This window comes from Diadema setosum, chromosome 9, assembly GCF_964275005.1.
Source record: "Diadema setosum chromosome 9, eeDiaSeto1, whole genome shotgun sequence".
In the NCBI taxonomy this organism is placed as follows: domain Eukaryota; kingdom Metazoa; phylum Echinodermata; class Echinoidea; order Diadematoida; family Diadematidae; genus Diadema; species Diadema setosum.
The window spans coordinates 321,427-465,605 of record NC_092693.1 but is presented as its reverse complement, the minus strand read 5'-3'; the positions used below and the strand labels follow the sequence as shown (position 1 = coordinate 465,605).

The window sequence follows — 144,179 nt, the reverse complement described above, 5'->3', positions numbered from 1 at the left end:
CACATTTTAGGTATCAAAAGCTAATGAGGTAAATAAGCTTGCTGTGAGTCATATTATGGGTACTTACCAGCCTCAGGGTAAAGCAGAGCAACAGCCACTGAAGTGAATTTTGTGGTTTTGAGATTGTACAATACAGTCACATAACCAAGAAAAAATGCAAGTTTTGGTTTGTTTGTGAAAACAAGGCAATATATCATCATGCTCAGGCATTTAATCTGTGCTTGGTGCAAAGCTGTGCTGTATTTCATGTCGGCCAGGTAGAATGGTCTGTATATGGACATCTACTGAAACCAATTTTGCAACAATAGATTTAAGAATCAATATGCACTGTAAATCAATGACTAACCCCGTACATGTACTAGCAAATGTGTAATATCAATGCAAAGTTGATATTACATAATATTATCCATTATTTCTTGCAATGAGCAGTATCAAGCTCACTCCACTAACAATGAATGGACTGGATAATTCTCCTTGCTAAGGGAGAAAAATTCTAAATTTTAGGGTAATAAACAAACCTAAATTGTTCATTCCTCAAAAACCCAGTGCAACTCCTGGTTCCAAGAGATAGTAAAATGTCCTTGATTGATCAGAAAATAGGAGCGGGAGGAAGAGTGAGATAGACGGAGAGTGAGAGAAATAAACAGACAGCAGCCATTCTTGTGACTGAATGCTTTTACCCCTAATGGCTAAAAATTAACCTCCATCTTACATTAGCAAGATTAGGAGAGATCACAAGACTGAAAGAGAGAGGGAAAAAACGGTGATGCTTTTAGAAGCTAATGACACGTAATTCACAGGAAAATGATAAATCATGGCCCCTAATTGACACTAGATCAATAGAAAGATCTCAGCAATGAATGACCATCTCTCAGATTAATCACATGGTAATGGTATGCATTTGTTAGCAGAATATAAATGCTCTCTGGTTGTTATCAATCTTGCTCTACAAAGCAAGGGTCTGTGAAAAACAATACATACAGGGAACAATGATCCTGTCCTTTTCCATAAAGCACATAACTTACGAAATGTACAATAGTTTCAAATGCCATTTCATACACTGGCAAGCAGGTGTTTCAGTACACAGAATCTAAGCTCTCCTAATATTCACTTAGGTTTTAACAAAACATTTTAACCTAATGAATGTTGTCTAAATATCTGAATTATGATAATTTCATTGATTTGTGAACACTACACATTTGTCTAAAATTATGAATTGTATAGGGGCAAATTTTCTTGAAAAAAAAATTCAGTAAGAAGCACAAATCCATCTGTAATCACTCATTCAAAGTAGAAAATTTGACAAAATCTACACATTTTAGTATATGGCCCTTGTTCAAAATATTCACACTGATATATGCATGGAATGACAAGTATACAAAACAAGAAACATAGCATGTTTCAACAAAAGAAAAGCAAATGCCCCAGTTCTCCATCTTTCCAAAACATAAGAAAACATAGGATCATAACTCATCAAAATATGCCAGCACTGCAATCATGATTATCATCATGAATCTTAATAAAGATTACAACCTGACACTTGCTTTCCTCAAGCAAATTAGTTGGTAAGATAGTATTTCATACCAAAGCTTTTATTTAAGCAGACCTAATTGGAGACATGCATATAGTGTAACTATAGAGGGCACTGTTCATACAACAGGAATAATCTGCAAGACACTGCCACATGAAAAAAAAAGTGTGAATAAATCACAAGACACTATGTAGAATATGACTGTTAGTTTCTGTGCGCATGTAAGAGTACCGTGTAGTATACACAACTGTGTGTGTGTGTGTGTGTGTGTGTGTCTGTGTCTGTGTGCTTGAAGATTCCTGCTTGTGAGAGCACAAAATGTATGTACTGGTAGCAACAAGTTAGGTAACGGTGGTAGAGTGCAGTTACATAGTGCTAAATGCAACTCTGACAGTTATACGAGATATGGTAATTAAGTTTTTTACGCATCCATTCTTGTTCAAATTTTACGCATCCATTCTTGTACAAACATTAGCATGTATGAGAACAGCATTTGATATATCGTCGCTGGGGTGACAAGACCTCGTATCTCAAAAATGTCAAAAAAATGTTTTTTGAGCTTAATGGTCAAATAATGGGTCAGGTGATGTCTTGGCCAAATCCTAACTGTCTTACTCCAAAAATGAAGCCACCATGACATGTCAAAGAGAAGGCTTTCCCATTCACTATAGTGCTTTGGCCACCATGTTTTTTCGCTCTCCTGAACATTTGACAATTTTGAGATACAAGGTTTTGTCACCCCAGCGACGATATATAATAATTCCTAAGAACACTTCCTCGAATGAAATTTAGAACTGACCATGAGATTTGTGAGAATATTCAAATACGTAAACTTTCAGTATAAGATATGAACTTGTTGGAAAGATCACTTCACTCTTCGAGAGGTTCATTCAAAAGTATATCATATGAAGGCTCAGATGATCTACTGTAAAAGTGGATATTTTTGCACGACTAATTTTTCGCGCTCGGTGGGGTAAGAAGAGTTTCGCATGTTTTTAATTCCGCAGAATCAAGATATCAACTACTGGAACATACAGCAAGCAAAAATATCCGTGTGCTTTTATTTTTGCGCTAGTTTCGGTTTGCGCAAAATGCACGAAAATTGTCACTTTTACCGTATTTCACTATTCTATGATTATTTCATCACTACATGTATTTCAAACTACAACACTTGTAGATATATCACTGCAGGTGAGTAATATTTCCACTCATCATACAGCTACTCTTGAAAATGTGTCTTGCACAATTCTAATCACAATCACCTTGTGTGCCAAATTTCTTCTGAATTAATAACTGTACAAACTGTCAGAGAATTTCAATCTGTAACCCATGTTATTCAAATTCATGAAATTCTTCCATCAAGATGTTTTCGTTGCAAATGATTGACAAAAGTGCCCTACATCGACGTAAATAAGCACTGAAGTGATCAGTGTTTATTTTGCCCTACATCGACGTAAATAAGCACTGAATTGATCAGTGTTTAAAACACTGATCAATTCAGTGCTTATTTACGTTGATGTAGGGTACAGTAATTTGTCAATCAGTTGCAACTGTAAGTCTCATCCTGATTTTGGGGTAAAAATGCATTGTTACCATGGCAATACATCTTCTGCTACTATTAAAAAATGTTGTCCTGCACAACTTAATGGCATGGTCATCATGTGTGCCAAATTTCTTTTTAATCACTTAAAAATGGAGAAATTCCATCTAAAAGGGTTTAACCTGATCTGGGGGCCAAAATGCCCTGTTACCACAGACACACACTTTCCAGTACTCATGAAAAATGGTCAAGTTTACATCATGTTTTCATGTGTGCCAATTTTGCTATGAATTGCTAAAAAAAAGGAGTAGTTCAATATGTATGGCTTTATTACCTGATATTGAGGGCCATGATGTGAGCACTGTTACCATGGCAACACTTTCTGCTACTATTGAGAAATGTGTCTAGCACAAATTTACAATGACCTCAACAAGTGTGCAAAATTTTGGTTTAAATCACTTGAAAACTGGAGGACTTTGATCTGCAAGCATTTTACCTGATTTGGGGAGTATACACTTTTACCATGTCAGCATACTTTCAAGAATCCTTGAAAATGTGTCCTGCAGAACTTTACATTGAACTAAACATGTTAATCAAATTTTGTTTGAATCGCCCAAAACCTCGTAAAGAAGTTTGATCTGCAAATCTTTTACCTAATCTGGGGGCATAACTATTCTGTTACCTTGGCAGTTTACTATCTCGTACTCTTAAAATATGTGTCTTGAACAACTTCATATCAAGTTCTTCATGTGTGCCAATTTTCTTGTGAATCACTGGGAACTGGAGTAGTTAGATCAGCAAGCCTTTTGCTGGATTTTGAGGGCCATGTGTTGTTACCATGGCAACACTTCCCACTACTCTTGAAAAATGTGTCTTGCGCAAATTTACATTGAGCTTAACATGTGAGCCAAATTTCTTCTGAATCTCTTGAAAACTGGAGAAGTAGATTGATCGATCTGCAAGCCTTTTACATGATTTTGGGGCCATGATGTGCCATTACCATGGCAACACACTTTCTGCTACTCTTCAAAAATGTACCTCTCACAACTGTACATTGAACTATAAAACATGTGCATAGAATTTTGCTTGAATTGCTGAAAATTGGAGATGTTTTATCTGCAAGTCTTCTATGTGATTTCGGGTCATAATGTGCTGTTAGCATAGTAACACTTTCTGCTACTGGTGAAATATGTATCTTGCACAACTTTGAATTGAGCTTAACATGTGTGCCACATTTTGTTTGAATCGCTTAAAGACTGGAGAAGTAGTTCAAGAGTTGTTTGACCCACAATTCTTTTTTTGAAGGATTTCTATACACATGCTGTTGCCATGGCAGTACATTTCTTGACACTTGCAAAAAGTTGTCTGGCACCATTACATATAGTAGCAATCCCATGTCCCAAATTCCAGCTTTTTAAAAATGCTCAAAAACTGAGCATTACGATCCACAAAATTTTGTATGTTTTGTATAAATAATAATTTGTGTAAATAATGCTGTTGCCATGTCTACACATTTCTTGATGTGCACAAAAAAAGAGATCATGTATAATTACACATTACACTGATCATATGCACCAAATTTCAAGAGAACTTTTTAAAACTGAGAGTAGCTTGATACACCACAGCTTAGCATGATTTTTATAAGCATTTGCCATTATCGTGCAACACATCACTCAATACATACAAAGGTGTTTTGTATATCTACCAATGATAGCGGTCACATTTGCTAAAATTTCAGGTTAATTGCTAAAAAAAAAAAAAAAAAAAAGGGAGCAATTTAGGCTAAAAGATTTTGCAATGGACTGAAAGACTGACCAAGCGACTGCCCGACCACTAACCACTTGACCTCAGAATCCCTTTATACCCCCATACACACTATGTGTGGGTGGAGGTATAGGAAAATCTCTAAGGCATTACATTTGAATTTCTCTTTACTTCAACATTGATTTCTTAAGCTTCATATCAAGAAAGAGTCTAATAGTAAAGTATATCCACTTGCCATTCTATTACTCAAAAATATTGTTAGTTGAATACAGCAAATTGGAGTGTTTCATAGTTTTCCTAATTGACTATTTGCAAAGAGAAATGTGGGAGTGAATACAGTTTTAAACCACTGGTGCCACATAATGACACTCAGTGATTTCTGCATATATTAGACAGCCAGCCATTGAATGACAGTGATTTCATGCAGGGTCTACACTTTAATACTTGTTTCCATGAAGCCAATCTACATCTTTATAGAGAAGCTCACCCCATATACCCAGAAGGATGAGAATTAACACCAAACATGCATTCCACTTGACTGACTTTCATCTCATCATCTCTGATACTAATGAAATGTGAAAGGTGGGTCACCTTGCTAGATTGGCAAAACCTTGTGTGACAATCAACAGGAGCAGCAATTTACCTCCCAGAACTCTGGCCATCAAGCCCTGACCCAATGTGTTACCAATTTCTGTCTACGAAGGAGCACACACAGATCTCACTTTGCAGTGGCAGTAGCCCATCACCAATTTACTGAAAGGGTGTATGCACTGCCTTCTACTATCAGCTTTCATGCTCATCAATAAACGGTGTGTACTTGTAAATGTGTGTGTGTGTGTGTGTGTGTGTGTGTGTGCGTGTGTGTGTGTGTGTGTGTGTGTGTGTGTGTGTGTGATAGATAGGTTTGAGATGGCAGATCTTCCAAGTATAGAGTGGAGAGACGTTCATTTTGGTGTTACGGGAAGGGATCCAAAAGTAAAATTTTATAATACAATAATTTTTATTTTGAAATATATCATTTTTAGATCTAGGTCGGAGGGAAAAATTCCTACTTTGGAGGAAATTTGTAAAAGAATAATAAGTTTTCGGGATGAAGAAAAAGAAATTGCTATAAAAAGAAATAAGTTGGGATTACATTTGCTGAAATGGGAAAATGTTTCTGAAACGAGAGTTTAAGTATTGTTTTGTTTTCTTTCTTTTTTTATTAGTACAGTGTAGTTATCAGTGGTGAAGGCAATATAATGTGTCATTGGCCGCGCGCGGGGAGGGATAAGTTTTTGGTGGTGTAATAGGATTTTGTCCGCAGCTAGGAGTTTGATGAGTTTTGTTTGGTGAATTTGAATGGGTATTTGGAGCAGTATTTGGGTGCGGGCGGACGATGCTTTTCTGCATACGGCCATTACACGCTTGTATGTTGTATGTATCAATCAACATTTGAAAGTCGTTTTCATTAGGAAGGAAGGTGGTATCGCTTCGGGTGTGTTTTGTGTGTGGGGTGTATGTGTGTATGTGCGTTTTTGGTGTTGGTGTGTATGTGTGTTTGTGTTTGGGGTGTATGTGTGTGGTGGTTGTAGAAGTATGTGTTTGGGGTTGTGGTGGGGGTGTGGGATAGGTTTGAGTGCATCGGGGTTGGTGGGGAATGGGATGGGGATTTGATTTTCAATGAAATGATTTCATTCTAGTTTTGTATAACGTATTTTTGTTGCTTTTTTATGTATAAACCCTTGTGTATATATATACCCTTACATACTCGATTTATAATCGAGTTGTTATGTTGAAGAGAGATGATTGGCAGTATAAATATACCATAGTCAAAGATACATAATATACATTTTTTTTTGTGTACATGTCAATACTTTCTCGTGAAGAAATGGTCAGTAGGATTGATTTATAATCGAGTTATGTTTGAAGGGAGATGATGGGCAGTATAAGCTGGTAATGGATTTGTCCTTTGAATGGCATTTGTACCGTTTTTATGTTCATGTTACACCCAGAATGGGTTGATTTATGATTGATTTGAATGAAATCAATAAAATATCATTGAAAAACAAAAAGTGTGTGTGTATACGTTCATCCAGTATACACTGGTTCCTTTTTAAGGCCAAGTAAAAAAAGAAACCAGTTTCTCGTCCTCGCGCGCATCGATTTTGGCCGCCGCATCGATTTTTTTACTATTTACTATTTTCAAAATGGCGCTGAAAATACCAAGAAATTCATAATTCTCGTCCCAGCCCGCTCCCCGCCCGCATCGATTTTCAGTTGCCGCATCGACTTTTTTGATATTTACTATTTTTACGGGGGCCGAAAAAGAAAATCGACAATTCACCTACCAATCGTGATGTCTCATTTCCGATTACTATGTACGCCTTGCGTCCTCTACTTAGCTGTAGTGCGTATGTAATAACGCATGCATTTCACACTGCGAGCTCGGCAAGAAGGAATGACCCACAAAGCAGTCGAACTGCAGTTGGATGGGCGCGGCGCGCGCGGACCTGGGCTGTGATGTACAGCGCACTCGGTACGTCGTGAACGCGATAGCGGCAACATTTTTGCGAACAATCGCTGATATTCCACGCATATTTCGCGCATTGCTCGTATTTTTCCCCATTTCTCATATTTTAAGCGGATAAATTGTACTGTACAAATGCTTGTGAGGATTGTATCGAGTTTGTATACATTTTCATGTCATTGTGACTATGTGCATGTGTGTGCAGTGTCGGAAGGTACGGTGCCAGTGCAGTGGCCGTGCCGGCCGCGTACGCGTGTCTGTAGCTGTCAGGGTCCCCATCCCCTGGTCTGTCGGCTGTCTGCACGCACGCATGAACACATTCGAATGTGTAGAGGCCCGTACACTCTGCTCTGTAACGTTGCATCTGACGGCGATGTATTGTTCTATTTTGAAGAGAAAATGAATGCGCTTTTCCAGCAAATGTAGAATTTTTAAATGGGTGTATCGATACAAAATAAATAACTTTTCCTCGGATTCTGGTTTGTCTCGTATTTCTGCGGGATACTTTTCTTTACGATGTAAATTCACGGACACGGCCGTGAGTCGTATCACCTGTAGTGTGGTATACAATCATTCATCATCCACATGATGAGTGATGTCTTTTTAGAACATGAAGAAACATCATTAAATGTTTAATGTTATAATGCCATGTCAGTATCATTTTGACATCCATCTGCAATTGTACAAGCCAGTTTCCAGTTGAATGTGCTACAATTGTACTGTGAAGAGATGCAGATACATTCAGCTGTGTGGACACAAAAAGTCACAAACACCAATGCTAAATAAAGCAGTGTTTTGAATATCATGGAATTTACTTCAGTCGTACATTATTTTGTTGAAAGACATGTTTTATACCTTTTTCAATTAATAGCACAATACATCAGAATTGCAAGTACACTGGTATCAGAAATGCCATTACAACGTACACTAAATACCAGTATTAAAATGGTCATTTTCCCTTGACATCTGTATAATAGTGGAAAGAAAAAGCAATATGTATTTCTGCATGCATGAAGTTTCATTTCAAGTATGGTACATGTTGTATCTATTTGTTTGAAGTTAATGCACAGAGTGCAGGTAAGACATACACTTGGGACCTGGTCTCTCATAACACAGCTACCAGAGTGATATTTCATTTCATAAATTGGATATAGAAAATAGTAAAGCCCTCTCTCGTTACCTTTCTCATTACCGGACGAGAAAGACATGCATTACTTTCATTTTGACAACCCTCGAAAAAATAGTAAGATATCAAATAGTAAGGACCTCCCTCATCGCCTTGGTCAAAAAACCCGGACGAGAAACTACTTTCTTTTTTTACTTGGCCTAATCTTTTAGACACTTTATTTCATTCTTTTAGACACTTTACACCCTCATCTCACATACAAAACATAAAAATGTACTGGGGAAACTAAAAGAGTAAAAAGTTGTTTTTTAGCCTAATACTAGTAGCTGACAAATATGGGCAGTTCCTGTATTACAGAAAACCTTACCCTTTTATCAAGCTCATTCCAATTTAAAACTGTCGGTGAATGTAAGAAATATAATTACAATATTAAATGTGCAGCTATACTGTGTATATTTTTTGCTTCATACAGTCTCAATTAAACACACAACATATACAAATTATGATATCAATCTACAGACATGGAACCCTTACATTACTACATATCAATACAGCAAGTGCCATGCATTATTAGTATTGTTTGCAATGTTCGCAATCGTTCATTAAGCACATCATGATGGTGCCTCTAGTTCATGAGCTGGGCATTTTGAATTCACTCAAAATATCACAATTTTTCTTCTTCTTCTTTTTTCCCCAAAGCTGGGAAATTTGCATCCATAAACTGTAAACATCATATTATAGTACTATACTGCACTGATGTGCTATTTGTAAGTCCTGTGTGTACACTGCTATAAGGCTGTTCATTGTGGTGCAGCTTGCATACCTGCCAACATTTCAAGATGAAATATCTTACTCGTGGATTGCAAAAATCCTATTTTATATGCAAATTGAAGTTAAAAATCTTACTTTCAGTCAAATCTTCAGAAAATACACATGAAAGGTATATCTAAATATTTTTTTTTTAAATCTTATTTCTCTGACAGAAAATCTTATTTTGCTATTTTTAATGTAAAAAATCTTACTGAATCTGATAAAATCTTATTAGTTGGCAAGTATGAGCTTGATGTTTTCTAAACTAAGCTTGTAAGCTTCATCAACTGCCTTGGTATAATGCATTCAGGATATTTACAGATTGATTTAGGGAAATATCAATGCCAGTAAGTAGTAAAAAGATTCCATAAAATATGCTGACAAGTACAAATAATTGTATGGTATTTTTGTGACTTACATGACATTCATGGCTTTTACATGAGCCGGAACACCATGTAACACCTAAAGTCCCATCTAAATAACTACAACGGGTCTCCCCTGCATTTATAGTTTGTCCCCTCATGGGAACGGTTGTTCATTTATCATTTATGGGTGTGACACAATCTGATTTGCTCATGTAACACCTTTAGGCATGGCAGAACAGCCAGAAAACCACTCCAAACCAAACCACTGTTCCAGAAGAAGGAAAAAAAAAATGGAAGATAGTAGCCGCAGGGGTAGAAGGATAATGTAGAACTAGACATGATTGTCTGCAAATCACCAGGCCTTGATGCACCTTGCCACATCAGCTGCATCCAAATAAAGTCCTTCTTGGCATTTAACGGATGTCCCATTTTTTTTTTTTTTTTTTTTTATGCATCAAGGGAACGATCGCCAGGAGGAACAAGATGATTTTTTTTTCCCTCTTCCTCCTGTCTCCCTCACCAAGTTCTTTTTTCATCCTACCTCAGCAGTCCAGGGGAGAAGTGTTTGTGCTGCGGTGCTTGCGGAACAAGTGTTTGGACTGGGACGACTGTCCGATTTAAATTAAATGTCACATCTCAGACCCAATTCTTGCCGCGGTTGTTTCTCATGCAGGGTAAGGCGATATGCCGTTGTTATTTCTCGCATTGTGGCTAACAAGTGTTTGAGGAGTATGACGCATTGCAGTAAGATGATCACGAAGATCGTTTACGGAGCACCGTGAAGCACTGCATTCAAATTGAATGAGCTGGGGGTATCTGTCACAACACCACCACCGTTTACGTTACAAAGCTCATTTCTGGCTGTGGTAACGAGCCCGTATGCAAATTTCACAGTAAACATTGACTCTGCCTGGGTGATTGCTTTCCAAGATTGGATTGCTCCATGTGAATAAAAGAAGGTGAAATCACACAAACTAATGGAAACTCTCCAACAAGATACTCAGCACTATCTCCCAAACATCAATGTTATAGGATGCTACCTATCACATCATCTCAGCAACCAAGATTTCTGAAAGAGTGCTTTCAAGGAATGGGGAAGGAAGACAATCACACACAACACCCTTCATCAATTCCAGCAAAGCTATCTCTAAACACATTTCCCCCTGTCCTCTCAACCACAAGGAGAAAAATTAAAACATAATAATTAGAGTAGGCGAATATATATTTTTAGCCTTACAAAATAGTCAATGATCTCACAAACCCTTTCAAAACAGACACACACACAAATAAAAGAACCCAAAGAATTGAAACGAAGAAAAAAAACCCCAGGAATCTCATTTTTTACTTCCGTTTGCTCTCAATACTGACAATTGTGTATTACAATTCTGGGCACTCAGCATGGCAAAAACATCTTAAACAAGGCTACAGCACTGAGTTATTCAATGGACACTGTTGATGAGTGTTTTAAGTGATGTTCCAGCCTTGTTGAAGTACTCGCCTAATGGCACAATCTATCTCCAAGCCCAGTAGCTATCAGGGTCATTTGACATGCCCTTTATAGGCACTCTGACATCTTCCCTTCTCTGTCTCCTCCACTCTGTCTCAATAACAAACCTGTCCTTACTTCTGTCTATATGGGCAGAATTTATATAAATCTGAATTCAGACCATGCTCATAGTTGCTTCATGTGACACACTGAATTATACACTTCATCAATTTACCATATCACTAATGCAACAAATCTAAACAGCCAGGGGACACATACATGTTTACATCACAATTTCAGTGCCATGTCTATTAACACATCTTACTATTTTGTTTTGGGATGTGCAACTATGATAGTCCTTGTTACCAGTAATCACTTTTCTGTAAAAAGGAATCTACATGCATGAGACTGAAAGCGCTACATTATGAACTTCCTCAAAAATAGGAGTACACACCTCCTGAAAATAAAACTATGATAGTCAGATAACACCTTTTCCGATCAACCATGTCTCATTATTTCTGCTTAAATGCATTTATTTCAGTTGAATATTAGATTTCAAAGGGCTTCAGATAATAGATTTGTGACAGAGAAAGTGCAAAACTCCTCATGAACATGGTGCAGGATTTATTCTCAAGTCCATTAAAATTGTGCAATAATAAATGAAACTTAATTTTTAACTCAATTGAATTATTCAAATATCAGTGATACTAACCCCCCCCCCCCCCCCCGTTCAGACTACAGAGTTTTCGTATGGATGATATAGCATGTTTTTATGTGCCTGAATGCTCTGATATTGAAACGTCGTATCAATATACGTCGTATATCGAAACGATGTTTTGAGCGTCGTTTCAAATCATTATCCTATATCCATACGACGTTTATTTGTGTCTGAATGCTCTCATATCGAAACGTCCTATGAGTAGGCGGGGCTTATTCGCAGCGCGCACTGAGCTCACATATTCGAGACCTATTACAGATTGATTGTGACGTAATAATGATCTTGCCGCGAACTAGCGAACTACCGGATTAATCCAAGGCAGAGTATAAACACTATGCGCAAAGCCCACGTAAATTACCTACTGCGCATGGAAGAGAATCACGTCTACTTGCTTGTGCGCTAGGTCTGAATGCTCTGATACGATCATCGTATAACAGGGTGCTGCGTCTGAATGCTCTCATATCAAAACGTCATATATCTATACAACGTATGAATATACGATGACTCGGTGTGTCTGAAAGCGCCCTAAATCACAAGATTTCAACTGAATTATGACAATTTTGCACCCATTAATATGTTATGCATAAAACATCAGCATAGATAAAAGGCATTGTTCACTCTGAATGTATTTACTACCACTGAATTGTCACATGCAACTCATTTCTTCAAATTCTTATTGCACAAATGTCACTGGATGCAATTGTATATTAATGCATTCACATTAAACAACAGAACTCGAAAACTGCCAAGAAAGAGTACTTTTTCTTAATAAACAAAAAATTACAGAGAAAATCAGAGAACACCAAAAGTCACAAGTCCTAACGGCTTCATGAAGCCAGCAAGTATCATTAAGCAACAAGCCTGGGATAAGAGTAGCCCACAATCTGATTAGCACATGGAGTTGAAGACATTTGTAATTCAGCTGACTTGATTTGGAATATATCTTTTCCATGTTGTCTTTTCACTACCCTGATGCTCCCCTGATAGCAGTAGACTTTCTGCAGCAAATGATTAAAAATGCAAATAGTTTTACACCTTACATAATGAAGGAGAATCTGATTTTCATCTGTGATGACACATCCATCAGTGGAGACCAATTATTCAACAAGCAGGTTTTTTAACCCAGTACAGGTACTCTTGTTTTAATATTAGCTACAAAATATATTTCTTTACAAATGTCAAGTGTACATTATCAAATGGAAACCACCTTTTCTACAAAGTTAGACTTTTTGTATGTTATAATGAATGTTTGAATATGTTGTAAATCAAATGAAGAAACTATCAAGCTGCCATGTCTAAAAGACAAGGTGTGTGGTTAACTGTAAAACACTCCCCTCTGCATCCACCTTGCCCCTCTGGGGATGAGACCACTGTCATGGAAACAGACACCAGGGATCTGTGGGCATCCCAGCCTCATAGCCTTGGGCAATGTCAGGTTGTTGAGGCTGGAGTGATGGAAAGGACTTGTACCTTGACAGCTCATCTCAAATGAGAACGGACCATCTGAACACAGCTATGACAGATTTTCTAAAACTGTACAAGCTGCCATGAATGACTCATAACTAAAAGCTTGCGTTAATGAATCATAAATAAGATTTCTATCTTCTTCTTTCTCTTCATTTTCTCTTTTCTCCTGACTTTTTTTCATTGCTGATGCTTGATAGCCGCTGGAGAGTAGTCAAAACACTCAGCAAACAGGCAGACATCTCGGCTCCAGCTGGGAGCACTTGATGGGATACCTCTCACACCTACAAGTGCATTTAGAATGCTTGATTTGATGCTGAGAGCAGTTAGCTTCTTTCTTCTCCTTTGTCCATTTCACATACTTCAATTTCTGCAGTACATCTTCCTTGGAAATCATCTTTCAATGATTACAGTATTAGTGTATCACATGCACATTACTAACCATTTTCCACACTTCATAGAATTCAATGTTCCAAGTCATGTTTACCATTCAATCCTGATAAACCACAAGGTTTGGTCACCAAGAGCCAGGTGCTTTCCCTTCTTCCAACTCTAGCTTTATCTTGGGTTTTGTCTTGGTCCACCAGGGCTTTATTCCAGTCACTTACAGAAGTGAAGAGTGTATTGTCATAAACACAGAAAATGAATGCTCTTCTGAAAATGTTTTCATACACTGGTGACCTCATTTTGAACACTTTTCTTTATCTATTGGAGTATGCTTTTAATTCTGCACTGAAATACATGCTTAGATAATCCAAATTGATATAAAAGTACCAATTAATTTTGTCTTCGTGGCACAAGTGTCATCAGTGAAGTTGAGTCTGGATTTTCTAAGTGTTACCAAGAAGTAGAATGTATGGAGCATATGATGACATAAATGGTACCCTGGGGTACCAGAAAAAAATCGGCCATTTTGTTGAATTATTTATTTATTTTTTTTTTAGGGCTGTACCCTGGGTTACCAAAAAGTGGGAAATTAATTTTTTTTTGTGTGTGATTAATTCTTCAACATTCAATTATGGCCATTGTTCTTGTAAAAAAACCCCTCTTCATCCTGTAGTTTTCTCAATTAATCCCTTGTTAACGTTATGAGTAACTATTTTACAGTGTATCATTGATATTGTTTCATGCTGTTATGATACTTGTACACCCTGTATTATTATTTATATTGATTCCCCATGAAATAGCTATCTTGTGTACTGATGCTAATTGCGAAAGGATATTTTGTTCGGCACAAAGTGCACAAAGCTTACAAAATTACGGGATCGAAACTACATCTACGAGATCGTAACTTTGGCACAGCTAGCGGGCTATTATAATAGTGCGTGTAGTCAGTGCATGAAGCGCTATACTGAGTATCGCACCGTACCACGGGTCAGTACAGTGCGCATACGTAACGCAGTAACTCTGCGGTTGTACTCGAGTGAACGTGAGATGGCGCTACACAACGTGGTACCCCGGGTTACTACGATACCCCAGGGTAGCGCGTGGTGCATCATATGGGTAAAAACTTTTTAAAGATGAACTAGCATACTTTGTTTGTTATTCCAGCACATCCAGAAAATGCATGTCTCTGCTTGTACCAAGATAAGATAAGAGTGAGTTACATCACATCTCCATCATCAGTCCATAGGAATCTATATCGGACACAGCTAGGGAACAGCATTGATGATGCCAGAAATACTTGATCTCGGCATAACAGACTGACAGGCCAATACATCCATGAGCAAACTCCATTAACAGCCAAGAACTTAACATAGGTCATATCTGTATGACGCACATACAGTAAATTATAGCAATTGCAAAATTTATGATGGAAGAAAGCCAAAATGAAATTTGAATTCAGAATGTCGCCATTGCTTTAATGCATGTTCTCTCATGCTTCTTCATGAAATACCTAATCCTCCTACATTTCCTGCATTTTTATCTTGAATGCATGAATAATAAAGTTTGAGAGAAAAAAAGAGCAAAAAGTCTGTGATGTTAGCTGCAAAGACACACATCTCTCTTCACTGAGCACTTCCAATTCTATTCTCATTCTGTCTGTCTCTCTCTTTCTTTTCTGTTTTTTTTCTCTTTCATTCTCTCTCTCAACAAGAAGAGTCTACTCCATCAGAAATTCAGTGCTGACATTTTACCTGGCCATCAACCTCACCTCTTCAAAAATAAAGATGGTAATTTGCACCAGCAGAAAGACTAAGATTGACACCACTCCAAGCACAGGACAACCTGTTCGTCTGATTTCACATTCCACTAGATCAAGAGGAGACTCCCTCTCCAAGACCAGAGAGTATTCCAACACACTGCCTGCCATACCAACTCACACATAGTGAGATTAGCACACTTGGTACATCATCATCCCAGGGTATGCACACATGTGTGTGTGTGTGTGTGTGTGTATGTGTGTGTGTGTGTGTGTGTGTGTGTGTGTGTGTGTTTGTAAATGCCATTATCTAAAGGTATACAAACGAGCTACTCATGCACACACACTAACCAAACACATCCCAGATTGATTAATTACTGTAAAAGTAGAAAATTTCATGCATTTCGCATATAACAAGAAACTAGCGTGAAAATAAAGGCATGCATTTTCTGGGGGTGGGGGGGGGGGGGGTGCATGGTAGAAGTAACACTATTTCATATTTTTGATTCTGCAGGATTAAAAACACACACAACTCATCTTACTCGGCTGAGCGTGAAATATTACTGGCATGAATGTTGCTACATTTTTATAGGGCTGAAGTTCAGGTAAAAGTGGATTAAGAATGAAGCTACACTTGTCAGAAAAGGGCTGGATTTTCGGTTTGAATGTCTAAAGGCTTGTGATGAGGTTAGTGGTTTTGGTAAAATGTTCTTGGTAAACAGATTAGTTAAGTTATACATTCCTTCGATGTTATTTTGTTCTGGTAATGTAATTATGCGGTACAAAGCACAACACTTTTAGGATCCAGGCAGATACAGTGGTTTGCAAGAACTCAATACTGTTAATTCTGCATATTGAAATCGGTGTACACTTGAAGGCCTTTCAAGTACAAGGTATACCGGTATCTATGGGTGTGCATGAATATATATATGTACACGATCTGTGCATATGTATGTTTATATTTCTATGTATTAATTTAATCATTGTGTGATATTATTCCAGTGAAATGATTTTTAGAATTGTCTTTTAAGCTATATATTATGCTGCACCTGTTTATGACTTTCTGAGATGCAGAGTATTTAGGCCCCTATCTTTAGCCTAATTTCACTACTCAATGAACTGAATATTTAATCCCTACAAATCAATAGTTCATAAATGTATACCACAGTATGTGCCACATAACAATAATCCTCAGCTGCTATGCTACCCTACCTCCTCTTTCTATATTGATCACATGACCCTGCCAGAATTACACTCTCACGTAAATGCAAATCTGCCTTCTCTCCCAGTCCCCTTGTCAAGGGTGCACCCAGCGTTTACATAAAACCACCAACAGGACTCCACGTCTCTCCACAGCTAACTTGAGAGAGCTGAAGCATCTTTCTGTTGTTTTAGTCTCTCCCGATTTGAAAGTCAAAGAGGTCATTAGGGGTATCATCTGACAGTATGGGTTAACTCGGCTTGAAAAAAAAAAAAAAGGGGTGAGAAAAGGAGAGAGAATCAGGCAGAGAGTGAGAAAGAGAGCAAGAAAGAGAGGGAAGAAGACGGAGAGGGAGAAGGAGAAGACACAAGGGAAAAATAAGGAACATCTTTTCTAACAGAGGAGTTTTAGAAATGTACACAGATTTCCAGACCGAAAAGACAATCTGATCACAAGTACTTATCAATTAGATCCATTCACTCTTTTGCCAAGTAGAGAGCAATAATTACTGGTCTGAAATGTTGAAAACAAGTCATTCATCACTCTTTTTTCCAAGCTATCAGAAAAGATTTCTATTTATCAATTCAAACTCCATTCTATTCCAATACATATGCACACACCCATGATCTTATTCATGCATTCATCATATATCTGATGTTCTGTGAAGAAAGAATTAATCACACTTCACACTTTATTCCTCATAGCTAGATTTTCATTTTAATCCCTTGGATAGAATAAATTAGAAAGCATAATGTGGCATATTTAACCTGCTCCATTAATGAAAGCCTTCCCAACACACTGCCACAGAATGTGGTTTGATATATCATTTTCATGACATGTACACATTAATGTGATACTTCAAAAATGGAAACTAGAACGTGGGCATAACGATTGCTGCGTGAAAAGTGTGAATGTCACTATTTTTAGTAGGGTGTTTTTGTTGTTGTTGTTGTTGTTGTTGTTTGTTTGTTTATTTTGGAGAAAACAGTGGGTCAGAGGGAGATATGTTGTGGAAATTTGTGATCAACTTCACTGCTTGTTTAAGTAGTTCCCGGTAAGTAGTATTCAGTTTGTTTTGGTTGAACTACAATTTCCCCACACAATGTTGCAATAAGGCAACAAACACAATATACACAATGTTACGATAGGTAATATACTGTACTGTTATATGGTATTGTGCAGAAAAGCCAATGACTCCTGACAAACACAAGTTTCTCAGGCGACAAAATTTCAATACCTCAAGAAACTGGGGTATGAACATCGTCTATGTTATCATTCCACAACAAAGTATAATGATCGGTGGTAATGCCTAACAATTTAGCAGATCTCTTTTCCGTATTAAATGTCCATTAGCACAAATCAACTAATTAATACAATTAACTTTTGAAAGATTAAACTGTTAATGGAAAAAGGCCAATGAGAGTCTTTGTAATGTCTTTCAGTGGAACTGAAGAGAAATACAGTATAACATGATCCTAGCTGATAGAAGTATCATGTGGGACAGAACGCAGGACAAACAAACATACATACTCTCCCGTCACGCATCTCATACTGTAGGTGGAAGAAAACAAAAACAATAACAAAACAAATAACTTGGACATGTATTGAAAGCTTCCCAACATAAGCAGAAAGAAACTCTGAGGAGAAACTAAATAAAAGATACATTGTACACATACAAGTTTCTTTCATCAACATCCAAATGGCATGCTCTTGACTAGACAATATCATCCCCAATCTTATCAACTCGCAAATGTCAACAAGATTGTAGCCAGAACATGGCAAGGTATATATCTCCAATCCAGAGCAAGTTGCTCTGCCATAAATCGTTTAATTCACAATTTCCTTTTGTCATTTCAAACAAGAGAGAAGGAGTGGGAAAGAGAGTGAGAGAGAGAAAGAGAGTGAGAAGAAAGAAAAGATAAAAATATGAAATCCAATTGTATGCACATCAATTTTATGCCATAGATTCAATAAAATATTGGCCACATTTTCCCTCCAGCGATCAACTAAAATCGGAAAAACTTTCAGGAATCTGCAAGCTAACTGTAGCTTAAGTAATGGAATATGCATTTAGGTTTTATGTGCAAAAGCTATTCAGACCCTGTTCCCACTCTTAGTTGATCCCTTCAATACAAAGACAAATGCAACTACAAGAAGCTTTACTCTGCAGCATGAACACAGTTTTAGGGAAGCAGTAATATCCACAACTGTGTCAATTGTTCTTGTGGTAGCATTCAGTTAGAAAATTGCATGTATGCATCAAATTAAATGAGGATGTGAGAATTGCTAAATGAAATTAAACTGCTGGTAGATGCTATTTAGGAAGGCTTTTAAAACCCTGTACATTTCAATACTTTCAGAACATACGCCGTCAATTCATTTGCAGGCTTGTAAACAAATATGAACATGACTGTTTGATGACTGTCTACAAATGTTGAGGTTAAACTCTAAATGTGAACAGGACATTGGAGTCACCATGCTAGCATGACTGGAAGAAATCTCCTGCTGCAAATTCCAAAGACGCTAAGGTAGTCAAAATACAACATAATCCCCCAGCAAAAATCAAACATTTGACAAGAGTGCTGGTAAAAAGGTAGTGGGTATAGGGTAAATCCCTCTGGAAAATGGAACGACACACGAATCACTTAGAGAAATCTTTGACTTTATTCAGCAGTAATGATAGAGCCTGACGTTTGCTGGGCATCCAAACTCTAGGCAATACTACCAAACAAGAATCTCTTTCCCAACTTAATCCAGGTTTCCTCTCCAGTAGGCTCCTGGAACCAAATGCTTTTTACATTTCCCAATGAAATGGGTTGGAGTAAATTTGATCGCATTTGTGTGCATTGAAATAGGATTACTCCCATTCTTTCCACCCTCTTTTAAAGGGCACATCACAATTTGTTTGCCACTGTACTTATAGCAAGAGTCAGTTCAAACATAATCCAGGAAATATGTCTAAACCCAAATAAATAATGCTATTGCGTCATAGCTTTTCCAATCTTGGGTCTATACACATACATTTCCCTCTTGACGTTTCTCAGTTCCTTTTCCCTATAATGTTAGAAACCCAAGGTAGATTTCAAAAGGTTTTTTGCAAGATTACCAACAGAAGTAAGATAACTGTGGAAAGGTATGATATAAGAGAGAAAATTGTTTGTTAACTTGTAAGCAAACATAACAATTTTCACTTAATGTTTAAAGAAAGTCAAACATTTTATATCCTTTGAGATAATAATTGCTCTGAGAATAAAAAGGAATGTAGATTGAGAAAGAGAACACAAATCACAAAAAAAAAGAAATGAGCAAAAGTAGAAGTATGAGATGACTTTGATCCATAATTATGAAAGAAGATAACATAATGTGATAAACATGGAGCATCAAAGACACATTTGCAGATAGCTCTGTCAAATGACCATAATGTTGCTTATGTCAAAGTAATTATTTCAATTTGCATCATAAAATGACACTCCCACATTACCTGAAAAAAAAAAAATCATTGCAATGCTGCCCTACTCAAAGCAACTATTTAACACTGGGAGCAGTGACTTCAAAAATGTTGGAATTATCACATTTGAAGCATAATATATGTATAGTTCAGTTGCATCACAAACACCCTACTGTACATAAATTTTGTGATAAAGCCACAAATATGAGATATAACTAATTTTCTCAATAAATCGTAACGGTGACGGTTTATTCTAGAAACAGTTTTTGATAAAACTATTCTTCATATTTTGTATATTTAACAATAATGAATAATGATTTTACTTATTAACATTTTAATGTTAATTATTTCTATCTCTAACTCGCATTTTAAACCTATTTAGAAGCACAAAAGCTGTTCTTTTTTTTATCATCTGCAGGGCTATGCTATCAAGGGGCTTTAATATCATTCAAGGGCAGCACATTCTCCAAGAACAAAGACATCTGCTACCCTAATGCAAATTATGTTTATATTTGGTGATTTCTTCTTTTGTAGTTGCTGAACAAAGCAAATGAGCATTTGGGAAAACATAACACAAGTCATATAATCATGACTATGACAGCATACTCTGAAGTGGTTGCTGGATGAAATGTCCTTACAGTTGGAAGGTCTTATTGTCACAATTTTCTCATAATTTTTGCATCCTTTGGTCATCCAAAAATTGAAACATTCATTGTGTGAGATAGTTAGCTCTGAACTGAAGACTTATCTTTTCCAGCAACTTTGTGAATGATGTGTGACACTTTGTGGGAGCTGGGCACCTTTGAATGTTTCTACAGGTAAATGGTGCTATATAAATGCTGTTTCATCATTGTTTCATCATCATCATTCTCTACAAGGCTTCTTGAACAACTTCATATCTATACAAGTCAGAAATATAAGCCTGCTGATAATTTTAAGAACAAACTGATGATGTGGCTGATGAAAAAAAAATTAAGCTGTGGGAGCTCTGAGCATCCTATGGCTGGACATTTTTACATGTAATAAAAATTTATCATCACTACAATCATCTTTTTTTCATTTTCAATTCTACTGACTGGTCTACTGGTTGTAAGTCATATATAACATGCTAAAGGGATGGTATAGTTTTGGTCGAGACCTGGCTTCAGGATAATAATATATTTTGGTGAGACAATGAGAAACTTCTCATGAAATATGAAAGAGCATACAGTAAATCTGAGAAGAATTCAATGTTCAATCAAACCGATTTGATGAAAATCGGTTTTGAAACGGCTGAGATATCCAAAACAAGTGATCCTAATAGAAGGTGGGACCCACCTTTTTTATTAGGATCTCTATGTTTTACTTTGTGTTTGGATATCTCGGCCATTTCAAAACCAAATTTCATCAAATAAACTTTGAGTTCCTCTTAGAATGGTATGCTCTGTAACATATCATAAGAGGTGTCTTAGTATCTTGCAAAAAAAGTTAAAATCTCAATCCTCATCCCTACCAATACTATACTATCCCTTTAAACTTAAATATATTGAATGCATCGCCCTTGGTAATAAAATGATGGTCATGACATTATTCAAGGATTTAACTAATATAATCACTCTGAATATGATTTCAAGTACTAGTTAGCCTTCATGGTTTCAGAATACAACCAGAAACTTAAAATTGGGAAGAAACAAGTTAACTAAATTGTAGAATAATTACATGTGCTCAAGATTTGTTAGCCGTATGTTAAATGGGGTGTGATGGTTTGTTATTATCTATCCATATGTGAGTATTAACTTAAAAACTCTGTCCTTACAAAAAGACAGATTTCTTCACATCAAAATAACCACCTCTAAGGAGAGAAAATAGCATTCCTTATATAATATTTTAATAATGTAACATTAAAATTCACAATCCCCTGTCCATGAATGCATTTAACACAATATATCAGAACTTGAAATCATTCTCCTTATTGCACTATAACTCCTAGAGCACACCTTGAATAGGGAATCCTATGATACACACGACACAGCTCTCAAGGGGAGATCCCCCATTTGTGGGCCGTCTCTATCGGCTTCAATTTCACCAGTTTGCCCCATAAAGAAGCAGAATGCCTGTATGAACTAGTGCAGGCCCTATTTCTAACACTCAATATAAAAATCAAAATTTGCACACAGTGGCAATTAGAGTAATTCTGTCTGGAATGGCTGCATTAATGGCTCCATGCACATAGCACATGAAATTGTGTATCTGTGGATGATAGTGTAATGCTGGTAGCACCCTCCATGGTTGTCTCATTTTCAAAATGAAAACCAGATTGTTTGTATTGTGCCAAAAAAAAAAATCACTTTTTCTATTTTGTCTGATCTTTCTTGTCACTGAAATTGCCTTGCAATGTTGTGTATCATACACACTCTGCATAAATATACACACAATGTATCAACATGTATATTATAAATTATGTATTCATATTTATACACATATAATCATAGTAAGTCATATTATCTGTAAGGGTACTCGATCGTTGTGATCATTTCAGAAATACCTATCAACAAACCATCTTTATTCTCACCCTTTTCCAGCATTTGCTCTTTTATGACACACTGAAACATTCAACTTACCAAGATTTGCTGATGTTGATGTTTAAAGGTAGTAGTTGCTGAAGTTTTAACTTGGTCACACCAAGTCAGTTACTCTTAATGCATACTTGTTTTGACAAAGGGAGGTTAATCTGTGCAAAATATGGAATTTAAACTTTTTTTGGTCTTCAAAACAAGAATATAGAAAGAGAAACTTAAGTGACATAAACATTTTTTTTTCCAATCATATCTGTATCTTGGAACAGAAAGAAATAATTTTTACCAACAGCTTCTAGAAAGACTATTGCGATATGTCAAGTTTTTCTCTTCATGAAATAGTTGTTCTTCCACAATAAAAAACAAAATAATGACACTGTTTAAGAAGTATTCTATTTGTAGCAACTGTACAGTCATGGCAAGAGAAATTATTTCATAAGTTTACAAAGGTACAGACTGCAATGATTTTCACAGAATTACCTTAGGTTAGAAAACAAATAAAACAAAACAAAATGACTTCGTGCTTGGTGACACCACTTTTTGCTTGTTTTTTTTTTTTTTTTTGGGGGGGGGGGGTTGGTTTTTTAGATACTGCAAACAGTGCATGAGACACATTTAACAAGTTTCAATACATATCATGTTGTCAAGTTATGCTTAGCCTTACAAATTGGCAGATAACAAAATGTGAATACAGATGTGCATATTGATACGCTTGGGTCTTCTTACATGTGGCAGCTGTTCTTCTATAGGTGAATACACACATTACATAGCCATCATTATCATCAATGGCTCCAAGTTTAAATCAGACAAATGAGCTCACTCACATGGAGACATTTTTAGAATCTAAGTGCAAAATCTGTTGGTTCTGTCACAAAATAGTTTCACACAAATCTTTCATTCTCTCACACTAAAATAATGCCACAAGCAAATGCTGCAAAGGATAAAAACACAAAGTATGAGAAAAATGTGTATGTTTGCAATTTTGAGCCCCTGAAGCATCATTCATTTAAAGTCTTTATGTAATTGAAACTGACAACTGTCATCAAGCCATTTTTGTAGTTTAAAGAGAAAAGACAATATTGAGATGTTTCTGTTACAAGTTTTCAAAAAATCTACTGTTAGTTTCACTTGTCCTATTCATTTATTCCTCTGAAATAAAGATGAAGAATGACAGTAGTGGGGAATAATTTTGAAACATGTACCCTGGTTTATATAGTTGACAAACCTCTCATTTTATCACAAAATCATTATTTTATTTCCATTTCACTCTGCCAATGACTAGATTTTTGCATTTCAAGAACTAGGTCTACTTCCTCCCGGCTTATTTAGACAACACAGTGCACCACACCAAATCTATGCATATGGATGCATTAAATATGAACTGAGATTAGTATAGAGTTGGTATTTGGTCCATGAGGTGAGTAAATTCTGATATGCACAACACTAAGTATGTGGCCCAAACAGAATTTTTTTCTGGTTATTTGAAATGACATTCATAGTTGTTTCAGCAATATCTAGGGAAAGATGACACTTGTCTCTATTTTTCCTTCCTCACTAGTCCACAAAGAAAAGAGGGTAACATTCCTCACAAACAAAGCCTACCCTTCTGAGTGCTTTCACATTAATCTAACATTTCGCCCTGAAGTCATATACCTCTTCACCATAATCCTGTTTTCTTTTGAAATTGCACCACACTTGTCATCTCCTCTGTAAGTCCATCAATTTTCCATTTATCTGGTAATTCTGAAACACATGTAAATCTCTATCCCTCAGCCTCCTAATGGCATCTTCTCCTGACCTTATATAATAATTTCTTTACTTCTCTTTTTTGCTTCAGAGCTTTCTACCAGCACAAATCAACCTCATTCCTTTTTCTTGCCCTTTGCATCTTTATAAATTTCCCTCTTTTATCAACCTTCCTCTAAAATGTACTTATCTCTAATTCTGCTCTTCTTCTTTGTTTCATTTTCTTGTCTATCCTTGCCCATTTCTTCATTCCCTTCATTTCAAACATGTTTGTATCAATAAGAGGAAGAAGCTAAAATCTTCCTGAGTATAAAACACATCAGTTTCAAAATATAAAACAACAACAAAAATTCATGGCAGAAGGACTTTTTCAAACAAAACAAAACAAAAATGAGTAAAGAATCAGAGAATAAATTTGCTCAACATGCCTACACTTGAAGGCCTAATGGTTTTCCCCCATTAATAAACTTGTGCATTTTCATTACACTTTCCATTATGGCTACAATTTCATCACTGCCAGATGGAAAACATTGACAAGGGTCCAATTTGCAATGCCATTTGCGGTCCCCACCATAATTTCCCCTCTTCCGGACGAGACAATATCTTGTTCATTTATCCACTTCATTCAGACTTTCCCCTCTTCCAATCTACTCCTCTACAATCTAATGCAGACTTTCCAATCTTTTTCTAGGGCAAATTTCAAATTGGTAATTGTGTCACTATCAATTTGTGTCCACATTAATCATCATCCAGCAAGACAAAATACTCGCTGCTGGATTCTCCTACTTAAGTCATTACACACAAAAAACATCAAATCATATCTAATAACTCCCCAGAACAACTGTAAGTTAAGTGTCCTTTGAATTAATTGCAATTAGTGATGCAAACAAGAAAATGGATGAACAATAATTTCTTGAATAGATGGTAGAGTCAATGAACTCTTACATCCTTTACACTTTACTAACAATCTTGAAGATTGACTGATAAACATTTTTCTCATTTTTCTCACCTTGTTCAGTTTCTCAAAGAATTCACGCTGTTCTGCAATATACACCAGAATTTAGTCTTTCAATATGGCCTGTTCAAAAGACAACTTGAAATACCAACATCATTTACAATAATGCCCTTAATCACTTTTCAACTGCTCCTTATGTATGAAGCTTTTCTGGCTTTGTCATTTGAGTGTTTGTTTGCTTTGTTTTGTTTTATTTTTTTAATCGGAATGCAAATCACAGTTTATCTAACAAATCTTAAATAAATCAAACAAAATAAACATATGTTCAAATGCACTCCAAACACAAGGTGAAAAGGCTATTCTTTACATAGGAAAAGAATATCACTACTACATTCTCAGCAGATACAAAGAGACATCTCACACAGTAGTTAAACCCATGTACCTCCATTATACACAAATGGTGAAATATTGCTTTTTTGAACAATCACACATGCTCAAATATCAGAAATTATTTTATGAAGATTGAACACACATGGCTTTAGAAACAGTGGGTCGTCATCTAGTCTTGAGCTTTTCACTGCTCATATTGAGTGAACATTATCCTGCAGACTTTTTTTCCTTAATAATCATGTTTAGTGACAAAGTTCCTTCATTTGTCCATGACATACATGAAATCTCCAATTGGATTACCATCAACTAACAATACACCTGTTCACAAGCACTGCTGTTTTTCTAATAAGCCCAATACACTTGTGTCACAATACAGGTCATGTTAAAGGAGTGCCTTCAGAAACATGACTTTGATGCCAGCTTAGCATGCCCAGAGTGCACAGAGTGTGCCCAGAGTGGTCAATGATTTTATAACCACACATCATTATGACCACATTTTTGCAAACCTTGAAAGCGGAACCTTTTATGTTGATATGTACACTAGATTCAATAGAGGAAAAAAAATCTTCTTTTAAATATAAAATCTAATCAATGTCGTGTTAGGTTTATCAATATGACTGAGCTCTTTGTGATAACTGAAGGTTGCCGTTCTCATTACATGATGTAGTTCAGTAAATCAATTGGTTCATGATGAGGCCAAAGATGATTACCTGTTCTCTACAGACCCATGGGTTGAAGCCATATAAAATTATTCTTTAACTATGTATAAGAGGGAACCATGTTTTCTGAAATTATTTACCCACGACTCAATAACCATTAACATCAGTGATACTATTGATAGGCAACTTTCTGCTGTATTCCAAAGAAATTCATTCACAAAAGACTGTGAGTAAGTTAGTCTTAAACTACTGTAAAACGAGGAATTTTCACGTGCATGCGAATTTCGCGAGCACCAAGATTCGCGAAATTAAAATGCACGCGAAAGTTCTTGTCTACACTATATGCATTGAATGCCAGTGGCAGTTCACGAAAATTTCATGCCGCAAAAAAGGCCGTCGGCTCCAATTCGCGAAAAATTCATGCCGAGAATATGTCATGTTTTACTGTATGTGGTCTAAATCTGAATATAGTAAGGAAAGTCCATGCTAATTTGTCCAGTTTCCTTTGTAAGCAAGTTCCAGTACAATCAAAAGATACTGGGAATACTTCCTTATTTCTGAAAGAATCAATTTTATTATTCTTGGAGATTTGTCATAATTCTTGGCTTTTGGCAATTATGCTGGAAACCTAAAAATGCTTTCCAATCATTTCAATTTTCATGGCTAACCCATTTACAAGTAGGTTTAGGTAAATATTATCTGTAATGAAACTCTTCAAGAGTGGAGGGAGAGCGTTCCTATTTGCCTCAATTCTACTGCATGACTACTGCCACCAACAGTTTGTATTTCAACATCATGTACTGACTTATTAGCCCATTGAGGATGAGCTGATTTTGCTATTTAAAACACACATTTCATATATAGACACTTGCCCGAGTATACTTGGGACTTGTCTTCAATGGGATAATCCTACATTAATCAACATTAAAGGACAATTGATTCGGCACGCCATACACCGGGGTACGGTTGTAACCCGGGGTACCGCGTTGTACAGCGCCATCTCATGCCCATTATTTTATAATGCGTATCCGAATTCAGATACGCCGATTCCGAATTCGGATACGGCAAAGTCGTAGCAATGAACTAGCACCATAGGTGTTTTTCGAAGTACACTTGCATGTATTAATTGTTGCATAATCACAAATAAGAAAACATTTTTGTGCATAATAATACTAAAAAATATTTTGACACATTTTTTGGTAAGCCAGGGTACAGCGCTGAAAAAAAAATAATTAATTCAACAAAATGGCGAATTTTCATTTGGTACCCCAGGGTACCAAATATTGCATCAATTGTTCATCTTCATAGACATGTGAGTTGAGTGAATGCAGCAATATTAGTAGAACACATCATTGAAAGTTTGAGGAAAATCGGACAATCTGTTCAAAAGTTATGAATTCTTGAAGTTTCAGCTCAGGCACGGCTGGATGAGAAGACTACTATAGCTTGTGATGTCACATGTGTACAACGATATAAAGAAAGAGTAAAGAAAAAAATCAACATATTTTCACTTTTCTCGCATAACAAAAGAACACTTGACTTGCCTCTTTCAGAAGGCAGGGGGAATGATATTGCCCTTAACATACATCAGTGACAAGTTGAAGAAATGTGCACTTTATTCAAAAAGTTAAGTTTTGTGAAATTCTCTTTTTATTTTCCTTACATCGTTGCACGCATGTGACATAATACACTGTAGTAGTCTTCTCATCCAGCAGTGACTGTGCAGATACTTTAAAAATTCATAACTTTTGAAGAATTATCCGATTTTCCCCAAATGTTCACTGATGTATTCTACTAATATTGTTGCATTCACTCGATCCATATGTATATGAAGGTGAACTTGTCCTTAAGTCAGGATTGACAACATAGAGATGGAATATGCGAGGGCACTCGATATACACCAAAAGTAACAGCTGCCAGGGTTTTAAATTTGATATTTGTGATTGAAAGCCAAGTAAGCAAACAAATAAAAAAATAAAAAAATAAATAATAATAATAATAATAATAATAATAATAATAATAATAATAATAATAAGTGAGCGCACTACCATCCAAACTTATTGGTGGTTTGATTCTTTCATGATACACCTCAAAACCAAATTTAAATAGAATCTGTCAAAAAAACATGACCAACATTGTGCACACAAAATGTGACGCGGTGACAAAGTATTCTCCGGTGAATGCACCGGGGGATACAATAAACACATAAGGGGACATGTACCGCTACATCCACTAGGACAATATCACATTAAAAACAGAGTTTAAGTAGTTCAGTCTAGACACATAGTGACTCTTACAATAAGGAGTCTTGCTAATTGAGAAAATGAATGCATAATACATATATACACTTGTATGTTAACTGTATATGGAACAAACTGATATAAAGTGGCTTCCCTTTACAGTGCCCTCAGGGATACATGCGATAAGCAACTAGGTATCAAAATGTCTTCACCCTTTAAAATATTTCATCTTTTGGCCAGTTATATAACAAACACATTTCCAAATTAGCTCTTAAAGATTATAGAATTTCAATATATTTCTTAGAAATCAATATGAACATTCTTTTCTCAGAAAAATGCCCTTTTCATCAGCATAATGTACAGTAGATGTAGATGTAATATGACATATGGCAATCAAGTGGTTGCTACTTTATAAAGGTTGACAGTTTCTGTGGGAATCATATCTACATTTTATTGCAGTCCCTCCTATTATCATCATTTGAGGGGATTATTCAAAGACTGAGTTAAACAATGATGGAAATAAAAAAAGAGCACAAAAACCAATGTATACAATCTAATGTACTGCAAGAGCTCCTTTATGTTGTTCTTCTCCACTGTACCAAGTTATTTGAATAAGGAGATATCAAATGAATATTAAATCCACAAAATAAACTGTAATGACCAATTTACTCAGTAAATCTATTTCAAACAGAAGCAGTAATGAAAGTAAAAACAATATATTGGTCAAACAATACACAAATATGATTGCACAATGAGAAGATTGCAACTATTTGGATGTCAACAAATATCCATAAAATTTGAAGCCTGAGGGCAACTAAAATAAAAAGCCATCTTTGGCAACGTGACAAAGAGGACGACTGTCATTACAACCTTGTTCAAAGATGTTGCTTTCCTCCCGACTCGAAAGTATTCTCTTATTTTTTTTGGAAAAAAAAAAAGAGATTCGATTTCACTACCAAAAGGACAAATATCACAGAAGTAATCTTGCAATTATGCCAACATTTTTCAGTGATCTATTTAATTCTTAATCTACTTTCAGTCACAGTATTACTTCTTGTATGTGACTGTGCATCACAAAACCAACAAAAAGTCGCACCCCTTGATTTTACGTGAGGACTCCAAAAAAGGCGAAATGGGTCAACCGAGTCAATCTTAAGTTTTACATATAATCTGAAAGAGCTATTCTTCTTCGACATTATTCTTAAGTTTGGGGTCATAAAATGAATGGGAAATTGTGTTTTCAGCAGTTATTGTACAACCCTTTTTTGTAGAGTAGTGTAAGCAGGAAGAGGTCCCTTTTCATTACTTGAAAATCCTTTGCACACCCTTCGCTTTCAACTCTAAAATCTTTGAAAGGAAGTGCTACTGCCTTGAAAGTTGGCATCTATTATGAACAGAATGTGTGAATAGAGCATGCTCAATTTCTGCTTAATCTGATAATCCCTCCATTGTTGTTACTAGGGTGGTTTACATCCTGTTTTTTGTTCCATTCATAGCACTGCCAGCACAGGTTTGTAAAGATTGAAATAATGCTTGGATAAACCCTGTACTTCACAGCCTCTTTTCTCAGTCCACACTTTTCCAGAGTGCATGCTTTCTTTCCAATATTTCAATAGGTTTCCATAGGAGAGTTCCATATTAAATACATCATTTTAAAGCTTAGAGTCTGCTCTTTCAAAATCTGCCCTTAACTAAAAATTCATGTCTGGTGACTTTTTGTTGGTTTTGTGATGCTGGGTCACATGGTAGACACATCTTGAGCATAGCAATACAGATATCTTCCAATACAGTGCACTCCCGTTATAACGAAATGCTCGGGACCGGCGGTTTTCTTTCGTTATAACGAAATTTCGTTATAACCGAACAAATACAATATATAACGAAAACAAGGAAACCACGCATATATATCATATCATGTTTGCTGAATACTCATCATACACTGGAAAGCTGTGTGAAATGTGATGGGATAACTGTATTACAATAATAAACGCAAGATCCACTCAGAAAGTGTGTGTGGCACAAGGAGCGAACACACAGTGGTGTGAAGCGTTCACCCATGCAGAGACGCTATAAATGCTTGTTCCGCTACATATTTTCGAAAGCAATTCGCATTTCGTTATAACGGAGCACATTTCTTTTGTTTTTCTTTGTCTGTGGCGCTCGGAAAAGACTTCGTCATAACGGAAATTTCGCTATAACCGTGTTCGTTATAAGCGAATTTTGTGCCATAGACTTTAATAATGATAATTTTGGGACCAGAAGATTTACTTCGTTGTAACGAAATTTCGTTATAACCGTGTTCGTTGTCACGGGAGTGCACTGTATTATCATGTCATCATGAGATGTTGTCCAAAACAAGGTACAGGGTGTTCCTGAGGGGTTTGAGCATATCACTACAAAATGTTTGAATTCTTGTGCAACATCCTCAAGAATTGGCAACACATTAAAAATGTAATCAAGAATCTGAAAAACAATTTGCAATAATTGAGAAACCTCAAATTACTCAGAAAATTTGTGTGCAAAACATCAGACAGAAAATCAAAAGTAAGTAGCAAAAACGAGAATCAGAAGTCATGAAATACTGCGCATTACATGCTCGCAATGTGCACTCTGTGCACATACAGTGTACAATTTCTGCACTATTCTCATGTTCGGGGCTTGCAACATGCTTGAATTTATTTTTTGTAGACCACCCTGAGGTATCATATGCTACCCACATCCTACAATCTTGTTTGTGTCAATCAACAAGCTTAAAATGTTTGTGATGGAATAGAGATTTAATGCACTGGCTAAGCAACATGGGTACAATACAGCACTACAAAGCAGTACCTCTTCATCTTGTCCTATCATTATGTATATTGAGCACAGCAGTCAGCTGCAATGATAACATGTGGCAAACTTGGCATGAGAGGGCAGTCTTTCACATCAGTGACAAGACTTGGGCTTTTAATCTGACTTGAGTACATCACTTCACTACATTCAGACCAGCAAGTGTCTGAATGATGAGATGGCAAAGACAGTAAGACAAGTAAAAACCATAAGATTTTTGCAACACACACACACATTCTTTTTTAGCAAGACATAGAATATCAAATTTATTTCCTTTCAATGATGATGTAAATTTGATATAAATTATATGCCCCGGATTACATTACAGTTACACAAATTCTGCTGGAAAGAAAAAGAGACTAACTTTACTTGTTGACAGATAGAATGGAAAACTAGCCTTAGACATTTATAAAGACTGAGATTTTAGGTGATTTGGTCAATCCGTGATTGGAGGTGATTCACCATGCAAATTTTGAGATGTTCATCAAAGAAAAGGAATTTGAGCCTGCTATTGTATGGACAATAAGCTACAAATTCTGCCCATATACAATAATAATGAATCATTTGCTGAGTGCAGAAACTTTTATCTACTGCAATACAAGAGCTTCTTAAAGCTGTTTGCTGCAATGTCATCGATCATTTAAATCAAATAAGTGTCAAATCCATGAAACACATCAATCTAAGTACTATACTAATTTACTCAACACAGTAAATAAACAAAAATATAACTATGACAAAACAATCTTTACAAGATTTTGTTTTTGGGTAATTCCATGAAGTTGGGGCAGTGTCCATGTAGCATCGTGAATTTTAAAAAATACATTTCAGCCTAACTCAGTATTAATTATGCTATACATTTATTGTTTGTAGGCTTTACATTTGCATTGAGGCCACACATTTTCCTGGAAATTTTGTGCCATTTAGACTCAATTTTGATGAAGTTATTATGTAACAGTGTCCTGTAGCATCGTGACATGTCCATGTAGCATCATGATATTTTAAAATTTGGTCCTGAGAGACAAATTATGGCAATTAGGTTGACCAAAATTTGATGCAATATGCATTTACAAGATATGAATGAGATAGCTAAATATCTCAAATTTCCTGTATACACAGTTTTAATTTTAATAGAAAATTACAAAATGTATCACGATGCTATGCGGTGTCCTTTTTTGTTACATTTGGTGGACACCGCGTAGCATAGTGACACATTGTGTAATTTTCTTGTAAAAGTAAAACTGTGGAAAGGAGAGTTAAAATATGTAGCTATCTGACTAATCTAGTAATAATGCATATTATATCAAATTTTGGTCAAGCTAATTGCATTAATTTGTCTTTTAGGACCAGATTTTAACTATCACGATGCTACAGGACACCATTACATATTGTTTTAATAACTTCATCAAAATTGAGTCTGAATGGCACAAAATTTCCAGGAAAATGTATGGTCTCAATACAAATGTAAAGCCTATATGTATAGCATAATTAGTATTGAGTTATGCTAAAATGTAACACTTTGTGCACCAACTTCACGGAATTACCCTTTTATACTTCTTTTGTTTTAACAAAAAGATAAAGGGGGCAGCACCCTATATGCCCCCTCCTGGATTCACCACTGATACTTTGAATTCCTCTAGAATCAAGCTCTGTATCATTTCATTTAAAGTGGTTTCTTGGTATCTTGCAGAAAGTTAAAAGCTCAATTACTCATCTCTATCAATACTATGACAACATACTAACATCTGGGTAAAAATTAGTTAGGATAAGTGACATACATGTACATGCTCGTATGAATTTGAAATTTGATGTTATTCTTAAATTTCATATTTTTAATCCATACATGAATCTAAATACTTCAAATTGTTTTTTTTTTTCCTGGTTTCAATGACCCATCATATCAAAATTACAATTGGGGGGTCATCATCCATCATAATGAGGTATAACAGATATATACATGTAAGATGTGCATTTCTTTTTGATTTTCTTGATGATTTTGTGGGTGAGCGCGTAACAGCAGCTCTCCACCCTCTCTCCCTTTTCACTTCAATATTCTTGAACTTCAGACTCATCTTCTGATCATTTCTGAAGGGCATTATATTCTAATGTCAAGGATTCAACAGGACAAGTTTTGGACCATGAAATGTTTCTGTTTTGGTGATCTATGTGGAAATTGGAAATGGAAACTGTACTGCTGAGTGGGTAAGTGCTGCATCCATTTTTGTGCACAGGAGGCTCTCAGTCAGTCAAGCATACCATCAAGCATACCATCTCAGCCAACTTGACTATGCCTGGAACATTCACTTCAGGGAGGGCTTTGTGCTGTCTTGTCCTCTTAGCAAGCATCAAACTATTCATTGCTGGACAACAGCTTGATACACCATTCATACTACTTAGCACCCCCATTGTTCAGATTTCAGACTCTCTCTGTGCTACTGTAAGGAGAAGCAATACCTTTTATGGCAAGAGGATTCCTTACTACAGCAACTGTGACTGCACCTTTCAACTTGAACTGTTAAAATCTGGTGATGTTAAAACTAACCCAGGGCCCGAGTCTGAAATGGAGGCTTTGGTGATAATGCTTCCACATGCCACGGGTCACAACAATCCACAGGTACTTGTCATAAAGACAGAATCTACTCGCGTGAAGAATTGTTGGATTTTCGTTACCGAAATTATGGTGGTTGTGGATGATACAGTTTTAGTAACTATCAGATCATTGGGTATTCATGTAAGAAAAACCAGACGAGGCCGTAAAGGGGGCAGATGTAGACGTTCAAGATGTTTGACCAATGAAGAAAACTTGCGCCTTAGAGACAATGATCCCAAATGCCAATTTGGATTGTGGAATGCTCGTTCCATAAAAGGCAAAACTGGTATCATAAGTGATCTCATCGTGTCTAAAAAATTGGAGATACTTGCCCTTACTGAAACATGGCTGTGTGGAGATGAGCGTGATAATATCTCTACAGCTGATCTAATGGCCACTCTTCCCACACGTACACTGCTACACATTCCCAGGATTGGTCGACATGGAGGTGGTGTGGGTGTATGCATACATAAGAGTCTGAAAGTTCATCATAATAATCAAGGGCAGTGGGAATCTTTTGAGCATATAGATCTTACGATTTCTGGACCTCGGAGAATTCCTTTTCGACTGGTAGTTGTATACAGACCTCAGAGAACTCAGAGTCATCAGCTGACGTCTTCACTATTTATACAGGAATTTTCATCATATCTGGAACAGCTTGTGTCAGATCCGGCTCGACTCCTCATTACCGGAGACTTCAATTTTCATATGGATAACGAGGCAGATCGGGAAGCCCGGCTCATCTCTGAATTGATCGATTCCTTCAATTTAACACAGCATGTGTCCGTTTCTACCCATGAACTTGGACATACTCTTGATTTGATATTGTCACGAGCTTCAGACGATCTGGTCAGTGATGTGTCAACGACAGAATATCTGCCTTCAGATCATGCTGCAGTATTATGCTGTCTTAATACCAGGAAATCAGATCCCATAATGCTTAACATTTCGTTCCGTAAAATACATGCTATAAACATTGATAAATTTCGCAGAGACATTCTTCAGTCCGAACTTTATACAGCTCCTGCAAATGATCTTGACGAGCTTACAGACCAGTATGATGCTGTCCTCAGACATATTTTAGATGTACATGCCCCTCTCATATCGAGAGAAATAACATGCCAACCTAATGCACCATGGTACAACGACGAACTGCGCAGAGTCAAACAGGAACTCCGACACTTGGAACGAAAAAAGCGATCTTCTGGGGGGTGTTTCATCAACGTTTGTCAGCGCAAAAAGTTGTCATCGTTGACAATCACCATAGTAACAGTCAGTGACCAGAGCATCTCAGCCAATCAAAACCAAGGATTTTGCTGAAATTGCCAGCGCTGACAACTTGTCAGCGCTGACGAACGTTGATGAAACACCCCCCTGGGCTTGAGGTTGATGCGCAAAACTTCAAGAATTGTCGTAATAAATATAATTATCTCTTGCGCGATGCCAAATCAATGTATCACATTGACCAGTTCAAAGATTGTGATACTCGTGATCTTTTCAAGAAGATGGATAAACTATGCAACCCGCAGAATACAACAGTGCTTCCTTCTTGTGATTCAAATGATGTTCTAGCTCAGAGATTCTCCCAATTTTTTGCTGAGAAAATCAATCGTATTGTTGATAAGCTCCAGACTACGCAACCATCATTTGATGTTCCTCGTGTCGAGCGTACATGTGCCGTAAACCTTTGACAACTTTTCATCAGTGTCTGTTCAGCAAGTCATTAAGATTATCAACAATTCTCCATCATCAACCTGCGCACTTGATCCCATCCCTACATGTCTCGTGAAAAAGTGTAGAGAAGAGCTTGCTCCCATCATAGCTCGGGTTATAAACATGTCATTTGAACAAGGTGTTTATCCCGATGTCTTCAAGCATGCCCATGTGAAGCCGCTATTAAAGAATAATAACCTGGATGCTGAAGACATGAAAAATTACAGACCAATTGCTAATCTGAAGTTCCTGTCTAAAACCGTTGAACGTGCAGTTGCTATACAGATACAGTCATACACCGAGGAAAACAGCTTGAATGCCAGCATGCAATCTGCGTATCGTAGAAATTACAGTGTGGAAACAGCTTTACTTGGGGTGTCCAATGATCTTCTTCTTACTATCGATAAGGGTCTAGAAGCTATTCTTTTAATGCTGGATTATTCTGCGGCATTTGACACGATATGTCACGACACCTTAATCCATCGGCTTCATATCAGATTTGGTTTTCGTGACACAGCACTTCAGTGGCTCGAATCTTACATCACTAATCGCTCTCAGTCTGTCGTCATCGACGGGCAGACGTCGACCAGCTGCTTGCTTCGACATGGAGTTCCGCAGGGCTCAGTGTTGGGGCCGATTCTGTTCACTATGTATGTATCACCAGTGGAAGATTTGATAACTTACTTTGGTTTTGGTCATGCAATCTATGCAGATGATACTCAACTCTATGCTACAGGAAAACAAGGGGATTGGCCAATGATTATTCCAAAACTGGAGGAATGTTTGTGTGCAATAGCTGATTGGTCTTCAGTAAACAGCCTCTCAATCAATGAAGAAAAAACTGAATTGCTTCATATATGTTCACGTTTCAGGAAAAGGAGTTTGCTTCCTCCGATAACTTTCAATGATTTTATTCTTCGTCCTACCAGATGTGCACGCAATTTAGGGGTTCTTTTTGATGATCAACTGACTTTGACTGATCATATCAACAGTATATGTCGTACAGCGTCATTTGGACTACATAGAATTGGTTCAATTAGACGCTATCTTGATCAATGTGCGACTGAACGACTTATACATGCTTTTGTAATGAGTAGAATTGATAATTGTAATGGATTGTTATATGGTTTGTCAGATTCAATGTTAGGTAGACTACAGCGAATTCAAAATTCAGCTGCAAGATTGGTTACCCAAACTCACACATATGACTCTATTTCTTCAATATTACACAAGTTGCACTGGTTGCCAGTCAAAGATAGGTTAGTTTATAAGTTACTTGTAATTGCATATAAATGTCAACATCAGTTAGCTCCTCATTATTTGCAACAGCTCCTCCAAGAATATCAACCTTCCAGACAACTTCGCTCAAGCACCAAACAATTGTTAAAACCGGTTCATGTATCGACTAAATCATACGGTCAACGATCATTTCAATATTCAATACCTCAACTTTGGAATCAGCTCCCCAATGATATCAGAGAATGTTCATCATTAGATCAGTTCAAGTCTTTATTGAAGTCTCATTTGTTTGTAAAGTAACCATTGCTCTGTAAATTGTTTAATGATGTGTTTTAAGTTGATATATGTAATTTTCTACTTTGTATTGTGTGTTCTTACACATGTATAATCTGTCTTTTCTCATTTCTAAAAGCGCTTAGAGACTTGAATGTAATTTGCACTCTATAAAAATGGTTTATTATTATTATTTGCACTCTGAATCGCAATTGATGCACGCACAGAATTTAAACCTCGACTGCCGGGCCTGTATGACATCCTTTCAAGTCATATAGACTTGAAATTTGGTAGACATATTCTCCATGGTATCATAAACACAATTCCATTCACAAATTTACCAAAATGACTGTGTTAAATTTGACAGTGAAACCAGGGCGCACACACAGACTATCGAGCCTAAAGGTTGGGCTGTCAAGCGCACCCTTCAAGGCAGTGGAGGCAAGGCTGACATCATTAGACTGGTATCTCACATGGTTCATCTTTCATCAGCTCGATATTTAGAGGGGCAGCTTGACAATTTTTTTACATTTCTACCAAAGGTTACATCTACCTTGCAAGGCAGCTGCCAAGTCAGCCCAACTCCATCAAATTCCTCAAGATTTTCTGTTTCGTCTCACCCAAAATGTTTTCCAGTTGTCTGATGCCCCTTACCATGAGAAGGGGGAACCCATTCTTGCATCCTTCTTTCCCAACCCCCCCCCCCCCCCCAAAAAAAAGCTTAAAGCTTTACAGTCTCTTCACTCCCTCTGGGAGTGCAGACAAAAATCTCAATGCCAATCTGCTGCTCTCTCTGACTTTGGTTTCTATACATATAACGTAAACAATTATGTTATCGTCGACTGCCCAAACACTGAATGTATCACCAAGCGGATTTTGTCATCTTTGATATGGTTGGTTGCTAGTGTAGCAGCATTTGGTACGAATTGGTTATTTTTTTTTTATATGATGCTGTATATATATATTTTTTTATGTTAATGTAACCGGTATTTGTCATTTTTGAAATATTCATAGCAAATTGTATGTTGTTTGATGTAATTGATGCGTTTCTCGATGTGATGCATTATAATTTAGCCTTCGGGCTACTACTTTGCATGTTTGTTTCAATAAACCATTTTCAAATCAAATCAAATTATGAGTTGTACTTTCATTTTCTCTCTAGTCAACACTACTTAGAAATGTTTTAGTCCATCCTCTGACCATACAGTATATCTACTTTTAGTTTAATAGAGTCCACGAACAATATTATAAACGCTCTGGTCCCCTGTGTCATGAACATTCACTTTCGATACATTCCTCTCAAAAAACATAACTTCACCACCGGTCACTCCTCTGGTCACCATAACAATACAAGATAGAGACACAAATCTCTTTCTTCCTCCACTCAACCTCGGCCTCTCTTAGATGTTTTGCATGCTTCTTACAACTTCTCCAAGAACATACAGTGTAATTTCATTCACAAATTAAACAATTCATGCTCATAAATGCACCTCTTAGCCAGCTTTTGATGTGACAGAAAGAAACGTTACCACACAAACTCGCTCAAAATCCTCTCACTCTAAAAAAAAATGGGATTGGATTAGCGAGCTACTTTGTAAGTAATATTAACTTAACAATTAATCTCTCTCTCTCTCTCTGTTGCCTTCTCACATTCAAAACTAACTGCGACCAGCAGCCCCAAACGCGTAGCGTAATGGGGCTGCAGACTGTAGCATTCAGGATCATGACAGGGGTAGTATCACGGATAAATATCAACTTAAAATCGAAAAATTTCTTCAATTTGAAGACTTACAGGTGAAGTTGAAGTGTTGACAACAGGTAACGTGCAACGTTTGGTTCTGCCAATAGATCATAGTCCCTTTCTGTTCGAATTGATGACTTATAAATGTGACTCAGTCGAGAGGAACCTGGGAGAGCTATACTGAATTGACGGCTAGCGCATGCGCACACAGACATCTTATCCGGTCAATGGATTTGAAATTAGTGTGCATGTAAATAAAGATAAAGATATTCATGAAGGAAACATACACCCACCGCTGAAAATGACGTCTACGAAGAGGGTAGACGTGCAGCCGCTGTCGCAAAGCGACAGCGGCTGCGTGTAGTTAAGAAGCCTATAATATAGGCCCTTTAACCTAGCTATGCATATAAAAATAGCCCGAAGGCAAAGCCCCACAAGCCCATGGGCATGGTAGAACCTTAGTGGTGTGGTTTTTTTTTTCTTTTTTTAATAACATGATCGTGATGATTAACGTTAGAAAAACAACAAGAACAACAATAATTGATATATTCTGATATTAGAATATCAATAGAGTCTAGAACCTAATATCATATCAATCGATTATCATATATCATAAAGTCGACATCATTTCAAGTTACGGTAATGTTAATCATAATACTGACGTTAGTTGATGTCTGTAATCATACCAGGGCAGGGGGGTGTTTCACAAAGATTTAAGTTTGACTTAACTCATGCGTAAATCCCCAAACCCTGCATAAATCCCTAAGTCCTGCGTAAATTTACGCAGGACTTTGAATCCTGTTTCACAAAGCTTAAGTCATGCGTAAGTCCCACCAAGTCCTGCGTAACTTTACGCATGGCCTGAAGCCATGCGTAAAGTCAGACTTAAATTCCAAAATGGGAAGTTCAAAAGCATAATCAACTCCTAATATTCATTAATTTCTTCCACTTTATCTTATCCTGAGTGAGATGGCAGTATTTTTAACAAACTAGAGAATCACTAGTTTCGTAGAGGGTCTACTCCTACACTATTCACTGAAAAATGGTCCAAATTAAAAATAGTCATAAAAATAGATCCCTACCTACAAATGTACTGATAGTTTGAACTGTTAAGTTAAACCAAAATTTTAGCTCATAAAGAGCTATATAATCTACATGTATCTGAACTTTGGAAATTAATTATATTTCTACCAATCCTTTCTTGCCTGTGTTATCGTCTTAGCTGCTTACCCATGAATATTAATGCATGCCTATCCATTATAAATATCATGCATTCACAACAAATTAGAAAAACCTAACAACTTAGTTAGACCTAAGATACTTGTTAGAAATATTATACCTCTTGTGTACAAGACGGGGCTGTGTCTATCTACACTAACTGGTTAGACCGATAAATTTGTCTCTTGTTCGGTAGCCTAATTGTATCTGTACAGTCTGTAAAAGTAATACGGTCGACTGCATTAGCGACCGTATAAATACAGTTAACAAGAGGCAGATTTATTGGTCTACCTCTACACATGACTGCCAATGAAATTAACCAAGTTTCCACTTCTACGGTACCAGTTACATCTTAATGAATGCTTTTTTTTTTTCCTGGAAGCAAAAAACAAAACAAAATAAGACATAACAACCCCCCCGAAGCATTTTGTGTCAGTTAGAGGAAACGGTTAGCCATAGACAGTCACCTCTGCCTCGCATCAAAGGCTACGGTAACGTACATTGTATGTTACACGGAAAACGTTAGAGGTCTAGTAGTTTCTATGCCTAATCTTGATTGATGCAGTTCTCAAACACATTCCAAAATCCGAAAACGCATAAATTCATCAATTACTTCCCAATTCAACTCGGGGCCCAGCAATTGGACTGTAAAATTCGACCAAGTGATAGCCATTAGCCATGATTTATTATGGTTCTAACTAACCTTATACATGCAGACTAGGGGCGAGGGCAATCATGCACTTTGTTTCCTTCAAAATCATGAAGATGTGGCTGTGCCCCTATCTTGATCAATAACACAGTGCACAGACTCTACACTAACTGTGTTAGGCATAGCCATGTTTAATTGATAGTCATACTAATACTAGAACTGATAAGAGTTTATAGGCCTACTTTATATGAAGACATACATGTAACTATACACAGCCCAGTTATTCGCACAGCGTATTAACAGCGTCTGGTCGGGCTAATGTAGACATTGTCTAATGGAATGACATGATATCAGTAATGAGCAGACTCTACAAATTACAATACAAGTACCGCCCCAGTACAACACACACAGAGTTCATAATATTCAGTCCCTTCCTAACCTTCGATGAATCATCTCTTGCTCAAATTACATAATTTCAAGGACCCACCTAATGACTAACAGATTAAGCTACACTCACTTCTGTAGTTACGACCAACCCTAGCTAGATGGAAAAGAAAACTTCTCTTCGTGTGCAACAAGAGGCTAGCCAGAATCCTCTTCTACCAAGGTCCACAGTTACCAATTGTGCAATGTGAATGGTCGTTGTACAGAATGCAGAGATCATATCAGTGCAGTGCGGATGCCAGCTAGCTGCTGCGAGCTGCGCGAGCAACCCCATTCATCCTAACTTTCACACAGTCCAATATAAACATGTGGGACTGGATTAAAGAGGCCTCATGCACAAAACATCTCTTATATCAAAATAATCATCAAACGAGCAGCTATTCATGTACAAAAGAGAAATAATATGAGTCAGTAAATGAGCACTGTGAATAACGAATGATAGGGCCTACAGTAATGTCATATGAATCGTAGTTGCAGAAAATCAAAGCAATTTCCCTTCCAGAAATTACTCAAAAATCATCAGCAGACAACAAATGGCTAATTTGCATATTTTTGGCTCGTATGAAATCGAATGAGTCAGTCTTAGCCTAAGATAGACTTTGTGAAACAGACTTAAAAAGTCGCACTTAGACTAAGATTGACTAGCGCTAAGTCTGACTTACTAAGTGCGACCTTTGTGAAACAGGCCCCAGGCCCCTAACGTTAGGGCCCTAACATCCGTTAACTTGTTATAGGGCCTAATCTAATAGACCGTCTAATAAATTTAATTCTATAATAACAAGAATAATAATAATGATATTAATAACAGTAATAATAATGATATACAGACTTCTACGTAGCACTACAGCGAGGATAGTAGCTTCGAGTTTGAAACGAGTTCTAAAGTAACGTGACCGGTTTTTCCTGACAATATTTCTCCATATACATTTGCCATACTAACTGACCGAATACTACGTCTTCTTTCAATCAGTATCGCCGCTTTGATCGTGATATGAAATATCGAGTCCTAAGCAATTACTGGTACATCAGTATATCGTTCTGTTTGCTTAACAGTTTCTGCTACTTTATGCATCATCATAAGCACAGCTGGAGTTTAAAAAATGGAAGCGAAATGTGGGAACTCACGATAATGTTTGTCATGAAAACCACCTTCCGTTCAGCGGCTGAAAAATCGGCAACAAAGGGAAGTTTGATGCACGAGTAACGTTACTGAATTCTTTACATGAAATCTATTTAGTTGCGAAAATACATATTCGTGGGCAAATAAATAAGCAAATAATATATACAGAAATGTATTAAGCATTCAGACCAAAACTGAGTGGTATTTTTATTAACGTGGAGCAATAAAGCCCCAGTCGCAAAAAATGTTCGTGTGATCACATCATCATTCGTTGCATTCGCGCTGCGCTGCTAGCCTGTAGGCTCAGCTGTCGCTGCGCTGCGACGGGCCCGGGGCCCGGGGATCTCGGCAGTCAAAACACCCACGAAACTCCCGCACTATCTCAAAAGCCGGGCAGGCTAGGCGGGCGGCGGAGTCAGGCTATCTCGCTCGCGCTCTAGGCTCTGCTGGGTGGCTGATCAGTCAGAGACAGATATAAAAGTAAGTAACGAGGTAGGCCTACCGGTAAATTACCCGTAATAACGCTTGCCTTTTGTAATTTTAAATATCATATATATTAGGGGCCTAGAGTCTAGATACTAGAATGCTCGAGGTCTACATTATTCTCAATTGAGAATGTTACATTTGATGATGTCAATTGTGAAAAGGACCTGGGTGTTTTGATTGATAGTGAGCTCAACTTTCGCCAACACATCTCCTCATCTATCCAGAAGGCTAACCAAATGTTAGGTTTTATCAAACGTGCTTTTGTCAACATAAAACCACATATTTTCATGCCACTGTACAAGGCTTTGGTTCGACCGCATTTGGAATATTGCAGTGCCTAATGGAAACCCAGGTTTACGACAGATCATGATGACAGAAGAAGGATCGAAGCTGTTCAGCGCAGGACAACAAAACTGTTTCCTGGACTCAGCACCCTTTCCTACAGAGAGAGACTAGTAAAGCTTAACCTGTATTCATTGCATTACCGGAGGGAAAGAGGGGACATGATCCAGGTCTTCAAAATACTACATGGTATAGACAGAATCAACCCACAGTCCTTCTTTGTACAGTCACAGTATCTTGGAACGAGAGGCCATCCCTTCAAATTATTTGCAACCCATTGTCGTTTGAATATCCGCAGCAACTGTTTCATCAAAACAGTCATCCAGTCATGGAACAGTCTGCCCTCATCACTTGTTACATCCACTAGTATAGATTCTTTCAAACATGGTTTAGACATGTTCTGGTCAGACAAACGTTTTGAAATTGTTTGACATCCACGCCCATGCTCGATATAGACTGTTACTCGTGCTACCAAGCGCTGACGACCGGGAGACCTGACAGGATTTACCTACACTCCCGTACAGATGATGATGATGATGATGATTATTAATATTGCCACTTCATGGTCTATGACATAACGTTACACATGACAATAATCAGACAGCTTCACTGCCTTCAGTGACATACCGGTATAAATTTACTATAACGTTACACAGAACGTCTAAAAGTACTAGTAGGATACTGTATTAAAACTTTGTTTTGATTAGCATTCAAGCAGAGTACCATGCACTCTCATCCTCCAGCTCCATCAGTCACTTGCACACACTATGACTGTGCAGCGTGCAGGACTGCAGTGTCAGTCAAAAGAGAATTTAGAGACCTTTGCGAAGCACACCTTCTGAAAGTCTATGGGCCTCTGAATATTTTCACTTTAAAATTTGTTATGTTGTGAGGTTCAATATGTATTGAGGGAATTGAGATTTGTGGATAGGTTTCCGTGAAGGGTAACTCTGCATGACATCCTGACAAACAATTACAGGTACTTGTTGAACAGTTTTTGAGATCATTTCACAAGTTCTATGTGAGATTCTTTCCAAGATTTAGCTTGTAACACTTGCTTTTAACACTATATGCGCTAAAAGTTGACAGTTCAGTGGTCTTTTTTAAAACATATTTCATATTGAAATATGTTTGTAATTTATAGAGAAAGCCTGAAATGTGGTGAGTATGAGTGCACAAGAACACATTATTTTGATGTCGGATTAAAGGGTACACTTGTCCAAATCTATTATGTCTTAGTGCACATGATCTGTAATATTTCAGAATCCCAGTGTTATCATAAGATTCATATCACATTATGTGTCTTATTATTTACATTGATGGCAATTTTCAGTGCCATAAATTGACCTATTGAAACATCATCAAGTTGTAGTAGAATAGAAGTATGTTCAGCACATAAAGTACAATTTATACAGCTGATGGTCTAGCTTAATTGACATTGGGCAACAGAAGTGTGATGATGACTGAAAAGAATCTTCAAAATCTTCCACTAGTCTCTTAGTGCTTAAATCAAGACATGTATCAAAGTGCCCTTATTTGTTGTTTTATTTTTTTTCTTCCTATCAATCAATCATGCAGTAGATCACTCTATTCAGCAGACAAACTCTTCACCTCTCTGAGGGTAACATACCACCATGATTGCTGAGCTTTGGAGTAGGGGAGTGTGCTGTGCTTCCAGAATACTGCCCTCTACAGTGTCATCTGGTACAGTGTCAGGAAGGAGATGTCTGTCGGCTTTGACCTGCCATGGAATCATTTGGAATCATCGAATCAAACTTCCATCACAGCCTGGCTCAAGACTCTCTCAGTCCATGCAGGTGACTACTTTCAGGGGCAGATCCAGGAATTCTGTAAAGAGGGGGCATTCTTTACAAAATTAAAGGGAGGCGCACGCACCCCTTCCCCCATTTTTTTCTTTTTATTCCTTTTGTTTTAACTTTTAATGCTTATATGTTTACATTGCTTTGTTATAGTTGTTGGGGATTAATGATTTGAATTGTTAATCTTCCTAATCTGTTCCAGAATCAAACTAAACTTGTTATTTAAAGTGACAGAACTTTGGCAAATCGCAAGAGCAACAAGTTAGAAAAGTATTAACAATTTTAATCTGCATGAAGGTAGCTATGGTCACTGTAAAATCCCCTTGTAGTTTAGTTTAAATCAACCCATTGAGGACAGGCTGAGTTTGCTACAACGTGCATTTCCCATAGATACTTGCCCGAGTATATGCGGGACTTATCTGAAATGGGCTAAATTTCACATAACTAATAAGAAAATGGCTCTAACCATAACATTATTTACACTCATATTATGTTCATACCTTTTCACACCAAGTCAGGCTAATTGGTATTTTTGCTGGTTGTAGGTAAACTAAATGCATGCACATACAAACGTACAATTAAGCTACCAATATTATTAAAAGTACATGTATATGATATCGGATATTAGTTTTAAGTCTACCATGGGCATTGGCCAGTATAATTAACTGTTCTAGACACTGAGTCTTCACTGTCATGAGATATTCCCATTGAAATAGAAGTTCCACTTCAGATGGAAAGGTGCTCAGAGATATGAGACTGTGAAGAAAGCAAGAATGATTTGTGTGATTCAGAAAAAAACAGTAAAGTAGATGATTTTGTTTTGTAATAAATTCCAGGTTTCCTCAGAGGGTGCATCATTGGCAAAGTATCCAGAGATGTGCAGACAGTGTAGTCCACTGCTCCATCCTTCTAATATTACCATGGTAACCAGCATTGCTACAAGGAGGAGATTCCTTGTCCAGTCCTCTGCCATCAAGCAACAGAGGAAGGCTGTGGTTGAAAAAAAGTCCACCTCAGGTGGGCAGCAACTGACCATTGGCCAGAAATGTAAGGACTTACTTGGTTAAAAAAAAATATATATATATGTCTGTTTTATGCATTGAAGTATTATATGTCATTCAAAAGCTCCTGTGACTCAATTAGTTTAATGTGCATTACATGATTAGAGATATTTAATTAGCAAACTTCACAACTGTAGGAAAAACTCAGTGATTCAGTAAATCATATTCCTCTTTCACTGCAGCTACTGTCAGTTGTGCTTGTGCAGAGGGTGCTGTCTTGCAGTACTGACACTATTTTTGACATTCACTAATATTTGCCTTGATTTGCTGAGTTTTCATCTGTGCATCATCTGTTTCATTCACCGAGGTTTTGATTGGTATATCATCCCCAGCCAAAGAAGTAACTTTTGCAATACAATGTTGTTTAAAATATGGACCACCACCATTGGAGAAATTAAAGGATACTTTTGGTTACTATGACAGTCTTCTGTTGGACTTTTTAGACACTTGTTCTCTTGGAATCATAATCTCTCCTTCAAGCTGAAAGGTTGCTGCTACTTATTTGCTGGTGATGGTAATGGTGATCTGTATTTTTTAGATCTAATTTGTCACCTGAAATTCTTAGCTCTTTTCCACTGCATCCTGTTTGTAAGGTTCTTTAGATCCAGATCAGGCCTAAAAAAGGGGGGGGGGGGGAAGAGACTTCGCAAGCTGTTGAAATAGTCCAGCACACTGATGTAGAGTATGAAGAATCAAGAATGTATGTAATGTCCTTGATATTAATGTCTTTGACAAGTCCGCTGCCTTGGGAGTTTAGCTGGTAAAGTAATGGTAATTATTCCCAGAGCATTTTGTGAGACATTATTTTTTTTTTTCTCTCTTTTCATGCACTATTCTTCATTATGCAAAGTTGCACAGACATCCAAGGATGTATCGTATGCAGGCATCATTGTCTTGGGCATAGGCGTGACAGGTAAGAAGACCCCACATTCTAAAGAAATGTGTTTTTTCGTGGAATTTTATTTCAAACCACTCTTTGTCTGCACATTATAAGATCAGATCACTTGTAAAGGCAAGGTAGGAAGAGCTAATATTTGTGATTGAAGGTTCTAGGAATAGGATACCTCAGAGAAAGCAAAGACAAATCCACAACAGAAGATCTTCTCCAGTAAGATCAAAATTCTGTAATAAAGCTTCCCAGATTGAAATTAAAACGAGTTGATTTCTCTTTATCTGATCACACTATCCAGTGATGCACCTTATATGTTTTGTTTTGTTTTTCTTTCTTTTTTTAACATTTTTACATATATGTCAAAATGGAGAAAGGATGCCTATATTTTGATTTTCATTCTATTCCAGTTCTTTAAAGAATATAAAATCACTGAAAAGCTACATCTGTTTAAATATATTTAGTTATGTTTTTCTACAGCATTAAAAATAGAGTAAAACAATAATTCAATGAAATGACAGATTTTTAGTTGGTACCCTAGGGTACCAAATACCACATCAAATATAGTACAGAGAACATTGTTTATAGAAAGTGCTATCATAGGTTTTAGGAGTACATCTAATCAAGTAGCTCCATATGTTTCATTTATTTTTTGATAGGGCTCATGTTTTACACTGTTGGAAAAGAACTGTTTTCATCAAACAGTCCAAATGGTATATACACCAACGCTCTGAAGCTCTGTAAGAATAATGTTCAGGTAAGTGCACTTTTCTTGTCAAAGCATGATTGCACATGTAACAATACCTGACCCCAGCCCTGGTCAGGTCCATTCAATTTGCCCAACTCTCCCACTGACTATCAGTGAAAGCCCAAATAGGTACAGGTTAAAAATTGTGGGCAACATTGTACTTTTGGTGTGTGAGTTCAACAATAATGAAATAAAACACTCAGTATGTGGACTGCTTGAATTTTACCCTAATTTGTGGCCAGAGGAAAAAAAAAAAGGTACTTGCTTGTTTTCATTTCTAATTTTCTTGATAAACACATGTATAAACCACTGAAAAAATGCACATTTTAAGGTTTTACAAGGTTTGATTTCATGTCTCAGCAACATGCAGGTACTGAGGGCAAAATGCTTATTAGGTTGTTCATTGTTAGTACAATAAAATGAGAATTTCAAGCAGTAATTCTAGTCATATTCTGGAAATTTCTATCAGAGTAGGTAAAAGAATGAGTTGGGAAAAGCTGTTTGATATCCAGATAGCTCATTTACAAAAAAAGGCGGCTCATTTCCATCCATACATGCATGCTGAAAATCACCGTATTTCCCAATGATAAGAATGCCTTTCTAGTTTACCTCATCATCTTACTGCATGCTGTGCCTTGAGCATTTACGGTGTGCGTATGCACACCTCAAATATGTGCAGCTTGATGAACTCTCGTTTGTTGGCCATGTTTGCCAATGATAATCCATCAAAAACTTTTTTTTTTTAATTCCTGGATCTAGACAGTGGTCCGGATCACTACCAAAGTTTCGAATTTTACTCCGAGGCCTCGATCCATGTCAAGCTGCTGCTTATGATCGTGGTCTCCTGCTTTTCCATTATTGTAATAGATAAAAATGCTTAATTTTAAAATCAATTTATTCAGATTTCCCTTTTTTATTGAAGAAATTTGTTTATTGTAACGACATGAAATATTCTGAATAAATAATCAATTATTATTTACATAATTTACAACTGCTAATTCCATGATTCCCTTCTGAACATTTTTTTTTGTAAGTGATATTATGCTATACGTCTCATACATTGAATAAACTGTCATTTTCACAGTGTATGTATATATGTACTTTAAATTAATTTGTAAGACAGTATGCTGACTGATACGTCGTGTAATGTTAATTTCTAAATATATGCATTCTTTTGTTCTGTGTGATTTGGAAAAAGGCAGAAATAAAACCAAACCAAACCAAACTTTAATCATCTGTTCCTTGTGTCACAATCAACTTTTCCTGTGTGTTTCATCCAAACCCATATATAACTTTTTCAGTTATTTTGCAAACAGACAAATAAAACAGTGCCGGCAACAATATAACCTCCATGGTGGAGGTAAAGATTAGTCAAAGTCAGGATACTATTGATTTGTGACACAGAAATGCATTAGTTTGATTTTGGTATGAACGTGGTCGGTCGAACTTTTTTGGTAAAATTTTGTAATTTGATGATAAATTAGCTGTCCTCTCATTGAAGGCAGAATTACACAAATTTCGACAGATCATTTTGACAAAAAATTTTGATGATTGCTTTGGTGTGTACACTAAGAATTATATGGAGTAAAGACAGCATGGTATTGTTAGGTATGCCAGTCCATATCATAGTGTCTCATGTTGTGATGTCACAATGTCTTGTTCGGATTCATGTATTCATGGCACACTTTTACAGATCCAAGATGCTCTTGGGACACCTATCAAGGGATATGGAGAGATGACGAGGAGGAAACGAAGGAGACATGTCAGGTAAGCTATTGATGAGTCATCTTGACACATCGCCTAGCAATAGACATGATGTAGCACATGTTTATGAAATGAACTGGTCTTACCATGAAGGAAGTAGGGTTAGAGGTTTAAAGGGATAGTACAGTTTTGGTGGAGATGAGAATTGGGCTTTTGACTTTTTGCGAGATACCAAGAAAACACTTATGATATTGTGCAGAGCATACCATTTCAAGAGGAATTCAAAGTTTATTTGATGAAAATCGGGTTCGGAAGGACTGAAACATTCAAAAACAAAGTAAAACAAAGCAATCGTAATAATGTGTGGGTCCCACACTTTATTAGAATCGCTCTTTTTTGGATATCTCAGCCATTTCAAAACCAATTTTCATCAAATAAACGTTGAATTCCTCATAGAATTACATGCTCTTTCATATTTCATAAGAGGTTTCTCATTATCTCATCAAAAAATGTTAGAAACCTGATATTAGGTCTCAACCAAAACTATACCATCCCTTTAATGGGGAAGAGGAATTGAAGGCAGTTTTAAGCCATACTACATTGAAGTTTTGATGGATTATTATATCATAAAATGCACTTTTGGTGTCTTGTCAGGATCAGTTGGAAACTCTATGGAGTATGAACATGTTTATTGGTACTTGTAAAATAGTCTCAAAGATGAAGCATAATCAGGAGAAGCTAATAACTAGCTGTACAAACCAGGACACATTTTGTGTCTCAATACTTGAGAAAATTTAGTGAACTTTGTTCTTTCTATTGCTCATTTTCAATGCATTAGATAATGAAGTGCTGTTCTTCTTTGCTTTGTTTTCCTTTTTACTCTGAAGCTTGTCAAATTTGTATGTTTTACTCCATAGACCCCCGATCAGACTTTTTTTTTTTTTTTTTTTGGGGGGGGGGGGGTAATGTGAAGGACTTCGAAGCTAACCATGCTGTAATGACTTTGCCAGATGAATGACACTTCATTAATTGATGCATGAATGTATACATATATGAATGAGAAGATAAAATTTTTGACATATAGCAGAACAACACTATGCTATAGAACTTGAGTACATCTAATATCTGCAGTTATCAGTAATTAGGTGAAAAGTTATTTCTTATCATTTGATTTCACAGCCATCTTGAATACTCCCAGAATGGAGTGAATTTCATGAGGATGAAGTTCTATCTGGAAGGACCTCATAGGAAGGCCACTGTTCATCTGGAAATGAAGCAGGTTTGTAGCCCAACATCCAAGTTTCTTCTCAATAATACAGCTTGTTTATTGTTACTTTTTAGTGAATAAAAAAAAGTATGTGCTTAAAATTGGACAATGTCAGTTTGTTGAATGGCATTATCTCCACTTTGAGGTATTTCTAGCACAAATTTGTAAGTGTGAGTTAAGAAAGTGGAAAAAAAAATTAATGTTTCTTAATGGAAGGGACCAGTTTAATGCTCAGAGCTTATACCCGATGTAACTCAATACCAGTTTTGCATTCAACTCATTTATCCCTATCACCGTTACCCAACAATGATATGACACCATCACCTGTTTTCAAATTGGGCCTGCTCGAAGTGTTGACAATCATTTACTTAAGTACTGGTTGAGGTTAGGATTCAGTTTGTAACATTTTGCGAGATATTTAGAAACCACTCTATGAAATGTTAAAGAGCATACAATTCTAAGGGGAATCAAAAATTTATTTGATGAAAATCGGTTTTGAAATGACCGAGATATCCAAAACAAAGTTAAACAAAGAAATCCTAATAAAAATCATTGCCTGTCAATTTCATTAGGATAGCTTTTTTGGATATCTCAGCCATTTCAAGACCGATTTTCGTGAACTAGATGTTGAATCCTTTTTGGAATGATATGCTCTTTCATATTTCATAAGAGGTTTCTCATTATCTCACCAAAAAATGTTATAAACCTGATGTTAGGTCTCGACTAAAACTATACGATCCCTTTTTCATCATGTGCGAACATAAAGAACATTTTTCATTATGTGTTTTTCATAATATGTGAACAAAAGAATTTATTCTCTCACTGCTTTTAAAGTAACATGCTCCAGTCATTGGTGGCAATGTATTCATATTACAATGTATTTGTTTATAATCAGCTTTCTTATCTTTTTACCTATCATTTGACTTGTAGAATGAGAATGGAAGGTATGAATACCGTTACCTCTTTGTGGAATTGGATGGATACCCAAGTGGCACCATCATCTTGGAAGACAACAGGTAGTGGTTCTGATGGGACTCCTAGCCCTGTGCTATCCTTGGGAAACCTGTTGCCCCAGTGTCATCATAGTGTCTCCTCTCAAAGATCCTGACAGACATCGCTGATGTGCGTTGTATTTGGAGTGTTACCATGATACGAACCTTTCAGTCCTGTGTAAGCTACCACAGACAAAAAAGTGACTTAGTCTGCACCCCAGTGCTGGAACAACTACATGCATTGGCTTAGATTTAAGACATGAAGGTATGACAGTGATGAAGTGATAGTCAGTGATCTGAAATTCAGTGTGATATGTATGATCCAGTGCAACTACAATGTTCATACTATAATCAGCATGTTTCATCTCATGAGCCTGTGAATCTTCAGGCTTCATACAGTAGACATCAGACTAGGAAGGACAAATTGATACAAATTTCCATCACAGTAGTCTGTGTCAAGTTTTATGTGAGAGTGCCTATATCTTCAGCAGTTGATTTTCACTGTGTTTGTAGAATCTTATATCATTTTCAGTGTTTTTATTTGCCAATTTCTGCCAATGGCCGCCAGTTACCATGTAACAGAAATTATAAAATGACCCAATATAACTGTACCCGGTATGTGTTTCTTGAGATAAATGTCTAAATAAAGGGTCACACAAAATTACAGGTACAAGCAAGTTAAGTGTTACATCCAGGAACTCCAATTTGACAGAATGTTATTGGGGGGAAACTTTTTGAGATGATACACAAGTAAAATGTTATCACATTTTTCTTGGGGTTACGTATACATATACATTGGCAAGTGATATGTTACCATATCCCTTGAAATACCTCAAGATCTCCTTCCTCAACACTTAAAACAGTTCGTGACTGTATCCACACAAATAGCTGATAATTTCAAGTGATGAAAGTCACAGAGAGGACTGCATCAAAACTACTCTTTTTACATCTAATTACAAGCAAATCTTAGAATGGCAAAGTCATTAAATGACCCACCAACTTATCATAGTTTTGAGGAAATCTTGTCATGAATAGAAATGTTTGTACATTTTGTCTTGTTTAACAGCATTGAAATAATGCTTTATGCATATAAAATCTTGTACATGAATCAATGCTTATTAAAATAGGATTTACCAAACTGGTACTCACATTGGAACAGTTGGGGAAAAGAGTGCAAACTGAAGTCCTGGTTAAAGTTCTTGTGTCTTTTTATTCTTGTAAAGGGTAAGTTGTAATAGTGTGTTGAAACACTGTGTTCGTTCAAGTCATTGATACCATGCAGTTTTATTAAACCTTTAAATAAGAACCATGAAACACAAAATATACTCAGTATGTGGCTAAGTAATAGAAGAAAACCTTTATTTGATCAACCTCCAGTCTCAGATCTTGGTTTCAGTGCTCCCATGTGCAAATGTGATCATGCAACTCCTTCATGAAAGTAATTTTTCTCTCAGTGGATTTTACGTTGCATACTATTCAAAATGTGATTTCTGATACAGATAGGTAAGTCTATCTGAGCAATGTTGTGTGTAATCATACCGTCCCCTCTAGTAAGAGGCGAAACACTTTCCTTCAGATAGGACATTAAATGGAAGTCCCATGTGTGAGAGTCACAACTCATGCATGTAAAAGATCCCACTTCATTCATTCATGGAAAAGAGCAGGATACATAACCCGGTGAAGTGGTCTTGCCTCACGTCAAACTGGACCCCATGAAAGACCACCTAGTGCAGCTGAATATTGGCTATCCGCTATCCAGCCATCTTCTCAGATGGCAAAATGAAACAAACAAAAGTCATGCTATCATTTTGCAATATTTTCATTTACACTTTTGTCAGGCTGTAGAAAAATGTCAGGGTGGTGTGATATGATTTGTCTGTCACTGTGTTGGAGATAATGACAGTTTTTATCAATAGACAACTCACACGACAAACTGAATATGAGTTGCAAGGATTTACTGTACTTAAATTAAGTCTGTGTTATAAAAATAGCCACACAATTGAATAACTGGAACTTGTGATATTTCATTCCCAGGTATTGAGTTAGTGCCACATAGGAAAAAAATGAATTACTTTCATATTTGTGTTATGCTAATGTGTAACATGGAGCATCAGCCTTTATAGGAAACTTGTACATGTACTCAAATGTGTATGGAATTCTTATCTGCATATTGCCCAATTGAAATGATTACTTGAAACTGGTGTTAAACTTTTGATCTTAATACAAGATATTTACATCCAAAAGTTTTAGCTTTCAATGCCACAGCCTTCATTAGCGAAATGACATGTCTTCACCTTGTTTTCTCAGGCCTTTCTGGGTTCGCTCTTAGATAACTACATTATAAGCTTAAATTCAGAACTCTTGAGACAGGACACTTCACACATGTAGTTGAGATTTGCCAGAGCACAATGGATTGTTCTTTATTCCACTGCTTACCACATTGTACCACAAGGTGGCGCTGTTAACACAATATCAACAGGAGATGTGTGCACTGCACATCAAACTCTGTAACATTGATCACATGAAATAATTATTTCTTGGCTCTTTGCTTGGCTGACGAGATATTTGAGTGAAAATATGTTTTTCGAGTGAAGTGCTTCATAAATGAGTGTTTTTATTAAATTCTTTTGCCTTGTTCATCTCTCGTCACTTGGGTTCTGCTCTTGTGAATGTAGGTTATCAAAGCAAATGTATAACACAAAGTGTGTACATGTATATCAGAAGCTACCATGTATTTTCAAATTCCTCCAAGGTTCATTTCATTTCATCTCATTATTTCATGTCCAACAAAAATGTGATTGCAATGTACAATAAGACATTTTAATGCACATGATCCCTCAAATATCAGTACAACATTGTAATTGATGAAATAAATGAAATGAACAAAGTTTGTATTTCTAGGTGGTCTATACTCAATCCAGTTACCTTTCCATGGATTTCCAGATTCTTTTAAAAGACTGGCTGTGTTTATGTTTTTGCCAACTTGAAGACCTATGAAGATTCAATATCTTTTTTTTCTCTCTTTTTTTTTTCAATTACTGAGATACATCATGAAAGAGTCTTGAATCAATTCATTTGTACTGGAAGTATTAAAATTTTAACCATCACAAACTTGCAAAATAATAATTGTGTGTTCATTTTATTTAAAGAAAATGAAGGATTTCAGTTGTATTTTAATGGGTTGTTTGTTTGTTTTTTGTTTGTTTTTTGATGGGCATGGTGATTTCAAACAACTTACTACAGTGTAAATTACTGTTTTGAAGTTTGACAAAGTGTATCTTCATAAAGGATTGTCTACTTCTGATGTATTTCAAAGAAATTTAGTCAGTTGATTTGTTCTGCATACCTTTTTTTAGAATAGAATGAATCAGATGTAGGCTATATATGAAGAGAGTGCTTCCAAAAGGTGCTAAATCCATCATTTTTCAATGGATTTAGCGCCTTTTTGGAGCGAGCTCTTCATGTGTCATTATTTTTTCTCAGTTTGTGTGTGTGTGTGTGTGTGTGTGTGTGTGTGTGTGTGTGTGTGTTTGTTTCAGACCTTTGCCAAATCTACATATTTTTTCCTGTATACAGTGTAAAACAAACCTCTTAGGAAGGACAAAAGCTCATAACCCAAATGAGAAATGATATCTTTAACCTAGTTTCAGCTGATGATTGTTTCTGCATTGACAGTGCCTGGTACTAATAAAAGACTTTAATTGAAGCGGTTGCGAGGCCAGTGGTTTATGCATAAAAAATACTGTACATGTACATACTAAAGTGTTGTGCACGCCACTTTCGCAACGGTTACCATAACGCGATAAAAGAATGCTCTTTTGACCAAACATTCACAATTGAATGCTTTATGGAGTCAAGAGTAAGAGAAGGCAGAGTTGTAAGAAGGACGACCTCCGCGCTATTAGGCCTTACTTTAAAGGGATTGTCCAGTTTTGATTCAGACCTAACTTTAGGTTTCTACATTTTTTTTTTTTTTGTGAGATAATGAGAAACCTCTTATGAAATATTAAAGAAGCATGTAATTCCAAGAGGGATTATTATTGATTTATTTGATGAAAATTGGTTTTGAAATGGCTGAGATATCCAAAATAGAGCAATTCTAATAAAAGGTGGGATCTAATAAACTTTGAATACCTCTTAGAATGGTATGTTCTCTGTTATTTCATAGGTGCTTTCTTGGTATCTCGCAAAAAGAAACCCAATCCTTATCTCCACTAATACTATACCATCCCTTTAATGGGTATCGGCGGCAGCGTGATCTGTGGGAGTAGTAGAACTGTTCAACTGCTGTCATGACTATTCAACACCACTCATCAGGGGCCGCGGAACGTTTCTAAATCTATTATGGAACCTTGATATAGACGTAGGTTTTCTTGTGATCTTTACAAAAATCTATGTTATATAGTATATATGAGATAATTCACAACTGTGTTTATATACGAACTGAACGGAATGAATAAAGTAACAAATTGACAAAACGCTTTCTATAACTTTATCATAAAAAAGCTACCTGATGTCCCCGATGAAAATAAGACCTTCACATCATACGAACACACGCCATATGCACACGTTCTGCTATTGTGACGTTCTGTTCTGACAAACAAGGTATTGTTCTCTCATAAAGTGACTACAGGCATCATGGCATAAACGGTTGGTTATTGAATGAACTATAGCTGTAAACTTTGCTGTGGATGTTTTTGCGCATCTATTTACGTATCACAAACAAGTTCACCCTATATACTCGGTACGTGTTGATTCTAAGAATCATCGTTTGTCTGCAGACATCAAGCATCTGCATCAAGGTTTCTCTTGTTTGTGTTTTCGGGGGTTCGGTATATACAGGGTCACAAAGATAAACAAACAAGCGCAAGTTGCTTCATGTTCAAGTTGACAACAGAGCACCGCAATTCATTCCATGTTTCAATAGAGTGAAATTACAGAGAAAAAATGGTATGACAAAGTTTTCGTCAACATGCACACGTCATGATAAAAAGTGGTGGAAATGTTTACTTCAACACTTCTTAAATATAATGTAGTTGCGGCAATATGAATCACTGTGTTGTGGGAAAAAAACCCACTAAACTAGATATGTAGGCCTGTTACATCTGTTTTGTTACATGACAGATTCTGATGGAAATCGATCATTTCGTTTCTTTGATTTCGCTCTCTTGACGTTGAGTAGCGTCGCTTTCATCAGACCACTGGTCTTTAGGGCATTGCAAATGTCATCTCTGATCTAATGGGCATGTAAAAGATTTCTGAAAGTTTGATTGATTCACTGCAATTCAATTTCATTCGCCATCTGTAAATTTATATTCGTCACCTGTAATAGGTCTATATATCGCATTCAGTGGCAGATGCAAGTCTGTGCAACAAACATGATTATATACAAAACATATATAATATAAAATAATAATCACAAATAATTATACAATTATTAAGGAGCGTAGTTGATTGTTAACAAATTACATAATAAAAAGATATCATGGAAGGAAAAGTGGGGGGGGGGAGGAGATATTGGTCATCACTTGAACACAACGAAAATGTTAATACCGTTGTATGAACGTGATAAGGAAACCCTGCAAAAACAAACAAACAAACAAACAAACAAACGTAAATAGCGAGTGAAGCTTCACTAAGGGAGAAACGGAGAGGCAGGGAGAGAAGAAAACAAAAGTGGCTAAAAGTCAGAGGGATACAATAAGGTCAGGGGCAGATCCAGGAATTCCGTAAGGGGGAGGGGAGCGCAAACAATATTTCTTGTGCTACTTCTGGGTTTCATCTCATTTTCTTTTTATTTCTTTTGCTTTAACAACAAACAAAGGGGGGGGGGGGCGCCCGGTGCGCCCCTCTGGATCCAGCACTGAAGGTAATAATGTAATTGAAAAACCCATACCCTTACATGAATACATATTGACAATGATGGAGACAGCTATTACTATAATCATAAGGTACATTTTGACAAAAAATCAACAAGAAGTGGGGTTATAACAATGTGTGCGTTAAAAGATGACCAGCCACAAATGTGGTTTGTTGACCTCTGTCCTATAATAGCCTGAGATATTATAGGGACATTCGTGCAAAAGTCTGTTTTCAGATAGACAAAATGGCAGCCTCCATGCAGAAAGTTGAATGGGTGAAATCGGACAAAAAGTGAGGATTTTAGAGCAAATTTTGTGATTTGTGCATGTGTATGTAAATCCGGCTTTGACATTTAAAAGACCACATTCGTAAAAGAGCAAAATGTGTCTGTCATTTACATTGACGTCAATGGCCTATCATGATGTCTTATCTAACATATCTCTTAGTAGAATGAGTGTTTCTGCATGAAATTTGGCCTGGAAGAAGAGCTCATTATGTGAATTATGAAAACACCAATAACTCAAATTCGGATGGTATGTCACTTGCTTCCTTTTGCCAAAGTAGGGCAGTATACAGTATCAATGATGTTGCAGAAAGTCAAATTGAAGTGAAGGTTTGTAAAGAAGCAGTAGGCCAAACGTCACTGGTCATTTCTTACCAATAAGAAACGGGAAAGTAAATCCAGAAAAATGATGCCAGTATAGTGAAACGGTTTATCACCAACTTGTTGGGTAGACAAGGTGGGTAGAGGCTACAGGAAAGCAGCTAAAGCATTGAATTCATGTGGGCTCCTTTGAAATGGTGTGTCAGTTCGTCCTATTACATCTGTTCTCCTTTACGTTAGGCTAAGAGCCAGCCATGGGGCAAAATTACTGTTATTATTGTGTATCTATCATTATTAGTGAATAAAGTAATTCATCCAGTCATCTTTCAACGTACCACCCTATATTATACACTATTACATTATGATTGCTTGTGTTTGTGTGTAGTGTGTCTTTGATGTGCGAGTATTGAATACATCTGATAGCAAGTACATTCAGGTTTCTCTAGCTTTCTGTCATGCTCCTCTTGTAGCTTCAGGAAATTTTACTGAGAATCAAACATTGCAGCATGGCACGCTAGTTTTCAGCATTGCAGAAAGTACGAAAATCTCTGCTCAGAGGTCCGCTCTTCATCGGGTAAAAGAAGGATCGAGAAGAAAAAGATTTGACCTGAGGTATAAGAGTTCTATTGACTGGTTTGTGTTGACATGCAGTAATGACGTATAGAATTCATAATATTCACTTGTCTCTTGAACAAACAGGGGGGAGGAGGGCATTTCATGAAACGTTTTGTCCGACAAATTTGTCAGACAGATTTGCTCTCAGCCAATCAGATGCAAGGACTTCAGTGGCTTATAACAGTTGGTCGCAAGAAATATCTGACAAAACGCTTCATGTAATGCCCCCACTCGGAGCATCAAACATGACCGTGTGTAACAAAAGTACGCATGCTAACGTCCGAGCTTCTAATCAACACATCAAAATGATGTCTATTTGTTAATGCAAAAATATTCGACAGGAGGCCTATAATAAGCAAAACAGCAATGCCAGAAACGTGCATCTAATCTGAAGTAAAACAAGGCCCAAGTTTGGTTTCTTTTTTGAAGTCACATTAAAAGCGCATGATGATGAATAACCTCTGATTCACAAATGGATCTGAGAAAGTCGCATTTGTGGGATAGTATTTTTCTTTAGTCGCAAGAATAATGTCGGATGAGGAAGTTTATCATTATTTTGGTTGACGCTGTTCATCAAATGCGAATAAAACTTGCATGGAATTGAATTGATGAGGTTTATTGACTGAAAATAGCAGCCCAGACATTGAAATGCATTTAGTTAACAATGAAAACATGAAATTACGATACTTCACAATTAATGAGGTGTTTAAAATTGACAGACTGTGCATGGTTATGCAAAAAATCTATTTAAACCAACATATACAACAAAAAGAAAATAAAGATCAATGCTAACAAACACAGAATTATTGTTTTAACAGACCAACGGACACGTTGATATGGGCCCAAAGGAAAGGTTTGCACAGGGGGGGGGGGGGGAAGGAAGGAGACAATATGCCACAGAGAATACAAAACTCTTTCCTCATCCATCCAGTAAAAATATCAAAAATCTCAGAGAGATTCAGTGAAATTGTTGAGAACCATAAAAGAGATACAATGATAATATGTCATCAAATTTAACTTTTCCAGTTTCTGTTGTTATTTCACATTGAAAAGAAGAAGAAGAAAAAAAAAAGAAGAGTTTACAGCGCGGTGCTATGCATAATGCATGCATTTTCAGCCAGAAAACACTTTCTTAAAACAATTATCGAGCATTAAGCTCATTAGCCTACCTTCTGTAACCACTGGAAGCACCCGTTTAAGTAAAAGCACATTATGTTCACACTGGTGCGTGGACCAGTAGAAATACAATTGAAAAAAAAGGGAAGAAAAATACAGATGTTGGTTAAAACTCATTGTGTTTTTTATTTTGTTCATGAAATTTTGAATAATGCTGATTTACACAAAACTGAAAACGGACAAGTCAATGACGGGAAAACCGAACTTTGTGCATGTTGTGTCTTCGATGGCATCAAACTGCACGAAAGGCGATATATAGCGGTACACAATGTAATGTGCCCGTTTGCATCCACACCAATGACATAATATTGCATACTGAAGAACGCCTCCTAGCGTCACTCAAGACGATAGTTTTGCATTGTCTTGTATATTTGCCCATACCAGATCTTGAAACGGTTGACATTGGTCTTACATAATTATCATCATTTTATTTGCATCGATTATACTCATTCTATGTATAGGCCTAACCTACTTTAGTTTTAGCAGTCAATAATTTAATAATGACTGTAAATCGTTATAGGCCTAATATGTCACGTCTTGAAACATCCCGGTCAGATTGACATATTAATATCTTATAAAATATTGCATGTTCAAACAAAATATTTCAGTATATCAGTCGTGTTTGTAAACTATTAACAACAGACTCAAGACACAGTGCTGGTTTTACACGGGGTATCAGTCACGGATATCATGCGTGACACATCTTTTATTGTCACTGACGACACCATTATCCTGTTTGTCACTCCACCTACCGATCGAGGGCGGATGAAAATGAACAAAGCAAGTTTCAACCAGTCAACGATTACTTCCCGAACATCCGGGTTATTTTGGTAGCACGCATGCGCTGTGAATGAAAATCGGTACTTTGCCAAAATCGTCGTCTCTCGTCCGCCATAGTACAGAAATCACTGAGACAAAGAATCCGGCGAAAATGAGTTCGGTAAGTGCTCGGATTTCGGTATTAATTTGAAGAAGTGAGTAAATACGCTAATTTAGAATAAAAATTGATGCCGATATGGGTGGATTTCAAGTGTTATCAAAGCGTGATTTTGGCTGTCGCCCCTCCATGACACATGTGTTAGTTTCTGGCGACGAGCTAGAAAGCCGTGTGCCCATAGACTTGCACGGGCATTGTGTTCCATACTTAGTTATTTTTGCACGGTGCCCATAGACAAACTACATGATGCATGCTCGGCTTGTGAACGGGGTAATGCGGCAAGTTAGCGTATGACCGTACCGGTTGTTGCAGTGAGAAAGCATAGCTCGTGTGGATAGTGTCTGTACAGCTGTCTATGTCTGTGACCTACGTCACGTTGACTTTCCGCTGATCGCTCTATTTCCCAGAACGTGTTGGGGGTTGTATGTTGTAAGCACATCGAAGCAGTTAAAGTGACATCCTTTCAAAGGACTGTGCCATGCGTTATTGAGCTAGGGCGAACAAATCGCGTTTTCAGTAACTTATAATCAATCAGGGAAATAGATCTAGTTCTAACGTTAGTAATAGTAGACTAGACCTTTTCTAAATGACTTTTTCCCCCCCTCACCAAATAATTCAATTGGTCTGTGTGAAATAAAATGATGTTTATGTAAGTCTATCTAACATAATAGATTTAGAACCAGGGCAGGGTGCTAGAGTCTGAAGTTAACGTTAGATCTTTTTTTTTTTTTTTTTTTTTTTTGCAGAACTTCAAAGTTAAATTCTTGATTTTTCTAGTTCAGTATGAGAATATGAATGAACTTGCTGTAACGTTAGGGCCTGCAATTGTAGATCTGCAATCTGACAGTAAAGTCTAAATAGACCAGTTACTAAATTTGTTGGAAGTTGTAATTTTATTTCAGTTCACTAAAATGTGAAACTTGTTCTATATTTTTAGAGACTTAACAACTGAGAAATGAGTGAGTGACCCTACTGAGTAGTGAATGTGAGTGCATGTACACAAGTCTTAAGTGAATTAAGTGAGACAAAGGAAACAAAAAGGACATTTAACATTGTGATATGAAATAGATTTAGAGTTCTACTTAGAAATCTCTTCATACATGGAGCTGTGATGGAGGAAGAATGTCTAGATACCAGTATATATACAGTTATGTGGGTCGTAAAAATGAAAGAATTTGTGCCTTTTCATATTTGTTCATTTGGAAAGGGAATCGACTGGAATTCATTTATCATTACAATATTTCATTCATTAGACAGCATGTTTTACAGTAGTTTGTAGTGGAATTCATTTGATTATGTATACCTTTCAGTTTTAACTTGTCATGTCATTTATGTACAAACTACGTAATGGCATATTTGTCTGTTTGCATGACTGCACCATCTACTGTAGGAAACCATTTGATGACTATACAGCTGTACATGATATAGGTCCGTTTACAATTACCGTACACAGTTTTCTGATGTAAAATGATTGAACAATTTAGCAAATAATCCGTAATATCAAAGTAATAATAAAAATAATGTATTGAACGTCTCTGGAGTGGGTAATAATGCTACACCCAATTCAGAGACCCAAGTGCACATTTTTTTCTTTTTTTTAATTGTTATCAGGGCAGACATGTATATTAACATATTATTCATTTTGAATTGTGGCATTTTGAAAGTGAAATGTCGAATAAGTGGGTTCTGGAAAGACTTCAATGATTTGTACATAAGTAGAGCTCTATTAAATCGTCATCCAGTCGAAAATTGCAACTATTAAAAAACAAAAAAAAAAAAAACAAACAAAAAACAAGTGATGATATTTGCCAGGATATAATATTCCTCTATTCTTCTTGTCTGTTTTACAGAAAGCCGGTGATGGGTCAGTCAAAACTCCCAGTAAGTTGACATTATATTTGCATTTTCGCTTTTAGTTGTTTCTGTGTATATTGTAAGTCTCTGATTTTAAATCTTATTCGTAGTTTCAGTATCAAGTTTAAATCTTCTAAATTAAATTAAGTTAAATTGCTATTCATCTATCTCGAGTTTTAAATTCCAGCCTCATAATGAAACCAACATAAGAGTGTACATATTTCGTGAATTAAAGGACTTACTTGCTTTTAGTATGAGTACATAAATTAACTGTAATTAATAATTAACTTATTAAAAAGTGAAATAAACTGTAATTTCCCCAATACATAGGACTTGTATGCTCAATATATTTGTTGTGAAGCATACATGTGTTTGTGCATTTACTTTTAAAACTCCAGTTGCAATAGGAGATTTCAAGGACTTTCATCAAATTTCATAAAAAGCAACAACTGATACTAAAATTCATCATGCACCAATCCATTCCCAAAGTGGATCTTCTCACGTTATATTTTGTTTATAAACTTTATTTTTCAAAACATGTCAACAGTTAAGAATCATTCGAGCAGCAACCCTGCCAAGAAACCTCTGGCCAACAGCCACAACTCGTCTGGGCCCAAAGCTGTCAAGGTGATCCTTCTAAGTGATGGCACCAAAATCAAGACCATGCCTGATGGTAGCAAGATTAAAGTCTTGCCAGATGGTCGCAAGTTCAAGATGAAGTCGCCCTCATCTGCAGCGGCACCAAAGCAGAACAATAGCTCACATTCCAGCAAGCCTAAAGATGGCTCTCATCGACCACCACAGGTCAAGACAGAAGGCAGCAACAACAAGGTTGCCCACTCAGACAAACCCAAAGATGAGAGAAGACCGAAGGAGGAGTCAGGCACTCCAAAGCCAAGCAGTTCCAGTATACGTGCCAAGGAGTCATCCTCTGCATCCAGAGATATCAACTCAAAGCACAGAGACCACTCATCCAAGGTGGAGAGCAGTAAGCACTCGGCCAAACCCAAGGTTGAAGTTAAGAAAGAAAAGTCTGCTGTCAAAAAAGAAGTGACGAGTCCACCGAGGGTCAAGGAAGAACCACGCTCACCCACCAAGCCTGTGAAGAAAGAGGAAAGGTAAGGAACTGTTGAGGGCAACACCTTTAAAGCAACCTCATTGCTGCTGTTTTAAAATTCTTTCCGATGATGATTACTACAGAGGCACATATTGGTATTTAAAACTGAACCCATCTTCACCATAGAGCTCTCAATGCAGCACTTTGCAACTCAGTGAAAGAAAAGACTGCTACTCTCCTTTCCAGTGATAGTTTAACTTGCTAGTGGTGTACTGGCTTTTATTCCATTGTTTGCGTTTGTATGTGGTGCAAATCAGTGTCGGATGTGTGTAAAGAGACATGCTAAGGGTGGTAGGCACCTGAACGCACTATTTGCCACCCAGAATCAGACTAGTAGGCCCGAATTCACGAAGGTGGTACAATTGAAACCATGGTTTAAACCATGGACAAAGACTGTAGTTTTTTTATGGGGCGCCAAGTGTACATGGACTATTTCATTACGAAATTAGTCATTTTGACAATAAATTGACCATTTCATAAACATTAATCATTTCGTCAACGAAATGTTGACATTTCATTAACATTTCGTCGACGAAATGACTGATTAGTAACGAAATAGGCCATGCAACACTTGGCGCCCCATAAAAAACTATGGTCTTTGTCCATGGTTTAAACCATGGTTTCAATTGTACCACCGTTGTGAATTCGGACCAGAGATATTCAAACCACAATAAAGTAGGAAATTATTTGAAAGACATGCAATTATTAATTAAAAATGTGGCAATGCTGATCAAAATAAGTCTTAACCACTCTGTTGCCATTTTTATAATTAATCTTTGCTTCATTGTCAGAAATTTTTCCTGTTGTTTTTTTCTCCTGTAGCCCAGTGAAAGCTGTCAAGAAAGAAGCTGTCAGTGATGAAGAAGATGAAGATGATATTCCCCTGGTAATAACAATTTGCTTTTGATTTGGAAATGATACGTGTGAACTCCTGTCATAGTTAGATTTTTAACTCCAGTGATGAAATCAAAAGAATTGTTGAAGAACTTTGTGAAATATGCTTAGATAGTATCCAGATTGGATGAGATGTAGCTACATGTAGTTTTGAAGTGTGAACCAGGACATAAATTAAGCAGTAATTGAAAGTAGAGTAGGGAGTGTTACATTCATTGATTTGACACTGTTTGTTGGCTTAAAGACAAAGATTGCATGTCTTACCTTCTTACATTACATGTGCATGCATAACATTCCTGAATAAACAAATGTCCAGCGGTCATACTGTTGCATGGCAGGAGTACAACTTGTTACACAATGAAGGAGTGTTTGATATAGCTAAGCACCTGTGTCTCTTCATGTGTCATATCTCGAACAATGTGCTAATCTGATTGCATTTGTCAACAAGAAACAATGTCTCAAGGGTAATGAGATCTCAAGTTATGTGATTGTGATGTATGCATTTTTTATCAGATTTCTCAATGAATGTATGGAGCAGTTAACCCTAAAAAGACTGGGGGGGGGGGGGCCTAAAAGCCCCCCTCTCGACATTTCGCACGATTACTATGCAATACGCAATGCTCTCGCCGCGATGCTCTATGACTTTTTTCTTTCGAGTTTCCCGCACATTTTGACGCCAAATTTGTGACGCCCGGGGGTACGGTTCTGAAGTTACATAACTTTTTGTACATGCACGTGAGACCGAAAATGGCTCAAAAATGTGATTTTGTGTACTAAGTCAATGCAAATTGAGTTTTTTCACATGGTTCATATAATTTTTACTCTCAATGGCTGAAATTAATTTGTTTTAGTAGTATTATGCTTCAAAAAGTGTCTGCCACAAATTTTGTTTAAAAAAACAGCAAAATCAAAAGGTCGAAAAAACAGAAATACATAAGAAATTCATAAAACAATAAAATGAATAAGAAATTAATTTTGATACCGAATTTTTTTTCAAGTACATTTGTGAAGAATGCCACAAAGAATAATTAGACCAAAAATGAGCACTTTTGGAGCTTTATTTACTGATTTAGATCAAAGAGTCTGATTTCTCGCATAAATTAGCATAATTAATCAAAATAGGATAAAAGAAGACTATTTTGTAGATTACATCGCACACTACCATTGTGCAAATTTCCGCGGCGATCGCGCAATCTACGGCCGAGATCTTAAGTCTTTCGAGCTAGCAAAATAGCCCAGTCTTTTTAGGGTTAAGCACCATCTTGTTTTGTCATGAGAAAGTATTGTTCAAAGGTTATATTTGTCTTTTTACAATCAGGCAAAAGAAAGATGGCATGACAATAGATGTTTCTTGTGACTGTGTCGGTACTTTTGTCTTGTATTCAAGGTCTTTAGCTAGTATGTTTTGCCAGTCAAGTTTTGTGGCAATTTTTTTTTTTTTTAATGTTAAAAGAACTGATATGGGCTTAATATTACTCTCAGAATTTCATATGATTTTTGATAAACTTCTAGCATGTTTGTCGGATCTTCTTTACAGTAATTTGAATTTTAGTTTTGATTTGAAGGTCTATTTACATGGTAAAACTAGCATTTATCATAATTATTATATTGGTTCCTATTCAATAGAACAAGAAATTTGAGCAGAGTGTTAAGTCAGAGAACTCTCAGCCCAGGAGAACAACCAAGAGGCCATACTATGCTGAAGATGATGAAGAAGATGATGAGATGAACGATAAAGCTCATGAAGATGAAGATGATGATGATGATGTTCCCCTTTCTGAGAGGTACATTGTACACATTTTTTTTTTTTTTTTAATATGAAAGATGCATGAGACAATATTGTTATGTCAAGATTTAAAGATTAATTGTTGTATGATTTGTTGTGGTTTTCATTGCTTGTATGCATTGTTGTTGTCATGTGTTTGCCCTGAAAGCTACAATATTAATGTGTTCTTCTATAAAAAAAAACAAACTAACTTGAAATGGGTAGAAACAAGTTTTGTTTTGTTTTTGTTTTTTGTAAAGCTTTCCTTCATGGTCGGTGCCACGTTTTCAAAAGTGGGGAGGCCCACTTCTCAGTTTCATCAGCTGACAAACAAGAAAAAAAAACAAGCAAACCCAAGAACAACAAAACAGGTCTTCAGCACATTAAACAAATGCCTTACAGCTCTCAAAGGTTTCATTCCATTTTTTTTCTAGTGCCACTTCTGAGGTATAAAAGGGGGGGGGGGGGGGGGAGGCAAGCCCCCCCCCCCCCCCCCCAACCTTTTTCTACGTTCAACACACATTCTGGACTGGGGAAAATAGATCCATGAAATATTCTAAAGATATGTTTTGAGCAGAGTAATGATACTTCAGTCAGAGCATACAGTAATGTTGGGCTTGAATGATTTATATTGTGTCATTGTTTCTCAGGATTACAGTATCTTGTAGTGCTGTTTTATATTATGAAAAATGCCATTTTTTCTGAATTTTCATTCATCTTGTTTGTCTTTCATGTCATTTTTGTCTTTTGTTGCGTGATGTAGAAAAGAGTCCATAAAAAAGATTAAACGAGAGGAGCCAGTGAAGGAAAAAAAGAAAAGCAGCAAAAAGCGAAAACATCAAGAAAGTGATGAGGATTATGAAGCAGAGGATGATGAAGATGACTACAAGCCTGCAGTAAGTGTATGAGATAAAGATCTTTACTTCACAAGGGTATTCACTAGTCTATACTATGTTGTTCTTATAAAAGTGACATATGCATGCTTAAATGAATGAAATGCTTGAACATATATCCAGCTAGCTCATGCTGCGCACACAATATAAGACATTTCAGAGCTATAGTAAATCTTGTCCAAAAGGAACATTGGGTATTACTAGCAAACTGTGATAGTGCCTTACTGGCAAAGACTGCCTGGGACAATTGCTCCCTTTAAATATTCACACACTAGGCCAAACATGAATTCTACCCACAAATATAACCCTAACCCTAATCCTATTTACAAGGATCTCACAAATTGTCATAATGATGTTGATGGCTTCTCCTTACTGCCTTGCAATTTTCTTTTATCTCACTTTTTTGTTTCTTTTCAAAATTACCATAATGTAAGTATACAATCCCTGCACTTAAGAGCCATGATTTGATTTGATTTGATTTAATTTGATTTGATTTTTTTTTTTTTGCATATGATATATCAAGATTACATCATCAGAATCTGTCTCAAAGATTATTGCATTCTCTTTGACCCTGTAGGCCAAGCAAAAGAAAGCATCAAAGACACCATCCAAGACAAAGGAGAAAGATACCAAGAAGAACAAAAAATCATCCAAAGATAAGAAAGAGAAAAAAGGAAAGGACTCTACTGAGGACAAGAAAGAAAAAGGAGGAAGGAAAAAGAAGAAGGAAGAGGAGGAACAAGAAGTCTGGGAGTGGTGAGTTATGTGATTGGCAGCTCAGACAAAGTTGACTAACGAATATGTCAAGATATATGACTCCCGAACTTTGTATCACAGTGTAATCTATATTACCCAAACAAGTTATAAGCAGTTTGCATGGAATGTTTAAATATATGCCAGTACAGGGAGTTATTGGATTGATGTACAGTCACAGTATGCATTTGTCTACTTCATTGACTCCCAGCGCAAACTGCAGAAATCTTTGCAGAAGCTGAGAAAGTGTTGCTTGTTTTGCCTCAAGATGGAAATTAGGACATCTTGTGAGTAGTACATATTTCTTAGAAAGTATGGTGATTCTGCAGAAGGTTGGAGTTAACTCAATGTGGTAAGTGTAGTGAGAGACGGACACAAAGTAGCTGGTGGCATGACGAAAAGAAAAATACAGGCCTTAGGGCAAGATAGTCAAGAATAAATCTAATAATCCATTTATTCCCCAAACTTTAAGTGCTTATTGTAAACAATATTGTGATGAATGTTGTTAATCATATCATGTTTAAATTCATGTGTTCCAGTAGTTAAAAAAAAAAAATGATACATTGCGCTCCTGTTATAACAAACACAGTTATAACGAAATCCCGGTTACAACGAAGTAAAAATTTGGACTCCAACATTATCAGCTCTATGTTCTTACAAAATTTTGATTAAACGAAAGAAAACTGCCGGTCCCGAGCACTTCATTATAACGGAAATCCACTGTACCTCAGTGAATAGATGACATGCTAGTTTGAGTGTGAAAGATTATATCAGCCAATGAAGATGTGTGTGGTTTGTGTATATTCCATTGTGTGCATGCATACCATTAGCATGGTACAACTGTATTTAAGTTAAGACTTAGATGGAAGGAGACCCCACACCCATTAAAGATAAGACTTAATCTGCATGTTGCCACTAGGTGGAAGGAGACCCCGCACCCAGAGGGAGTCAAGTGGATGTTTCTTCAGCATCGAGGACCTCTGTTTGCCCCGCCCTATGAACCTCTTCCAAACAATGTCAAGTTTTACTATGATGGTAAGATTGGTGATATTTTTGAAATGTTTTTTTCAAGTCAATTCAAGTTAAATTCAATTAAAAAACATACAGAGAGACAATCAATCAAAATATACATATGCAAACTAAAATTATTTCAGGTAAGTACGTAGTCATTGAAAGTGTGTGATGGAGATTGACATAACAGTTTGAGTAATAGTGGTGGAAATCAGCAGTAGGCCATTGGCCTTTCAAAGCTGATCCCATTAACAAATTTACAATGTTTGAAGCTATATGTCATTATACCATAGGTTGCGAGTTGTATTGAAAATCAGATTTGCAATGAATAAGGACAAGGAAAAGAACATCCAAAGGAAACCAGACATACCAAAAACAACTATAGGGGAGTGGGACAAGTGGGCAAACTTATAGATAATAGTAATTAAACAACAATTTGTGCATACATAGTGCTGTAAAGGTCTGCTTTAAGGGCAAACAAATTTATACATGTCATAAAGATACTGAATACCAGTGAAGTACGATCGTGAACGTGAATTTATGCTGAGCAATGTGAATTGAAAAACCATAAAAACAATTAGAATAACTGGAAGTACCCTGATCTCCAAAACTGGCAGAATGCTGCGCCCCTTCCACTACCCTGCGCAACAAGGCGGCCCCCAGCATCAGCCAATTCCCCTGCAGCCGCGCCCGCTCCCAACCGGTTTACGCCCAGAAGGTATAACATGCAACACCTTCATGAAGAAGTGCAATGTGACACTGACAATGTGATGCATTCCTGTTGTTTCTCTTTATAGCTCACTTGAGTTGAAGGCTCAAGTGAGCTATTGCGATTGCTCTTTGTGCGTCGTGCGTTCTGCGTAAACTTTTTACATTTTCATCTTCTCTTTGAGAACCACATGACAAGGTTAAGAGATAAGAGTCAGCAAGAATGCATGGAAGGTGAACTTGCGATACTCGAGTGAGCATGAGATGGGGTCTCTTGTTTCTTATTAATTAGCAGCTGTGTTTAATACAAGGTGACAATGAAGTCACTCTCGCAGTACCTGTTTATTATCAGGTTCATGTAACTCACATGTTTGTGTGTCATGAAATGAAAACTCCATGACCATGTATTAGACTTCTAAGCTTTTTATTTAGTCCTTTTTAAGAACACATACTGATATATATGCACATATCTAAGTTGCCTTAGAATGGGAATGTGTTTTATGGCTTTAGAATTTTCACAGTGTGCATGCTGTTCATTGGAATGGCCTAACAAATATGTTCAAACCATTTCTTGGCATTGGCAAGATCATCCATATTGTACCTTGAAAAGTATGGATACTGTATAGGGAAAAAAGTAAGTAGTGGCTATTTTTACTCACCCTTCAAGATGTGGGGTTGATTTAGCCAGACTGGATGTGATTAGCAAATATTAAGATTGTAGTGTATTAAAGTTGGTTCTCATAATCAGCCAGTTTTAAGGATTATTTGTAAATAGTGGTTTGAGTTTGTATTGATGTCAGGTGTTATTGTTGCATAGGAGATGAAACTTTTGCTGTGTTAATTGAGTCTTATTGTACAGACAGTGACTCATCATGGAGCTGTTAACAACTCAGCAAATATGGGGAGAAACTTGTCCGCATTGTCACAAGCTTGAAATCCAAGTTGATACTTTGCGTGGATGAAGTAGACCTACATTAAGCCCATTGTAGTCAACTCCATGTTGTGTATCTGTATTCGGGCTGCTGTGCCATGTTAACGTGTTAAAGACAGTCTTTAATAACTGAACTGTGTGTCCCGTGACAGGTGAACACATAAAGCTGAGTGAGGAAGCAGAAGAGGTGGCTGGCTTCTATGCACGTATGTTGGAACATGACTACACCACCAAAGATGTCTTCAATAACAACTTCTTCAAAGACTGGAGAAAGGTGATGACCTGAAACACTTCTCTTTTTCCTCCCTGTCCCCTCAAAACAGTGGACAAACAATTGATTTCCTTAATAAATGGAAGCATGTTCAATCTTGGATGTACTTGTGACAGTAAATCTGGACCGAGTACAATTTATTCCAGTTGTTGTCCCACTTTGTAAGAGATGTCAATCATAATGACTGTGAGTTGCTTACAAAGGACATAATAACATCTCTTTGTTGTACAGTTTATTATACAATATATACCATTTTATCAATGAAACAGCTTTACCATTTACAAATGGTTACAAAAGCGATAAACACAGAAGGTAGGAACTTCACGACAAGTAGAGATGAACAAACAGACCTGATTTTGAAGGCATCTTGAAGTGCCCCATGGAGATATCTTGCTTGATGGGCGGTAGGAAGACATGCCATAAAGACCAAGCCTTTGTCTTTTTGTGTTCAACTGACTAAGAGATCACCTTGTTATATATCATCAACAATGATTGACATTTGATATTCCTTCTTATATATATATATATATATATACTAGTGAATAGATCCTTGTCATTTGATTGGTTATTTGATATTGATCATTTGCCATATTTTAGTATTGCATCATCATTCATGCAAATTTGGCTCCATTTACTGTGCTGTCTTAGATCCATGCAATTTGCTCTATTTTCACGCACGCCAAGAGTCTGGCACACTACGTATGTAAAACACTTGCGTTTGCAGTGTGCATGTGATCAAGCATATTGAGAGACAGCAAGGATAGCGTATTGCCCCCAGCATTCTCTCCATCTCGGATTGCACATTCTCTCTTGTTTCTAAATTCATAAAACATCAAATGACAAGGATCTATTTTTTAGGTGTTATATAAAACTAATAAGGAATTGTTTTTCATTTGTGCAATGGACAATATTTCATATGGTGAAAGATGAAATTATTGATCCGTTCAACAAGGCGCAGATAATGGATCATTTCATCTTTCACCTCATGAAATATTCTGTCCATTGCACTCATAAACATTCATTATTTGTGTCATATAATCACATTTTTTTTTTCCTTCTGGCTGTTAGGTCATGACACCAGAAGAAAAGGCTAAAATTGTGAAGCTTGAGAAATGTAACTTCAGGAACATCCATGCATACTATGCTAAGAAGTCTGAGGAGAGGAAGGCCATGAGCAAAGAGGAAAAAGCCGTGAGTATATTTAGCTTTAAAGCATTGCCAAGTTTTGTCTACCAACTTGGTGATGTATGATTTATCCAATGTAAATGTCAACAGAGAATAGAGATGGAGAAAGGAAAAGTTGAAAACCCATCATTACTCTGCATGCTTGATCTATGTGCCTTGTCAATTTAATCATTTTAGACTTGGAAGGGATATCAATTTGGATACATTTTGGTGTCGGGTGGTGGCTTACAGAAATGTGTAGAGGTTTGTTTGCTCGGTATTTTTGAATAAGAAAAGGACAAAAACTTAAAACATTGCATGCCAATCGTGCTGTTATGGCTATCAAAAAATAAATTAAAGGTATTTACCATTTGGAGCAGTGATTTAAACAGTTTTTTAGTTATCACACTTGATGCATATGTGTAGGTCAGTTGTATAAAAAAAAAGAAATACTACTATATAAAATGTTTTTGTTTCTTCTGCAAATGGTAAATAGTGCCTTTTGAAGAGATGAAAAGCATTGCAACTTCACTGTTGAAATGTAGCATTTGATTATCAACACCAATCCTTGACTTTATTATTGCAGGAAATCAAAAAGAAGAATGAAGTGATACAGAAGGAATATGGCTTCTGCATGTTTGATGGCCACAAAGAGAAAATTGGTAACTTCAGGGTTGAGCCTCCAAGTCTCTTCAGGGGGCGTGGGGAACATCCCAAACAGGGCAAACTCAAGAAAAGGATACAGCCAGAAGATGTCATCATTAACTGCAGCAAGTAAGCCATCTCTTTCTTTTCTGTATTCTGAAGAAGTGTATTTATAAATTATCTGAGTTGTTGAGAGCTTGTTGCAGTTTTTAAGGTAACCCTTTTTTTTCCCATTTTGTGTAGATGGGTGATGTTCTAGACAAGAGATAACAGTTCAAATGTTGTGTGGTGGTGCGTCCAGGCCAATAGTTATGAGTTTTGTTGATTTTGATAGGTTTATGTTTGGAAGAGAGGGCACTTTGTCCTTAATTCTAATAGTGTCATGCTGAAGGAAATTCAGTTTAGGAAATGAGTGGACAGATCAACTTGTGCTTGTAAATATCTTATCAATAGATAGATGGATAGATAAGATAGATAAATAGATAGATACATACATACATACGTACACACATACATACATACATACATTGGATAAATAAATACTGTAGACAAGGCCACACTGGCTGCTGCTGATGTGAATGGGTCTTCAAATCATAAAGTCTGCAACAGTTTGATCAAATTATATATCACTGGGTTTTAATAATTTTATTTTTCATAAATTTCTGGACCCACTGAGCTGTTCCCAAGAAACGACGACAAACCTGTACCTCTTGTGATGACTTTGTTATGTGAGGACCCTATTTAGATCAGCATTGGATAGGATGTAAAAGGACTAATTTGTTGTCAGGGGCCCTGTAACCATGAGAAGTGTTCAAATACCAGGTCTTTTGGAGCTTCAGATGTAAGCTTCCTTTCTTGAATTATTGACCTGTGATTACTTTTTTCTCTCTGCAACAGAGATTCTGAATGGCCTCAGCCCCCCGAAGGTCACAAGTGGAAGAAGGTGATCCATGACAACACAGTGACGTGGCTAGCCTCTTGGACAGAGAATATTCAGGGTGCCATCAAATACGTCATGTTAAACCCCAGCTCCAGGATAAAGGTAATTATCATGTTGTTACCGTAGCTGTTGACACAGTGCACTCCCGTTACAAAGAACATGGTTATAATGAAATTCCAGTTACAATAAAGGAAAAATTCAGGTGGCAGCATTATCTGCTCTATGTTTCCTGATTGTTTATTTGTTCGGGTATAACAAAATTTTGATATAACAAAAGAAAACTGCCGATCTGGAGGACTCCGTTATAAAGGGAGTCCACTGTATGTTGTGAATCATACCGTTGTGTAATGCTTTAATGCAAATGATAACCAGGTTGACACTGGACTGATGGTAGGAGATGAGAACCTTGTGTGTGTTTTGTTCTAGGGTGAGAAGGACTGGGCAAAGTATGAGATGGCTAGGAAGCTGAAAGGATGTGTGGACAGAATTCAGACTCAATACCGAGAGGACTGGAAGAGCAAGGAGATGCGTGTCAGGCAACGTGCTGTGGCTCTCTACTTCATTGACAAGGTAAGGGTGCTGTCTCATTGGTATTGGAGAGATGAAAGCCAGGAGAGTCATATGAGATAAAGAGCTATTTCTTTGTATGGTGTGCACACACAACAAGGCACTCTGTGTTGGTTTCCTGAACATTAACTTTCCAAGCAAGAATCTTTTGTCACAGTAGGCTGCCTTGCATTGATACTTGGTGATCATTTGACATACTTTTCATATATACTGTATTTGTGTCGCCCAGCAATGTGACAGAAGGATATTGTGTAAAGGGGCATTCTAGACGATTTTGATAATTTCACATCATGTAGTACATAAATCAACAGCTCCATGTATAGGCATGTGGAATTTATTGTGCCCTTGAGCAGAGAAACCAATAATCTAAAAATCTTCAACAAATTACGCTGAACAGTGTTGATGACATAGGAGACTCACATATTTCAGAAATGTAGTAGTGTAATTCCTTTACAATACCAGTTGCTTAACAAGTTCACCTGTGTAGAATTTATGCATGCCTTCTTCTTTTGTTCTGCTTCCTTGATCCCCAATTCATGCATTCTTATGGTGAGGCTGCCATGTCATCATCCTTGTTCATTGCAATATGTCATCAATTTTGAAAGCATTATTATTCCTCATCCCAATCACTATAATTCTCAAACTCTGTACTCGGCATAACTTATTCATAGTTGTACGAATGTAAAAGTCTGAAAATCTTCTGGAGGTCCCCTTTTATACTGATAAATATGAAGTGTATATGTTGTGATCAGTTTTGCTTGTCTTCTAAGCTTTTCAGTGTTTCCCCTACCCGTATGTTTGTCTACTCTCAGCTTGCCCTTCGAGCTGGTAACGAGAAGGAGGAAGGGGAAACGGCTGACACTGTGGGCTGCTGCTCCTTGCGTGTAGAGCACATCAGTCTCTATGAGGAGAAAGATGGCAAAGAGTTTGTGGTTGACTTTGACTTCTTGGGTAAAGATTCCATCAGGTACCAGAACTCAGTCCAGGTGGAGAAGAGGGTAAGATTGAAAGCTTCATGATTCATGCTATAATAGGGTTGTTGTAGTCTTTATAAACCTTAACAACACAGAAATGGGGCAGCACAGTAGCCTTTTTGGCAGAGTTAAATGGTTTGTTTGTGCTAGTCTCGGGCATTATTTCATTAAAAAATACGGACCTCTCTTGTCTTGCAAAGAATCATAAGGATCTCCAGAAAGTTGGTAGGATCAATCAAATAAGTCTCCATACAGATTTTATGGAAAATATATTTTCTTGGAAAATCGGACCGTTATTGTTCTGGTCTCCATTATAAAGATTTGCTCACATTGTGTAACACAAAAGATTTGAAGACCGTATGCCAAGTGAAATGTTGACATTGTTAACAATGAGTTACGTCCATGCAAAATTCCTGATGGTTTACAAGTTTTTGATGGAAGGAACGGAGCTGGACAAATTGTCTCTAACAATATTATGAATTGTACTCTTCATTCTCACATCGGTTATTATATTAAGATGTTACATTTCTCTCTGTGTATGATTGTACTCAAGCATAATCTTTTCACATCCTTGAATATTCCTTGTACAGGTGTTCAAGAATCTCAAGCTTTTCATGGAAAACAAGCAGGGTGAGGACAACCTGTTTGACCGACTCAATACCTCCATCTTGAACAAGTATCTACAGGAACTGATGGAAGGTCTGACAGCCAAAGTCTTCAGGACCTACAATGCCTCGATCACTCTCCAGAACCAACTTAACCTACTCACTGAAGGTACACTACTCTTCTTCAGGCTCACTATGTTTCCTCATGTCTACATAAGATTCTCATTATTCTGTTGACTGGGAGGGTGGTCAGCCTGAGTTTTATTGTTGTTTCTCTCCATGCAAATTTCTGCAACACCGCTGTGATGTATGTTACTGTGCTGTGATTTATTCTGTGAGTTTAGTGTTAGTTATATTGCATGTAGAACCATGTGATTGATATGTATCATATTAAACTGTAATTCACCTTTTCAGGGAGTTCTTGAAATATTTTCTGTCAGGCTTTCATATGCTAGAGTACTATCAGTGACGTAGAGAGTATTTGCGCCGCTACTTTTTCTTGTTGATCTCGCCATATATGCTTGGGCTGCTACTGCCATGAAAATGCGTGTTGAAATAAGACTGTTGCATCTGACTCAACATCAAAAGCAGTAATTGTGTATTGTTTTTCATTATGACTGTATTTTGTAATAAAAAATGACAATGGTGTTTAATTGCAGAGGATGACACTATCACTGCCAAGATCCTGTCCTACAACAGAGCCAATCGTGCAGTGGCTGTCTTGTGTAACCATCAGCGTGCTGCTCCCAAGACCTTCGACAAACAGATGGAAAACCTGCAGGAAAAGATTAACAAGAAGCAGGCTGATGTCAAGGATGCCCGCAAGGGACTGAAAGCCATCAAGAGCGAGTACAAAGCTAGTCGCAATGAAAAACTCAAAGCGTGGGTCAAAATGCTTATATTATCATCTGCTTTTTAACCACAAAATATTTTCCTGTTGTATATGTCTAGGCACTTGTAGAATGGCCAAGTGCACACTTAATAAGTGTAATCCATCATTAACCCCAAATTTTACTTTGCTTCATTACTGAATCTTCTTCCCTCCTAGTTTTGCAGGAAGCGAGTACAAATTGAGATGCAATTTTTGTTCAGTGTAGTACTCACAACGTCCTTTCTTGCTCTTCCTTGTGAACCACTTCCTGTTTGAAATCCAATTGTTGTATAACACCAATACATTATATTGCCCTGTATGTGAGAGGACTGACAGTGTAGGTAATCTTGATGTTACTAGTGGTCAAGACAACCTTGACTTTTCAACTGCAGGACTTCTGTGTTTACAGAATTAAGTGATAAGGTGCAATGTCAGTTTTAGGCACTTTTTCAAAAGTATGTGCCATCTAATGTGAAATTTTGGGTAAAGTTAAAAAGAAGTGCAACACTCTGACATAAATTAAAACAACAATGCTACAATCTTCCCTGTTCCTTCAGTGCAATGGAGAAGAAGCACAAGCAAGTACAGCGTCTGGAGGAGCAGCTTGCCAAGCTTGAGATGACTGCCACTGACAAGGAGGAGAACAAAGAGATTGCCCTGGGAACCTCCAAGCTGAACTACCTGGACCCTAGGATATCAGTAGCCTGGTGAGTGGTTTGTGGAACAAGGTGTGGTAGGATGGGGTAGGATGACACGTTGACAATGAGTCAACTGGTCTGATGGTATCAATTATGGATGTTAAATGCCAGCATAATGCTAGTGTTTTTGTTGTATTTGGAACTGAATTAAAATTTGGACTTTGTTATATTCGCATATTAGACTTATTCCAGTGACAATTAATCCAAAAAATGAAAATGAGTTCTTCTTACCAATTGTTGAAAACTGAAGTCTCTTATGACCAAATACCCTGAGTGTGCTGGAGGAAATGACAGGTCATGACAGCAGGAAACATTGTTTTTATTAATTGATGTTAACAAGTCCTTTTTTAATGTAATTTTTGTTGCGTACATCTGGCTGTTTTCTTGGATGTGTTCCTCATGTCTTTTCTCTATCATTCCTGCTGTTTCAGGTGCAAGAAATGGGAGGTACCGATGGAGAAAGTCTACAACAGGACTCAACGAGAAAAGTTCCGCTGGGCCATTGACATGGCTGGACCAGATTTTGTATTTTAATCCTAACTGTTAGTTCTCCCTCTCTGTTTTACAAGAGAAAGATACAGCAGGCAACATTCACAAAGCCCAATCCTTTCAAAGAATTTTCCTGAAATTATGAGATGTGATTCAGTTGTGTTCTTTGGCCGTATCTGTGGATCCAGATTGCTTAGAAGATATGGTCCCTAAACCGATAATGATATTGTATGCATGCCTCCTTGAATGGTGGGACCAGATGACTAGCATTGAGGATTTAGCTCATTGCTCAACATTTCTCCATTGAAAACTGGCATGGAACCTCATTGGGGTTTGTAAATGTGAAAACATCTAGCACACTTTGGTCACATCAAAAAAAAAAAGTTGGTCACCTGTAATGTGAGGTTGAAAAAAAAAACACTTGGAGAATGCTGGCTTAAAAGTTTGAAGGGCAATCTTATTGCTTGCTAATTACACACAGAGGCATTTGTTAACTGGTTATGTGTGGTAATGGATTAGTGTGTAATTTTCCTGAGGGTGGGGAAGATAATAAAATATCCATTGGGATACACTTCATGGCCAAGCTTGTGAATTGCTCTTTTTGTTTGGATTGAATATATCAATGAGCAAAGTATGTGATGATTTTCATAAAGGAAGAACAAAATGCCATTCAGTGTCATTATTTTTGGTGCCTGATCAAGTTAGAGGCTTTGTGAATGTTGTCTGCTATTACTGTGATAATTTCAATGTTATCATTTCTGTCCCCCTTTTTTACCATATTTAAAGATCCTAGTTTTCTCCTGATGACTGTAAAAGGACTGAGTGATAAGAGAGAATATTTATGGTAATCAATATGACTGAAATTGAGGAATGGCTGGCCACAGCTGACTAGGTGTGACTGGTGACTGTATTTAATGGCGATTTAGTGTGTGACAGTGATACAAACCCTGGTTGAACTTGTCTGTTTGGATATGAAGACAGTGTTACCCGATGAAAAGGCTGTTTCCATAAAATGGCTGATGTATTTTCAAAGATATGTCATATTGCCAGGCTGTCTTTTTCATACATGAGTTTTTCATGACAGTTCTTTTGTTCAACTGTTGGTTTTATAAGTGCATTAAACCGGAGGAGAAAATAATGTGAGATTGAAATGGTAATAAATTGAACATTGTTAAGAGCACTTTGAATATAGTGTAAAATGAATTCATTATCAACACAAAATTAGGACATGGCAACCGTGGGGAAAGCTGTATTCATAGAAATACATGTCCTGCCTTATAATTACACCAGATGTGTTTACTCGTTGATTTTCTATTTCTTTATTTATAGTACTCAATACCAAAAATTTGTTTTAAACAATTTTGAGCAGTTTGCATTTATCACCATATATTATGTTTACCTAGTCAGCATGGTATAATTTGTCCTTTTTTTTTTTTTTTTTTGCATTCACTAGTTTGCATTGCTGAAGTCAATTTCATTCTTAGTTCACTGTATCATGTGACATCATGTCATGTTAAATTATGAAATATGTGGATATGAATAATTATGTTCTTATTGCAAGGCCTAAGCTTGTGTTTTGTAAGTTGTGATGCATTTGATTTGAATACTTTATTTGCAATGCTTTTATTTTTGGCTTGAACGTTGTCATTTTAGTAGAGACATTGAAGGGCATTTTACTTTACTTTGTGTGTTTCGGAACTTGGAGGATTGCAGAGTGAGTTTACATCAGGGATATACTAGCAAAGGTGCAAAGACTGCTGTCAGTGGAATCAGTGTTTTGAATGCTAGAAATCACAAGTGCTAATTTGTGCTGTGACCAGGTCATGTTTTCTTATTCTTTCTCATGTATACCTAGACATTAGGAAGAGTGACTTGCTTTGAGGGAATTAAGACATGAAAAGGATCAATGTGATTGCCCAACACCAGATTTGTTACTTTACCAGTGATGTCACACTCATTGGTGTGAACAAAATGATGAATCCTTTCAGCTCTGGTCTTTGGTTGGAGGTCATGCCAGTAAGAGGTCACGTTTTACACCAACATGATTTTTGTAGCCGCTGCATTTGAATGCCGTGGCAATTTGCAAATAATGAATGGTGGCTACCTGTGAGCTTGAGTCAAACAGCATAAAAGACTCTCACAGGGAATTTATCAATTTATTGAAGAGAAAGAACAAAATGAGATTGGTGAAAGATAGAAAGTTGTCTAAACACAACTGAATGGACTCACCCACCATGAACAGTGATTTTTTATTGTCTGTTTACAGCAGCATTTTGGTAATGTTTCTTTAAGAGAGCGTAGTGGTCTACCAGCTAGGCCAGATTCAGTGTCAGTATGGGTGATACCATACATTGGTTATTCATGCTTTCTTGTGAAGATCTGTTCTTGTGAATATTTAAATGTCAAGTTTCAAGATGTGGAGAGCAATCATATTTTTATACAAAAAAGGCAAACAAACTGTTTTATGTGGACATAGCAAGGAAAACTAATTTGATGTGCTGTCGTATGTGTCTAGTGCCCATTTTTCTTTTTTAATATTAGGCATGTGACTCATGTACATTTGGCATTTTTCTTCAGCCACTTAGTGATGTAGTCTTGTTTGACCGGTGAAGCATTGTAGTATTATATTGTAAATGATGTCAAACTAGTAGATGGTGAATTGTGTGTTTTGAGTATGGACCTTCTTTATTTTAATGCCACTTTGACTGTTAGTGTACAAACAGAAGGAAAAGCAATTTTATTTTGTGTCAGGGTTTCAAGTCTATGATTTTTTTTTTAAACATAAAAAAGAGTGTTGATAGAAGTGTCCTAGTGACATCCTTGTATAGCTCAAAGACTTTCTCAGTCTATTTCATAGTTCATAGCCATGGCAAAGATGTTACAAGAGTGCTTGCCAAGTTAAACTATAACACAGTATCCACTTCATGAAAGAATATGCATGTGTCTTCATTTCATGAAAGTAATCTGTCAATCTCTTTCACCGGTGCAGTGCCCTTCTCATTAGTAGTGCTAGGAGAGTCTTCTGCAAAGGTTATGCTCTGGATTTTTGCAATTTTGCTACTGTGTTTCTGGGTGTAATACATCTTTACACACACCTGAAAATAATTTGACAGAATATGGACTCTTAGCACTCTATTTTTGTGGAGTACTGTGGATTGGATACTTTAGGCCATGGCTCTCCACTTATGTGCACTGTTACATGATATTTTCACAGATTGAAATTTGATGGAATTTCTGACCCCTTTCTTGATATTTGACTGATTAATTGTTATTATGACCGCTCAGGCAGTGCTCAAAATTATACTAAGAAAAAAAAAAGAGTTGTTACTTTCTCTCTCCATTTATTTCATTTTTGATAGACTTTGTGGGTGAATCTGTGAGTGATAATGATCTGTGTGAAGAGGTTATCCTGTAAGCAAATCCTACTCAACATTGCCATCCTGATAAAAAGCAGGATATACATGTACTGTAGTCAACCTTCTGTCAGTGGACGTAGATGAGACCAGAGAAAATCTGTCAACTTACATGGATGTCAACACACTTAGACAGACTTAACAGTATCTTCAGTTACCTTTAGTTATTGACAATTGCATGATCTAGCCTTTGGGTTAAATGGATGATATAGTCTTTGGAGTATAGGGAAAGATAAGTCCAGCCACAAATCTCTCAAGTCACTGTATTCACTGGCTGAAACGTTGATTTCCTTTTATGATATTATCATGATTGCATTCTCTCTCTCTTTTTTAATGTGAAAATAGAGAAACAAGAAGACATCGTCCAATTTGATCTGTGGTCATATGATTTCAATATGATCCAAAGATACAGGGAATATACATTTATTGTATAGCTGTGCTGCATATCCCATGCATTTAGGGGAAAGGGATCAGCAGAGCAAAGGCCCAAGAAATTTGTTGACATGCTAAAACTTTTGAATTCATACATTTATCAATTTCCTGCTGCATTTTTTTTTTTTTGTGTGTGCAGCCTTGGTATAACATCTGAGCATATAAACTTGTAAACAAAATAATTGTTATAAATCACCATCATAGTCACTGTTACTAGTATTATTAGAGATAAAGGAAAATGTTTGATCCCCCCCCCCCCCATTCCAGTTTGACTGCTGACCATGCAGTGCACGTCAAAAGAGCAGGAGACAAATGCACATACACTATGTATTTGACATGATCTGACACTTCAAGCAACACATTGATTCACAGGCTTAGGTGATAATACCACAGAAAAATTAAGCACATTGCCAATTATGAAGTTTACTTGTGTGTATTGTCTTGAGTTATAGAAGCAAAAGGAAAAAAAAAACACAAAATCGGTTTTCATTGTTTTTTAATGATGATTTTTTTTTCTTTCAGATAATGACAAACCTCTAATGAAATTTGAAAGAACATATAATTCTAAGAGGAATTCAAAGTTTATTTCATGAAAATTGGTTTTGAAATGGCTGAGATATCCAAAACAAAGCTATCCTAATAAAAGATTATGGGACCCATCTTTTATAAGGATTGCTTTGTTTTAATTTGTTTTTGTTTTTTTGATATCTCGGTCATTTCAAAACCAATTTTCATCAAATAAAATGTTCAGTTCCTCTTAGAATTGTATGCTTTTCAACATTTTACAAAGTGGTTTTCTAAGTATCGGTACCTTATTTCGCAAAATGTGAAAAGCTGAATTCTTACCACAACCAATACTATACCATCCCTTTAACACTAGGCCTGTACGATGTAATGTGTATCAAATGTTATCCTTTATATCCAGCTTTCCTAATACGATTACCATAGTGCAGTGCAAACCTGTTTATCCTTTCCTTCTCTATATTGCCCTCTCTATTTTTCTTACTCTTCCCACCTTCTCTTATATATCAAAACATATCTCATCCACTCCACCCCTTTTGTACATGCTCCAAATGCCCCATCCAGTTTACCTGCTGGTATAATTAGTGGGGTTTTTATTGGGGGGAGGGGAATAAAACACATACCTTTGAATAAAAAATGAAGGTGTAATCACTGATATCACAATTAAAGGAAATGTACTGCAAAGAAAGGGAGAGAATGCCAATTAAAGTAAAGTACATATACATGTACTAGTATATCAAGGCTTGACACTAATTTCAACTTTCCTTTTTGATGGCGGCCTGACGTATGACCCTGACAATGAAATCTGGTGGCCCCCGAATGAGGAAGAATATAAGAAATCATACAATTATTCATCAGAACATAAATGAGTGCAATTACACCATGAAATTTGGCAGGTAAGATATTTTGTAAAACATTAAAGATATGAAGACAGTAATACATTGTAATCATGAATATTGACGAATAAGGGAAAGGGCTTCAAAAGTCTTGATATATTCAATATTGAACCGAGGCATTGACATCATATGTTCGTGAATATATACACGTACAAACCTCGATCTATTATTTTGATCGATGATCAGGAAATACACTGTATCAAACAGGCCCTTTTTGTATTCTGAAGAAAACAAAAATGCAGAAATGTTATTAGAAAATGTATACATGTATGACATTTATTAAAGATATTTATTTGGCAACATAAGTGATGCTGAGGTTAGGCCCTATTATAAATCAACACAAGTCAACATGCATAAATTATATATCATAGGTCCCACAAAAAGCAAGTACAAAAGTAGATCGCTAGCGGTCGCGGTCACGTGACTTGATAATATCTAGATCATGTGATGTTTTTTCCCCCGACAGCTGTCTGCGCGTCAGGGCTCCCAGCACTTCCTGCATTTCCTCCGAGCGCCTGCGTTGCGTTATTCACAGCTTCACGGGAAAAGTTCAAAATGAAGCGCGTAATTCTCTTCTGTGTGTTTACATCAGCGGCTCTAGCCGCATATACTCCTGACAAAGTCACTAAACTACCCGGCATTCCTTCTGGAGCACCTGCTTTCAACCAGTATTCGGGGTATCTGAATGCTACCGGTGACAAAAAGCTTCACTACTGGTAAGCGACTCGACTGGTATTAGTCCCAAACATACGTTTTTCTGCAGTGATCGACAGCGTCAAGAAAAAGGATCAGGAGTCGCGATACTTAAATGTGCTCAAGTTCTTCTTCTGAATCTTATTTTAAAGTTTGAAGGAAACAGAGTCCTATCAAGGAGGCATTTGCTGGTGTGGGTTTGTTCGTTTGTTCATATATATAGCGTAAAAGTTTATAGGCAGTGACACAGTGTATACAGTCAACTGCCTGTCTGTCCGTTAAGTGCAGTATGTAGTACTAATAGTATAGGGTCTAGTAGCAATTAACGTGATAGGAAAAGTTGTGAAAACTTTTGAATTTTCCATGTTTTCGTTAATAAATGAAGGCCATTAAGTGCCAGTAATTTGTACACAGTCAATTTAATGTTAACGGGGGGGGGGGGGGGGGGGGAGGGGAGGGGGCGCTCCTTTTACCATGTCACTGTGGCTGTGCATGGGTGCTTCGCGTGCAGGCTGGTCACAGTTTTTATAGTTTAAAATTAAGGCCAGTGCTAGTAATATTAATAATGTATGAGATTCTACTAAGTTTTTGTGGGTGGTGAGTTACAAAAATTATACTGTCACAACATGCTCATGTTGATTCTGTTGCAGGCAGCCCTTTTGCCTTTATTAAAGGCTTGCAACAAAACCAACTTAAAACTATTCAAAAAGACTGACTCGAGTTTATGTTGACACAATTACGTACACATTATTCATCTCTTCCTTTTATTTGCTCAAGTGCTGAAAACATTGAAACAGCTATCAGCAATTATAACTCTACTTTGTCGACGGTTCTGGACAAGTACGCCCCTATCCAGAAGCGCTGTATTACTCTTCGCCCAAACACTCAATGGTACAATGAAGAAATTGCTACTGCGCAACTGCGTCGTAGGCAATTAGAAAGAAAATGGAGGAAATTGTTGTTAGAGATTGATAGGCAGTTGTATTGTAAACAACGTCAGTATGTCCGTTCACTACTCGGGGAAAGCGAAAACTGAACATCACTCTAAACAAGTTAATGACTGTGGAAGAGACACAAAGAAACTCTTTCAGGTTGTAAGCTTCTTGGTAGAAAACAGAAATCCCCTCTACCTGAGCGTGATTCCGACAAAGAATTGGCTAACCAGTTTAATCGGTTTTTCGTAGATACAGTAAGATAGCGATACGTATATATTGTTTGTTGGTTTATTGTCTTATCATTTTCTGTGATACTGTTGTAACGTGACACAATATGTACTCTGTTCTATGTATATAGCGCCTTGAGTATCTTTTTTAGGTAGAAATGAGCGCTTTATAAGAGTCTCATTATTATTATTATTATTATCTCTATGTCAAAAAATCTGCACCAAGGTTCGACCTCCCGTGCCAATTATATTTGACCACACGCAAAAGCATAGGCTAATACCATAGTTTTTACACGTACCGGTACTCAAGCAGTTGAATTTCAGAAGGTATTTAATATGGTCGAATTATGGGTGACTCACTTTACCTGATAATCAAGTAGCCTCTTTGGTTTAATGGGTTGATTTAAAAAAAACCAACAATAAACCTAATATAGGATATATATATTTTCACAGAATGGCATACTGGTACGCAAAATGTGTCAAATTGATTATAATCTTTAAGAAACTTGTCAGTGCAGAGTGGCAAAAGAGCCTATCATATTTCATTTAACTTGCACACATGCATTTATTTGGTCACCTTCACACTGTATGTTCACACACATCCTAGGCTTCAAAAAATGCTGAGCATACACCACAAGGCCTAGGCTACTGCAAATTTCATAGGTTTATCTTGGCACCATGTCCTCAACGAATCATAACACACAATTTTGAAAACTCATAATTTGACAGTCTCTCATACCAAGGAACACTGAAAAAGATAAGTGATACAAAAGATCTGAAACCACAGGTATTCTTCCTAGTAAGGGTTTACACTATTCTGTTTTATTCTGAAACAATTATGGTTGTACTTTAGTCAGATATAGATATAATTTTCTTCCTGATTATTTATATGTACAAGAGTATGCCTGCAAGAAGGGGGGGGGGGGGGGAGGGGGGGAGATGGCTTTACAAAGCAATTCTGGTCACAGTTCACACCTCCAGTGCCAAAGTCATAAAGTGTATGACTATATGAGTCTAAATCAGCATAGAATATAAATGAGGTTAGAAGAGGACTCAAAGTCTTGATGAATAGTACCAAATATTTACATGCACAGAACTGATGAGTCTTTTACTATCATTTGATATCTCCTATTTCCAGGTTTGTTGAGTCACAGTCTCAACCTGCTACTGATCCACTTATTTTATGGCTGAATGGAGGACCGGGCTGCAGCTCACTGGATGGATTTCTCTCAGAGCTTGGACCATTCCATGTAAGAGAGCAAATCCTGTATTGTGATTTACTTAGAATTAATTGTAAATGTCAACCATGGATAGTGACATACATTAGACCCATTCACTAGATGACTGATGTATAACTCCAGCTTCCACAAAACTACATTTCAAGTCCTTTGTGTAAGGTATCATATAGCTTGTAAAAAGTTGTTTAGAATAATTTTCTCTTGTAGGAGCATTTTGGACAATATTCTTTGTGAGGCTGTATGTTTGTAACAGTTGAGTTCTTTGGATGTAGTCATGATGTTCACAATTCTGTTATGAGGCAGCTTAATCTCAGGCATAAGAAATGCAACTGATTTTTATGTCATAATGAAACTGACATATTTAAATTGTTTATTTTTCCTCTTGGACAAAGGTCAACAATGATGGCGCCACCCTATATGTTAATGACTACAGCTGGAATAAACAGGCCAATGTGATCTTCTTGGAGAGTCCTGCAGGAGTGGGTTTCTCCTTCTCACCAAGCATGGACATAGCAACCAATGATGACAAGGTCATTTTCATCTTATCAACCACTAAGCTGTCATCACAAGTCCCATACTCAACTAATGATTGTAATCAGTACAACACCCAAATTGTTTTGTGTTGATTTTCTGTCAGACTTTTGATCATGAGAAAGAGCCAGCTCTTCACAAAAACCTAATTTTCGTTAATGTGATGTCCACCCCAGTTATTGATGATATTTTAGCTGTGATCCAAATGCTGTTTATCAATAAAAAAAAAAGAAAAAAAAAGGGGGTGCTACCATAGATTAGCCCAAACTAACTAGATAAAATTGGCATTAGTATAAATTAAGTTTGCTTTTTACATAACTGCAATAGCATTCATATCTTTTATATTTGTCAATTATCAACCATAATGATTTTGACGAGTCTCATGGGCATCATAGGCAAAAGACTAGCCATGTGAACCACAATTTTTTTCTTAACTCAAGTGTTTGTAAGGACAATGGTGAGATTATGAGTAGTTGTAAATTTCTTCCTTGTGTATGGATTTCTGTTGTGATACTCATATTAGTTTAGCTAAATTTTCAAAGATTTGATGTTTTCATTTGTAAACAGGTTGCCCAGGATAACTATATTGCACTTCAGCACTTCTTCCTGAAATTTCCCGAGTATGTCAACAACTCCTTCTATCTGGCTGGTGAGAGTTATGCAGGGGTTTACATTCCAACACTCGCTATGTTGGTTGTTGGTGACCCTTCAATCAAGTTGGAAGTAAGTCCTACTTTCACTGGTTGCCAGTTATTTTTCAAGAGTTCTGCCGGAATCATGGCAACTGGAATCTGGAGTGAAATTAAATAATCAGCATATTAGTGTTTGTCATGGAATGTGAGATATATAGGAAGTAGTTGTCATATTATTGTATTAGAACTTAGTTGCATTATATTTGCCATTTAATCATATTATCATTTCATGTAGAAATTGAAGTGTAATGATATCAGCATAGCTAAAAAACAAAGAAAAAATGGCTGTTTTTAACTTGTGGCAACTTTTCATTAGATAAGGACAGAAATACTTTGCCAAATGAACATGCAGTCAGTTGCAACTATTGTTTGTCAATGACATTTTAAATTTTTTTACAGGGTTTTGCAATAGGCAACGGTCTCCTCAATATGACAATAAACATGAATTCTGCAGTCTACTTCGCCTACTACCACTCCCTCATTGACCAAGGGTAAGTGTCCCAATGCCATCTTTATCCACTGTGGGAAATCTAAAGCTTTGATTGGTCATTGTCAGCATTTTCTGACATCGCATGTTGGCATGTCTGAGCAAATATCAATGCTATGTTGACAGCATTTCCACCCACATGCAGCTTTACAAACATCAGTCATACTCCTTGTGAAGACAACATACCAGCAATTTATCAGTCCTGTAGCACTTAATAGCAGTAACCCATTGAGAATGGACTGATTTTGCTACAACACGCACTTCCCATAGACCCCTGCCCAAGTATACTGTATACGCAGAATATTGTACTGTACACGCCATTAAAACCAAAACAACAACAACAAATATTTCGCACGGTTTTTATTTTCACGAATTTCGCGAGTCAGGTGCTATTCGCGAAATTAAAGACACACAAAAATATTGACTCCGATCCCAATGTGAATGTGACGTATGTGTTTACACTTCTCGCCGTTCAGTACAGGACTCTACGATCGCGAATTTAACCACTCGCGAAATCGTCGGGAAGTCCCGATTCGCAAAAATTTAGACTCGTGAAATATAAGGTGTATACAGTACTTGGGACTCGTCCTCAATGGATTAATAGTGCAATCATACCAGTTAGGACATAGTCGTATTACTGAACATGACACATTTACAGTAAGCTGCTTGTGACTTCAGTCTCCTAGAGCAGGCTGCACTCCAGTGAAAGTGTGTCCTCTGCAAATCCAGCAATGCAGCATGTAACCATGCCATATGATGTTTACAAAGCTCCTATCTTATTGGTCATAAACACTTTATTTTTGCCACCTTCCAAATGTAAGCAGTAATCTTTGGAACATTTGATGGATAGTAGAATGTGATGATATAAAGTAGCCATTATATTTGTTTTAATTTACAAGTAGAAAGCAGATTGAATGAATGTACACTAAAATTTTCTATTTACTATTTGAATGACTCGTTGAATGACTTTGTTTACCTTTCAGTTTGTGGGATAGACTCCAGACATACTGCTGTCTTGGCTCTTATTGTCAGTTCTTTAACTCCACCAACACCAAGTGTAAACAAGCGGTAAGTTAGCTTCTTACCCTACAGTAGACTGTAACTCAACAACAAATTCACACCACGAGGCCACCGAGCTTCTGCCCGACAGCCTGCGCTGGTTCTAGTCTTTACAACAAGAATTTCTTTAATTTGAATAAATATGCAGTACCTGCTGCATGCTATTAATATTAGAACCAGCACTGGCTGTTGGATGAAAGCTTGGTGGTCTAGTGGATGAGACGCCTGTCCGGTGATCAGGAGTGTGACGTTATGTATGCTACGAAGCAACCTCTGCAGATCGGCACACGAAAAAACAAGTCCTCAGTCCATAGTTTGAAACGGTGGTTAATGTGCTGTGGTGTGCACGTGTTATTCTCTGTCCTTGCTTGTACAGTTACATCTCAGAATGTACACCTTGCAAATCTTCACTGTGTCGGTACCCTTTAGCTACACCTTGGTTACATTGTACACGAACAGTTGCACCTTACAGTTGCACTTTGCACTTGCACCTTACACGTTCAATCTGCAAAATCAAATTAGATATAACAAAAAAAAAAAAAATAATAAGCATTTGCACTCCGTCACATATATCATGGATTTGCATGAATGTATGAACAAGTGCTACAGCTGTACAGCACTGTACACCTACCCTGACACTTTGGGTTTATAATCACATCTTACTCCTTACTCTTTGCTTTATAATGATCTCAAATCATTATCAAATTCACCTGACTTTACAACTCTTTCCCTATTTCAGACCTAAATCAACTTCACACTGCCCTGAATTAAAACAATATAAACTATTATCTGACCTATCCTATGCTGTATCAGCATCACAACCAATTAATGCCCTAGGCTTACATCGTGCCTTTCAACTGCACTCAATAGTGTTCTTACACCATATAACCCTGTTAACTTTACAGCCTCACGGTAACGATTCTATACACCAAACTTGTTTAATCAATCAATTTCACTTATTATAATTCCGATACACCCTGTTGTATCTTACATACACTACAATACTAACATTATTCTTCCCTTTACTTTCATTTGCCATATAACAAAACCTTCATTTTCATACTTTGTACGCAATGAACGCAACCTATTCACACGCTACGTATTGACTGGCACGTAACTAACATACATGCTATAACGTACATATACATGTAAATCGTTCACACTTTTCTACCCAAATTTTCACATTATGCAATTATACTTTTTATCATCTTTACATTCATACATCATTTCAACATTCCTCAACGGAAATCTTGACTTTGTAATACTCACAACATTGGACTTAAGCCGATTAGCGTGAATTTACTTGCAGAAATCACTGTCCACAAACACCCTGGTCTGTGATTTTTGAGGCTGGCAACCAACGCCCCCTATCGACCGAATAAGTCAATCCAGGCAAATCACCGCTTCTGACGTCACTAAAACCAACACATACTTAGAACTTACATCCCGGCCCCTTAAATGCGGAGCTACAGCATAGCATTTATCAAACAACAATTTTCTTCACCTCTTAAATCATAACAATTGTAGCTGAGGTATTTACACTGATGCATCAACTGCATTCTCATAACTCCTTTAAACAAACAAACAAACAATAAACCTTGCAATGTATACCCTTGCCTCCAAAGCACAATGTAACATTTTGCTTATTCATACCTTTTGTGTGTTTGTGTTATATGGCTGTATGACACTATGACTGCTCCTCGGTACAAACATTCACAGCATCTCAACTACTCTGTATACAATAGGCTATTATAAACTGTTGTCAATCTCTCTTTCAGACTGAACTTCTCCAATGCGTGCAAATGCTGAAATTCACAAACATTTCAACTCCTTTCAGGATTGGTCACAATACCTTATTATATATAAAACCAAATTAACACTAGTTTGCTGAAACTAATTCTGCAATTGTCAGAATCTAGTCTTCTTAAACTTAAACATATCAGCTCTGTATCTTAAACTCCTGATATAATGAAAAGGCTTATGGTGTAGCTGCACAAACTCATATTCATCAAGAGTTATGAAATAATGCATACATAATATAATATATGGAATGGCATATGGAATGTTGCTTATTTCACAACTATACCACTAGTCTCAGTTCCATGCTGATTGACAGTTCAGACTTCACTGTTCCTTCTACAACTGGCATGTCAAGCATGTCAAACAAAACATCTTTGGTTTAGTGTCAATTCTACTCTCACAAATCCAAATGTCCGCATTTCGCTCAGGGAATTGTGGGTAGTTGATAGTCTTGTTTCAAGTCACTGTTGCTCCTGAGTATTCATTACTTCGCGACAGACAAATCCAACACTGATCCGCTTCGCTTTGGACTCACTCCAATATCCGTATGACAAACATCCACATGGCTTACACACTGAGGCGGCGCTAGGCTCGCACCTCTGAAACAATTAAATATCAAACACAAACTGATTCATATCAATCACTGAACGCCACTTCCTGCTGCTTCCAAAAGGCAAAGCTTCGTCACAGGTCTTTCCAGGATACCCCTGCTGTGCTTTACCCTGACGGATCTGACGAGGTTGTCCTTGCCAGGAAAGGTCTCCATTACCCTTCCCATCAGCCACTTGTTCCTGGGTTGATCGTCCACGATCAGCACGAGGTCACCGAGCTGCAAATTCCTCGCCACCTCCTGCCATTTCTGTCGCTGCTGGAGTGAAGGTAAGTATTCTCTCACCCACCTCCTCCAAAAGACATCTGCGAGGTACTGGATCTGCCGCCAGCGCCGACGACTGTACAGATCTGTCTGCTGGAAAACGTCCGGAGGTAGAACATTGCTCGGCCTCAGCAGGAGCAGATGGTTAGGTGTTAAAGGCTCAGCATCGTGCACATCATCCGAAGTTACAGTCAGTGGTCTCCCATTGACTATCGACTCTACAAGGCACATGAGAGTCACCAAGCCCTCATCATTCAATGTCTGCTGTTTCACCACTGCATTCAAGACCTTTCTCGTCGTCCGAATCTGCCTCTCCCAAGCTCCACCCATATGTGACGCTGTGGGCGGATTGAACCTCCAGTTGATTCCTTGTTGCAGCAGGTGGTCATGAATTTTCCCTTGATTCCATCGTTTCAGGCCCTCTCTCAGCTCACGCTCTGCTCCAATAAAATTTGTGCCATTGTCAGACCTGATGATTTCTGGCCGTCCACGACGTGAGATAAATCTCTGCAAAGCATTCAAGAACGAATCTGTATCCAGTGAATGCAGTACTTCAATGTGTATTGCCCTGATGACGAGACATGTAAAGATACACCCGTATCTTTTCACCAGACTCCTTCCTTGCTTCACCATGTAGGGTCCAAAGCAATCCACCCCTACATGACTGAATGGTGGTTTCTCTGCTGCTACTCTGTCTGCAGGTAGGTCTGCCATCTTCTGCTCTACTGGTCCTGCTCGAAGCCGCTTACATGTGAAACAATCGCTCAGCACACGACGAACTGCAAGACGCCCTCTGATCACCCAGTATCTCTGTCTGATTAGGGACAGCACATATTCCTTGCCTGAGTGACCTGACATGATGTGATAGTGTCTCACCAACAGCTGTACTACATGGTGATTGGGAGGCATAATGACAGGATGTTTTGCCCTTTCCTCAAGTGGTGCATTATCCAGCCGTCCTCCGACACAAATTAGTCCTTCATAGTCAGCTTGGCATTCAGCTTGGACAGGGGGCTGGATTTTGCAATCCTTCTTGGTGTCCTAGCTTGTGTAGATTGATCTCCCTCCAAGATCATGTACTCTTCAGCGTATGTCTGTAGCTGAACATATTTGACGATGGCCTCTTCAGCGCCAGCAATATCACCTGTACTCAGTGGCCCCTTAGCATAAGAGGTATTTCCTTGCCTCTTACCTCTCAAGAACTGCTTCAGCCTTAACATCCATGCAACTGCTCGTTGCAGCTTATACCATGAGGAGTGGTAGTTGAGCAGTCGATCCACAGCATCTGACTGGCTTGCCTCTGTTGCAAAGACTTGAGTGTCCTTCTTTCTCTTCACTTCGGGATCATCCTCTGCAATAGTCCCAGGTGTAGAGGCATCCTTGGGCCACACATTTTCATCTTCTTGGATGAATTTTGGTCCAGTTAGCCATCTAGTGTTTGCCTTTAACTCCTTCGCTCCCATACCTCTCGTGACATCATCTGCTGGATTGTCATGGGAGTTAACATGGTGCCATTGTCCTGGATCTGACTGGTCCCTGATTGCTGTAACTCTGTTAGCCACATAGGTGTTGAACCTCTTATCCTCATTCCTGATGTACTGTAGAACTATAGTACTATCTGTCCAGTACACAGACCGCTTGATAGGAAGTTCCAGTTCTGCCTTCAGCTTAGCATCTAGCTTCACAGACACGGTTGCTGCTGTCAACTCAAGTCGAGGAATTGTCAGCTTCTTAAGAGGAGCTAGATGTGACTTTGCCAGAATTAGACCACTATGAACCTCCCCATCAGCATTCTTGGACACCAGGTATGACACAGCTCCATATGCCACCTCTGATGCATCTGCGAAATGATGCAGTTCACACTCAACTACTTGCCCAAAGTCATGTGGAATCACACATCTGTTCACTTCAAATTCAGCCATGGTGGGTAAATCTCGTAGCCATCTATTCCAATTCTCCTTCTCAGCATCTGGAATTGTCTCATCCCAACCAAGCTTGAGTCGTGTGAGCTCTTGCAGTATCAGCTTAGCCTGGAGGACAAATGGGCTGACATAACCAAGAGGGTCATAGATGGATGACACGACGCTGAGTATCCCTCTCCTTGTCTGTGGCTTGCTCTTTGGCTGGCACTTGTACAACAGGCAGTCTGACTCAACATCCCAACTGATACCGAGGGCCCTCTCTACTGGTAGGGCATCATGATTGATATCAAGTCCCTTGACATCTTTGGCTCTTTCTACCTCTGGAATGGATTGCAGAACAGCTGGGCTATTGCTGATCCATTTGGTCAATCTGAATCCACCGCCTTTCAGCATCAGCGTCAAGTCTGCTGCAAGCTTCTTTGCAGAGTTTTCACTCTCTACGGATACTAGGCAATCATCCACGTAGAAATTATGGAGGATGGTCTTGGCTGCTTCATCTTGACTGTCATCTTGATTGTGTCTGGCAATCTGACGTAATGCAAAGCCACATGCACTCGGGCTCCACGTGCCACCAAATGGGTGAACACACATGCGATAGACTGACAGCGCTGCATCCAAATCCCCATCCTTCCACCAGAGAAATCTCAAAGCATCTCGTTGTCCTGCGGGCACCTTCACCTGGTAGAACATGGCCTCTATATCTGCCATAAGAGCGACTGGATGTTGTCTGAATCTGAGTAGCACTCCCAACAAATTATTGGTCAGATCCGGCCCCTGTGAAACAATGTCATTCAAGGATACTTCTTGATGTTTGGCTGCGCAATCAAAGACGATTCTGACTTTGCCTGGCTTTTGTGGACTCATGACTGGATGATGAGGTAGATACCACTTGTGATCATCTTTGGAAGGACTTGTTCCCCGTGTCTCCTCATTCACCTCTTCAGCATAGTTCTTCTCAAGGAGATCTGTTATGCCCTGCCGGTACTTGTCATGCAAGGCACCATCTTTCACTAGTCTCCTTCTTAGAGATTTCAAGCGTTGCTCTGCAGCCCATCTGTTATCAGGAAGGATGGAGGTTTCCTCCTTGTATGGTATCGGTAGCTGAAAATGCCCATCTTGCAGCTTAACAGTGCCTTCCCAGAGACTAAGCACCTTCTTATCATTGATGGACATCCCTTTCTGCGTCTGAAGCATCTCTGATCCCTCCATCTGCCAGAACTTGTGAACTTGTTCGAGTTGAACATCACTGCCAATGAAATTAGCAGTAGCACTATGCAGATGTTCTGATGCCTTGCTCACAGGTCCACTCACTGACCATCCAAGTTTGGTCCTGACTGCGTACGGTCCCTTATGTCCTCGTCTGACTTCGAGGGGGATCAGAGCCTCTGGAATGTCTTGTCCAATCAACAGACCGACTTCATGCTGAGTGACCAAAGGAATGTCAATTCCCTGGAGATGTTCCCATCCTTCAACATCCTCCACCTTGGCGATGTTCGTCTGTTGAATATTGATAGACTCTCTCGTGTACACACAGGGTAGCTTGACGACCTCCGTTCCCTGCCCAGAGTCTATGAGCAAACTGACCACTGATGTTCTGACCCTGCTGTTCACCTTCTCCAGAGTAGTTAAGTTGAGGCTCTCTTTCTTTGAGTCAGCATTAATCTGCTTAGCTAACATGTCAGTGCAAAAAGTGCTCGTTGATCCGGAATCCAACAACGCATAAGTTTGGACTGCTGCAGTTTTTCCCTGTGCCCAAACTCTCACCGGTACTATTGGTAGTACACATCTCCTTGTTCCTGAGGAGCCTTTTCTGATGAACCCATTTTGTGCCGCCTGACTTGTGTGTGCTTGCGTTGAATCTGATGAAGGTTCATCTTCGGCCTGTGACAAATTCCTTGCAGCTGGCGGTGCATCCTCCTGTGTGTGCAGGAATTTAGTGTGCTTTCTGTGACATCCTGTCACAGAACACTGCCTATTCAGTCGGCAATATCTACTGCTATGGCCCGGTTGCAAGCAGTTGAAGCACAACTTGTTGTCTTTAGCGAACTCAAACCTCTGCTCTGGTGTCATGGCCTTGAACTTGTCACATCCGAACAAAGTGTGTTCTTGTTTGCACTTAATGCACTTCTTTGGTTGTTGTGTCATTGACGTTGCCTTGCCCATAGCAACCGTAGAATAGCTACTCTTGTTGTTCTGTTGCTTCTTGAAATTCGGCTTTGCTGCGTCTGATTTAGATTGTACTGTTATCTCACCAAAAACAGGATCATTCACTTCCTCTGCAGCGGCAGACACGAATTTCACCACATCAGTGATGTCAGGACAGCCGCCTTTGTGTCTGATGTCTTGAACAACCTTCAACCAACGTCCCTTCAGGTAGAAAGGCAGTCTATCCACTACCTTGAGTAGTTCGCGCTGGCTACTCATCTCTCTTGTGAGACTCAAAGCGTTTAAGGTCTCGACGCACGTCTTCAATTGGTCACTGAACTTCTGGAGACCTTTCTTGTCACTAGCATGGAATGGTGGTCCGCCAGTCACCTGCTTCATCCAAGCATCCGCTATTTTGTGTCTACTGCCAAAGCGTTCCTCCAACAATTCTCTGGCTCGTTGGTATCCATGATGCGGGACCATAACCATACAGCACTGAATGATTCCTTTAGCCTCGCCTTCGCAGCACTGGAACAACTTTATAAGCTTGGTCCCATCGTCAAGTGCAGACTCACCTATCAGATTGTCGAATGAACGCATAAACTCGAAATAATGCAGAGGATTTCCATTGAACTTCATCAGTTCTACATTTCTGAGTGAGACTGCATCGATGAGTCGCCTGTTCTGATGTAGGACATCTGATGAATCCACTGCCTGTCCTCCATTCTGTGCAGGTCTAGATGGAGGTGTCGGATAAGGGATGGTGGCATCCTGATCGTGATCATCTCGCACATTACTAGCCGTCGCTGGTGGAGGGTCAACACTACTCTTGTGTCGACTGACATGTGACCTTTCCTCTTCACACAAGCTGGAATAGACATCTTCTTCCGCCTTTGTAACTTCAAGCTGCGTCTGCAGCTTCAGCAAACTTCGCTTCTGTTTAAGCTTCAGCTCCTCCAATTCAAGCTCTTGGAGTCGTCGGAGTCCTTCAGCCTCCGCTACTAAGGCTGCCCTTCTTGCCTTAGTCTTAGCATGTAGACGGGAAGCTGAACTGGTTGATGAACTCGCTACAGACTTGGCCACGCCATCACCACAGTGACTGACGGAGTCTTCCGGGTTTATGGTATCCTCGAGCTGTACGTCGCTCATCGTTGTAACTTAGAGGAACTTGCAACTTGGTAGACTCTGTTATTGAACTTTATGTGACGTTATGTATGCTACGAAGCAACCTCTGCAGATCGGCACACGAAAAAACAAGTCCTCAGTCCATAGTTTGAAACGGTGGTTAATGTGCTGTGGTGTGCACGTGTTATTCTCTGTCCTTGCTTGTACAGTTACATCTCAGAATGTACACCTTGCAAATCTTCACTGTGTCGGTACCCTTTAGCTACACCTTGGTTACATTGTACACGAACAGTTGCACCTTACAGTTGCACTTTGCACTTGCACCTTACACGTTCAATCTGCAAAATCAAATTAGATATAACAAAAAAACAAAAAAAATAATAAGCATTTGCACTCCGTCACATATATCATGGATTTGCATGAATGTATGAACAAGTGCTACAGCTGCACAGCACTGTACACCTACCCTGACACTTTGGGTTCATAATCACATCTTACTCCTTACTCTTTGCTTTATAATGATCTCAAATCATTATCAAATTCACCTGACTTTACAACTCTTTCCCTATTTCAGACCTAAATCAACTTCACACTGCCCTGAATTAAAACAATATAAACTATTATCTGACCTATCCTATGCTGTATCAGCATCACAACCAATTAATGCCCTAGGCTTACATCGTGCCTTTCAACTGCACTCAATAGTGTTCTTACACCATATAACCCTGTTAACTTTACAGCCTCACGGTAACGATTCTATACACCAAACTTGTTTAATCAATCAATTTCACTTATTATAATTCCGATACACCCTGTTGTATCTTACATACACTACAATACTAACATTATTCTTCCCTTTACTTTCATTTGCCATATAACAAAACCTTCATTTTCATACTTTGTACGCAATGAACGCAACCTATTCACACGCTACGTATTGACTGGCACGTAACTAACATACATGCTATAACGTACATATACATGTAAATCGTTCACACTTTTCTACCCAAATTTTCACATTATGCAATTATACTTTTTATCATCTTTACATTCATACATCATTTCAACATTCCTCAACGGAAATCTTGACTTTGTAATACTCACAACATTGGACTTAAGCCGATTAGCGTGAATTTACTTGCAGAAATCACTGTCCACAAACACCCTGGTCTGTGATTTTTGAGGCTGGCAACCAACGCCCCCTATCGACCGAATAAGTCAATCCAGGCAAATCACCGCTTCTGACGTCACTAAAACCAACACATACTTAGAACTTACAAGGAGGTCGTAGGTTCACATCCTGCCCGAGTTTGTATGCCTGTGATTTTTAGCTCACCTGAGCCAAAGGCTCAAGTGAGCTATTGCAATCGCTCTTCATCCGGCGTCCTCCGTGCGTCGTCCGTTGTGCGTCGTGCGTAAACTTTTTACATTTTCATCTTCTTCTTGAGAACCCCATTACCGATTTTCACCAAACTTGGCAGGTAGCATCCGTAGGGGGATAGGATCTCAATTTGTTCAAATGTGCACCATGCCCCACTTGCAGGGGGTCCAAACCCCCTAAAATTAAGGAATCTTTAAAAATCTTCTTCTATAGAACCAGAGGTGATAGAGCTAAGTTCTATGAGTTAGTACATTGATGACTGTAGTTTCAAGTTGTTCGTGGCAGAATCAGGGGTGCCCTCCTTGGGACCCAGGGAAGGGGGGTGGGGAGGAGTCCTAATGGGCCTAAATTGTGCATTTTCATCTTCTTCTTGAAAACCCCATGACCGATTTTCACCAAACTTGGCAGGTAGCATCCCTAGGGGGATAGGATCTCAATTTGTTCAAATAGGCACCATGCCCCACCTGGGGCCCCTAGGGGGCCCAAACCCCCTAAAATTAAGGAATCTTTAAAAATCTTCTTTTATAGAAACAGAGGTGATAGACCTAAGTTAATACTATGAGTTAGTACATTGATGACTGTAGTTTCAAGTTTGTTCATGGCAGAATCAGGGGTGCCCCCTTGGGACCCAGGGGAGGGGTCCTAATGGGGCCTAATTTGTACATTTTCATCTTCTTCTTGAAAACCCCATGACCAATTTTCACCAAACTTGGCAGGTAGCATCCCTAGGGGGATAGAATCTGAATTCCATCAAATGGGCACCAGCAGTCAAGGAGTCAGTATATTTATGACTGTTGTTTCAAGTTTGTTCATGGCAGAATCAGCCCCCCTCCCCCCCCCCCCCCCCAATCCCAGGGGAGTGGGGTGGGATGGATCCAAATGGGAACTTAAATTGTACATGTTCATATTCTTCTTGAAAACCCCTTGATGAATATTCACCAAACTTGGCAGGAAGCGTGCCAGGGGGTTAAGATCTCAATTTGTTCAACAGGGCACCATGCTCCCCATTGGGGCCCCTGGGGGGCCCTGTTCCCCCCCCCCCCCAACATTTAGAAATTTTTACAATTCTTCTTCTCTCGAACCGAAGTGATTTCAAAAAGCAAAGTTACTGTGAGTTCGTACATTGATGACTGTAGTTCCAAATTTGTTCATGGCAGATCAAGGGCTACCCCCCTCCCAAATGTGGACCTAAATTGTACATTTTCATCTTCTTGCTGAAAACAACATAATGGATTTTCACCAAACTTAACAAGTAGCATTCCTAGAGGGATGGGATCTCAAAGTGTTTGAATGGGCAACATGCTTTCCTTGGGTGGCCCCAGGGGGCCCAAACCTCCTAAATTAAGGAATATTCAATAATGTTCTTCTCTAGAATCAGAAGTGATAGCGCTTTAAGTCTTTTTTTTTTTTCAAACTGCATAGTCCAACCTTCTATAAAGTACAATGTATTTGGCAGGTATTTTTACTAGTGTGATGGAATATGCAAATGGACACCATGCCCCCAGCTCTCAAAGCTGCCCCCGCCCCAAGTTTCCAATATTCTCAGGTAAGAGTCTGCAAGAATGCATGGAAGGTGAACTTGCGATACTCAGGTTGAGCGCGAGACCCCTGGGTCTCTCGTTTATCATGGCTACTACTAAAACACTAATAATTTGGTGCATATTTACGTTGATGTAGGGCAATTTGTCAATCAGTTGCAATGAGTTCTTGTAGTAGGGGAAAATATTATCCACCTCCAATGCCATTTACCACAGGTTGGTGTTAATTCTTATGATCCCTATAATAAAGTGTAAATGTGTTTTTTTGTGTTTTTTTTTTTCTTGCCCCATGTTCCTTCCACAGTATGATGAGATGGCATCCCTGGTGTATGATAGTGGTATCAACGCCTACTCAATCTACACCGACTGTGCAGGAGGCGTTCCCGTTCAGATGAAGAGATATGAGTTTGACATGAAGTCATCTCTCAAGATGGGCTATGATGTGCAGTCCAAAAGTTATAGAAAGGTGAGAATGACTATGTGAGATAATGTCTTACTCTGGAGAGCTGAACTTGCCTTACTTTGTTCTCTACCGGATGGGATATGAATTACACCATGATATTTTACATCAAACTTTTACAAATTTGTCACTGTCATCAAGCATTTGCATTTGATGACTGAAACTTGATGGGAGAGAGGTTACAAGAAGCCATTTCAGAGATGGTGCAAGAAGTCAGGATCATTGCTTGTTACTGAGTGGTAGGCAGGTCTTACTCTGGCAGAAGTTTATGACTCACAAACTAAAAGGTATCCACTACCCATGCTGAGAATCACAATGTACAGAAGAGGCTTACTGTGCCTAGGATGACTTCTGCTGGTTAATACTGAGGAATCAGTTGTGAGAGCAACATCTGCTTTCATGATCCAAATTTTTCCTTCATTTCGGTTTTGTTATTTTGATCCATTTCTCACCCTTGAAAAGCAATTATGAGAGCTGATTCTGTATATTACTCCTACCTGTCATTAATTTCTGAATTGGTGAAATTGTAAAATGTATTGAAGACATCATAATTTGATTGATTGAATTTACTGTGCAGCTGAAAGGATTACAGGGGACAACCCACTACAAGTCACATGGATTCTCCTTCACTGATCCTAAGGATCTTGGCTCCAATATTGATTCCTGTATTGATGTGACTGCAGAGACCACCTATCTTAGCCGCAAAGATGTGAGAGAGGCTCTACACATCCCAGACTCTGTACAGGCGTGGCAGGTCTGCAGGTATGACCTCAAATGACCCCTTTGACCTCTGATGACCCTGGATGCACTGAATGATAAGCAGAAAGTTTACCATCTAAGTGGTTAATTGGTTTCTGTAACGAGTTTGCCCATAACTACAGTAGTTATTTTATATGGCACTGCATGTACTAACTGTGAAACACAGCCCGAACGGCGAACACTTCTCGTTCGGCGTATAACTGTGTACAAGGAGCCCCCCGGGGTTAGCACTGTACATACACCACACCAGACTCGCCAAACAGTGCGAAAATACACCAGATGATGGTGGACTGCACTTGGAAGAAGAAGAAGAAGTAATGTAGTAATTTACCTACAAATGTAGTAATTTACCTATGTGGCTAGAAGATGCTCACATCCACCTCACTCCACTGCAATTCTCAGAACATCCAACCAAGACACCAATATGTTGACACCGAGTCGACATTTACTTCCATCAGCATGCAACTTGCAGGCTGCCAAGTGACAAGGTTCAACCTTGATTTGATGACAGAAAAACAAAAACTCAATGAGTATCATGAACAGTAAATAACTGTGCTTTCACTGCCGATATACAGTAATCATCATAGCTATCTGGATACATTCAAATACCCACTGTGTTCAAATGAATCTGATGTATACCTTTACTTTATTATCATATACATGTGCATGTCCTGTAGAAACCTATACTGTATCTGCAATCATTTGTTTTGCCGTAACAAATCACTGTTACCTTTACCTTGTTATTATACATATGCATTCCCCTAGAGACCTACACATCAGCAGTCACTGTATCTCATGACTTGAGCTACACCTGTATGTGGATAAATTACTAAACCCGTTACTGTGTACACAGCTGATAACTGTACTCTTTATTGTGTGTTTGTCTATGAAATTGAACTATTGACCCTGACCTACTTTCTTGCACGACTCTGTTCTGCATAGATCTAATCACAACTCTATGCATGTGCGCTGTTTACACAACGCCGTTTACTATTCATCATATCTATTATTGAAACCTAGACTAAACTCTCATTATACACCTGCCAACAATTAAAGTACGTAACTACGTTCATTACAACGTATGTACATCTTATTCACGTCTTATTCATGTCTTCACAATACACATTGTATGCCACTTGCTTCGTTTGAGCAGACAGAAAATACATAGTACCATATTACGTGTGTGTAATAACGTACGTCAACCAAGCAAATCTCCATGCACATCGACTCATTTTCTGACACAGATTTCACACTCATATACGACTGTCATTTGTTGTATTTTGATATCTCAATTCCAGAATGTTTCAATTCTTATAATTTGCATCATTTGGCTAATTACGACATTGGGCCTTTTTCAGAACTGAGAAAATGCAGCTGGAATCAAGACGACAAGTCATCTCAACGACATGTGACTGCTGGCAGTAAAAATACAGCGCCCTCTACGTGCAAACTCACTAAACCAGTCTCAGCCCTCGCTTCTGACGTCATACGTACAAGCATATCTCACAACCTACATGTTTTAGTCTTATGCAGGGCATCATGTCATTGTAGGTCATAATGCACACAATGCACACATACAAACCAAACATAGTAGTCTTTGCTGTAGTAGACTTGTTGAACGTCTTGCTGACACTTGATTTAATTCTGAGCTATTCAAACATTCAAACATATTACCAGTTGGTGAAGGATAAAGAATGTCTTACTATATATTAATCCTGACTAAGACGAACTATTAATTTACAGTGATTAGGATATGAATCCTATCTCCTTCAGTACTAGATTGGTGCTTCAGAAGAAAGCTATATTCATTCAGATATTTTAAGATTGATTTTATCATGTCCTCATATGTGTTCGATACCTAACAATCATTATCTAGAATTCTATCAAATCTGATACAAGGAAAGACCAGTGTATGCTTCCTTCTACCACATGCCAGTGTACATTTGATCTCTTTCCCTGTTTTCCTCCTTCCAGTGATGCTGTGGAAGGAAACTACACAAGAATCTACCAGACGGTGGCTCCACAATTCACCTCCTTACTGGGACAGAGTCAGCTCCGAGCCCTCGTCTACAATGGTGACGTGGATGTTGTCTGTAACTTCCTGGCTGACCAATGGTTCATGAAGGATCTTCAACTCACTGAGGTGAATCCAAGACGGCCGTGGAAGGTTGACAATCAGGTGGCAGGCTTTGTCCACCAATTCAGCAATGCCTCTTTTGTGACTGTGAAAGGGGCGGGGCACATGGTTCCCCAGTGGAGGCCCGCCCAGTCGTATCACATGATCATGCAGTTTCTGAGCAATCAGCCTCTGTGACATGGAGGCAACCTGCAGAGATTTTATTCTTTATGAATGAATGATACAATATTTTGCACTCTATACTTCATAATCATTCTGTCATGCAAAAGGTCAAGGACTAAAACAAAACAAAACCAGAAAATCACTCAGAGAGCACAGACCTCTGCAAAGCCAGCAACTTATTTCCACTAGGCACACGTGCAATTTCTCAATATAGAAGCTTTTTGTTTACATCATCAGCAGAGCATGCGCTTTAGTGCATGTATGTAAACTTTGAAGCTAGACCTCCCAAGTTCATTGACTTTATACACCAAAAATAAAAAAATTTTCGAAAAAAAAAAAGAATCCAGAATCACTACCAAAATTTAATCATCTGTTCCTTGTGTCATCATTGACTTTTTCTGCAAGTTTCGTGCAAATCTGGGGGGTGTTTCATCAACGTTTGTCGGCGCTGACAACTTGAATCACCATAGTAACAGTCAGTGACCAGAGCATCTCAGCCAATCAAAACCAAGGATTTCGCTGAAATTGGTCGCCGACAGTTGTCGGCGCTGACAAGCGTTGATGAAACACCCCCCTGTTCACAATTTTTTGAGTTATTTTGCAAACAGACAAACCAACACCAATGATCACTTGACCTCCTCCTTCCTTGGCAGAGGCAAAAACATTTACAAAACAAAACAACTTAAAGCATGTCTTTACCCTGAAATTGAGATCTGTTTAACTTAATGAGATGTTTGCATGTGAATGAAGATTTTTAAAATGTTTCCCCCTCATACATTTCTAGTGATGTCTTGATTTCATAAATTCTACACAACTTCTACAGTTTCTAAACCCAACCGTTCACACATACCGGCAGGGCAAATCAGTGCGCTAATTCAGAAATAAGCGCAAAATTTCTTGGGTTTAGCATCGCACTAATTTTTGGGTTTTTTATGTCCACACATGTAAAAATCTTGAGCTTGCGATTGCAATGCAAATCTCAAGATTTTGGTGTACATGTGAACCCCCTTTTAGTGTGCAGTCTACTGAGCCTAGTGCAAGGCTATCAGTGCACCGTGAAAACTAGCTCAGGAAGCAGACAGGAAAAGTTGATCTCTAAATATCATATTTGTATCTCTGTTTAATTGGTGACTTATTATTACCTCCGCCAAGGGAGGAGGTTATGTTTTCGTTACCGTTGGTTTTTTCGTTCGTTTGTTAGTTTGTCCGTGTGCAAAATAACTCAAAAAGTAGTTCAAGGATTGGGATGAAACTAAAAGTGTGTGCTCTAGTTTCTGCAAGGGCGAGGCGCGCCATGCAGCTGAGGGTTTATGATGTAACAAAGGCTTCTATATTGGGAAATTGGGCGGCTTTCAGCACACAATGCTATTAAAGTACGTATGGATGGAAATCACTGATATCTCTATGGAAGAACAAGATCAGTGGTGGAAATGAGCTGCATGCTTGGCAGAGGTCTGCGCTCTCAGAGTGCTTCTCTAGTTTAATGTGCTTTCAATCCTGAACATGCTCAGTGACAGTGGTTGGTGATATTCAGTTGTGTCTGCCACCTGCTCAATGTAAACCAGGTGAGTGACAATCACTGAAAAATTGTGCCTGGTAGATGTTTTAGAGAATACACTGTAAATCAGATTTTGCATTCTGTCAGTGTAGTTAATTTGGAACAGGATGTGCCAATGTCACCTCAAAATATGAAATGAGAAATATGAAAGCTATGTATGTTTACATCCTTCATTCTCACTGTATGTAAGCCAACAGTACTAGTAATCTTTGTTTGCAATGTACCATACTTAAAACTGTTGTTTTTTGTTGACTCTGTTATTGCCATAGATACTTACGGACAAGCTCACCTTCATAGACATGTGGGTTGAGTGAATGCAGCGATATTATTAGAACACATCAGTGAGAGTTTGAGGAAAATCAGACAAATTGTTCAAAAGTTATGAATTTTTGAAGTTTCTGCTTAGTCACGGCTGGATGAGAAGACTACTGCAGCTTGTGATGTCACATGTGTACAACGATATAAAGAAAGAATAAAGAAAATTCAACATATTTCCATTTTTCTCGCATAACAAAAGAACGCTCGACTTCTCTCTTTCAGAAGGCAGGGGGAATATTACCCTTAACATACGTCAGTAACAAGTCGAAGAAATGTGCCCTTTATTCAAAAAGTAAAGTTTTGTGAAATTCTCTTTTTATTTTCCTTATATTGTTGTACGCATGTGACATCACGCACTGTAGTAGTCTTCTTATCCAGCAGTGACTGCGCAGATACTTTAAAAATTCATATCTTTTGAAGAGATTGTCCGATTTTTCCCAAACTTTCACTGATGTGTTCTACTAAATATTGTTGCCTTCACTCAATCCACATGTATATGAAGGTGAACTTGTCCTTTAAAGAGAGCTATTTGCAGAATGTTATTTGTTAATCTTGCTTTCTTTGTATAACAGTGATGAGCATTGCAAAAATACACACAAAACAAGATATTCAGTGTGCAGATTGATATATTCTAGTGAATTTATGTGTTATCGTCTGTTTTTCATCTACCCAGTGTTTAAATTTCTTTTTACTGTTACCATCTATGCATTTTATATGCCCTCAAGTATCTAAATGCAGTCTAATGTGAATCAGTTAAGACTATCAGTGTGAATTGATACAGTCTATCTGTTGCTTTTTGCCTTTATGCACAGAATGAAAAAAAAAAAATAGTCAATCTTTTCCAAGTGAAATCTATTTGGACTGAAGAAATAGCTTAGACTTAGAGAGAAAATTCAACTCAAGGGATTGGAATCAATAGAATTTGAAGAGGACCTGAAGAGACCTTTGACTTCCCTATTTTTCGATTTATGCGAAGTCGACTTAAGCAAGGTTGACTTTACAACTTAAAGATAGTAAGTGAACTGAGCAGTAGCATTCTTAAAACATTTCACTATTGAGGTATAGTTATCTTCACTTTGTCTCCCTCTGTACAAAGAGACAGTGGAGAAAACTGCTTAAATTCTTGCTTTTAAGTGAAGGATTCTTATGACACATGAGGGAAATTATTTCATGCATCGTTGTTGAATTCATGATACATTGTACATGTGTACATGCAAGTGTTAATTTACAAATTACTTGTACAAAATATGTACATGTATGTACAAAGCCTGTGAGCCAAGAGCCGTAGTTACATTTTAAATGAAAAGTTCAATTTTTGTGTTTTTTTCATGGTTCTCATCTCTGTTCTTTCCCAAGTAGTTTTGTTACATAAATCAATGTGTGTTTTATATCAATTCAGGTAGCATGTTGATGGGTTGTAAGTTTGTTTTTGCTGGTAAGTCATGTATATAGTGGGATTAGTGCAGATCAAATCTGTTTAGATGTGTACTGGTAAGTGATTCAGTTTATCAAATGTTCCAATTTGAATCATGAAATATTAATCATAGAAGCATTTAAATTTGTAATAAAATGATTCACAGAAAATGTAACCTTTGACATGTTTAAGTGTTTTATATCTGTGTTTATTGCATGTTTTCTTCAAAATAAACAATCCAGTCAGGTCATGAAGGGCACATAAAACTAAGAATACTACAAGCCCATAAGCTCCTGATAAGCAGTCGCCTTGCTGCTATTCGATGCATTCTTATTAGGTTTAGACTGATCACTTAAAAGCCCACGGCATGACTCCTAGTCATGTGTTTCAAAACAAAGCAGTGTCAACAGATGTGTTGAGTCTGGCACACCTCTGCCTACTGCTATTATCTGCAAAGAACTTTGGTTACCTGTAAAACATGAAATTAATCTTCACATCTTATTTACGTTGTAGCCTTGTAGTGCAGAGAAGACCTGTCATTTGAAATCAGTACATTTTGACACACACAACAAATTTCTGAAAGCTCACTGGCTTTCCACTTGAATCTGTTACTTTCCACATCACTTGCACTGCAACTGACTCAATATGAGTGTTACTTCCCTTCCAATGAATATGGTATGATAGAACTTTTCAAACCAATTCATAATACAGGGATACAACCGTGCTGATGTAGAGGTGTGCCACTTACAACATTCCTTATAGTGGTTCTGAGTATACTACAGTCTCAGTATCCTGACATGTGCTAGACTTTATCTTCATCAATGTGAATGGAAGCACCCACATTAATTGAAAATGCAAAGTGCTACATGTACTCCAGTGATATGTTTAATGAAAATTACTCAAAATATGATTGCAAAGAAAAGAAAAGAGTAACTGGCCATCACCACAATAAGTATAGATCTATTGAGATAAGAAGTTGATCCACCTGGAGTTTAAACATGGACAGTTGGCAATATCATGAAACTTTAAAGATTTTGTTTCTTGTCTGTTGCTTCTACTTATTTTGTCTGTCTGTCAAAACAGAAGGTCATACCAAGAGAAAAATGGACTGGACATTGATACTATGAGGTCTGATGTCTGTTCAGTCACATAACTCATTTATCCTCATGCCAATCAATAAAGCCATAAACTATGTTTCACACAGTTACTTAGAACAGCATTGGACTTTACACAGTGTGAAAAAAAAAAATCTTAAAATTCCTCTCATGGCTGCTAAACACAAATTTGATATTCAGCACTTTATAAATGTTATATTATTACACATATTATCAAACATGAATCAAATTCAGTAATAGGTTTACCCTCCTCTATATAAAATCAGCTCTTGATATATTCTTCCATAAAATTCTACATACAATGTATATTATATAAATATGAGACTAAAGCTATAATCCAACAAGTCAGCATCAACTCATGATTCCGTACCACTGAAATGAACGAATGCTTGGAAATAGCACCTCTTAGGTATAGTAATACCATATAAGTGCATATTAAATGTCATGAGCAACAGTATGATGTTTATACAAATTCAGGTCACATGTACACACTTCAGTCACCGGACTGAATAGTAATGTAGCATTAAATGTTTCACAGTCGGGAAATCAACAACTCTAACCTATGACCTGTGCTCTAAATGCCAAGCCTCACGAAAGGGTTAAGATCACCTTTATAACCCACAGCAAAAAAGTGCACAACAGTTCAAACCAGTGATATCATTGTATGATAACAAAATAAGCTTATGCACCCAGAATGACAACCCAAGCACACAGCCAGGAAGCAAGTAATGTTAGAAGAAAAGTTTAAATCAACAACTTAACAAACTAAATATCAGACTTCAGCTGCTCTTCGGGACTTATTTGAACAAAGCCTAGTTTTTTGTTTGTGAATATTTCACAGTCAACTCGATATGAAACACTCCTTTATCAATCAGTACTGTACCATTAAACAAGAAAAACGCTTGAAAGGCTCTCTCTCCCTGTATAAAGAAGTATGCCTCGATCTACCATGCTTATCTTACTTTGTTACCAGCATCATACTGTAAATATATTGGGCTGTCTATGACCTGTGAAGCAAGATTTTACAGATTCACAGTGCCTCATTAGTGATACATGTATTCTCAAATATAGTCTCTTCTGTCATATCAATGATTGCTCCAAAAAATTGTTCCACGATGTATTTAAAGTTTGAACCAAGTTTTACCAAGTAAAGTTTACTTTCTTTTAAAAAAAAAAAGAAGAAGAAAAAAAAAATTGTAATGGACTCTGTAGGACAAAAAGATCAAAAGATCAATCAGCAGTGATAATGTAATGGGTGATATTAAATATAAACACATATGGGACTATTTTTCATGTATTTCTGCAACATACCAAAATTAGTCGTGTGTTTGTAAGGAAACAAGAATGATCGGAGCCAGGATGATGACAATACACTGTAGTCAGACTGCTCTTTGTTCTCATATTATCCTCACTTCATTTAGAGTTTTCTCACACATTCAAAGCATGATATACAAAAGAATATCACCCAATTTGGCATCCCAAATCATTATTTCAGAAAAAGATGCTCTTTGCCAAGCAATACCTACTGTACACCGGATGTCTGCTTTCATGCATTCAAAAAGATAAGAGTTAACAGCTAAAAATTAATCATCCTCTCTACCCAGCTTGCTCAATAATACTGATTTTGTGAGACATAAGTTGGTACATTTAACATTATATGTTACCATTCCTGACGTTTTATGTGAGTTTGGACAATAATTCTGAATCAAAATGCCTTTTTTTGTTTGACTCACTATGGCAACTCTTCGTTTCAGGAAGTGGAGTATGGAGAGGAAAATCAAAGTTTTTAACATAAAGACATCTCACAGACTTACACTTCTTTCACAATTTTATCGGTACCCTGTTTGTTGTTGTTGTTGTTTTGAGTTGTCCAATATGATTTGGCTCATAGTACTGATGGCAAAATACCAAGAGGATAATGCAATACTGCACAAACATGTGTTTAAACAGTGTTGCATTACAGTGTACAATATCACTGGAATACATACATGCACTGAAATACAGGTTCTGTTTACGCAAGGAAACAGTATCTAGTCGGCCTTGAAAAATGACTTGTGAAATCCGAAAGCCTAACTACCAGCTCAGTGGCTGATAGCATTGCATTTCTCATGAAGTATTTCTCATGAAGTAAGGCTGGTAGCATTGTATTTCTCATGTCCTACTGTCTGAACCACAGAATGCCTTGCTCCTGGCTGTGACATCCTCAAGTATGGGATCCTCCCTCAGGAGACTGAACAAGACTCGGCATCCAAAGCGACATTGACAGGAGCAGAATTCAGGAGGTGCCTAGTGACCACCCTGGCTAGGTAGTTAGAGGCACTCTTCTTGCCCATGAGGGGAAGATTGTAGAATGGGCTGAGGTCATCTAGATTGTGATCCACTCCCTTCATGTAATCTTGGCGGTAGAGCTCAAAGGCCTCATGTACCATCTTTCCATTATGAGGGGGAAAAAATGCAACGAACATCAGACCTTGAACACATCTTTCAAAAGTAGATAGAAATAAAGTCTTCATGAAACATGATGTACATACACAAAATAACAACCCATAAATAAGATAAATTTCATGTCCTTCACACACAATATGGGAGTATATTGAGACATTTAGTATCGCAACCTATCTTGATTAGAGAAGAGAACAACTCAGCTAGAATTGCTGTATCTATATCTTTAATATTTATTAGTGGAAAAACGAACCTGAGACCTCCCGACCGCTAGCACGGTGTAATAACTAAACATAGCTTAAAGATACTATATCCTGCTGAATATTATGTGACAATATGAATAAATCAATGTTATTAGCAAACAAAGTGACATGTTTTTCTTAAAAATTGATGCCATAAGTGAATTCATATAGGGGATGAAGAACAGCTGTAAAGCTGACATCTATATATCACTATCTACACAAGTACTTTTTTTTACAACCATTATTGCAGGACTGCACACTAACCCATTTTTTTTTTTTTTTCTACTGGCCTGACCTGTCAGTCTAACCAGTAGGTACCCAGTTTTTCCATTTTCCTGGTTTATTCCTGAAAAAGTTACTGGTCTGACAGTGATTTTTACAGGTCCTGGACCGTTAGACCAGTACCAGTGTGAAGCATTGATTATTGTCATATTCAGGCTTTTTTTTTTTTTTTTTTTTTTTTGCATGATGAGCTAATCACAGCTGCATCTGGTAGCAATATAATGACATCAATTCTGTTTATGTATACAACTAGAATTTCACTCCTTATTTACTGTAAAGGGGGATTAATATGGCCCTCTTGCTCTCTTTGTGACATTCTTACACCAAACACAACTAGCCAGCAGAGGAATTTTATGGATAGGAGGACAGACTTACAGAATCCATGTTGGCTGTGTGCTGAAACTGCAGCTCAGGATTCCTCTCCAGTATGGTGGCCACCACAGACAGGAGCTATGCATACAGGATACACAGACCAAAACATACATAACACAAAGTGGTGAATTAATATGATAGAAGAGAAATATGGATAAGAAGAAGGTATTTTCTTCACACATCAAATGCTACATCAAATGTTGCAGTAGCTTGATAACAATCAGTATGAACCATAGTCATGAATACATTAGAGATATCACTACATAGGCAAAGAGGGATGATAAGATAGTGTAAGTAGTGAAAGTACTTCAGGATAATGACACATTCTTTGCATCAAATCTTACCTCTACCATAAGCTGCCTGTATTCTGGGTGTGCAATGCGGCCAAACATCTCTTCGATGCGGAGGGCAAAGTTGAGGTCAGTTTGGGTCATGTCTGATAGCGTAGGTTGCTGTGGGAGGTAGTAGTTAGCTATGCTCAGACCTGAAGGTGTGCGGCTAAGGATGTTCCACACTAGTCCATCATCAAGATGATATGAAAAACAATGCCATATACACAACTGCATTGATAACAATTATAGTCATGGCAGTGACAGCAGTAGTTACAATATAAAGCATACTGGTAACAGAAGTAGTCATACCAACATACAAAATGGTAGCAATAATGATTGTAACAATGATACCTCCCTATCTGTGGCATCATGATCGTAATGATTATAAACATGATAATAATGTTACCACTGCAATCATTATCATTGTTAATATCACATTTATGACAGTCATTATACGGAGACTAGAACCAAACCAAAGTTAATTGACATCATGACTGATGCTGTAGCTCAAACATGGAGGGCTTTAGGTGAAAGTGGGTCAAGTGTCTATACTTTATTAAATTGGTGCAGAAGAGCAATGCAGCCGTACATACCTTTGTCATAAAACTGTGGAGGAGTCCTATTGAGGGCACCACTAAACTGTCTTCTCTGAAGCCAGGTTCGGCTGCTGAGAGTGGTCATCTTGAGCTCCAAGACATGGCTAAGGAGATCTTTGAGGCGGGATGGTGACAGGCTGTGAATCGGCTGCAGGAAATCAGTGTCGTATTTGGTTAAAATTATGCACTATTAAAATAACATCATTCTTTAGCGAATGCAAATCTTCATTATTTCTTTCATGTCAAACTGCCATACATACATAGCTAGGAAAACACCATTGGTATTTCATTTTGAGGATAGTGCAACATTTTGTGACAAAAAAAAAAAGGAAACTGAGCTCCACTAAACTATTGGCACAAAGCCAAAAACGAAACAGAGCTCCACTAAATTATTGGCACAAAGCCAAATACAAATCAATGTCTTACTATTTTTCTGTTTTCTAGAATGTGATCATAGAAGAAAATCTCTTTCAAGGAAAAAAACAAACAAACAAACTGAACTTTATACCTTAAAAAAAATTACTAAGCAAATTACAACTTCACACAGGTCTAAAAAAGATTTCATCTCAGACAACCTGCCATTATCAGCAATGTAAGGACTTAAACTTGAAGTCAGTGTGTCCCACTCTTCTCTCTCCACTATTCATAATCTATGGAACAAAGTGTGATTATTTCATGCATAGTGTCCTAGTCATTTTAACCCTAAAAAGACTGGGGGGGGGGGGGGGGGGCCTAAAAGGCCCCCCCACCCCCCCCCCCCCCCCCCCCCGTCGACATTTCGCGCGATTACTCTGCAACACGCAATGCTCTCATCGCGATGCTCTATGACTTTTTTCTTTCGAGTTTCCCGCACATTTTGACACCAAATTTGTGACGCCCAGGGGTACGGTTCTGAAGTTACATAACTTTTTGTACATGCACGCGAGGCCGAAAATGGCTCAAAAATGTGATTTTGTGTACAAAGTCAATGCAAATTGAGTTTTTTCACATGGTTCATATAAATATGCTTATTTTTACTCTCAATGGCTGAAATTAATTTGTTTTAGGAGTATTATGCTTTAAAAAGTGTCTGCCACAAATTTTGTTAAAAAAACAACAAAAACAAAAGCTCGAAAAAACAAAGAAATACATAAGAAATTCATAAAACAATAAAATAATTAAGAAATTAATTTTGATACCGAATTTTTTTTTCAAGTACATTTGCTAGGAATGCCACAAAGAATAGTCGCACCAAAAATGAGCACTTTTGGAGCTTTATTTACTGATTTAGATCAAAGAGTCAGATTTCTCGCATAAATTAGCATAATTAATCAAAATAAAATAAAAGAAGACTATTTTGTAAAATTTGAATATATGATCTTGTAGATCACATTGCACACTACCATTGTGCAAATTTCCGCGGCGATCGCGCCATCCACGGCCGAGATCTTAAAGGGAAGATAAACCCCAAGAGCAATGTGGATTGAGTGAAAGCAGCAACATTAGTAGAACACATCAGTGAAAGTTTGAAGAAAATCGGACAATCGATGCAAAAGTTATGAATTTTTAAAGTTTTGGTGTTGGAACCACTGGACGAGGAGACTACTAGAGGTTATGACGTATGAGTGGACAACAATACCAAGAAAATATAAAGAAAATTCTACAAAAATCCATTTTTCATGAAAATTACAAATTCCATCAACTTGATATTGACATATGTTAGGGGTAGCAATTATTCCCCCTGCTTTCTGAAAGAGGTTGGTCCATTGCTCTTTCATAATTCTAGAAAAGTGAAGTTTTGTTGAATTTCCTTTATATTTTCTTTGTATTGTTGTCCACTCATACGTCATATCCTCTAGTAGTCTCCTCATCCAGCGGTTCCAACACCAAAACTTTAAAAATTCATAACTTTTGCATCGATTGTCCGATTTTCCTCAAACTTTCACTGATGTGTTCTACTAATGTTGCTGCTTTCACTCAATCCACATTGCTTTTTGGGTTTACCTTCCCTTTAAGGGGGAGGGGGGGCCTTTAGGCCCCCCCCCCAGTCTTTCGAGCTACCAAAATAGCCCAGTCTTTTTAGGGTTAAGATATAATAAATGGATTAAGGTAATGACTTACTACTGCCTCTTTCCATGTTATCTCAAGTTCTGATCTCATGGCGTGTAGTAACCACCTAGAAATAAAACATCAATCATTTGCTCAACATATTTCATCAACCAATGAAAAATAATGCGATACTACTCTTTAAAAAATGCATTTCGCATACATTCTGACATGTAATTTTGTCTTCCTGACATGTGTGCAAGTGTCTGTCTATCTGTTCTCATGTGCCTGCAGTTTTTTGCATGTATGTGGGTGGTGTGGTCCAATAGATAGTACATCTCTTGAAATATGCAAAATTTCAATCTGATTTATCATACTTTGTATATACTTTAAATGTATTATTTATAAAAACAAATCACATCGATAGATTAAAGAAACTTTTACTTGCAAAGAAATACAATCTCAGAAATAAACAAACTTTATTTTATATAACATGTGCACCATACTAGTACCTAGAAATATGTGGCAACCATTTGCTAGTGTGAAATCTAGAGATGATGAGCAGATAGTAGCAAATTACTTGACTCCACTCTCTTGCACATTTGAGGTTTGAACTCAGAACTTCATATCTTGCATGAAACACTTGAAGACATTTGGGTTGGTTGAAAAGTGTAAAACTTTCACTCACCCTACTCTGATCTTGAGGACATTGTCAAAGAGCTTGGGTCTGTTAGAGATGAGTTTGCCTAGAGCAATGACCATCTCCTGCTGCATAACGGCCTCCCTGATATCATATGGCAGACAGCGATCATAGATGATGGTTTTAATCTCCTGTGGATTGTGAGGTCGACTGATGATCTCCTCCTCGTGACCAAACACTCCAATGGTGATCTACATTCAGGAGGGTACAAACAAGTACTAGTAGCATGCATTACTCTGCACCTTTTTAATATCACTATTGTCATATGTCTTTTTCCATTTATTAGGTGATCCGAGTATCCTCATGGATCACCTTCTGTTTTTGTACGGATTCTTTCTTCTTCTTCTTCTTCTTACTTCTCCTCAAAAGTTGTGTAGAGGTTAGCTCAGAAAGTCCTCTGCCTATTAATTTCAAACTTATACCATATATGTATCATGTCCCAAAGACGACAGATCTAGTTCTTCTTTTTTTTTTCCCTAAGGGGGTATACAGTCTGTATTTCGAAGGCTGTATTTCGAAGGCTGGTACAATACTTTGTTGACATAAAGTGAGAAGAAAAGAATGTCTGAAACAAATGGAAGTACACACTGCACGATATGTGACCGGCGACAACGGTTTCAGGCAAAAGTCGGGAATTTTGAAAATTCATTTTTTCATTGAATCACATTGCCCATTTCCTAAGCTTTACATTGATATAAAACACTTGTATTCTCCGGTACTGTGAGTAGTCATATAAAGCGAAATATAATGCACTTTTTGATTTGTTAGCCTGACAAAATTGCGAGAAAACGGGCTTTGAAGATTCCCCTCATGCTCGAAAACAATGCCAGGCGGCGATGCGAGGTGAGAATCACCCATCTGTGCAATGATGCCAATCGAGATTAAGCTCCGCCTCTAGCAACCACAGCGGCTTCTGATTGGCTCACTGAGAGAGTCAAATTTCCCGGGCACCTTCCTCGGAACTCAGCGTATGGAGCCGAATGCACAATGCGTTTCGCTCGGGTTGTTTACCAGTACGTCTTTCAAGCTGGCGGATACAATAACTACAAGCTGCTGGTTACGTGTGCATGGTGCACGTATTACTCAATGGCATCCACACGCTATGCCAGTGTGTATATACGTTACATGAGCGGGTAGCACATTCGTTTCCACATCTTTACAAATCACGTTTTTATAGTGCTTGATTTGCCTTGTAAATTTCATCTATGGGGACCCTTTCGAAGGCAGGAGGATGAAAAGGGTCATACTTTCTGTAGTTTCTTTTTTTAGCTGTACATGTGTTGCGTTGTGCGGTAAACAAGCAAGCAAGCAAACAAACAAACACGACTTTACTTAGTTTGGTGCAATTTTGACGTTTACGACAGTGTATTATTTGAATACTGGTCATTTATGACCACTCCTTTTCTCTCTTCTGCTGTCTTCTTGAGTCAACCTGCTGTCATATTTACTACACGCACAATATCAACAAGTCAGTTTCCGATCGTACGTTGCACGTTGTACATCGCACGTTGTACGTTACACTAAAGACCGAGCGTACTGGTATCTATTGTAGCAACAACAATGGAGCATGCATGCGTAATTAGCGTGGACAAAACATTTCCGCTGCGAGGCGTATCTCTGAAAGCCGAACTATGTAAATGTATGCGACGCATTATCCAATCGCACGCGAGATGCCGCGCCGTAGCAACGCTGGGCATAGTGGCGCGGCGTTCGAAAGAAGATCGAAACTGACGAGTGCGCTCCAACATAGGGTGTTTAAAATTCCATTTTAGGTAGGAAAAACTTAGTGTTATGCTGTGAAATCCAGTGTATATGTAGAAAACATATCAAAGATTCAAATTCTGCAAAAACCCAAAATCGACAAAAATAATGGTCAAAATGTTTGTACCCCACCTAGGAGGGAATTTGCTTTTGCGACTTTTGCCTGAAACCGTTGTCGCGGGTCACATATATGCATGTAACACAATGAGATGAGGAATATTGTTTTCACACATTTTGAAGCACACAGAAAGTGTGCACACACACACACACACACACACACACCACACATATCACACTTATTTCCATAGAAATGTATAGAAAATTTTCCGGCTTTTACAGATTGAACCATTCCTATCAATTTTTATTTTTCATTAAAGTAATCACAATTCCACAAGTTCTCTACATTTAGAAATTAGACCTATAGAACTAGTGCCATTCTGAAAACTCAGGCATTTTTGTAAAGGTATAAATAGTTTATCAGAGCATGGCAGACAATTCAAGATGAATCAATACAGGGACAACTCTAGGAATGATAGTACAACGCATGTCAACAGATAACCACAGCGTCAACTGAAAAGCATATAAGTGTTGTGCGTTCCAACTTTGCACAATATTACACTCAAGTAGCTTATAACAGCACATATTCACAGATCATCATAATTTTGATGACTCTTAAATTTCCTACTGGCCCTTTAAAAGGATAGTTAGAGCAACATGTGAGAAAATATCACATTATGCAAAATATACACAGTGCTGGAAATATTCATGTTGAGATAAGTCTTGAAAGATCTACATTAATTAGTGGCTAATGTTGATTTTTAATGTAGCATAGAGGGACTCACAAATTTGCCATTAACCAGCATGGACGTGATGGAAGGAGCCAGGCTGTCAACCACTTTCTGCATGATGCTGGCACAGTACCGGACAGTAGACCAGTCCTTCAGGATGCGAGCCTTCTGGTAGAGGATATCCAGCCGGTCTCTAATGGTTACTGGTCAAGGTAACCATTACAACAATAGCATGACTCCATTACGATGCAAGTCAAATACTCATGAAACCTGTATTTGCATGTAATGGCATTCCTTGTAACAATCCGCTGACTAAGAGATACAGATACAATAGATAACCAAACCCTGATCCTCCAGTGAAAGAAAGATAGGACTAGACAAAGTAAAGACATTGGTCAGGTTTCAATCAAGCCATGTAACATAACAATATCAATTTTAATTTCATAATATCCATTTATAAAGTGCAAAACCTATGTATTCTTCTGCACTGCAAAACTAACATACTAGTATGACATCATTTCATACATTACCACTGATTCCAATCAGCAGACATTGCACTGAAATATCTAATCTCATTGCTGTATATTATATTCATCATTTATTGCATTAATAATACTTTCCCAGCAATCTACACAGAAATAACACCTCAAGCATCCTTCATGGCTGAGGCAAAGAGAGTCTCCATCACTACTGACCAGATACTGGACATTAAGCAGCCAAATATGTTGTTAGCACTGGCAATTTTACTTAAGAAGTCCTTAGCAGTAGCAATCCTTTGTATGAGTTCATCAGAAACAAGAAGTTATATTCGTAATGACAATATCAGCACTTGACTAAAGGACAGGATTTATATTAAAACTATTTTTTTTGATATTACAATGGAATGAAGCTGGCATTTCCCTACATACACTCATAGACATCACTCACCATCATCAATGACAAAGTATGGTCCTTCCTTGTTGCGTAACACCCACAGGATCTCTCCCTGGCTCTGTAGTGATGTTCTCCGTCCAAGCTCTTGGATCACCTCAGAGGTAGACTTTCCTTCAAGACTCTGTGGACAAGTCAAAGGGTTAAGGATAAAGGTCAATTATTCACTGACATGGGGATCAGTAGTATTGAGTCATTATGTGATTAAACTCTTGTTTTATGCCAAAGAACAATGTTGTGTTTTTTTTTCACCAACTATTTGAGGAAGTAACACAACAATCCCTAGCTTACTTAGATCGCAAGTACTTCCATATGGCAACATCTCTACCTTTCCCAGATGTTAGAGTTAAATCAAACTCTTTCTACAAAACAAAACACAATAACCAATCAAAAAGAAAGAAAAAAAAAAAACCAATGCAAACGTAAACACAGCATGTATCCTGACAGTAGACTTCATTCCCAAGTTTTAGAATGTTCTAATGAGGACTGATAATTTAAATCACAATTCCCAGTTTTCCACAGTAAGAAATTCTAATTTGTGCACAGCAAGACCATAACCCACATATATGTTTACATTGACATTTGTACAACCTACTATACTCCATTACTGGACATGGAAGCCAGTTGTAATAGTTACCCTTATGTCAACAGCTTCCTCTTCTTTTGGTGACAGTGTTGTGAAAGAGCTCATCTTCTTCATGGCCTTGAAAGGGAGATGATCCACATTGAGTTCTTCCAGTGGTTTGAAGAGAAGTTTAGCAGCACTGCCATGTACGAAAAATATGCTATGATTAAAAATCTTGGCTCTGAATTGTGTGCATTTTTCATTTACTGTAAGTACCAGTAAAATGGCATCAACTCAAAAGAACTGGAACAGAATTCAGCCTCTAGCTTTTCTACTGATGTTGTAAATAATGTGAGGGAAAATTACTAACTGAAAAAATTACCAAATTCAGTCCAACATATTGGCATGAACTGTGTTATCAAGTGTGTTTAATACTTTATTGTTTAATTCAATCCTTCAGCTTAAAAAGTGGAATGACAGATATGTCATGTTTACAAAGGTTTTACTTGTACAAATGTGATAATGTCACAGTCTTCTGTTATAGCTTGGGTTGGAAACAGGTGCACACATAAACACTTGGGCCATATGAGGTTATTTAGAACCAGTTTCCTTAGGGATGAATGACTAAGACATTATACTTTAGTACTCTTTAGAGTGTAATATAACATCATTTCACGGACAAGGTGTCAGCTATGTAACAGTGTGATATACTAGTAAGTGCTCAATACTAATATTGTATCAGTCTCATCATAGTGATAACCCACGTACAGTATACATACTATTAAAGGTGAGATGATACAGTCAATATCATCTTGATATATCTAGGTGATGTTTTTACTCACCTGCCTTCTGGCATCTGGAAGTCTAGATGTTCCACAGAAGATGAGGCAAGGAGAGTCTGAAGCCTGTCTACTCTAACTCGGATCCCATGGCAGGAACCACGTTTGAAGGAGGCTAACATCTCTAACATGGCTGTGCACTCAGGCCCACTGCAAACATTATCAGAAATATAACAATAGGTTCATACGATCCTACTTTGATATTAGACTGGAAATGAGTGATATTCTGCATACACACAGTTTTTCACTCATGCTCTATTAATATCACACACTAAAATAACCACTTACAAAGATATCTACAAATTCAAAAAAGATTTTACCCGTTGAGGATGGACTGATTTTGCTACAACACACATTTCCCATAGACATCTGCCTGAGCATACTGGGGTCTCGTCCTCAATGGGTTAAAAAACTTTGGTCCTGTCAGTGCTCACATTCCATTTGCTTCCTTTCAAGGTATGATGAAGTAATATCACTGTGAGTGTACACACAACCCTGTAATATTGATACAGTGAGATTGTCATTGTCCATGACGCAAATCTCTCGTTTGAAGAGGCTGCACCCCCGTAAATAATGCCAGTGTGAGCTATGTAGCTCCATGGTGCGTGTGTGTGTGTACGTGTGTGTGTGTGTGAGTGTAGACATTCGGCGTATGCAGACAGAGCATGTGTACTGCAGCCCACCTCCTCAACTCATCCACGGCTTGTACTTTATCCCCAACAGTGAGCAGCACTTAGTTTGCAGGCACAAACCCTTGTTGGTCGTATTAGGAGCCTGCATGTGCCAAGACTAATACACGCACCACTGCACTGCAGCCTCTCCCAACAAGGAGAAGCTACAACACAGGGCCTACGGGACAGTGCCGAAGTGGTGCATATAGTAGTCTTGGCGCAGACTCCTTTATGACCAACAAGGGTTTGTGCCTGCAAACTATGCAGCACCAGAGACTCCAACCCAAAGTACCTTCTGATCTGGAGATTCTCCCGCCTGAAACCCCTAGCAAACGGAAACTCAAAGTTAATGTGTGCGAAGCGCGAAATTCCCAGGGTTCTAGATGCTCTCTGGTGCTATCTAAGGCTTATTTTTTCAACATACGATAGAAATATGTAAGAAATCCTTTCCAACGGGAGACAAAGAGCCAGGGCGGGAGAAATTTAATCTTAAACGGGAGAACGGGAGATTTTGCAAAAATGGGTTTTCGGCGGGAGATCTCCCGTCGAAAACGGGAGAGTTGGAGTCTCTGCAGCACTGGCAAACTGGCAATGCTCTCCTTAATTCTTATTCCTGTATTTTCGTTATTTACGGGTAAATTTTTTTCGTTCGAAATTTAAAATGGATGACCATAGAATTTCTCAATAGAATATAAAATTTAAAACTTTAGAAAGGATAGAGAAAATTGAGTTCACTTTGAATGGTGTGCCACAGGCAGATATCCTTATCATGCTCTTACGTAATACGACAGCTGTTGTAGTCATTAAACCCTGGCTTGGCCCCCAGGTTTGTCACGCCTGAGCAGAAAGTTAATTTGCAATGGACAAGTACTTCGACTCCCAACTTTCAAACGAAGAATCGTTAGGGGGGTATTGCAACCCAGTTAGCTTCGTTAAAGTGGGGTCTCGCCTCAAACGAGGGATTGACGGCATGAATGTTGTCCTTGAGATGATGTGACTAACAGTCTTGTATTGCAGCACAGATCACCTTGCAACTGTAATTTGAAGCTCAAAAGCCTTCAATCTTCATTTCATATGAATGACCTTATAATACACTAGAGTACTAATCACATTAGAATCAATGCATCTTCTCTTCTGTTTTCTTATTTATAGTAACAGAAACATACCTGAACATCATATATTGAAGCATGTGAGATTGACTGGTAGTTGTCCTGCTTACCTAAAATGCTCTTCTCTGATGATGACACAGACTGTTGGTCTCCCTACAAACTTCCAAGACTTCCTCACAAAAGCTACTAGGTTCTGTTGGGTGAGAGATGATATTCAAGAAAAATAGAGCCTTTTAAATCACTTTCATGGCAGGAGAGCCATAGGAACTGCTTATGGGTTAGACGAGTAATAAGCCTGTAAGATGTTTACTGTATAATATATTCTCAGAGACTCAAAATCTCATCAATTCTCCCATTTCATAATCCATGCGCAACCAATGTCCATACCGCGAGAGATACCGCAAGAGGCATATTTTCTCATTGTTCTCATTTCTCACGGTCGACACCAAAGGGTTTACACTAAGGGTAGTAAGGTATACCGCTGTAATAGAGTACCAGTACTGTTACTGTACATCGACAACAGCTCTTTTCAAGATGGCAGATGCAGCAAGCAAGTTCTGTGGAATGTAAGTCAACCAATTGAAGAAAATATCTAACTAACCACAGTATTCTAGGCACACGGAAAAGAAGGATGAGTTCATGGAACTAGCATGAACTGCATTTCTGGATTTGTCTGGCCTAGATAGATATTATGCATTGAGGCGTTGTCGACCCATCTCCCAGAAAGCAGCACACTAAATCAACTGTTGCAATTGAACCATACATGTATGAGGGTCCATGGATTGCGAAATACAAGAATACTCGCCAACGACAACAGGCGATATCAAGGCGATATCAAATGATATTGTACAATACCTCCGATATCGAACCTCTAGGGCTGTGGTAGTGACTTCCGGTTATTGATTTGCGTGTGTGCTTTTCGATTCACGAACTTGCCAGCTTTGTTTTGGATCCAGAGAAATATTTTTGTTTAGACTTTAGTTAGTTTATTTCCCGAATATAACTATCCATTACACCATGGGGTTTTTCTGTGAGGCAGCAGAGTGTACTTCTGACGATGGTAAAAGGAAAAAAACTGGACAAAAATCGACATGGACGAGCTGAGCGGCCCTCAACAGCATTCCTCCCCGTGACTACTGTGGACGCTGCTGCTAGTACTACTGGGTTATGGAACTATTGTTGCTGGGACGCACTCGTCTCCGACATGGCCAAGTACAGATTCTGCCATCACCTCAGCCTTGGATGTTGGCAGCGAAGTTACTGTTTTCCCCAATGCAAAGCGGAAGAGGACCAATGATACAATAGGGAGTAAGTAATCCTTGATTCACTTAACCATGGTATTTGCATAGACAACATTGGTTAATGGACGGCAGATGCGCCTCATCCCCGCGCTGTACGATCGCGCACGCACCGCATGCATTACATTATTAGGCCTATGCAAACGGTATTCATATATTTATGTACTAATTGTCCCGCGCGTTAATACTTCAGAAAATGATTTGAGACGGGTAGAACCAAGCAGTAGAGGTGCACCACATGCACAGGCCGTGCATCAAGCTAGCTTGCACGCTCTTCGCAGAGAACCCACAGTGGGAGAACCATAGAGATCGATCAATCTGTATGGGGAGAACCCGAAATGCATGAAACCAGAAGTTACTGCCCCGGCCTGAGAGCTTTGATATCGGAGGTAACGTACGATATCACTTGATATCACCTATTGTCGGTGGCGAGAATTGAATCTGTAGCCTAAACAGCTAAAATTCTGTTTAATTCTTAGAATTAAAGACCGACCTATGTTGTCCTTGGTAGTTGCATTTTAGCCCGTGGCAATGACAATTACTTTCATCTAATAGTGCTATGAAATACAGTATCAGTGATTTTACTCAACAGGTGTTTGCCTACCAAAGTTAATGGGTATTCTATATACAGGTATTCGTAATGTATGCACTACTTTTTTTTTTTATTTATGTAGCACTTTTTTCCACTTGCCATCCCACCAGTATCTAAGCGTAGTAACAACCTACTCTAACTTCATTTGCTCCTAAACAGAGGACTGTTCATGTGAGGCTTTACCAAGACATGCTAGTGCTGTCACTTTGGGTGAGAACAAATACTTGTCACGACACCCAATATATCACACAAGCCAACTGTGACATAGACTACCTTACCCTCTAGCCTTCTTTATCCTCTAGCTTACCTAGTCCTCTAGCCTACCTTGCCCTCTAGCTTACCTTGATGTCATCTACCAAGAAAGACAGGTCCTGGTACATGTAGAAATCCATCAGGTCAAATTGCAGTGGATAACAGATGACAGTTCGGCCAAGGAGGCGATATATCTTGGATGTCCCGATGATACCGATGGGTCGATTTGGTCGACCAGTCAGACCAAGTTTCTCATTCTGCCCTAGGAAGGTCAGGGCCTGCAGTAAAAATACACATTGCAGGAAATAAATCAATTTCAGCAAATAATAGCCGCACATTTTCATTCCACAAGATATTACAACATGTGCAGATTTAGCTAATAATGTAATATATCACTTACATTAAAAAGAAAAAAAAATCAATGAACTGCACTCATCTGCAAAAGAGAGGTTTCCAATGGGCTACGAAGAGAATCCATGGCATTTTTTTTAAATTTTTTTTTAGATATTGTCACAAATGTACACACAAGTAGTTATGTACACGTATCAAGGCTGTATGCATGGTTGTTTTAATGTGTATGTACACAGGGTGACCAGATTAATGGAGAACATTCTATATGATATAGATATAGTACATACAGGCTGATCAGATCAGTGGAGAATTTTCTACGTGGTATACAAGGTAGCTACAGTACATGCATGTGACAGGAAATACATTATAGCTCACTCAATCTAGAATGATTTAACCCATTCCAGAATATTCTAGGAAGTGCTTACATATTTGGCTGAGTGAGGCACTGTCCCTGTAGCCCAATGTGATTGGTAGTTAATTTTGGCAATGATGTTATGCACATAGTTAGGCAGTGAGTCATCCAGGATTCCTGGAATTTGGACTTGCTAGTATGTTCAGGTATGTGGCCCCAGGTTGGAGAAAATTATAGAATGTACTAGAAAGGGGTGAATGGATATATAAAAGCCAGAGAAATTCTGAAGTAGGCAGAGTACCTAACACCTCTGCTCTGAAAGTTACGTCACTTCTGGCTCTGAAGCGACTTGTTATAGTCAGTCCTGTGTTACCTGCTGACCTGCTATACAAACTGTGTTTGTGGAGATAAGGCCTGGGAGACATTTTGCCTGCAGAGAATTAATTTGCCTACTTTGGAGATAGACTCCATATTTTAGTGTCAACGGACATTATTACGGCAAAGCTGTGACGGGCTGGATTCCTTGCTGGACATTATAAAGTGAATCATCATTCAACGCATCAACTGGACGTGGTCGTCATAACGTTTGGATTTTGCACATTTCGCCGTGGACATATATCGTGGACTTTACCCCGGATTTATAACGTGGATTATTGCAACCTGCGCCTCTGGATTTACGTTGGAGGAATCATTCATCGGTGCGTCGCGGATCATTCATCTGTGCATCGAACATCGTATCTGGACACTACAAGGGAACTGTAGGCACTTTGTTCTTTAAGATTTGGATGCATGTAAGTGATTCCATGACCGATTTGTAATTGTTTCTATTGATCATTATTGTACTGAAGTGAAAACCGATTACGAGTCTGTACCCACAATATCACTGTTAATAAACCGCATGAACATTAGTTGATTGTTTCTTTTGTGCGATCATTCTCAGAGTGATTGTGGTCGTAACAATATGTGTTATGAGGCTTTCGCATTTGAAATCTTTTTGGGAGATTTTGTTATTACCATATGAAATCTTATTCACAGTAAAAAAAAAAAATCTAATCTTTTTTGTTCATTTTTGATAAACATCAGTACACCTTAGGGGCATTTCATGAAGCGTTTTAGTCGGATATTTTTCTGACAAGCTGTTATAAGCTACTGAAATCCGTGCATCTGATTGGCTGAGAGCAAATTTGTCCGACCAATATGTCAGACAAAATGCTTCATGAAATGCCCCTCAGGACTCCAAGTGGGGAAAACAGAACCAACATCTATAACTGGGAATTGTACTTTTGATATTCAAAGTTTATATATCTAACAGAAACACTGAATGATCACTAGCTAAAGCTACAGTAATACCCTTGTACATATTCCACCACTGTACTACCTTTATCAACTCTGCTGGCGGCCATATCTGGATGGGTTCAATCTGAGTCGGGGTCTGTGATTGAATGCCATAGGTTGCTAGGGTAGTCTGCAGTCTGGTGCTCTCTGCTATGAAAGCCATTTGGACTGTCATATCCTTCGTCATTGTCTGTATTCATGGCAAAGAAAAGAAGTATCTTCAACTTTCTATTTTACTCATGATATCAATATATAAACATCAAAACTTATTGAATTTCTATTAAGCATGTAAAAACAAGACAGAAGACCAATATATTATAACATAAGAAATATATTCTGTCTTCATAATTCTTTTACACAAATTGAAGAGGTCTAATTTGATAAACATGTTTGGAAGTTCTTTGTATTTTCTAACACTTACAGAGCATTAAATATGATTACAGAACTACTGTTACTCTTTAATGATCATTTCTAAATTGTGACATTAATGTCACTGCTCAGGATTAGAAATTGCACAGGACTAATGCATGGCAAGTCAATTTTTTCTCACCTCAAATGCAGAGTGCCTGGTGTTATGCTTGTACCTCTTGCAGAGAGCTGAACCAAGAAACCGTGCCTCAGGGTCAACTTCATTGATTGTGATGAGGCCATCCACTGCAATGCATATAAAATGAAACTAAACACAATCAATATGGGTTGTCATTGCTAGGCTAATGATGTAATGATACATAAGGTATGTTGAAGTCTTCACTGCAATCTATAACATTCGTCACAGTGATAGTCATTTAGAAGAGAGTAGCAGTCCCTTACTAGTGTTTGCCCCAGCCAAAAGAGTACTTTGTGCAATTAATTGATCTCAAGCATAAGTTATAATATGACCATGAATTCTGTTGCTGATGGGTAAACAAATTATGTCCTCTTTACTGCACTGCCCGATCTCCTGTTCGAGTACCTTATCATGCTTGCAAGAGAACAATACTTTGTAGCCCAGCAGTCCAGCCATTCTATTTATTTATATGAAATCAGAGGCATTGCTTTAAGGTCCTGCCAGGAGCCACTGTATGTGTATTTTTCAACTACTACGGTAATACCAAAAACATTCACGGTATGAAACTTTTGCGAATTGGAGCTGATGGCCTTTTCTGTGGCATGAAACTTGTGTGAATTCCCGACCACAATGGTGTACAACATTCCACTGGCATTCAATGCACTTTGTAGACAAAAACTTTTGTGGGAATTTTACTTTTGCAAATCTTAGCGCCTCTTGAAATTCACAGAAATTTCATGCACCTGAAAATGTCTGGTTAACCGTATTTGTGATAGCCATACATACACTGCATGGTAAAATTCATGTTGGGATTATACTCACTCATGAGACATGTCAGGATGTACATGGACTGCCCCCATAGGAAGACATTATTCCCTTCTCCCTCAGAGCTGGCAAGCCTTGCCTGACTGCCTGGATGACGCCTCTCACTCTCTATGCAGCCATTTGGTACGTAGTAGTACTTGGGAACTATCTTTCCTGACATGTTTAAGAAATTGTAATAGTCAGAACAACAGGATTTGGGACCGTCAGGCACACAGATGGCAAGCCAAAAGTATAATACCTCCAGCACCCTTTGGGGCCATGGCGTAAGTATACCTGTGTTGTTTTTCGTACTCGGATGCCAATATGAAATGTTATTGTCATTTAGAAAATATTCATAGCAATATATCATTATTGTTATTTTTTCAAACAATACATACGATTGTTTTCTGTAAAAACAGGCAAACATTTAACAAAGAAAATGCAGTGTGCTAATTTGATTGAACAACAAGCCTCTAACTGATTGACTTATGGTACATATACTTCACTGGTTTCAGCAAGTCTCTGAAAACCAAATACCACTGATGACAGAATCAATCATACATCAACATAGATACAGTAGAAATGTACAAGTAGAGAATGAAGATGTGTGTCTCAGAGCAGAGAGACATGATTTACTTGAGAAGAGGTTTGCCTACAGCATACACATCTCCTAACAGATACTGGTATAAAATGACACATTTCCATGTGACTCGTGCAAAGACTGATTACAGTATCTATGCCATCCAACATTCCAGTCAAATTAAAGTCACACCACTAAAATGCTGTAAACTTTAAGATTCTCTGGCCTACCATATTTGGTCTGCTTGAGAAGTGGCTGGAGAAGATTGTGGTACTCCTCCACTTGACTGCTTTTGTTCTTAGCTAGACCATCCAGCATCATGAAGATGAAAAAGAGGGGCCACTGGGACTCAATGGTGTCATACATCTGGAGTGGATGTTACAATGGGACGGGAAATTCATACAGATACATGTTTGCCAATGATTCCAATTTAATATGAACTGTTGTGATTTTTTGAATACCAGTACTAACATTTAATCAGATTTCTAAAATACATATTCCATATGCATTCCAGCATTTTGCCGTTATAGCAGCAAATGGTAAACACATGAAATAAAAAAGGATATACTGTATGGAGAGCTATGAGAAGGGTCTTGCCCCATAGGAAGATTGCATCTTCATTTCAAGGACATGTGCATGCACAACATGAAGATAGCTGACATCGACAACAACATTGGGAAGGTTCAGCTGACAAAAACCAACTGTGTAAAGGTACTGTTAGAGAGGATGTCAAGCAGGCTAAAGCTGCAAGAAATGATCAGCAAGCTGAGGAGAGAGCAAGGAGGAAGGCAAAGGCAGCCTATACCTCAGCGCCAACTGACTTCAGCTGCTCAAGTGCTTCTGAGATTGTCACTCAAGGCGATGCGAATCTATTGCCTATGCTGCACTGTCATCTCTCAAGATGAATGGATGACGACAACAATGACAATGGTCTTTGGTAGCTCAGATTGTGCCCCATGCACATTACTTCTGAAATTCTCTCTCAAAAAAGTGTTCAGATTTTAGGCAGGTATGCTGATAATGCTTTGTACAGTAAGGTTCTGGTTTTCAACTTCAAAAATGGAGAAATTGTGCTAACTCATGATTAATTCAATCATTTTAATAGAATGCAAAACAATAATGTACTTTCATAGAAGTATTCCCTTCCTAAAGATTAAACAGCACACAGTTTTGTTAACCCATTGAGGATGGACTGATTTTGCTGCATCACACATTTCCCATTGGCACCTGCCCGAGTATACTCGGGACTCGTCCTCAACGGGTTAAAGTGGAAATTTTCACACAAGTAATTATTTTTGTGCTCAGTTGGGTAAACAAAGTTCTTGCGTTTATAATTCTGCAGAATCAAATAGATAAAATATTATTTCATATTACAAGCAAAAGTATTTGCTTTCATGTCACATGAAATGCACAAAAATTTCCAAGTTTACAGTATCAGGGCTGCCAGAACGGGGAGGGGGCTCCCCCACCTTTTTTTTATTTTTTTTGTTTGATATAGGAATACATAGGGTGTAACCACCTTGGCCCCCCTCCTCCATTTTTCTCACCCCGGAAATGGCAGCAGAAGTTGCACTGAAGGCCATTTTAAAAAAAAAAAAATCTTTATTTTTGCTTGTTAGCTGAGGAAACCTGGAAGTGGCCGCGAGAATATATAAACTGGGCCCCCAACTTTTAAAAACGTGACATCAGCAATGAGTATGACCTATTTTAACAGAAGGTAAAACATAATCTGCAGGGAACATTATTTTTGTCTGTTGTATGTGATAATATCTATTGCCTGATAGATTATAGGCTGTTAAGAGGCTACCATTTACTGTTTGTAAAAAAACAAAAAACAAAACAAAAACAAATTATAAGAGGGATAAGGTAGTAAAGACAGTGGTAAATTCATGCCTACCTTTACTTCTGTAGGCTTGTAATACTTCCTCTCCTTGTCTTCCAGCACAGTCCCATACCCATCTCTCAAGAACCGTTTGAATCCATGCTTCCCTTGTAGCTTTCTCTTGATCTTGTCCATGGTGGCTTCTGCTAAACCTGCATCATCCAGGGCAAAGGCTGGGAAGCTGACTGTCGGAATCAGAGAGGCATCTGTGTTCTGGGTAGAATAATTGGAGGATTTCAGTCATTTCATAGAAGACTAGTTTCAATGAAAGAGTTATATCGAATGGAATCTGTACTGTCATAACTTCCTTTCCATATCTTTAGGAGAGCCATGAATAAAATATGTAAGAAAAATCATGTAGTACTCATGACATTTCCCTGTCATAAAAGGAACAAAACAGAGAAAGCTTTCAGCAAATTCCACAACAGTCATGTGACAGCCATATTAAAACTATTCTTTAATCATTGCACTGATGACTCAATAACAATATGATGCGTGCTCAGACTGTCAATGTGCTAATGACTTTGATATACTGCATACATCTTACCAAATCTCTCACTGGAAAATATGTGCTTAACCCTATTCCCACCGGGGGGGGGGGGGCATTTTGGCCTCAACGTTTCGCGTGATTATTCTGCAACGCGTGATGCTCTCGCCGCGACATTTTAAGACTTTTTTCTTTTAAGTATCGCGCAACTTTTGAGACCAAATTTGTTGCTCCCCGGCATACTGTTTTGAAGCCACGCCCCTTTGAAAAAAAATTTGTCCACCCCAAAATTGCTCAAAAACATGATTTTGTGTACAAATCCAATGTAAACTGTGTTTTTGCAATTAATTCATATAAAAATAAATATTTTTACTTTCAATGGCTGATAATGATTTATTTTAGCCTGACTATGCTTTAAAAAGTTTCTGCGACAAATTTTGACCAAAAAAAGTAAAAAAACAAAGAAATAGATAAGAAATTCAACAATAAAATACATAAGAAATAATTATGAAGCCGAATTTTTGCTTCAATATCATTGTTGAGGATATTGAAAAGAATATGTTCACCAAAAATTAGAAGACTTGGAGCATATTTTTTTTTTTATTTATAGGCAAAAAATTATTTTAGCATGAATTAGCATGAATTGATTAATATAAAATACATAAATTAATATTTGAAAAATCTAACTATACAGTCTTGTAAATTACATTGGCCTCTACCATGGTGCAAATTTTCGTGAGGATCGTGCGATCCACGACCGAGATCTGAAGGGGGGGGGGGGGCCAAAAAGGCCCCCCTCCCCCGGTGGTTTCAAGTCCCTCAAAAAAAATGGTGGGATTAGGGAAGCCAGCAAAATACATCTGGGTCAAAGGGAGAAAATTTCTCAAAGCACAATGTCAAAATATTGGTCATATGCTTATTAATGTAATGCTATGAATAAAATAGATCAATGGATACAACTTATGGATGAGAGAGCTGAGAAAACACATCTTAATTTGCTTCCCCTTGTCTGCACATGAAATTCTTAGCAAGATCCCCTCTAATATATAAGCTTTACAAGTAATAAGCCACAGCTCCGGCATATATGATAAGGTCTCCGACCTTTGAGCTGCTTTCCCTGGGCAGAAGACTCTCCAGGGTGGTCCTGTTCCTGGCATGAGCATCTGGATCCACATAGAGGATGGACCAGGAGGTGCCTTCCTTGCCAAACAGGTTGAAGCCATTGGCAGCCTCCAGCGCTGCTTTAGCCATTCCAATGGAGCTAAAAGACAAGAGATACAACACAGTTATGTTTTCTGCACGGTTTAGCGTATCGTCCTGGGGTTACAAATTCTTGTATCTAAAAGATCATGAATTTCCAGGAAAGCAAAAACACTTGCTCATTTTTGCAAAACAACATAAATGTTGATGTCAAATAATGTAAAAACACTGTTTGGGAATACATGAACTGTTCTGTTGAAAAACTCAAATCAGAAACTTTTACATTCAAAGTTGAGTTAGGAGGTTATGAATAAATGCCAATTGAGAGACAATTTCCTACACCACTTGACATGCGCTCTTAAAATCATTGATATCTCCACAAAAGGGTACATTTACGAGTTGTGTTATGTATGCAATTAAAGTGGAAGAATAAGGGAATAATGTCATGTCATTTTCAGAAAGTTGACCTCCCCCAACTTTCAGATCCTTTTGTTGTAGTGGGTCACATTTAGACATCCTATACCCGACTTTCAATGTGATACTGAGCCATGGAAACATCTAAATAACTTGTAACAAACTGCTCCCATTTCAATTTGTAGTGTTGCTTTCAGCTTTGTACTCTTTGAGATTTACACTGTACCTTGCATTGAGTTCCTTCTTCCCTGTGTTGTACTTGCTGCCTCTCTCCCACATCCCATAGTCAGGGGTTCGGTATGCTCTCTCTACACAGTATACAAGATTCTGGACAAAACTGACCTCTTCCAGAGTGTAGATAATCTGGAGAATGAAATGAATTATTCATGAAAGAAATATTCAAATATTTTGAATGACGATAATAAACTATATTATATGTCTGTCAATAAATGCATACATAAATTCACAACTCCTGTACCTCAATACTATTCAGTTACTTTCTATATATATTTCTGTTTTCTATATATATATTTCTGTTCATTATGTGAAAATCACACAGAGATATTTTGTTCATAATTAGCCATTTCAATATGAATATAAGAATTAACCTCACCATCACAACCAGCCTCACCATCATCACAACAAGCTACATTGCTATCATAAGTCATGAAAACATCTTGATTTGAGGGAGCAAAGCCTCTTTGGTTCATATCATCATCATCACCATTGCTGCCACCACTATATCACCACCGTCACCATCACCATCACCATCACCACCACCACCACCACCACCACCACCACGACCATCACCACCGACCATGCAGCCAGGGGAGTGAAGCCTTCTGGTTCACATCAACATCATTACCATCACCACTGTGATGTCACTGTCGTTATGATGATCATTATCACTACCAGCAAAAAAATACTCCTACCTGCAACCCGGAAGATATCATCTGCACCAGGTAGAGGATGTAAATTGAGATGGCATCAATCTGAAGATGGTGGAACTTCCCAGGAATCAAGTTTCCTGTGTTCAGGTCATAACGGGAATGGAGTGCAAACTCCTCACTTTGGGTAAACTTGAACCTCTCCACCTATGCAATGAAGTCCACAGACACAATTCACTGACTAATGACAAATTAAAAATGTTTCTTTACAATGGCGTAAACCAGTATTTGCATCATAATTTTCACCTCCACAATTAAAAGTATCTCTTTGTGAATAGTTCATATATAGTAAGATTTGAACTGATAAATAGTACAGGTATGATTTCACAATTTAGAGAAATTAATTGTAAACTGCCAAGTTAAGTTTTGTTGTGATTACAACCAAAAGTAAAATGTTCACACACAGGATATTCACGCAATCTTGTTGCATTGTTTGGAAATTTGTTAATGAATGAATATTATTCATTTTTCAGGTAAATTTTGTGCAAGTCATGCTTTGCCTAGATTCTTCTTCCTAGCTTAATGAATGCCATGAATTCCTTCTCACCCTATCTGCCTGTCTCATAAAACAGTAGAGAAGTCCTCGCATGCACTTGACAGCACTCTGCTCCAGCTCATACGTCCTTCCATCATCATTATCTATTTTCCTGTGAAATGAGAATGACAGAAAACAGAGACTTAGCATAGTTTTTGTACTCAAGCTGCTCGGAGGTAAACTTTTGCATTACATAATACAGCACATCTTTTTGTTTATCTAAAATAACTTTTACTTTTAGAATACTTCAGTGACATCTTGTTAACTATGATACTCTTTCAGACTCGATTTGTTGAATATATTTCAACATGGACAACAAATGTTGACAAAAAAAAAAGAACAAAATTATCTACCTAGGTCATTCACCACAAAATGTGTGAGATTTAGCAACTCTTGCTGGAATATGCATTATTGTGTGTGTGTTGTTTTATTTTCATTAAATTTTATGAATATTTTTGCAGATTTTCAATATCGACCTGCTTGTTGACCACATATACAGCATAATTATGATCTCTATCCAATGCATGTTTCAGACAAAATTGCACACACTACTCCTGATTTTTTACGAGCTACATGTATATGTTACTACTCAAAATATCCTTGATACTTTGCATAATGAAACATTACTTATATAAGCACATTTATGCATCTTCCTTCTACAGGGTAGACTATTGGTAGTATTTAGCTAATATGTGGGTATTTACAAGCCCTTTAGACAAAATAATTTGGATATACAGTCAACTTTGGATAAGCTGAATCTATTTGGATAGAATAAATAGCTTTGACTTTGAGAAAATTTGACCTATGAGGGATTAAAATTGCTAGAATATAAAAAGGACTTGAAAAGACCTTCCACTTAGGTGATTATTCGATTTATACGAGGTTGATTTAAGCAAGGTTGACTGTATTGCTAAATTCCAAATGGTTATTTTTTTTTTTTAAATTACAACTACACAAATTGTGTGCTACTAAAGTGTCACAAAACATACCTGTAAGCAAGAGCCAGTGCCCACACTGCTACTGCAGAGTAGACACTCTCCCTGACCCCTGCCTCCTTGACCTTGCTGTCTGTGTTGATAGGGAAGAGGCCTAGGGCTGCACTCTGGTGACTCAGGATCTGTTCCTTCACTGGGAATAGTTGGGAATATGTTATAATGGAAGCTGTTACACATTTGTTTGTTTGTGTTTGAGCGCCCCCACTCACATCAACCCTGCACAATTCAACAAACGCAAGCCCTCCTACACTGTCACTAGTCTTAGCAGAGGTCTTTGGGAAAATCATTTAACTTTTACAACTGGTACTTGGGAGAGTAGGTAGACTAGAGACAAATTACTACTAACATTAGATATGACTAGGGTCTACATAGCATACTCCTGTGCCACAGGCTGCTGCAGGCCTTGATAAAAAAAAAAGTTTACTGAAGTTGTTTAAAACTTGCAGAGAAGGCAGCGCAGCATCAACATCATTCTGATGCAAGATAGTGCACCACTTTTCAGTGTGAATTTACACAAGCTCAGTCGACAGTCTGTATAAAGTTAAAATAAAAGGGGAAGTCGATCCAGACAATTTCCCTGACAAGGCAGCATTTGATCTAGCAAGGTCAGCAAAGGGACCAGCCCGAACGTGAAGCTCCCGTCAACAGCATGCAGTTTACAAATAATTTACATGTAACGTTTATATAGGCCTACAACCTTTTCTTGAGCGCCCTGCGCCGCGCCCCCGTCCGGCCGGCGGGCTTAGGTCCCTGCTGTGCTGCGCTAGGCTGTAGCAGGGAGGTGTTACAGAGATAAAGTGGCAACTCTTCGTAATTCATGCAAACACATGTTTGGGTTCAAGGCGTTACAATGGGATGTCTAGCATTCCATTACGCTTTGAAGTCATGCTCGGCACCGCTCTAGTTGCAAGACGAAGTTCGGAGACGAAGAACGCATTTCACCTTTCGTTGAATTACAAGCTTTATTTCACCGCAAAATTTTAAATGAAATACTCGAATTGATTTAGAATAGTTTAGGAAAGAATTAAATATTATTAACATGTATTTCTAGTTTCTTCGTAATTTGCAAATCGAAAGGAAATGAAAATTAGGCCCTCTTAAAAACCTAATTTTTTTCTATAATGCGCACATTTCCACATGTTAATTTTCTATCTGTTAATAAGGGGATATTTTGATCTTTCAAATAAAGTACTCCGTTAAAGCGTGTTCCAGCGTGTTTTTAAACTATTTATTTGCTGTTAAAATTGTGAGTTTTACACTGTATTTTGATTCGTACACAAATTCATTGTTGCCATCACATTGAAAGAGAGAGCGAATTGCAGTAGGAGCAAGTATTTCTAGATGTGAGAGCGCTAGTCCCGATTATTGATGCTCTCTTTTGTCAAAGCACATGGGTAACACCTGTTCTAGTTGAACGCATAACTTCTCGGCGGTGCCGCGCATGACTTTAATTAAGGAGAGCTTTAGTTGCCTCTCCTTTTCTAGCACCTCCCTGGCTGTACTGCCTACCCTATTTGGGGTATGAATACTCAGTACATTGTACATGTAATATATTGCGCGTTCGCTTGTTTGGTGCGATCAACACAACACTCGTCATAAATTGAGAGTTTCTATCAATGACACGTGAAGGTCACCCACATCTGGGGTAGGAAGTTGGCGGATTATATTCAAAACCAGTTCAGACTACAAAAGTGTTGTCATACGTACCCAGACAATAGTAATAATTCAAATTTTTGACCTGCTTGTGATAGTCGTCGTCTGCTTCGGGTGCCATCTTGACAGTCTGGCTGTGCACGTACGTCGGATCACGCGCGCGCGGTACCCGTTCGTGGAATAATGGGCATAAGCCCGCGGCTCGCACAATGGTCACTTACGAGTGTTATCCACACCAAGAAAAGAAACCTTACTTGATCGCAAAGAGATTTTTCTCCTCCACCATACCACTGGAGAAAATCTCTTAGCTTGATCGCGATCATGAGTTCTGAGCATGGAGGTTCAATTCCACATTCTACGAGTTGTCAGTGATCGCCCGGATCTAGGGTCTGTTTCATGAAATGGATACTAGTATCACTTTTCTACATCATTAGGTTTAGGGCCTACGTATGAACGACTTTGAGCCGGGATTTCTGTTTTTGGTACAGTATTGGTGGAGATGAGAATTGGGCTTTTTAACTTTAAGAGCATACCATTTTAAGAGGAATTCAAAGTTTATTTGATGAAAATCGGGTTTGGAAAGACTGAAACATCCAAAAACAAAGTAAAACAAAGCGATTGTATTGTGATGAAAATAATGTACCGGTATTTATAAATACATTTCATATTCATTTGATGAGAATTAAAAATAAGATTTATGGTCTTTTTTCTTTTTTTTTTAAATGAATAAACACAATTCAAGTGAACTAGGGAGAAGATTAGTGGCATAAAAATACAGACATTGATTATCTTTTTAAAGCTGGTGTGATATCCCGGGAATTCTCAAAGTCCCGCCCCGGCCCCCGAGATCGCATTTCACTTGATTAAAAAAAAAATATAATCTTTTAAAGTTTCGGTGCTGTCATTGCTGTGATAAGGAGTCTTATGCTGTGTTTACACCAAGAAGCACGGGGTTTTGCTATACTGCGCCAAAAGGAATCATGTCTGGTTCTGTTAAATGAAGCAGTAACTCTGAACAAAATCACCCAAAAAAGTTATTCTTATGTCAAAATCAAGAGTAATAAAATAAACAGTAGAATTCAACACTACAGTAAAATTCAACACAATATCACTTTTCTAGGATAATGAAAGAGCACTTGAATTAGCTCTATTCAGCCAAAGGGGAAATGCCATGACATTCCCCTCAGTCAGTAACAAGTCGATGGAATGTTCCTAGGGCCTAGGCTTACTTCTCTTGAAAAATGAAATCTTGTAGAATTTTCTATAAAGTTGGTCAATGTTTTCCACAATTTTTGTTTATATTGGGCTGTCGTTCCCCAGCCCTTTCATAGACAAGGCTAATTTGTTCTCTGTTTATATGATAGGCCTATTCCTAGCCCATTCGGTAGCCAGCTAGTCAAACTCTGAAATTACATTACTCACTGGACATATCACACTGCAGGCAATATTACATTTTCAATCCCTGCTGCAAAGCCACATAATTATTCTATGACAAGTCACAAACAAATAGAGCATTTTATACTATCATCATCTTAATGAAGTCGTGAGCAATATACACTGTCAGCACTACCACTGTGTTTCAAGAACACGTGACACTAACTTATAAGTTTATAGTCTGACATGAAAATCTGACATGAGATAATTATTTCATGTCAGATTTTATGACTTGTCTTTGTCTGATATCACTACGATTACAGTCATGTGAAGTCAATTCAGAATTGTATATTTTAATGGAAAGAAATTTTACCCATACATGATTTTGTATAATTTCAAAGTATGTATATATATATATATATATATATATATATATATATATATATATATGCTTGGAAATTACACAAACTCATGCATGGGTAAAATTTCTTTCCATTAAAATATACAATATATATATATATATATATATATATATATATATATATATATATATATATATATATGTATATACATGTATATATTTAATTCACCTTGGAATTTTCCATGTGTTGGACTTTGAATATTATTATTATTATAAGAAGGAGTCTTGGATCCGCCATCTATAGTTCCAACAAGGTTTTTATTCACAAAATGTTTGACCCCCTTGGGCCTTCATCAGTGCATCCAAGTATACTAGTACAAAGTCTTTGCCTAAAGAATTAAAGACTTTTCATTGTACTATAGTATACACTACACTGACGAAGGCCCAGGGTGGCCAGCGGCTTGAACATTTTGTGAATAAAAATCTTCTTGTAGGAATTACAGATGGCGAATTCGAGACTCCTTCTTAATATGTATGTACATGTATATATAGCCTTTCTCGTATATGTAGGCCTAATATATATATATATATATATATATATATATATATATATATATATATATATATGTATATATATATGTATATATCAGGGCTCCACATTAACTTTTATTTTTGGTGGCCTAAAGGCAAACATCCGACCTTTTTTGGTGGCCCGATCAGGCCATCAAATTCTACATTCTGAAATTTTGGTGGCCCGACGTGCGTTTTTGGTGGCCCCGGGCCACCGGGCCACCGTTAGTGTCGAGCCCTGTATATATACATATAAATATATATATATATATATATATATATATATATATGAGAAAGGAAGGAGAAAATCGGTGCGTAGCTTTGACATTATTATTCCTCTTACTGTTCCTCCTTTTCGGAAAAGCGCAAGAGTTGAAAAATTGGTCTCCGCCGGGACTCGAACCCGGGTCTTTGGCATGGAACGCCAACGCCTTAACCGCTCGGCCACGGAGACGTCATAGCGGTTCTGGCAGACCCAAGCTCGAATACCCGACGGACCAACCTTTCAACTATTTGACTTTATGCACACGTTCCTTTTTGGGGCAGAGAGTTATGAATAATAACCAGCCGCGTGCCTCAGCTGGATCTTCTAATGAGATTCACGTAGCGGTGAATTGGGATAATGTTTTTTGTGAAAGAAGTCACCACTACAACAGCTTTTTGGCTTCTCCTGGATAATTTTGCATATGTGAGATATGAGAAAGGAAGGAGAAAATCGGTGCGTAGCTTTGACATTATTATTCCTCTTACTGTTCCTCCTTTTCGGAAAAGCGCAAGAGTTGAAAAATTGGTCTCCGCCGGGACTCGAACCCGGGTCTTTGGCATGGAACGCCAACGCCTTAACCGCTCGGCCACGGAGACGTCATAGCGGTTCTGGCAGACCCACAGTGGCGTATCTAGGGAAAACGGCGCCCGGGGCAAGCACGAAAATTGCGCCCTAATTTCTGAAAAAGTGTTCAACCCCATCCCCATCCCGGTAGGGACTTTAAACAAAAGTCCACATGATGCTTTTTCAAGCACTTAAAAGGGATCTTTTGAGGGTGATTTAAATGTAATGAATTTTGATAGATTTTGACGAGCGAGAGTAGCGAGCGAGCCGAAAATTTTTGTATTTCAGCTTACAAAACATGGAATTCTTGTCTTTTTTTGCTTACCAAATCTTACAATTCTAATCAAGATATAGTGACAGCCTTATAGAATTTATCGATTTACACCAAAAAACTGAGGACTTTAAATACTCTAAATTAGTGCGCGCGAGTGAGCTGAAATTTGTAAATGTCGTCATCATCACGTATTGTTCTTATTTTTTTTTTTGTATAAATTTTGGCGAGCGAGCGCAGCAAGCGAGCCGAAATTTTTTTTTTTTTTTGTATTTCAGCTTACAAGTCATGAAACTCTTGTCATTTTTTGCTTATCAAATCTTACAATTCTAATCAAGATATAGTGACAGCCTTATAGATATCGATATACACCAAACAAACTGAGGACTTTAAATACTCTAAATTAGTGCGCGCGAGTGAGCTGAAATTTGTAAATGTCGTCATCATCACGTATTGTTCTTATTTTTTTTTTGTATAAATTTTGGCGAGCGAGCGCAGCGAGCGAGCCGAAAATTTTTGTATTTCAGCTTACAAAACATGGAATTCTTGTCATTTTTTGCTTATTAAATCTCACAATTATAGTGACGACCTAATAGATAACGATTTATACCAACAAACTGAGGACTTGAAAAAATATTCTAAATTACTACGAGCGAGTGAGCCGAAATTTGTATATTTCTGCGTCATCATTACGGTTTTTTTTCTTATCTTTTTTGATTTTTTTTTTTTTGCGCCCCCTCCCCCGTATGTTGGAAACCGTTGGCGTCCTCTTTTGATCCAATCGATGATCGCTTCAGAACGAATGAAATTGCAGTCGCTGCTCCGTGTAACATTATACTGCTAAATATAAAATGACATGAGTGAACACAATAGACATTATCATTTCGTCCGCGTCATCGTCACGTTTTGTTCTTATCTTCCTCTCTTTTTTATACAAATTTTGGCGAGCGAGCGCAGCGAGCGAGCAGAAAATTTTCGTATTTCAGCTTACAAATCATGAAACTCTTGTCATTTTTTGCTTATTAAATCTTACAATTCTAATCAAGATATAGTGACGGCCTTGTAGATAACGATTTATACCAACAAACTGAGGACTTGAAAAAATACTCTAAATCAGTACGAGCGAGTGAGCCGAAATTTGTATATTTCCGCGTCATCATTACGTTTTGTTCTTATCTTATTTGATTTGTTGTTTTTTTGCGCCCCCCCCCCATGTTCGAACCCGTTGACGCCCTCTTTTGATCCAATTGGCGATAGCTTCAGAACGAATGAAATTGCAGCCGCTGCTCCGTGAAACATTTTGCCTGCTAAATATAAAATGACATGTGTGAACACAATAGACACTGTCATTTTGTCATCATCACGTTTTGTTCTTACCTTCTTTTTTGTATAAATTTTGGCGAGCGAGCGCAGCGAGCGAGCCGAAAATTTTTGTATTTCAGCTCACCGAACATGGAATTTTTGTGTGAACACAATAAACACTGTCATTTTGTCCGCGTCATCATGTTTTGTTTTTAATCTTGTTTGATTTGGTTTTCTGCCCCCCCCCCCCCCCACCATTCTCCCTCCCCCTTCCGGGCGAGTTTTCTTTTCTTCTTCTTCTTCTTCTTCGTTTTTTTTTCTTCTTCTTCTTCATTTTTTTTTCGTTTTTTTGCGCCCCGAAGGAGTGGCGCCCGGGGCACGTGCCCCCCTTGCCCCCCCCCCCCTAGATACGCCACTGCAGACCCAAGCTCGAAAATCCGACGGACCAACCTTTCAACTATTTGACTTTATGCACACGTTCCTTTTTGGGGCAGAGAGTTATGAATAATAACCAGCCGCGTGCCTCAGCTGGATCTTCTAATGAGATTCACGTAGCGGTGAATTGGGATAATGTTTTTTGTGAAAGAAGTCACCACTACAACAGCTTTTTGGCTTCTCCTGGATAATTTTGCATATGTGAGATATGAGAAAGGAAGGAGAAAATCGGTGCGTAGCTTTGACATTATTATTCCTCTTACTGTTCCTCCTTTTTGGAAAAGCGCAAGAGTTGAAAAATTGGTCTCCGCCGGGACTCGAACCCGGGTCTTTGGCATGGAACGCCAACGCCTTAACCGCTCGGCCACGGAGACGTCATAGCGGTTCTGGCAGACCCAAGCTCGAATATCCGACGGACCAACCTTTCAACTATTTGACTTTATGCACACGTTCCTTTTTGGGGCAGAGAGTTATGAATAATAACCAGCCGCGTGCCTCAGCTGGATCTTCTAATGAGATTCACGTAGCGGTGAATTGGGATAATGTTTTTTGTGAAAGAAGTCACCACTACAACAGCTTTTTGGCTTCTCCTGGATAATTTTGCATATGTGAGATATGAGAAAGGAAGGAGAAAATCGGTGCGTAGCTTTGACATTATTATTCCTCTTACTGTTCCTCCTTTTCGGAAAAGCGCAAGAGTTGAAAAATTGGTCTCCGCCGGGACTCGAACCCGGGTCTTTGGCATGGAACGCCAACGCCTTAACCGCTCGGCCACGGAGACGTCATAGCGGTTCTGGCAGACCCAAGCTCGAATACCCGACGGACCAACCTTTCAACTATTTGACTTTATGCACACGTTCCTTTTTGGGGCAGAGAGTTATGAATAATAACCAGCCGCGTGCCTCAGCTGGATCTTCTAATGAGATTCACGTAGCGGTGAATTGGGATAATGTTTTTTGTGAAAGAAGTCACCACTACAACAGCTTTTTGGCTTCTCCTGGATAATTTTGCATATGTGAGATATGAGAAAGGAAGGAGAAAATCGGTGCGTAGCTTTGACATTATTATTCCTCTTACTGTTCCTCCTTTTCGGAAAAGCGCAAGAGTTGAAAAATTGGTCTCCGCCGGGACTCGAACCCGAACAAAAAACATTATCCCAATTCACCGCTACGTGAATCTCATTAGAAGATCCAGCTGAGGCACGCGGCTGGTTATTATTCATAACTCTCTGCCCCAAAAAGGAACGTGTGCATAAAGTCAAATAGTTGAAAGGTTGGTCCGTCGGGTATTCGAGCTTGGGTCTGCCAGAACCGCTATGACGTCTCCGTGGCCGAGCGGTTAAGGCGTTGGCGTTCCATGCCAAAGACCCGGGTTCGAGTCCCGGCGGAGACCAATTTTTCAACTCTTGCGCTTTTCCGAAAAGGAGGAACAGTAAGAGGAATAATAATGTCAAAGCTACGCACCGATTTTCTCCTTCCTTTCTCATATCTCACATATGCAAAATTATCCAGGAGAAGCCAAAAGCTGTTGTAGTGGTGACTTCTTCCACAAAATATATATATATATATATATATATATATATATATATATATATATATATATATATATATATATATATATGTGTGTGTGTGTATTAGACCTACATATACCGGTATTACATATAATAGTCGTGACGGAGGAAGAACGGCTGCTAGCAGGCATTGCAGTAGTTCACAAGAAGACCTGTAAAAGGGTCGTAAGCTTGGCAACAAAAGGCAATAAGTGAAATACTGCAACGTCTGCTAGCAGCCCTTCTTCCTCCGACACGACTATACTTAGTTACAATGCAGCACCCATTACGTATGAGGCCAAGCCCACTTCACGTTATATATATGTGTACAGTACATTCTGATGAGAACACTTGAACTATGAATCAGCATATATATGTTATGTTGTTTATTGACTCATCATACGCTGAAAAGTAATGATAAATGCGATGCTCTCATTAATTTTTTTAAAGATTTTACATTCCATGAAGACGGCATATGTACATGTAGGCCTACTTTCATGCTTAAAATGGAAAACAAATGTATTAAAAGAGATTGATGGTTTAGGATTCGCATACAATTCTTTATTCCAAAGGTGCACTATTGAAGTTGTAGTAATTCTGAAGGTTCTTTATTGCCAAGGCTCGCTATTCCAAAGATTTGTTATTCCAAAGGGTCATCAATCCGAAAACGAAATAAGGTTCGTTATTCTGAAGGTTCATTAATCTGACAATGAAACCCCCCCCCAAAAAAAAAAAAAAAAAAACCCAAACATTTGTAATTCCGAAAGTGAAATGAGGTTTGTTAATACGAAAACAATATTAGGTCTATAATTTCGAATTTTTTACTACAGTATAGGCCATTCACCAGTTGTCACTTGAGGATTAACGAGCCTTCGGAATAACAAAGACTCCTATCGTACTTTCGGATAAATGAAAATGATGAACCTTAAGAATAACGAACCTTCGGAATATTGCCACATGATCAGAAATGACTTCGCTATATAATAATTCCAATATATAACCATATTCGTTATAAGCGAATTTTACACCAGTTTAAGATTTTAATGTTCATAATTTTGGGATCTGAATTTTTACTTAGTTATAACGAAATTTTGTTTTAACCGCGCTCGCTGTTAACGGGAGAGAACAGTACTTGATTGTGTACATAAATTACACTGATTTTGGGAAGGATGAAAAAATTCTTGTTTGGTCCATGGCTTTGACCCTTCCCATCAAACACAATTTGTAGAATTTGAGAGCAATGACAGACAAAAGACAGTTTGTTTCTTTTTGCTTTTTTTAAAAGGTAAATTTTACAATGCTTCCACAATTTAAATACATTGTATCATATAGAATTTCTGCATTTTGGTAATACACGTAGTCACATATGAAGAAAACATCTTTATAATATTACAAATGTACATACAATGTACTTTGCAATGCATAATAATGTTATTTGAAAATCATCAATTGTCACTGAGGCTAACTAAAAGATGAGTTTACCTGCATCACTGAACTAGAACCAGTGAAAGACTTCATGCTGACAAATACATGTAATAACTACATTGTACATGATTTACCATGTGTATGTATCTTATCACTCTGATACTTTATATGGACACATCTAGGTCCACTGTGGGATCGCATGGCCTATCATTAAGCCCTGCATATATCAAGTCAAT

The 144,179-nt window shown here is 37.9% G+C and overlaps 4 protein-coding genes and 5 non-coding genes across 9 annotated transcripts; 4 read left to right on the top strand and 5 right to left on the bottom strand.

Moving 5' to 3' along the window:
• Nucleotides 1–42,693: 42,693 nt before the first annotated feature.
• LOC140232482 (mitochondrial import inner membrane translocase subunit Tim21-like) lies at nucleotides 42,694–54,883 on the top strand. The gene is made up of 8 exons (XM_072312577.1): nucleotides 42,694–42,943; nucleotides 44,870–45,108; nucleotides 45,948–46,158; nucleotides 47,023–47,085; nucleotides 47,721–47,818; nucleotides 49,503–49,576; nucleotides 50,693–50,792; nucleotides 51,711–54,883. The coding sequence occupies exons 2-8, from the start codon at nucleotides 44,926–44,928 to the stop codon at nucleotides 51,798–51,800; spliced, it is 819 nt and encodes a 272-aa protein (XP_072168678.1). The 5' UTR covers nucleotides 42,694–42,943; nucleotides 44,870–44,925; the 3' UTR covers nucleotides 51,801–54,883.
• A 6,004-nt stretch (nucleotides 54,884–60,887) lies between these two features.
• LOC140233169 (DNA topoisomerase I, mitochondrial-like) lies at nucleotides 60,888–81,748 on the top strand. Its single transcript, XM_072313287.1, has 18 exons — nucleotides 60,888–60,969; nucleotides 62,817–62,847; nucleotides 63,368–63,938; nucleotides 64,760–64,823; nucleotides 66,458–66,615; nucleotides 67,360–67,492; nucleotides 68,067–68,245; nucleotides 69,162–69,277; nucleotides 71,045–71,166; nucleotides 72,232–72,354; nucleotides 72,914–73,101; nucleotides 73,870–74,014; nucleotides 74,339–74,482; nucleotides 75,292–75,477; nucleotides 76,044–76,227; nucleotides 76,718–76,940; nucleotides 77,487–77,636; nucleotides 78,059–81,748. Exons 1-18 carry the CDS (start codon nucleotides 60,961–60,963, stop codon nucleotides 78,159–78,161), a joined length of 2,829 nt encoding a protein of 942 aa, XP_072169388.1. The 5' UTR covers nucleotides 60,888–60,960; the 3' UTR covers nucleotides 78,162–81,748.
• A 2,181-nt stretch (nucleotides 81,749–83,929) lies between these two features.
• LOC140232619 (lysosomal protective protein-like) lies at nucleotides 83,930–105,414 on the top strand. The gene is made up of 9 exons (XM_072312717.1): nucleotides 83,930–84,095; nucleotides 86,373–86,484; nucleotides 86,865–87,002; nucleotides 87,571–87,726; nucleotides 88,095–88,186; nucleotides 89,166–89,250; nucleotides 100,331–100,492; nucleotides 101,064–101,248; nucleotides 103,220–105,414. Exons 1-9 carry the CDS (start codon nucleotides 83,935–83,937, stop codon nucleotides 103,557–103,559), a joined length of 1,431 nt encoding a protein of 476 aa, XP_072168818.1. The 5' UTR covers nucleotides 83,930–83,934; the 3' UTR covers nucleotides 103,560–105,414.
• A 1,606-nt stretch (nucleotides 105,415–107,020) lies between these two features.
• On the bottom strand, nucleotides 107,021–135,949 carry LOC140233070 (phosphorylase b kinase regulatory subunit beta-like). The gene is made up of 23 exons (XM_072313189.1): nucleotides 135,882–135,949; nucleotides 134,169–134,307; nucleotides 133,192–133,291; nucleotides 132,630–132,791; nucleotides 131,924–132,060; nucleotides 131,185–131,344; nucleotides 129,612–129,809; nucleotides 127,945–128,080; nucleotides 127,153–127,308; nucleotides 126,334–126,437; nucleotides 125,827–125,973; nucleotides 123,835–124,023; nucleotides 121,714–121,796; nucleotides 119,827–119,973; nucleotides 119,057–119,183; nucleotides 118,417–118,543; nucleotides 117,544–117,692; nucleotides 114,929–115,131; nucleotides 114,316–114,370; nucleotides 112,213–112,363; nucleotides 111,632–111,801; nucleotides 111,291–111,365; nucleotides 107,021–110,378 (listed from the first exon to the last, which is right to left on the bottom strand). Exons 1-23 carry the CDS (start codon nucleotides 135,946–135,948, stop codon nucleotides 110,172–110,174), a joined length of 3,189 nt encoding a protein of 1,062 aa, XP_072169290.1. The 5' UTR covers nucleotide 135,949; the 3' UTR covers nucleotides 107,021–110,171.
• Nucleotides 135,950–138,514: 2,565 nt separating this feature from the next.
• Trnag-ucc (transfer RNA glycine (anticodon UCC)) lies at nucleotides 138,515–138,586 on the bottom strand. The gene has a single exon. It is a non-coding gene; the product is annotated as a tRNA-Gly (tRNA).
• Nucleotides 138,587–138,921: 335 nt separating this feature from the next.
• On the bottom strand, nucleotides 138,922–138,993 carry Trnag-ucc (transfer RNA glycine (anticodon UCC)). The gene has a single exon. It is a non-coding gene; the product is annotated as a tRNA-Gly (tRNA).
• Nucleotides 138,994–141,271: 2,278 nt separating this feature from the next.
• Trnag-ucc (transfer RNA glycine (anticodon UCC)) lies at nucleotides 141,272–141,343 on the bottom strand. The gene has a single exon. It is a non-coding gene; the product is annotated as a tRNA-Gly (tRNA).
• Nucleotides 141,344–141,678: 335 nt separating this feature from the next.
• Trnag-ucc (transfer RNA glycine (anticodon UCC)) lies at nucleotides 141,679–141,750 on the bottom strand. The gene has a single exon. It is a non-coding gene; the product is annotated as a tRNA-Gly (tRNA).
• A 539-nt stretch (nucleotides 141,751–142,289) lies between these two features.
• On the top strand, nucleotides 142,290–142,361 carry Trnag-ucc (transfer RNA glycine (anticodon UCC)). The gene has a single exon. It is a non-coding gene; the product is annotated as a tRNA-Gly (tRNA).
• The last annotated feature ends 1,818 nt before the right edge of the window (nucleotides 142,362–144,179 follow it).

What these genes read in the sequence shown, in the direction of transcription:
- LOC140232619 (XM_072312717.1), top strand. Translation starts at nt 83,935, where the DNA reads ATGAAGCGCGTAATTCTCTTCTGTGTGTTTACATCAGCGGCTCTAGCC. An exon ending in CAGAGCTTGGACCATTCCAT is followed by an intron (nt 86,485 to 86,864) that starts GTAAGAGAGCAA and finishes TCTTGGACAAAG; the next exon opens with GTCAACAATGATGGCGCCAC. An exon ending in TAGCAACCAATGATGACAAG is followed by an intron (nt 87,003 to 87,570) that starts GTCATTTTCATC and finishes ATTTGTAAACAG; the next exon opens with GTTGCCCAGGATAACTATAT.
- LOC140232482 (XM_072312577.1), top strand. Translation starts at nt 44,926, where the DNA reads ATGATTGCTGAGCTTTGGAGTAGGGGAGTGTGCTGTGCTTCCAGAATA. An exon ending in TCTGTAAGAATAATGTTCAG is followed by an intron (nt 47,819 to 49,502) that starts GTAAGTGCACTT and finishes ACACTTTTACAG; the next exon opens with ATCCAAGATGCTCTTGGGAC. An exon ending in TTCATCTGGAAATGAAGCAG is followed by an intron (nt 50,793 to 51,710) that starts GTTTGTAGCCCA and finishes TTTGACTTGTAG; the next exon opens with AATGAGAATGGAAGGTATGA.
- LOC140233070 (XM_072313189.1), bottom strand. Translation starts at nt 135,948, where the DNA reads ATGGCACCCGAAGCAGACGACGACTATCACAAGCAGGTCAAAAATTTG. An exon ending in GAATTATTACTATTGTCTGG is followed by an intron (nt 134,308 to 135,881) that starts GTACGTATGACA and finishes AACTATTCCCAG; the next exon opens with TGAAGGAACAGATCCTGAGT. An exon ending in ATCAGAGAAGAGCATTTTAG is followed by an intron (nt 119,974 to 121,713) that starts GTAAGCAGGACA and finishes TAATGTTTGCAG; the next exon opens with TGGGCCTGAGTGCACAGCCA.
- LOC140233169 (XM_072313287.1), top strand. An exon ending in TGGGTCAGTCAAAACTCCCA is followed by an intron (nt 62,848 to 63,367) that starts GTAAGTTGACAT and finishes ACATGTCAACAG; the next exon opens with TTAAGAATCATTCGAGCAGC. An exon ending in CTCTCTACTTCATTGACAAG is followed by an intron (nt 74,483 to 75,291) that starts GTAAGGGTGCTG and finishes GTCTACTCTCAG; the next exon opens with CTTGCCCTTCGAGCTGGTAA.